Source organism: Dermacentor albipictus, chromosome 1 (genome assembly GCF_038994185.2).
Source record: "Dermacentor albipictus isolate Rhodes 1998 colony chromosome 1, USDA_Dalb.pri_finalv2, whole genome shotgun sequence".
Classification (NCBI taxonomy): Eukaryota; Metazoa; Arthropoda; class Arachnida; order Ixodida; family Ixodidae; genus Dermacentor; species Dermacentor albipictus.
In genome coordinates this window covers 467,956,276-468,100,454 of record NC_091821.1, presented here as the reverse complement: position 1 = coordinate 468,100,454, position 144,179 = coordinate 467,956,276, and the positions used below count along the sequence as shown (strand labels likewise).

The window sequence follows — 144,179 nt, the reverse complement described above, 5'->3', positions numbered from 1 at the left end:
TGTTAGCCGCCCTCGGCAGCTCTGGGAAGCGTGGCCAAACCTCTGGCATTTAAAACAGCGTCGCGGGTTGGGGATGTAGGGTCGTACTCTTATTTTTATATATCCAGTTTCTATGGTCTCTGGTAACGTGCTAGAGCCAAAGGTAACTATCAGGTATTTCGTTGGCAGCTCCTTATTGTCCCGTCTGATCTTTATTCTTCGTACGTTTATTACATTTTCATCCTTCCATCCTTCCAGGAGTTCCTCTTCGGTCAAATCCATCAAGTCAACGTCAGAAATTACGCCTTTGGCCGTATTCATGGTTCGGTGTGCTGTTACACTGACGGGGATGTCTCCAAGTTGTACAAGGTTTGTTAGCTTGTCATGTTGTGCTTTGTCTTTCAGTTCAAGTAATAGGTCCCCACTGGCCAGCTTGGTGATTTTATAGCCGCCTCCAATGGTCTCTGTGAGATACTTCGCCACAATGAATGGTGAAATCGTTCTTGCCTTCTTGTCAGGTTTGTCACTGTGTACAACGTGAAATTTCGGGAATGTCTGAGTGGGTTTTAGAGAAAACTGAAATGTAGCATCGGTGCGCCCCCTTTTAGAGGGACGATCGGTTGGAAAAGGGTTGGAAGTTCCCATGAAATATGTTGAATATTCAGCAACAATGCCAGTCACCCACCACCGAGCCCAACAAGGGGACAAGGCAAGGTATGTGATGAAACAAGCCCTGCCATGCCAACTGTACATCGTTGCTATAACCACATATGTTATAACCAAGGTAGGTCATACCACACCAGGTTAACCCTCGCCGCCAGGAATGTTGGAAGTTATCAGAAAAAAAAGAAGACAGGAAAGGCTAAAAGGTAGAGGGAAAGACGAAGATGTGCGAAGAGAGAGATAGGAAAAGGCGACTGCCGATTTCCCCCGGGTGGGTCAGTCCGGGGGTGCCGTCTATGTGAAGCCGAGGCCGAAGAGGTGTGTTGCCTCCGCCGGGGGGCCTTAAAGGTCCAAACACCCAGCATCGGCTCAACCCCCAGGATACCCTTTTCCCCACACACGGCTAAGCCGCGCACGGCTACACGCGGGAGGGTCCAACCCTCGTGTGCTCGGGCACGTGGTGTCGCAACACACCAAACGCCTGCTTACGCAGACGCCCCTGCGGGGAATCTTTAACTTGGAATGTATTATTTTTAAATTGTTTCTACTTAAAAATGAAAACATTGTGCATAAGAAATGCTGTATCAAATGCTTTCTCTTTGTTCTACAGAACGCCAACACAATTCTATGCAAAGGTAACCTTCCAGCTTCTGGAGAAGTACCCGCACCTGGCAGACGTTATAGGGACAGGAGTTGTAAGCTTTTCTCTATTTTATAATACTGCATGTCGATCTACACGGGACATAATCTCAATATGCTATACAACAAGGCCAGTTATTGGACTTACATTAAGTTGTGTTCTAAATTTTTTTGTTCTGGTACTTCTGCATAATGTCTGCATGCATAAATAAATGAAGGGTGCACCCTCTGAAAAATTTGATACAGTGAAATAAGCATTGGGCGCACATAGAGATGCAAACTAAACAATAACTTTGAAGCCATAAAAGGAAGCATAAAAACAATTCTCCCAGGAATTTCAAAAGCTATTCAAAAAGACCCTAGCATCCTAACCTTCCTTGGCATACAAAACTACATATAACAGCAACAGACGTGCATGCAGAGACATGTTAGTAAACGTTTCCAAGATATAGACACTCTCTAACAAATTGTTTTGTTTTTATTTACTCGGAGCTTTTTGGTGTCATGGCAGTGCAGTAAAAACTTGGGTGGAACTACAGGATGATGCCTGGCTAAAAAAAAACGAACCTTAACATAGTTAATTAAATTGTGTAGTTTTACGAGGCAAAGCAACAACCTGATCTTTAGGCACACCGTAGTCAAGGACTCGAACTGAGTCTTGGCCACCTGGGCATCTTTAACGTGCACCTGAATCTAAGTGCATTAGCATTATTACATTTTGCCCCAACTGAAGGATGGCTGCCATGGCCTATATTTAAGCTGTGACCAGCATAACTTTGCAGCATGACACCATAGCAACTGGGCTACAACTTCGGGTCTGCCTCAGAAATGGAGCTCAGAACTAACTTCTTGCCTCACATGCACTTTATACTATATTAAAGGATTGTGAAGAAGTGACACCAATCATTTGTGTCCCATTTTTTTGTATTTGTTGGCTGTCGACTCCATTATTAGTGTGGGAAGCTTCAATTAGTCAAAAGCACTGCAAGTTAATTACACGACCAGTTCAAAATGTGCACCATGTCTAGCGGGCTTTCAACGTAAAAAAGGAGGCGGTTCATGTCACCGAAAATAGATGTGGCGGCTACATGGTATAATAACTAAATGACATGCAGTCGGCTTGATGAGGTGGCTGAAGGCCAGGCAGGGACCATGTCACGGAAAACTGTTTTGCTTTCCATTAACCTGGCACTTATTTTGGAAACACAGGCGAAACCGCTTGTCTCGTCAAATGGTGGTGTATCCAGATTTTTTGTGGCATGGGTATAATGTGTGTACATGTCAGTATTGTCTGGTACAAAAAGATCGCCATCTAAAGTTTCAGTGACCTGAATAGCCTGTTTTTTCGGGTTCAAAGCTGCACTGCATTTGCCGCACGTTTTAACTGGTTCTATTAGAGTGTAATGTGGTCAACTATTTGCTGTGTTTTTGAGCTATTGAGGCTCCACACAATTGCTTGATTGACAGCTACCAATACAGAAGACGGAACATTTCTCTCAGTGCTCCTTAAAGAACAACAAATTTTGTTTTGTGTACTGACCCGTACGTCTATGGATAGGCTACGCAGGGTATTTGGGAAGCTTACAAAGCCATTTTTTCTGGATCATGGTGAATAAGTGCATTTCCAGGACTGTTCTTTCTTCTTTTTATGCATAAGAAGTCCCGCTATGAGTAACACATATTGCAGTTCGCTCTTGGAGCAACAAATCATAGAGACAGATACAGGGGTGACATCACGTGAGCATCTATCTTTCTGAATGTTGCGTCCACACTCATGGTTTGCAGGCACTATGCTTTCATCAGTGTTTGTCAGCATGGCTAAGTAGGAGCATGACTTGAATGCCATCTAGTCAGTGACAAATACCGAAGTGCGAATGTTTGGAGAGCGTGACGTTTCTTCAAACTGAATGAAATGTTTATTTCTTCCACTGCGTTGCTCTGAACATAAAACACATTCGGACACAGGCAGAACTCTGTACTAAATTATTTTTTATTTGAGACATGTTGGCGTTACATGTATGTGAGATAGGCATATAGATAGGCCTACACTTATACCTGAACACCATACATGCACATCCTCATAGCTTCCGTTTTTTTGTGTGTCATGCATTGGTCCCGTTTCACCCGGAGTTAGACTAGACAGATTGCTCACGCATTCATCTTCATGTGTGGATAACTTGTGAAGTGCCTCAACAATCACACATTCCAATCTGCCCTGCACATGTGTAATAATGGTTTTATCAGACAGTGACATGCATGAACATGTTTTGACACGTCGCAACATTTCCTCAATTGTTTATTTGCCGGCAGTTATTACGTTGCTCTTTAAGCCTAATTTTGACACTTCGTTCTGTTTGACCAATGTATTTTCGAGCTTGCGGAGCACTAATAACTGTCAGCAGTTAACCAACCCAGGCAATCTTCCGATGCATGTCGATAGATGTTCATGCATGCCAATCTTTGATAAAACCACCATAACTACACATGCACCAAACGACAATGAAGCAAGGGAGTGTCGAGCCATTTCGTAAGTTGCTGACACATAAAGGTGAATGCGTGAGCTATATATAAATCTAACCTCGTGTGCAGTAAACTAATGCATGGCACAAAATAAGGAAGCCTTAGGGATGCGCATGCATGAAGGTTGAGAATAAGGGTGTTCTGTATACCTATTTCATAAATGCAACGCAAGCATGTCTAAAATCGAACTCGTCAGTTCAGGCTCCTGCCTGTGTCCAATTCTGTGTATTGTGTTCAAAACAGCGTGATAAATAATACGGACAAGCAACTAGCCGTAGTCGCAGCACTTCTGGATGAATATGGTACCTTAAAGTTTTATTCAGAAAGTGACACTAATAATACTTTTGCATTGCTTGCACCATTGTTGTCCTTTTTACTGGGTAAATTTGGACCCTTTGTTTCTTCTTCTTCCTATTGATTCTCTGGAATACAAATTTCTTTTTCTATTAATTTTTTTTCAAGCTTTCACATATCTGGTGTTACAAGTAAAGTGTGTTGCTATCAAGTATCCAGCTAATACATTATGGCAGAAACTTGTAGTCTGCCTACAGAAAATTAGGCTGCTTACTTAGGGTACATTTAGAACGAAACGCTAAATATAATATTTGGTTTATTATTGTGTACTGTGCATTTACAGAATAGTATTTGGCTTGTAATCTATTCTACTGATATTTAAAACACTGTAACCATATTATATTATGTAGACAAGATGGTATATTTTGTTTAGCTTAATTGAGGCACTAGTATATATTGAGTGCATATTTCAGATCATTATTGTGACTTTTTTATTGTTTGGCTAAAATTATCAGGATTCGTGGAAGATAGCGCTATGGAACAAATTCAAAAATGCACGAAGAAAAATGACTGGAGATGTGCGCATTGAGGAGAATAAGTAGAGGTTTGCTGCAAAGAAAAGATCTAGTGGACCCGATGATGAACTGCGCAGGAAGAAGGGGAAAATGGTAAGACAGTAAAGAACTGCAACAGTAGCTTGTCTATGCATCCCTTTGTATCCAGCATGTTGCCCTTCAGGTTTAGGTGCAGCAGGAAAGGTATGACATTAACTTTGCCATAAAACAGCTTATCTGTCATGGGCACTGTTTTGGTACAGACTATAAGTATGCATACCTGTCGCTGGTATAAAAAATGATCTACATTGTGCACCTAGAACATTGCCAGAGCTAGTATTCAAATGCCAATTTTTAATTAAATTTGTACTGAATGTTCTGGGACCTAATCTGCACATGTAGAGTAACTGAGAGTTTAGCTTTTCTGCATGTCAATTTTACATATCTGATTGTGCAACAATGATTAATATTCTCAGAATTTTACTGGCCACTCATGGCTTCCCTGTTGTGACAGCAGCAGAGTAGCACTAGTGTTGAAATCTTGAACTGCTTTCTCTAAACAAAAGGCAGCACTCTTACTACCATAAGTGACTGTGTTCAACTTGCCGTTGGGCTGGTAATTTTTTGGCAGAGTACGAGCTTAAAAAATATTTTTTGCTTATTTTATTGTTTCCATAAAGAATCATACGACAATCAGTTAAGGTCATGATGGAGAATATATTATCATGCCATCATCACTAGTACAGCTGTACTGGTGCATGCACGTGTTTGTGACTGTACTGATGTAATTGCAAGAGCTGTGTGCGCTTCCATGTATAATGTTTTACCATAGCGCTTTCTCAGTAAATTACTGGATTTTTATTGAAACTAAACTGGTTTGCATGTGGCAAGAGGTGCAGAGATATCTAACAGAAATGCTTCTTTTATATTTGAATGGAAATGTCCGTGTAACTTTTTAAAATTCTTTTATTTCATGGAACAGAGGCAAGAAGGAAGTTTGTACCTAGCAAGGACCGTAGTACATAGCATTCTTAAAATTTAGACAATTAGTGTGGCACAGCCACTGACTTTCATAATCTACACATAATAAGATAATAAAACCATGAACAAGCAGAAAATTGCAGTGCCACGTACCAAGCAATGCATTTCTTTGTACATCAAAACAAGACATGGTTGAGTGTTGCAGAATCCTGAATTTAGCTAGTTTGCGAATGTATGAAGAAAATTTATGGTACAAACTAAATGTGGACAGAGAACCCATATTACAGGACAGCTTTAACTCAAATTTCCTGGAAGAATTGCTTTTGCTTTTATTGCCTGACTGAAGAATATAAAAAGGTTCCTATTTCATTTTATGAAAACATACGTAAGAAGTAAAAATAACAGAAGCACACACTGTCAGGTGTGAAGCATCTGAGTGTTACTCTAGAAGAAAACCTAAAAATTTTTTTTTGTTATGGTTCACATAGCAAAAATCATAATGCACGTAAAAATCGGACAACTCAGTAGTCCTTGTCGTTTATTGCACAACAAGGGTCTTGACTCCAGTGATTAGTTGATACCAGGTTCAGGTAGCATACAACGGTTTATTGGTGAGCTGGCTGCTCTATAGGTTCACATACTACGTTACGGCAGTGGTCAAAAGGGTGTGCTACGTTCACTGCCAAGGCCATCAGTGGCATTGGATAACACTGCTAAGTTTCCATCTTATACACATACGTAATTACTGAAGAATGTAGATTGAGAAACAGCCATCACCATAGCTCAGTTGGTAGAAAAATGTAGGTTTGGCCCCCACCAGCGCCATGTTCTTTCAAAAACTCCATTTTCCCTAAGCGTTATACAGGGTGTCCCCTGTTACTTTCACCAGACTTTAAAAATATCCAAATGCTGTGTAGCTGGACAGAACGAAGGTAATGTTTGCCGTCTCTTGAAGCAAGTCAGACTATTTTGTGTTTCACCTAATTACATAATTAGTCACTATTTATTTCACTTCTCACAGATCCATCCTGTTTCGTTAGGTTTAACATTATTGGAAAATGGTCGCTCCCAAAGGAGTCCTTCAGAACAGTCCACTAAAGATACGGAATTAGTGTACTCGATACTATACTTAATGAATGAATGTGTATTGTTTAGTGGCGCAAGGGCCAAGTATGGCCAAAGAGCGCCATGACTGATAATGTTGTGTTAAGTGCCGATTTGTGAGTTGCGATGGTGGGATGTGACATGGCTGTAAAGTGGCCTAAAATCAATCCGTATCATAAAAGCGTAAAATGATATATAATATAAAATTATGATAGTGATACAACTAGATGTCTATGGATCTAGTACGCGTGATCAGTGGTCGTGGAGCTAAAATGGAAAAATGTGGAAATACCACCTAAGCCTCCGGGAGGCCTTTGAGCCCAAAGGCTGGGAGGCAGGTGCTTTCTTTTAGTGCAGTTATCGCAGCAGAAACCTCAGTTAAGAGGCCGTGCTACGGATTTCCTGGTGATATGACATGAAAACTGTGTACACCTTTTAAAAATGCGAACAAGTGTTGATATTTAAAGAGTGGTTCCATACCTATGATCATAAGAGGATGAAGGGGAATTTGTTGACGGTGTGGTAATGGAAAATGCTTTTTCCTATTAGCGTCTAATTCAGTGCATTGCAGCAGGATGTGAAGCACAGTAAGTGGCTCACCACATTTATCACACATGGGTGGATCGCCACCGGACAAGAGGTATGCGTGTGTGCTGTATGTGTGTCCTATCCTGAGTCTGCAAAGTGTTACTTCTGTGTGGCGGTTCTTTGATACCGGCGGCCAGTTGCCAAGATACGGCTTGATAACATGTAGTTTATTTCCTGTTTGTTCGTCCCACAAGCACTGCCAGAAAGCCCTTAGCTTTTTTCTTATTGACGGCTTGAGGTCATTTACAGGGACAGTCGTGGAAGTGTTGGAGGCGTTCGCGTTGACGGATGTGGCTAGCTCGTCAGCCAACACGTTTCCCTCTATCTCTCGGTGCCCTGGCACCCAGCATACGACGATATGCTGTTTGGACTGATAGATTGTGCATAAGGCTGAGTAAAGAGATAGAATTACAGGGTTTTTATATTTCCTGACAGTTTTCAAAGCATTTACAACACTCAAAGAGTCTGTGTATATAACTGCCTTGGGGATATGAGATTCATTAATGTGTTTAACGGCAGCCAATATCGCGTAGGCCTCTGCTGTGAAAATACTTGTGTTAGGGTGCAGAACACCGGCATCTGAAAAAGATGGACCGACCGCTGCGTAAGATACGCCAAAATTACACTTCGATGCGTCTGTAAAGAATTCAGGAGAGGAGTATTTGTGCTGTAATTCGAGGAAGTACATTCGTATATGCGCGACAGGCGCGTGCTTTGTGACAGCTACGAAAGATGTATCACAGTCTATTGGTTGCCACTGCCACGGCGGGGGCCGTATAGCAGGGGACATAAGGTGGTATTCAAGCAGTGGAACCCTTGTTTCTTCAGCCATGTCTCTAACACGCATGGAGAAAGGCTGTGCCACTCTGGGCCGGTTGCGGAAAAGTTGGCAGCTGGACAAATCGTTTACGGTGTAATACGCGGGATGCTGACTGTTTGCGTTCACTCTAAGAAAATACATGAAAGACGAATATGTTCTCTGCAGATGCAGTGACCACTCATCCGACTCAACGTAGAGGCTTTCCACTGGGCTTGTTCTAAAGGCGCCTGTGGACAGGCGAATTCCTAAGTGGTGAACAGGGTTAAGCATCTTTAGAGCAGTTGGAGTAGCCGACTGGTAAACTATGGCTCCATAGTCTAGTCGTGTGCGTATGAGGCTTTTGTACAAGTTCAAGAGGCATTTTCTATCACTGCCCCAGGTTGTGCGTGAGAGCACCTTTAAGATATTCATTGTTTTCATGCACTTGTCTTTAAGATATTTTATGTGCTTTACAAAGGTTAGTTTCGCGTCTAAAATTATGCCTAAAAATTTATGTTCCTTGTTTACAGGCAGACGCTCATCATGCAACACAATTTCAGGATTGGGGTGCAGGCCTCTTTTTCTAGAGAAAATGACACAGGTGCTTTTTTGTGGGTTCAGTCTGAACCCGTTCACATCAGCCCATTTGGAGACCCTGTTAAGACAAAGCTGGATCTGTCGCTCACAGATAGCAAGAGAACTTGATTGAAAACCTATCTGCACATCGTCAACATACGTTGAATAGAAGATGTTATGTGGTATGTGTAGACGAAGGGAATTCATTTTTACTATAAAGAGCGTGCAGCTGAGCACCCCGCCCTGCGGCACTCCAGTTTCCTGTACAAATTTCTGTGACAGAACAGTGCCCACTCGAACACGGAATGTCCGATTCGACAGATAACTTTCGATAACATTGAACATATTTCCGTGTACACCTAACTGTGAGAGGTCTCTCAAAATACCAAACCGCCACGTTGTATCATAGGCTTTCTCCATATCTAAGAATACTGATAAGAAAAACTGCTTATGCACAAAAGCTTCACGGATACGTGCCTCGATACGTATGAGATGGTCAGTAGTGGATCGACCCTCCCGAAACCCGCACTGGTATGGGTCCAGCAATTTGTTTGATTCTAGGAAGTGCAGGAGGCGACAGTTAATCATTTTTTCGAATACTTTGCAGAGGCAACTTGTTAATGCTATAGGCCTGTAACTCGATACCGAGGAAGGATCCTTTCCGGGTTTTAGGATTGGAATTACAATAGCCTCCTTCCAAACAGAGGGGATCTCGCCGGAAGACCAAATAACGTTGTATAGGTAAAGGAGGGTTTTCTGTGTTTCGGATGGTAGTTGTTTTAACATCTCATATATTACGCGGTCTGAACCTGGGGCGGATGTATTACAACAGTTTAGTGCTGCCTGCAGTTCTGCTATACAGAATGGATCGTTGTACGCAGCACTTTTAGCAGATTTCCTTTCTAATTTTTGCTGTTCTATTTGTGTTTTGTATTTTAGGAAGGTTTCGGAGTAGTGTGAAGAGCTCGATATGTATTCAAAATGTGCACCGAGAAAGTTGGCTTGGTCTTCAAGGCTTTCTCCGTGGCTATTTACTAGAGGTAAGGAATACGTTTGTTGCCCATTAACTTTCTTCACTCTATTCCATACTTTGCTCTCATCTGTGTACGAGTTGATGCTTGCTATATACTTCGCCCAACTCTCTCGTCTTGCTTGTCGGCGCGTTCTCCTTGCCTGTGATTTGATATGTTTAAAGTTTTCTAGGTTTTCTGCTGTTGGAGAATCGCGAAATATGGCCCACGCTTTGTTCTGGTTCCTCCGTGCTTGCCTGCATGCATCATTCCACCAGGGAACACGCCGCTTGGAACCCATGCCGCTCGTTTCCGTAATACATTTACAGGCGGCATCCAGTATAAAAGCTGTAAAATACGCAACTGCATCATCTATGGCTATACCAGACATCTCAGTCCACGTCATGTGAGTAAGAGTTTGGTACCGTTCCCAATCGGCTGAGTCAATCTTCCACCGAGGGAGCTGCGGGGGAAGTTGATCTTGTTTCGGAGTGGTTAGGATTATTGGGAAGTGGTCACTCCCATACGGGTTGTTAAGTACATTAAATTTAAAATAGGGTAAAAGCGTCGGCGATAAAATGCTAAGATCTATGGCAGAGTATGACTTGTTGGCTAGGTTAAAATATGTGGGCTCCTTTGTATTCAAGAGGCATGCTCCAGAAGAGAAAAGCATTTGTTCAATGACGCGACCTCGCGCATCACAGCGTGGATCGCCCCACAAACTACTGTGTGCGTTAAAATCACCGAGAATCATATAGGGTTCTGGGAGCTCATCTATTAATGATTCTAAATCGCGTCTGTGAAGCTGATAATGTGGTGGTATGTACAAAGAGCAGATGGTAATTAGTTTATTTAAAAGTATGGCTCGAACGGCCACGGCCTGAAGGGCCGTTTGGAGCTTTAGATGCTGACACGCTACACTTTTGTCAGCAATAATAGCTACACCGCCAGATGCTGTGACAGCATCTTCGCGGTCTCTGCGAAACGTAACGTGCTTTCGGAGAAAGTTTGTGTGTGTAGATTTTAAGTGTGTCTCCTGTAAACACAGCACTTTTGGATTGTGTTTGTGGATGAGTTCTTGAACATCATCAAGGTTTCTAAGGAGACCTCTGATGTTCCATTGAATGATTTGTGTATCCATCTTTAAGGTAAATTGGTGCTGTGTTTACGGAAACGGAGTGGATGCCTTATATTACAGAGCCCTTTCGAGGCCCTGTAATAGGTGTTTTGTTCTTTCTGAAGCGTTCGAGCGATTCTCGACGCTCCTTAGGCGTTTGGTGCGCCTTGGGGTCAGGTGTAGTGTCCATTGCCTCGTGTGAGGCGCCGGACAAGCGCTCTTGCGAGCGAGATGTTTTCAGAGGGAGTCCCGCCTTGGAGGGCAAGACCCCTGCGCCCACCAGCCCGGAGGTCGATGGGGTTCCCTGAGGGATTTGGCTGCGCTGGACGTTGCCAGCGCTGGAAGGGGCCTCGGAGGTTGGGGCAGCCTCGGCTGCACCCACCTTTGGGGTGGATGGTCCCTTCTCCTCGGTTGACGGAGCAGCGCTAGCTGCAACCGCCGCGGGGGCAGATGGCGTAACTGCCGACTCACTGCCTGTGGGTCGGACAGCCGCCGGAGGCCGTTGCGACGCTGCCCCCTTACGCGCCACATCGGCAAAGCTGCTCTTAGACAGGTATGACACCCGCCTACGTGCCTCCTTGAAAGATATATTTTCTTTGACTTTGATTGTCACAATCTCTTTTTCTCTTTTCCAGGACGGGCAGGCGCGCGAGTATGCGGCGTGCTCGCCATCACAGTTGACACAATGTGGAGTCTTCTGGCATGTTTCGGAGGAATGTTCAGTGTCACTACACTTGGCACATGTCAGCCGGCCTCGACAGTTCTGTGAACTGTGGCCGAACCTTTGGCACTTAAAGCATCTGAGAGGATTTGGCACGTATGGCCTAACACGAAGTTTGATATAACCGGCCTCGATGGACTCGGGGAGGACACTTGAACCGAACGTGAGTATCAGGTGTTTCGTGTTGATCTCTTTACCGTCTCGCCTGATCTTAATTCGCTTAACATTTATTACATTCTGTTCACTGAAGCCCTCCAAGAGTTCAGCTTCAGTGAGCTCTAGCATGTCATCGTCCGAGACAACGCCTCGGGTAGTGTTCATGGTACGGTGCGGGGATACTGTTATTTGGGTCTCCCCAAATGAGACAAGTTTCGGCAGTTTCTCGTACTGCTTCTTATCGTGGAGCTCCAAAAGAAGATCACCACTTGTCATTCTCGATGCCTTATATCCTGTTCCAAAAACTTCAGTTAAAGACTTCGAAACAAGGAACGGTGAAATGTTGCGCACTAGTTTGTCTGGGTTTTCCGAGTGAATAACATGGTATCTAGGATAGTTCTGGACTTGTTGTCCGAAAAATTGAAAAACTTCTTCGGTGCGCCCTCGTTTATGAGGGCGATCAGGTAGTTTAGGAAAAGCATGTTCCATAAGTAATATTGGGTTTTCGGCCGCGATGCCGACCACCCACCATGGAGCCCAACAGGGGGACGTGACAGGAGTTCCTGCTAGAGAAACCCTGCCAACGCCAGCCGTACATCGCTGCTATAACCAAATACAGCATAACCAAGGCTGGCTAGCTACACAAGGTTAACCCTTGCCGCCGGGAAACTAGGAAGTGAGGAGAAGTGATGAGAAGACAGGAAAGATGAAAAAGGCGAGAGAGAAAGACGAAGATTGGAGAGGAGGACAGGAAAAGGCGACTGCCGGTTTCCCCCGGGTGGGTCAGTCCGGGGGTGCCGTCTATGTGAAGCAGAGGCCAAAGGGGTGTGTTGCCTCCGCCGGGGGGCCTTAAAGGTCCAAACACCCAGAATTGGCTCAACCCCCAGGATCCCCTTTTCCCCAGACACGGCTAAGCCACGCACGGTTACACGCGGGAGGGTCCAACCCTCGTGTGCTCGGGTACGTGGTGTCGCAACACACCAAACGCCTGCTGACGCAGACGCCCCTGCGGGGTATACTATACTTAAGTCTGCGGATGAGTACGTGTTATGTGCCGCACTGTAGTACGTTGGCTCTTTCGTATCAATTACATATGCTCCTGAAGAGAAGAGAAAGTTTTCAATTAGGCGACCTCTCGCATCGCAACGAGAGTCTCACCACAAAGTGTCATGTGCGTTTAAGTCGCCGACAACTATGTAGGGCGCCCGAAGTTCATCTATATAGTTTTGAAATTCTATTTTGTGAAGTTGGTAATTCGGCGCAATGTATATAGACCTAATAGTGACTAGCTTGTTAAACAACACCCCTCGGACAGCAACTGCCTCTAGGGGCGTACGGAGTCTGAATTCCCAGCAAGCAACACCTTTGTCAACTATAACAGCGACATCCCCGAACGATATGGTAGTGTCATCACGGTCTTTACGAAAAGATAGCGTACTGTCGGAGAAAATTTGTTTGCGTATGTTTGACGTGTGTTTCTTGAACACACACCACCTTTGGACTATATTCATGTAGGAGTTTTTTAATGTCGCCGAGGTCATGCAGAAGCCGTCGTACATTCCATTGTAGTATCTGTGTCTCTATTATAAAAAAATGTGTGCTGTGTGTTTAAGAGTCTGACATTAGTTCACGGGCCCTTTGGAGGCGCCGTGACGCGGGTTTCGTCTTTTTAGGAGCGATCGAGAGAGGTTCGCCGCTCCTTTGGCGCTGGTGGCGCCGTCTAGCTGGCCGTTGTATCCATCGCCTCTTGCGAGGCGCTGGACACACGCTCTTCTGAGCGCTTGTTTGACGTGAAGGCATCGGCACTTTGGACGAGACCTTAGAGGCCACCTATCCGGAGGTGGACGGCCCCTTCTGCTAGGATGGCGGAGCAGCGCTAGCTGCAACCGCCGCGGGGGCAGATGGCGTAACTGCCGACTCACTGCGTGTGGGTCGGACAGCCGCCGGAAGCCGTTGTGTCGCTGCCCCCTGACGCATCACATCGGCAAAGGAGTTCTTGGACAGGTATGAAACCCGCCTGCGTGCCTCCTTGAAACTTGTGTTTGCATTTACTTTAATTATAACAATCTCCTTTTCTTTTTTCCAGGATGGGCACGACCGCCAATGCGCGGCGTGCTCCCCATCGAAGTTTATACAGTGGAGATTGTTCTCGCAAGATTCGGAGGTGTGTTCATGGGCACTGCATTTCGCACAAGTTTGGCGGCCTCGGCAGCTCCGCCAACTGTAGCCGAAACGCTGACATTTGAAACATCGAGGGGATTTGGCACGTATGGCCTAACACAGAGCTTGGTGTACCCGGCCTTGATTGACTCGGTCAGGACACTTGAACCAAAGGAGATTATGGGGTGCTTGGTTTGGATTTCTTTGCCATCCCGCCGCATCCGAATTTTTCTGACATTGATCACATTTCGCTCACTGAAGCCCTCCAGGAGTTCCGCTTCAGTTAGCTCCAACAGAGTGGGCCCGGCAGCAGCGAACCGTACACTATGCTGAACCCATTCTGCCTTCTTGCGCAGGTTCTTGCTGTCTGCCTGTTAACGCAAGCTTTATCGCGTTCACCTGCACCGAGTGAATGGCCTGCCAACTACAGCAGTGATCTTGTCTGTCCTCTATCTTGTCCTGGCGACCACTGCCCTATCACCGAGATCTTCATATGCTCTCCGACACTCGTGACCTTCCCTATGTACCATGCAACTGCACTGACGGCTACAAAAGGCTTCGCGTCATCGACGGTGATCAATGGGTCCGGCAGCAGCGCACCGAATACCATGCTGAACCCGCTCTGCCTTCTTGCGCAGTTTAGTTCCGATTTGCCGACTATATCCTATAGAAGTGACAGCCGGTCTCTTTTGCTGCTGCCCTGCCCACTGTCTACCGGAAGGCGGCAACTTGAATTACTGGAGACCATCTGAATGCTTTTCTATGTTTTGCGTATTGATACGTGCGGGAGATGTTGAGCTTGATCCAGGTCCAACCACCCGCTCCGAATCACTTCTCCTAATGGAAAGCTTGCCTGATGATCCAAAACAGCAAATGCGAATTATGTTTCAAGTTCTAAAGGAAATCCATGCTCGCTCATTGCAGTCAAATAAACCTCACGCAGAGCTTGCCGCTGATATCAAAGCAATAAAAAACGGACAAAAAAGCATTGAGGTCAAACTTGTTCCAAAGTGTGCAAGCAATTGAGAAACGCCGCAACAGGCTAAACAGTCTCAAGACCTGTTACAAAAGATGTCTTGCCTTACAGAAGACGTCAAAGATTTATCATCGCACAAATATTTATTTCAGTCACGATTTGACGAAATGGAGAACAGTTCACGTCGCGACAACCTAATTTTCTATGGCCTTCCCGATTCCAAAAGATCTTGGAATAACACTGAAAAAAAATTACAGATGGAATAATTTCTGTACTTTCCTCATTTTCTGCCGATTGCATCCAGCGTGCTCACCGGTTACGTTCAATCTCTCCTGCCGAACCGCGTCCCATTATTGCTAAGTTTTCCAACTTTAAAATTAAAGAAAAGGTTTTATCACTGCTTGAGCAATTCAAAATAAATGACATATCCATCATTAGAAGAGTTAAGTGCTGGGCTAGTCAGTGATCTTGCATACTGAAAAGATTTTGCGCCAAAATACAACACACACAAGAAAGAAGACCGTGGTGTCGTCGTCTTTCTTGTGTGTGTTGTATTTTGGCGCAAATTCTTTTCAGTGACATATCCATCAGTCAACACGTTTCACTCGGAACCCGCGTAGCTAGAGAGAAACTAATGGAATTTCCTCGTAGCCAAACACAATCGTCTTCGTCCCAGCTGCGTTACAACAAAATGTTCTTAAACAAAAAACTATTCGTGTATAATCCTGCCTCCGATAAGGTTGAAGAAATCCAGATACGTGGAGGGCCTGTCATTGCTGCACGTAACCCCGGCGCCTCAAGCTAGGAAAGTGCGAGGCGCGTTGGGCCCTCAAGCTGTTCTCGTGTGGTAGTCCTTTTTACTAATGCAAGAAGCGTATTAAACAAATATAACTCCTTGTCATACACAATAGGCACACGTTCTGCTCATATCGCACTGACCGAGACGTGGCTTCATGATAACGTTCAAGATGTGGAAATCTTCCAAGATACATACCGTTTCTGCATTTATTCTTGTGACAGATGCGCGCCGTGGTGGCGGCGTGCTCGTCGCTGTCTCTAAAGGCTTTTTATCATCGCGCATTGACGTCGGCACTAAACTAGAAGTGATATGTGCTTCTTTAATAATTGGCCGTCAAGATATAGTCATTGGCACTTGTTAGCGTCCTCCCACATACACTAATTCTTTTGTTTCGGAACTTCATGACAGTATTAACGATATTGTCTCACGTTTTCCTTCATCCCCATATTTTTATTCGGTGATTTTAACTTTCCTAACATAATGTGGAACAGAGAACCAGCTGTTTCATCGCCATTTTCCTCTCAAGCTCACAATTTTTTAGAACTATGCTCTAGGTTTTCATTATCGCCGTTAACCACCCCGGCTACTGGAATCACGCCTATCTCGGCCAACACCCTTGATCCAATCCTTACAACTAGACCTGACCTTGTTTCTAGTATTTATTATTTGCCAGGTATAAGCAACCACTCGTTACTCTTTTTTTATTGATGCGCAAGTCCCAAAAACCAGCACAATACGCAAAAGAATTGGCGACTATGCTAGAGCTAATTTCGAGGCAATCAACAATGAATTAGCAGACTTCACTAGCAAATTTCTTACTAACATTGATGGACGTTCTATTAAACATAATTGGGACATGTTTTCAACTAAAGTAAACAAACTAATTGAAAAATACATCCTTCTTCATATTATCACGTCTAATCCTCGATCACCTTGGTATAACACCCATATCAAACGGCTTTCTAATCGAAAAAAGTCTGTATCGCTTGGTTAAATTATTATCCTCAAGCTCGCGCTGGACGGACTGTAAATCTGCATCTAATACTTGTATTGCAGCAATAAAGGAAGCTAAAGATAACTTCTTACCCCAACTTCTGAAATTTAATGTTCGAAAGCTTTGGCGTATGATTAACCCGTCTTGATATTCCATTGCCTTGGTAGACACAGCTGGCAACACCATTCCACCTAACCAATGTGCTACTATTCTTAATGACACCTTCTCGAGAAATTTCTCCGTAGTTACAAATACTAATCTTCCAAACATTTTGCATTACAGTTACCCATACATGCCTCCCATTATTGTAGGCACGGCCGAAAAACGAATCATTGATCACTGCATCCAGCACCTTCAGTCTCCTATTCAACCACGTGAAATTGAACGCGCTCATATGCTCGGAACTTATCACCATGGCAGGTCCCGACCAGTAATTGTTAAATTCGCTCACTTCAAAGATAAAAACCACATCCTTTCACTAGCTAAGAAATTCAGAGGAACAACTTTCGGCATTTCCGAAGATTCTTGCCCCACAGTTCACCTAGCTCTTAAGCGCCTCATTGAATTCGGAAAGACGAACAATATCCCGTTCAAATTACGTTACGACAAACTCGTTTCCGGTAGCAAAACGTCACTCATAAGTAGCTATCTTGCATAACGGCCTTAATTCGCTTATGAGAAAGGTCTTCAAATAAATTTCTACACTTTCAACATTTTGTGAACACCAAAACACCGGTAATACAATGCAAGCCCATAATGTTCAGCACTTCCTGTACAAATAGGTAACCTCACGAGACTGAAACCTAGGCTCTGTACATAGCAGCCACATTGCAACAAGCAGAAATGCATTTCCATCAGTGGTTTAGTCATTCTGCTCACTCCCCTCTTTTTTTATAGATATTAAGGATCACTAAAGGTGCAAATCACGGCGGCCGCATTTCGATGGGGGCGAAATGCGAAAACACCCGTGTGCTTAGATTTAGGTGCACGTTAAAGAACCCCAGGTGGTCTAAATTTCCGGAGTCCTCCACTACGGCGTGCCTCATAATCAGAAAGTGGTTTTGGCACGTAAAACCCCAAATATTATTATATTAAAGGTGCAAATCATTCACACAGGTTCCTTGATGGCGGTGATGACCGGCCTTTGTCAAGCACTGCCGATGGCCCGAGGCAACACGAGCTATATAACAGCTATCTGACAGAGGTGTACCCGAACTATGATATGAAGCCCCTCTGGATGTAGTGGATGAGGCGTTGTTCTACTCATAGGATCCTACAGAAGCTGAAGCGGACACTGCTGGCTCACATGTCTGCAACCAAGGGAGCACACTACAACAAGATAACGCATTGTCTTTGGATAATGACACTGTCCTGGAACCAGTGGTGGTGGGAGCAGCAGTAGCCCCCACTCCAGCGCCACTGGCAGCAGCTGAAAGTCAAGGAGCCCTGAACACAAGATGGCAACAAGCAGGGGCAGCAGTGGCAACTCAGGCTCCACGCCCCTCATGGCCAGCCCAGCAGAATCATGGCCTCCAGGAGGCCATCCAGCTTAATCCAAGAAATGTTGAGTTGGAATATGCTGCCCTAGAAGGCAAAAAAAAGAGCCGTTCATATTGAACTGAGTGCAACAAGAGCTGGTGCTGAAGTAGCAGCAAAAGTGTCATATGCAGCTGAAGGCTCGAAGGCAGTCAGCGATGCTGCTGTTGCCGTCATTAACAAATATGGAGCTATTGCTGATGCAGTTTTAGCAGCAACACAAGCACGTACAAAGAGGTGCGCAAAGCTAAGCTAGAGCTGGAACTACTTCAGCTATAAAAACAGCGGCATAAGCTCGAGATTTTGAAACTACAGCTGGAACTCAAAGCAAAGACCAATGAGATGGCAAATGATGGGGAAGGAAACTGAATGGTGCCACATTTCTCTTAAATTTCAGTCAGCTTTACACCTAAGATTCTCTTTTATAAATCATACATCTTTCCTAATGACGTTGCTATTGGCACAAAGGTTAATAACTGGAGGTAAAGCTATTTGCAAGGTTTGTGGATGCATATTTGTTATTTGTGGAGCTGCCTTGCATTTTAGGGCTAAGCGTAGGTCTCAGGCAGATGAGCAAGATTGCAAGATTGAATTTATTCCTGGCAAGCCAACGGCTCCTGTGCAGAGAAATCTGGGCAACGCTCACACAATATGCACTGCCTTAGGGTTTCACACATGCACTTGGTTTTTGCCGCTTGTGCACTGCAGTGTGCACAAACCACGCACTGGTTTGTTTATGCTAACAATGGGCCGACATGTAGATGCACAAACAGCAATGCTCTGAAATATTGAGATAAAAAAAGATCTTGCCTCTAATGTAAGGGTTTTGCACACAAGTTTTGTACAGAAGCAGAATAACAGCATTTCAGAAAACCAATTCTGCGATTGCACTGCGCAAAGTAAAAAAAAAATGGCGTAGCTGGCTTCGGCGGGTGCCGTAGCACGTTTTATTGTTGAATGCAGGTGCCTTTCTCGCGCGCCTTTCAACTGACGCACCGCGACCTTGCGCTTTGGAAACGCGGTGAGAAATCTTTTGTTCCGTGCGTGTGATCCGAAGGCCAGTTTCTGCGCGGGGATTACTGACTCTCTTCACAAAAGTACGGTTAGGGCTATTGTTAGTAGGCTTATTGCGTATGTGCAAGTAAAACTGCTTTGTGCTCGCTTCCTACGCACCAAATGTCGCGACCACCCTACAGGCGTGCTTGCGAGAAGGCAAGCAGGGAGACAGGGAATGTTATTTATGTTTTTGCCGAAGAAGGAGTTCAGGGGAGTTGTGAAAGTAGCCGGCATGACTCGGAGCAAATAGCATTTGTTGAACGTCTCGAAGCACCACGTGACAGCGGTGGGAACAGCTTAGAAAGCTGAAATCGCGGGATTTGAAAAGAGTTGTTGCGAAGACATCACACCCGCAGACACAGATGACGGACGGAGAACAGCGGGCCGAAGTCGATCTTGAGTCTGCTCACTTTGGTGCTTACAATAGTAGTGACAGTGATAGTGAAGAGCGCACAAGCGAACATGATGGACTGCAGGTTTCCTTGCGTGAATCGGCAAACGAATTCGGTATGAAAAGAAGGGCGTTGCATGCACACCCATTGCAAGAACACTGTTTTTTGTTGCTATGTGTCTTGGACCGAAGTTCGTGTAGTAGCGCATACGTGCAGCCACAAAAGCTTCAAAGCAACGCGTGCGTGTTCAGAGTGTTGTATAGAGGCTGTTTATTGAGACCCCCCCTATGTAATCCCCCCCCTATGTAATGCCCAAGCTGGGCCTTTAGGGTAAATAAATGAAAAAAAAAATGAAAAAAAAAAGGGAAGGGTGCATCTGTCTCATTAGGTTCAATGTGCCAGGCATGGTGCAGAGCATTATAAATTGCAGTTATATGCTGGAGCTTTATTGTGCCTTATTTTGTATTGCTGATATGTGAGAAGTCATCAGTTTCTAGGACAATAAAATGTTCTTTGTTTCAGAATAAATTGCTAGCAGTCAGAAAATTGTCTGATATTTTAATAGCACATCAAAATGTTTTTGTAACAGGACATTTCTTTACCTAAAGTGTACTAACCGAAGGCACTTAGATTCCAACATACCTTGTAAAAATAATTGCCTGTAATCTGTGATGAGAAAAAAATGGCCTATGAAATGCCTACCTGGTTTGGTTCCTGACTACCACATTTCCCTCTTTTTGTGTTTGAAGGCTTCAAGAAGCATGTGTTCCGACTGCTTAACATTATGCATGTTACGCAACACCATGGAGGCTTGCTTGAAAAGTTGTGTGACATGCATGTAAAGCATTTCCTTGGTGGAAGTGATCCACTCATCGAGTGCCCCTTCCGCAGCTTGGAAGATTTTATGGCTTTTGATGAAAGCCTGGACAAAGAGAACATTGCGAGGTTGGTGCATAGTTTTCCTGAATTTAGCATAGACGATAGAGAGAGAACTTGAATGCAAAAAAAATATTCAGTGGTGTACATACGCCCCTGTTGCCTGTACTTACAACTGCATGCTGTTGCATGAAACAGGTCAATGCATAGGAGATTTGTGTAGCTGTAAAGAAATAATTTTGCGAACATGACTTGCATAGTGACAACGCACGCTGCAGTTACCGAATGTATGCTTGCGAATGAGATTTCTGTGTCTGTATTGAAAACAATTTGCAGTTACGACTCATGTATGCTGAAAGACTTAAAGTATTCACGATAGCATGCGCCAACATCTACCCTACTTGAGATAAACCTAATGCACAGAACACTTACTGGCAAGGTTGCATTTTTACAAACATCTTGCAGCAACTTCTGGGCTTAGATACATTGAATTATTCATAATTATGAGCTATTCTTTGTTGGAATGCTAAAATTTCTATTAGCAAAGGCAAAACATCTCTACTTATCCGAAATTAAAATATGTCACATCCCTCCATTACAGCACTGGTATTCTTCATTGTACTATTCTACTACCTACGTTGTAAAGCTGATGTCTTGCAACACAGCCACACAGTGAACTGATCACAGGTGGATTAATTGACCTTATCCAGGTGGTTTCATTGGGGAAGAAATGCAAAAACATCCATGTGCCTTACGTTAGGTGCACATTAAAGGACCCCAGATGGTCAAACTTAACCTGTAGTCCCCCACTATGGTGTGCCTTATAGTCATGTGGTTTTGGCACATAACACCCCAGAATTTAGGTTTTTCTTTTTTCTCCTGTGGCTTTAGAGTTGCATCTTCCAATTGGCTTTTTCTTGAATAATTGCCTGGGGGACATGCAGATCTTAAGCCCTGCCATGTCGCTTAGCTACATTGACCGTGTCATGCTGCCTATGGTGTGGTATTGTTGATTAGGTGTGAGCTGACACATATGCATAATGATCTGCATAGAAATGCGGCTACATTAGTGGAAAGTAGCAAACAGGAAGCCGCTGACCAGTCTCTGCCACTGTGGCAGTTGTGTAATAGCCTGATTGTGCAGTGGAATGGTGTCAGCAGCTATTCTTGGCAGAGTGCAAAGAGGACACACCTAGTCATCTGCACCACAAGGCCATGTGAATGAATACGTAACTTCTTATAGGTCTCTATGCTTGGAGTTGCTGTATGCTGAAGAAAATAACGCTAAGACTTGCCGTTTCTATGGCATGAGGGTGCTGCACGAAAGCTTTTGTGCACGTTTGCCAACGATGCCATGGTGCAAGCGTTTTCTAACTGGCATAGCCATACATTTAGTTTTCATTTTCTCTGATCGCACGCATTGACTGGAAATCTGTTTTTTGCAGGTTCGCGAGTTCACTGATCTTGGAGGGAGAAATGCCAGTGCAGCTACAATGCGGATACTTGCATACACCATTCACGATGACCTGGCTACACTTTTTTCGTGGGTTGGCCGAAAGAGAAATCGAGTTTCTCTAGTCTGTAGACTACAGCTGCAATTATTGGTGAGTTGAAACATTTCTTTGTATTCTTTAATGAGTACAAGCACCAGGATGGACTTAATTTATGCTTTCGATAGACAGCTATTAAGCCTTTCATTACACAGTGATTTAGGACAAACAGTTCAATATCCACACCAATAGACCCTTTTCCTAATTCAGTCTGGCAACATTGACACAGGAGGCTCCACGTGCTGTTACTCTATTACTCTATGAGTTGTCCGCCATTAGCTGGTCAGTGCGAGTGGTGCGGTGTGTTCGCTGGTCGCTAGGTTGACGCACAGCAGCAGCATGTCGTGGTCCAAGAGCCTCGCTGTCATACTGAAAAGCCTTGATATAAGCAAAATAGAGGCGTATCGCACGTCGAGAAGCGTCGGGAACCGCAATGCACTACGCAGCCACAAGTTCGTCGCAGAAAGCTACGTCCAATGCTCGACGATTGAAACACGTTCATTCACAACGCAGTAAGTATCCTCGCTATCATTTTCTTTTCGCTTACTTGCTAGCGTTTTTGTTGTTAAACGATACAACGACCGTTCATAAGGCACACAGGCTGATTCACATGCGTTTGCGAAGTGATATGTTGCCGTGCAGAAGGATAACGTGTCGCCCGATATGACAGCTGTAATGAATGCGTTTATGCTGGCGCCAGCAGAAGTTAACTTGTACTTCTTACTTCGATGCAGTGATTCCACGCTCGTGCGCGTACGTGCTAAGTGCTTCAGGAGCCAAAAGAAGACAGCAACACCATATGCCGTGACCGCCCTGTTGACGCACGATGGTTTTGTGAAAGAGTGTACATGCGAGTGCGCTGCTAGAGAAAACGGCACATGTCACCATGTCATGGGACTGTTGAAAGTCCTTGTGCTACTTCTTGATAACGGGTATGCAGAGGCTCCGCCGGAAATGTCATGTACGGAACTGCCACAAATCTGAGGAGGCCCCGGGGGCACAAAATACCGGCTTCTAGCGTCGACGAAATTGACTGGAGAGCCGCACGGCCAGACGGTCTTTCTTACCCGCTCCAATCGCGTCTTTATGAAGCCAGGAAGAGACCGAGCAGTGTAGATGATGTTCAGAAAGCTGCGAGGCAGTTCGCAAGAGAGATGGCTGCACATACTGCGAGTCCACTTCTGGAGCACTGGCAGTCTGCAACGCTAAAGAAAGCAGACAGTTTGTTTGGCGAGACGTGTGAAGGCAGCCTCTTGTGGAGTCAGAAACCACTTGTACCACATGACTTCACCACCTATTTATGCCCAGAAATTCAGGTTGGGGTGACTACAGAGTTGACACCCATGCAGCCAGCATTTTTTCCAGAACCCTTAAACACTGTTGTGTCGTGCGTGGGCCTGCCACCAATGCAGCAGGCTGTAATCGAGGCAAGCACATACATGCATGTAGCATGCCGGCATTTAGCATGGAATAAAGCACAGGAAACATGAGAACCTTGTGCACACCTTTCGCTTCTTTGTCTTCGACCTATGTAGCATACTCTTGCTACGTGCTGCATAACTTGTGTTAACTAACCCACTTCGTCACGTTTATAATGCTTTTGCTTATTAGCAACCAAAGATAATATTTACAAAGTTATGTTGACTGTGCTTATGTCTTTCTGTGCGTTAACTCTAACATGTGCTGCACCCTTACACGCAGGCTTTCGTGTGCCGTCTGTTGATGTAGCTCACCAGGTTGAACAGACCTCTTGCGAGCAGAGCCTATTCATAGCATACATGTAGCATGGAATGAAGCCAGAAAATGCAATAACATTGTGCACGACTTCCAAGTAGTGCCCGTGTGTTTTTCAACGTGTGCTCTTGCTACTCACTATATACCTTACTTATGCTAACTAACCTACATTTTCATAACACTATTTCTTCTGCTTAGCAACCAAACAGTTCTATTAGTTTACAAAACTATGCTGACTCTGTTATGTCCGCTTTCTGGGTGTTAACTCTAACATGTGCTGCACCCTTATATGCAGGCTCTCATGCTGTCTGTTGATGAAGCTCGCCAGCTTGAGCAGACCTCTCGCCAGCAGAGCCAAAGTGCGACATGGAAAGCTGCTCGCAAAAACCGCTTGACTGCTTCCAATTTTGGTGTTGCTGTTACACGTGAGAATTGGACAGAGAAAGGCCTGCAGAACCTCACCGCAGACCGAGATATGTCTAGAGTCAGGGCCATCCAGTAAGTACGGGTCCAAAAACATTTTCTTGGCCAAGTTAGTTCACAACAGTTGATGATGATGATGTGTGGTTTTTTGTGGCGCAAGGGCCAGGTTTGGCCAAAGAGCGCCATGACAAGTGGTAATGTTGACGATGTATTATGGAACATGTAACTTGGCTGTAAAGTGGCCTAAAAATATTCGCTGTAAAGTGCGTAAAATTAACTTGTTATAAAATTATGGCGATGACAGATGCCCAATACTACGAACATTAAAATCCATCGCAAAAGAATGATGCAAAATAGAAAATATATGAGATGGTAAAAATGCCTGGAGCACTGTTGCCTCGCCAGAGCCCTTGAAACACAAGGGCCTAGAGGCACGTGCTACACGAAAAAACTGTCGCAGCGCCATCCTCTGAAGAGAGGAGACGCTACGAACATGTTGGGCTAACAACATGCAACACAACGTCTTTCAGATAACTTAGGACTGCGTTAGTGTCGAAGAGCGGTTCTGGGCCGAGTAACATTACAGGATGAAGGGGAATATGCTGCCGGTATGCTAACGGAAAATGTTTCTTTCTGTCAGATTCGGCTTTCCGACACTCCAGGAGGACGGTCAGCCTCTCTCCGCATCTCCCACAGGGTGGAGGCTCACTTCCGGTGAGTAGGAAATTATGGGTGCCAAACGTGCGTCCTATTCTGAGACGACAGAATAGGACATCTGTTCGGCGCGATTTTGTAGTAGACGGTCAAAATCCTAACTGTGGTTTTATCAGGTGGAGCTTATTATCCGTTTCCGCATCCCACATGTGTTGCCAGTGATCTCGCAGCCTCCTTCGCAAGAAAGGCCTCAGATCTGTGACAGGCACTGCAGCGGTAGGGTTAACAGCTTGCAATGTGATTGACGTGGCCATCTCGTCCGCCAGAATGTTACATTTGATTCCCCTATGGCCAGGGACCCAGCATATTATGATGTTCTGGTTAGTTGAGTACGCTATAGTTGAGTACCGAATATAGTTCATCAAATACGGGATTTTTATGTTTGCTGAGTGACATTAAGGCCTTCACGACGCTGAGGGAGTCTGTATAGATCACTGCTTTTGGAAGTTTCGATTTTCTTACGTGCTTTACAGCAGAGAGTAATGCGTAGGCCTCGGCCGTAAAGATACTTAATTCCGAATGCAGTACATCGGATTCCGAAAACGATGGGCCGACGGCTGCATAGGATACCCCGGCATTTGACTTCGAAGCATCTGTGAAAAACTCTGCGCAGGAGTGCTTGTGCTGGAGCTCTAGGAAATGCATTCGGATTTCGGCCTCAGGAGCGTGCTTTGTAACTTTTATAAAGGATATGTCACACTGTATCACCTGCCACTCCCAAGGAGGTAAGAGCTTGGTTAGGGGCATTAATCGATGCTCGCGGAGTGGGACATGCATTTCCTCGCTAAGCTCCTTCACACGCAGCGAGAAAGGCTGTCTTATGGAGGGACGATTGCTGAAAAGTGTAGCGCACGTCATATCGGTAACGTTATGAAAACATGGATGTTCAGGATTGGAGCGTATTTTAAGGAAATATGTAAAGCTGATGTATGATCTCTGTAGGTGGAGAGACCATTCATTTGATTCTACATATAGACTTTGTATGGGACTCGTTCTGAAAGCGCCAGTGGCCAGCCGGATTCCTAGATGGTGCACTGGGTCTAGCATCTTTAGTGCGCTCGGGGCGGCTGAGTGATAAATCACGGCACCATAGTCTAGTCGCGATCGAATGAGGCTTTTATATAGATTCATCAAACACTTTCTGTCACTACCCCACGTAGTCTGGGATAGAAGTTTCATTATATTCATTGTTTTCAGACATTTTTCTCTAAGATGTTTAATGTGGGAGACGAAAGTGAGTCTGTAGTCAAGTATGATACCTAGGAATTTGTGCTCTTTGCTGATAGGTATTCGTTGTCCACACAGTTCTAAGGAAGGATCCGGAACCAGGCCTCTCTTTCTTGTAAAAAGAACGCAAGAGCTTTTGTTAGGATTGATCTTAAATCCATTCTTGTCTGCCCACACTGAGACTTTGTTCAGGCCATGCTGTACCTGTCTCTCGCAGACTGCGAGGTTACAAGATTTGAAAGCTATTTGAATGTCGTCCACGTAGACAGAGTAAAAGATGGCGGGTGGTAATGAAGCACGAAGCGTGTTCATCTTCACTATAAAGAGCGTGCAGCTGAGCACGCCTCCTTGGGGTACACCCGTTTCTTGCGTAAAAGGGCGTGAAAGTGCATTGCCGACTTTTACTCGGAAGGTACGATTTGACAGATAGCTTTCTATTATATTATGCATATTACCGTGGATGCCCATTTCTGACAAGTCTCTTAAGATTCCGTAACGCCACGTCGTATCGTACGCCTTCTCCAAATCGAGGAATATGGATAAGAAGAATTGTTTGTGTACAAATGCGTCCCGGATATTTGCTTCTACACGTACAAGGTGGTCAGTTGTGGAGCGTCCTTCTCGGAAGCCGCACTGATAAGGATCAAGAATTTTGCTCTGTTCAAGGAAAAAGATGAGTCGCCGATTTATCATTTTTTCGAACACCTTACAAATGCAACTTGTGAGGGCTATCGGGCGGTAACTTGCCACTGAGGAAGGGTCCTTGCCTTGTTTCAAAACAGGGATCACAATGGCTTCCTTCCATGCAGCTGGAAGGTACCCTGCGTCCCAAATGGTGTTGAAAAGTGTGAGTAGTGTAACCTGCGTGTCATTGTGTAAGTGTTTGAGCATTTCATACATGATTCTATCAGATCCTGGTGCGGAGCTGTTGCATGCGCTCAAGGCAGCTCTCAATTCGGCAATACAAAAAGGACGGTTGTAAGGCTCATTCTCTCGACCTTTTCTTGTTAGTGGCTTACGTTCTTCTATTTGTTTATATTTTAGGAAGGATTGCGTATAATTTGTTTGACTTGAAACGCTCTCAAAATATTCGCCAAGTGAGTCTGCCTGGTCTTGCAGTGTATCGCCCTGTGTGTTTACCAGGGGGAGTGAATGTGTTTCCCGCCCTCTAATCCTAATAACTCGGTTCCAGGCTTTGGCCTCATCCCTAAACGAGTTAATACTCGATAAGAACTTGTGCCAGCTTTCTCTTCTGGCCTATCGGCGGTTTCGCCTGCCTTGGGATTTAGTTTTCTTAAAGTTCATAAGATTCTCTGCAGTGGGAGAAGCACGTAGCAACCCCCACGCCTTGTTCTGATTCTTACGGGCGATTCTACATTCGCTGTTCCACCACGGTACACGTCGTTTGCATGCCAGACCACTCGCTTCGGATATGCATTTTGATGCGGCATCTATTATGAATAATGTAAGATACTCCACAGCAGCATCGATTTCTAGAGAAGACATGTCGGCCCATGAGATGTTAGTGAGAGTTCGAAATTTCTCCCAGTCAGCTGTGTCTATATTCCACCTAGGAGCTTGCGGAGGATATTCGTTTTCTTTAGATGTTCTTATCAGTATAGGGAAGTGGTCGCTCCCGTAAGGATTGTTCGTGACTTCCCATTCGAGTTCGGGCAGTATGGACGGGGAAACTATGGTGAGATCTATTGAAGAAAAGGTTCTGTTTGCTAGGGAGTAATACGTAGGTTCCTTCTTATTGAGCAAGCAAGCACCTGAAGAAAAAAGGAACTGTTCAACAAGACGACCTCGCGCGTCTGTACGAGTGTCGCCCCACAGGGAGCTGTGCGCATTGAAATCGCCAAGAAGAACATAAGGTTCTGGCAATTGATCTATAAAGGATTGGAATTCGTGTTTCGTTAACTTGTAGTGTGGGGGCACGTAAAGAGAGCTAATGGTGATGAGTTTGTTTAGGAAAACAGCTCGAACCGCCACTGCCTCAAGGGGGGTTTGTAGCTGTAAACGCTGACAGGAGATACTTTTATGAATACAAATGGCAACACCGCCTGATGATACGACAGCATCATCGCGATCTTTGCGGAACTTGACATACTGTCGGAGAAAGTTTGTGTGTTGTGGGTTTAAATGTGTTTCCTGTAGACACAGCACTTTTGGATTGTGTTTTTGTATAAGCTCTTGCACGTCATCAAGGTTCCTAAAAAGACCTCTGACGTTCCACTGAATAATTTGTATCGCCATTTTGAAGGTAAATAAGTGCTGTGTGTATGGAAACGGAGGTGATGCCTTAAGTTACAGAGCTCTTTCGAGGCCCTGTAACGGGCGTTCTACTCTTTCTGGAGCGTTCGAGGGAGCCTTGCCGCTCCTTAGGCGCTGGGTACGCCTTGAGGATAGTTGTAGTGTCCATTGCCTCTTGTGAGGCGCCGGACACGTGCTCTTGCGAGCGAGAATTTACCAGCGAGGGTCCTGCCTTGGGGGGCAAGACCCCTGCACCCACCAGCCCGGAGGTCGAAGGGGCTCCGTGGGGGATTTGGCTGCGCTGGCTGTTGCCAGCGCTGGAAGGGGCCGGGGAGGTTGGGGCAGCCTCGGCTGCGCCCACCTTCGGGGTTGATGGTCCCTTCTGCTCGGTTGGCGGAGCAGCGCTAGCTGCAACCACCGTGGGGGCAGATGGCGTAACTGCCGACTCACTGCGTGTGGGTCCGACAGCCGCCGGAGGCCGTTGTGACGCTGCCCCCTGACGCGCCACTTCGGCAAAGCTTTTCTTTGGCAGGTATGCTACCCGCCTGCGTGCCTCTTTGAACGATATATTTTCCTTAACTTTGATTGTAACTATTTCTTTTTCTTTTTTCCATGATGGACAGGACCGCGAGTACGCGGCGTGATCCCCGTCACAGTTTACACAGTGAAAAGAGTTATTACAAGCTTCAGTGGCGTGTTCAAGGGCACTACATTTCGCACATGTTTGGCGGCCCCGGCAGCTCTGCGAACTGTGGCCGAAACGCTGGCATTTGAAACATCTTAGGGGATTCGGCACATATAGTCGGACACGGAGCTTGATGTACCCCGCCTCTACAGACTCGGGCAGAATACTTGAAGCAAATGTGAGTATTAGGTGCTTTGTTTGAATTTCTTTTCCATCTCTTCTCATCTTAATTCTTCTCACGTTGACAACATTCTGATCACTGAAGCGCTCCAGGAGCTCAGCCTCTGTCAGCTGGAGCAAATCGTCATCCGAGACAACGCCGCGGGTGGTGTTGAGAGTGCGGTGTGGAGTCACTGTCAGTGGAACATCTACAAATGATACTAGACTGGGCAACTTTTCGTACTGTTTCTGATCATGGAGCTCTAACAGGAGATCACCACTTGCCAGCCTTGATACCTTGTAGCCTGGACCAAGGACATCAGTTAAGGACCTAGAAACTAGGAAAGGGGAAATGTTTCGTACTTGTTTATCGGATTTATCGGAGTGGATGACATGATAACGTGGGAAGTTTGGTCTTTGACGTCCAAGGAACTGGAAAACTTCATCGGTGCGCCCTCTTTTGTGAGGGCGATCAGGAAGCGGAGGGAAAGAGGTTGCCATAAAGAGGATTGAGTTTTCGGCAATAACGCCAGCCACCCACCGTGGAGTCCTACAAGGGGACGCTACAGGGACTGTAAGAACAGGTCCTGCAAACGCCAGCTGTACGTTATCACTATAACCAAATATGAGATAACCTAGGTTGGCTATTCACACAAGGTTAACCCTTGCTGCCTGGAAAATTTGGAAGTAAGCGGAAGGAAGGAGAAGACAGGAAAGATGAAAAGTGAGAGAAAGTCGAAGGCTGGAGGAAGAGAGAGACAGGAAAAGGCAACTACCGGTTTCCCCCGGGTGGGTCAGTCCGGGGGTGCCGTCTACGTGAAGCAGAGGCCAAAGAGGCGTGTTGCCTCCGCCGGGGGGCCTTAAAGGTCCGAACACCCGGCATCGGCTCAACCTCCAGAATCCCCCTTTCCCCGGACACGGCTAAGCCGCGCACGGCTACACGCGGGAGGACCCAACCCTCGTGTGCTCGGGTACGTGGTGTCGCAACGCACCAAACGCCTGCTGACGCAGACGCCCCTGCGGGGTAGTTCACAACAGTGAAAACTATAGCACAAGAAGACAAAGTGTACAGGCGAGGCACTTCCTTGTTTACATCTGCTATGGATAATCTTGCTTCCAGTGAATCACGGTGGCTACAAGTGATTGGCACTAATGAATGTTATTAGCAGATTACACATGTGCACCTGTTGTCACATATTGATCAAAAACCTTGGAAATGGGAGTAGCTTTGCACACTATTGTCAATCAAGCTTTTAGTCGTGGGTACAGGTTGGTCTTTAATAAATATCATTTTATTAACCTGTGCTCCTCAACATCGTTACAATATTAGCATATGTATACACACCGTATGTACTGCCTAACGTGGATTGTATCACAGAATGCAAAAGACAGAACTTGCATCATGGTATTTCTTTTTGGGGTACGGAGTTTCAAGCGAAGCCATGGCTGTTCAAAAATATGAAACAACCCTCCGAACCTTCCGGCACAATATTCAGACCTTCCACTGCGGCCTTATTGTGGATCCCACGTGCCCATGGCTCGGTGCATCGCCTGATCGTGTGGTGTGGGACCCAGAGGAACCGAATCCTCATGGTATTGTCGAAGTTAAGTGCCCATATTCAATGAAAGACTTGAAAATACCAAGTACTCATGGCTCGTGCCTTGTGAAAGATAGCCACGGCACGTACAGGCTAAACCGCACCCACCATTACTATTACCAGGTGCTTGGACAGATGGCCCTTTCAGGGCTTACTTGGGCTGACTTTGTCATGTATGCTCCACAGTTTCTAGTTGTCGAAAGAATTCGATTCAATGAAAGTGAATGGCAGAAATGCAAAAATAGGTTGGACAGCTTTTATTTTTCCACACTTCTGCCGTACTTGGCAAAAACATGCAGTACGAACAGTGGATGTTGAATTCAAGATATTACGAAATGAATGAGCATTTATGTATTTATTAATAAAGTTGTGATACTATTGACAGTGCCTTGTATCCTTTTCTTGTGACGAGTATTGAAGCCATGTGCTCATTGCTTTGGCCATGCTAGCTTGGCAGTCACTGCGAAGGTTATGTAGTACTGAACTGACACCTTGCACATCACTGCAGCAAGATTGTTGCTGCTGCAGATCCTAGGTTGCTATTAAAGGACTTTGAAGATTGCTTAAGAATGCACACAATGCCCAAATTTCATTAATGATCGGTGCAACTGACAGTGGGATGGGCCTGTCGAAAATATGAAATGCCCTAATACGTTGAATGCGCCGCTCGACATGTATTCTGAGACTTGCAATGTCCTCTGTTCGTCTAACTTCTTCAGTAAAGTGCTGTCTCCGAAGGAAAGGGGGAATGTTCAACGCAACTCCTTTTGCACTGAGCAGGTCCTGTATCTTAAAGCCCTTGTCGGCCATTACCGAGTCGCCAGGCTCAAACTCGAGTTTTAAAAACCCGCTTTTTTCTACGAGCTCTTTGTCTGACACTGACCCTGTAAATAATTTTGACAGAAACGTGATCGTTCCATCAGGTGAAATGACAACCAAACCCTTCATTGTATTAGTTGACTTGTAGGTTGAGTAGGTCGCCGACTGAAGGACCAGAGAGCTTGGAACTTCGCATCTCACTTCTGTCGCGTCGATAATGGCTTTTGTTGATGGGTATCGCTCTTTAAAAATGGCTGGCATAGCCTTGTCAACCTTGTCTCTGCTTAGCCAAAGGTCCATCTGGCCAACCTGCAAATAAATAAAGCTGATCCATGTGGTACATATTAATAATATTTGGGGTTTTACGTGCCAAAACCACTTTCTGATTATGAGGCACGCCGTAGTGGAGGACTCCGGAAATTTTGACCACCTGGGGTTCTTTAACGTGCACCTAAATCTAAGCACACGGGTGTTTTCGCATTTCGCCCCCATCGAAATGCGGCCGCCGTGGCCGGGATTCGATCCCGCGACCTCGTGCTCAGCAGCCCAACACCATAGCCACTGAGCAACCACGGCGGGTATGGTACATATTCTGGATACTGTAGCAATGGACACCCTGAACCTGTAGGCAAGGTCCCTTTCGAAAAGCCCAAGGCGCAACCTGACGAGAACAAGAAAAAGCTGGTCCTTAGCCGTCAGCATGTGCGGCCTCCCTGCATTACTTGATGAACTTGAATAGCTCCTAGACCATACTTTTATATTTTCCACACACTCACCGGGGTATATCAAACGGAAGAAGCACATGAATGATTCAAAGTTTGAAAGCCCAGTATAGAAACTAATGTCCTCAGGGCTGTCCTTAAAGCATTCGACAGAAAATTGCCTGCTTTTATGCCGATCAAGCTTTTTGTTTTCCATATTAAGTATTTCATACTCTCTTTGAGCTTTATAAAGCACATCTTTTGCTGACTTCACCTCTTTCGTTGTAATTTCCAAGTCGCTCTCCAGTTGTGTACGCACTTGAAGCAGAGAGAGCTGCGTCTCGAGCTCAGGCACTCGCTCTGCATTTGCTTTCGCAGACTTCACCTCTTCGATCCTACCTTCTAAGTCGCTTTCCAGTTGGTGTATGCGCATTTGGAGCACAGAAAGCTGCTTCTCGAGCTCCAACACTCTAACTGCACATGCACAATCACACACTTCGTGGTCTCGGACGTGGGTCGCACTGGCCGGCTTTGAAACACTTGCACACTCTGTGGCGTCCATAGTTTCAACAGCTGTTGAAGAATCCCGCGACGCGGCGACATCACTACTAGGAGAAAGCGGTGGTTGTGACGCAAACCCGGAGCTGCTAGCCTGGCCGACGGCGGAAAGCAGTTTTACTTTCGCGACACACTGTTGTCGTTCTTTCGGTTTTTTTCTTGCTGGTGGCTTGGGTTTTCCAAAGGCAAACACGCTCGGCACGGCGTCAACCCGGAGGTAACGCCGATCGCCGATCACCGACTACATTCGGCAAGTAGCTGTCGGTGGTGAAGTGATTCGAGCACACCTTTGTGTGCTTCGTCACGACAAAAAGCTTTCCTTCATCGCGCTTAATAGCTACAATCCATTTCTTCTTCAGATGCGGATCCTTCGGAAAGCAGAAGAACGACACCTGTAAGACGATAAAAGCGACGTAAGGCGCGCGCATGAGACGCAACAAACAGTAAACGAAATGTATACACACGCATACTTGCCTTCGAGCCATTGTCGTCCAGAACTCCTCGCTGGTTGCAAAGCGGCACGCAGCAATGCACAGGCATGTTACCGAATGCCGAGGAGAACCGGATTCAACGGAAATTCGTCGGGCAGGCAGATGAAAACTTAGGCGCTCAGTATAGTTTTGCTTGCCCGTCCGCTTCGTCAGTGCGCGGAGACGCCGACTTCGCCCAGCTAATGGCGCCGATCTCATAGTCGCTGTCGTCCTCAATAGGTGGCGCTGAATTCCGAAACCGCCCTATTGCAGTGTGGCTTTGGGTCATCTACAGCATCACTGCTGCTGCACCTGGTCCTCGTGTGTCGCTGGCTATGAAGCGATTCATATCAATGGACAGGGTGTTAGCGAAGGCTGGTGGCATTGAGCAATCACCTTCGCTGCCAGGCAAGTCCTATTTCAGTGCACTGAGCTATTGTAATGACAGCTTTAGGGTGTATTGTCGATCACCTGGTGGAGGCTGATGAAAATAATACAGCGTCTAGCATGAGGTATTTTAGTAAGGATTAGTTGCATTCTCCTCTCCATTTTGCTATCTGGTCTATAGTTGGCAGTAAGTCTAAAAGCCATCACCAGCGTTGCTGGTTGGGATTTCATTAAAGAGCTTTTCAGGTTCAATTTCTTACACAGTGAAATCTGCCTTTCATGTGTTTTGTTTTTTATGCATTTTTCTTAGAGGGAAGCTTTCGGTCGGGTGCAGCTATCTAAATACATGGAAAAGCACAATTTTTTTTCTCGCAGTCACTGCAATGAAATTCATTAGGTTGCTTTTAAAGTAAAAAGTTAAAATCTAGTGACTTTTGCAAGCAGATTTTTATTGATGGCCTCAAATGTTTTACAAGATTCCTAAATGTTACAAAATTTTGAACAAAACTATGAAGTTCATAACTGTATGTCAGCAATTAATTATATTGCAATCATGTAAGCTGGACCTAACAGTACACCTAAATCAGACGAAATTAATATATTTCACATCGACCTCAAATATACCACCTGTTAATGAATAGGACATTTCCAAAAGCCGTGTAGACGTTCTTACAAGTTCATGTAAGCTGCTGCAAATTTCTCCATCAACTTTGTCTGCTTTAGGTGATCTATATAAAATAAAATTTACTGAAATGTGATATGTCTGATGCAGAGTTATATATCTAAAGTTTTTTATATATTTTTTTTCAAAATATTGTACTCTAAATTAAAATTTTGGTTCCAGCAGTGACTAGACCTTAATTTTCTCTCGCAAATGCAATAAATCCCATACAAAACAGTCTAGGTGTTGCTTCATAAGTGCTTCTGCGCAGAATTAGAGTTGGGCCCAAGCTGAAACTTCATAAGTATGTGCAGAGTTGTGCATAAAGGACACAGACAAAAGAAAAGGAACGCTGGGACCGTACAAGGCGCAAATGATACCTTAGTGAAGTAAAGTTTGATCTTAACATCCCAAGGTGTATTTACTATTCGCAGCATTAGTGGGAACTTGTTTATTTCAGTTGCTGCAAGACAGATGACAGAAGGCAGCACTAATGACATTGAAGACGCCATCAAGTCGGGGCTAAGGCATGCTCCAGAGAGGGCCGGCAGCCGTAAGAAGCCAAGCGCTGAGGTATGCTGCCTCAAGGTATGTTTTTTACCCCACTGGTTTTCAGCAGCTTGAGAGGAGGTGCGACTTGTTTGAAAGGCAGCACCACTTGTTGTTTGAGCTTGAGTGGCGGTGCCATTAGTTGATTCCCTTAATCGCAAAATGTACCCTTCACTATCCGAATACTCATTTGATAACATTGCTTTGAAAAGAGCGAGTTGTACGCGCGACTCAGAAATATTGGTTGACTTCCGGCTTTACTTTCGAAGAACATGCTTGAAGCATCATTACTGCATCCTACAGAAAGTTAGGCCTTATATCAAAGATGACTAAAAAGTTTACGAATGTGAACTGTCTTATTCTCTCGTATTCTTCGCTTGTCCGCTCAAAGCTACAGTTCTGTTGTATGAAACTGCATTAATTTGACCAATGTTTCAAAAATTAGATGTGTTCAGTGACGTTTCATTTGTGTCCTTCCGTTCCGCCGTTCCACAAACCTAGAAAATAGCTAATGTAGTACCAGTATTTAAGTCTGGTAACAAACAAAGCCTCTCCAATTATAGACCAATTTCGTTAATATGCACTTGCTCCAAGATATTGGACACATTATTCATAAACATATTGTCTTGTACTTGTCTAACGATAATCTTCTGTCTAATAATCAGCATGGTTTTCGCGCTGGGTTTTCTACTTTCACGCAGTTAATTGAATTCACACACGACATTGCATCATGCCTAAATCATCGCGGTCAGATGGACGCCATTTTTATCCACTATTCAAAAGCATTCGATTTGGTTTGTCATAGTAAGCTCATTACTAAACTTGGCGCCTTTTTCAAGGGAACTCACGGTGTCCGACTACTAGGCTGGATTAAGGACTACTTGCGATTAAGAACACAGTTTGTCACGTTTAATCACTCTCAATCAACGTCTGTCTATATAACATCTGGCGTCCCGCAGGGATCAGTTCTAGGACCACTTTCATTTCTCATTTACATTAATGACGTCGTCGAGATAACTAATAACACGTCAGTTAAAATCCGTTTATATGCAGATGACTGCGTTCTGTATTCAAATATGAATAATGCATGCGAGCAGCTTATTCTAAACAATGCGTTTTCTTCTTTCTGTGATTGCAGCAACACATGGCAGATGAGGTTAAATTTTAGCAAAACTGTATCGATGTCATTCACTAACAAGAAAAATCCTTTCCGTTTTTCGTACACTAACAACACACATCAACTAACGCACGTGAACGAATTTAAGTACTTAGGTGTAACGTTCTGTTCAAACTTGAATTGGTCTAAGCATATAGATTTAACTTCCTCCAAGGCACTCAGGAAACTCGGGTTCTTAAAACGTACATTAAAGGATGCAACCAAAAACTGTAAGCTGACGGCGTACAAATCTTTAGTAAGGCCTGTACTTGAATATGCATCGGCGGTCTGGTCGCCACACTCCGCCAAAGACATCATTAAACTCGAAAATGTGCAGAAAAAAGCAATAAGATTTATATATAAGCGTTACGACCGTCACTTCTCTCCCACAGTTCACGCCCGCGCGTTCTCACTTGACACACTTGAACACAGACGTTTATGTGATCGCATTATCCTACTTCACAAGATTATCAACAAGCGTATTAATGTTGACGCCCCCTTCTCTTTCGCCACTTCTTCAGCACGTGTCACGGGCCGTTCCAACCCGCTTAACATCGTGCCGTTTATGCCGTTTTTAGGCAGCTACAAATTTTCCTCTTTTCCTTTCACAGTTGAATTGTGGAACGATTTAGATGGCACATTACGTGAAATGTCTGTTGATAATTTTGTGCGAGAATTGCCAAATCATGTATTTTCTTCATGATAATGTACTGTTTTCTGTGCAAACCTTTGCACTCACATTTGTAACCATGCACTTTCCTAATGTTGTTTATGTATAATCTTCTGTACCACTCCTGCAATGTCCCAATTCATGGGATAGCAGTATTTGTAAATAAATAAAAAAATCATGGTGCTGACAGGGCCCTGGTACATGTGCTCTGAATGTGGTGAAATCAGTCTATCTGCTAAAACATAAAAGTAGCCACTGCGATCTACTCACACATCGAGTTTGATGGACAGCTCTTTTGACACCAGTCAAGAATGTCATATGCAATACCATGTTTATTAGACAACACACAAATGAATAGCAAAATTAATGCTGGGCATTTTTGATTGCAACAAATCTAGATCTCATTGCTTGACTGCAATTGATTCTTGCAGCCTATGCACAGGAGGCAATCACGATGAAAAATTAGATGCCGAGTAGACTCAATTGCAATAAGAAATGCTCTGTGCAGCACCGTATCAGTTAACAATGATAAGCAAATTGACAGGACAACCGTTGGCTTCTGCTACCTTTCAAGTTCATCAATGCTGATGGTCCTTTTCCACCACTGATGACATCTTTGTAAACAAGCACCATCTTCATGTCTCTCCTGACGAGGTGCGAAGTCCGTGCCTCAACTGGCTTATCTGTGACGTATCTCATGCTCCCTAAAGAAAATAAGAAATGTGAAAATTGTATAAAACACCGCACAGAGTGCATCTCTCCCAACACGCACAACTTCTTTTTGCACACAGTTGGTTCTAGAGAAGAGTGCAAGAAAGTGACATATACTACTCACCTTCCACATGCTCGCCTCTTATAAGGCACCAGGGGCATCCAAAGTAGCCGTTGAAAGGCACTGTGTTTTGCATAGCTGCCCTTGCAGGCGCATCCACAGAACAACACAGCACGAAAGGCCTAGACGTATGGGCCCTGTTCTGGTAAGTCCATGTCACTGGTTTAGTGCTGTTCACTTTTTGCACAAACTTGTCAAGGAAGAGTTGCATGTTTGGATGCGACCTGCCAAACCAAAGTCCTGCAAGTACAGGGTGCTTGAACCGCAAGTGCGGTGGCAGTTCATTAACAAAGAACTGACTAGGCCACACAGATGTTTTTGATGACTTGAAGACTGGGCTGCCATCAGTGTTTATGGTCAGCGTCAAGTCATCATCTGCAGGGCTTCTTGACTTCTTCAGTTTAGCATAGCACCGAGCATTGTGATATCACTTATTCTCGATGGCGGCAGTCGTGCTTTTACCAAACTCGACTCTAACTCAGATTTCGTTTTTTCCATCAAGAAGCTGAGCTGTTTGTGGAAGTCAAGGATGATAAAAAATGAGCCTTGATCTTTCAAGGCCTGAAGTCTTTCAGTATGCTCGCAAATTTGGCACTGTGCCATTTTACCCTGTGGAGTCATTACTGCGCTGCATGTTTCGCATACATAATAGTACCGTAGCACTTCTGCTTCATTGCTCCAAAGCTTGCGAAACATGTATTCGCTGCGCGGCAATACACTGGCACCAAAGAGAAAGTTAATAAGCTTTGAAAGATCACCTAGTGCCGTCCAAGTGAGACCGTGGGCAATAGCGTATGCCATAACTGCTGCAATTGCGCCAGCTTTCGTGACTTGTGAGCCTGGCAGGGTTTCCTCGCTAAAGCCAGAAAACTGGCGATTGTCTCCGTCCTCAGACTGTGCCTCCTCTCCTCGTCGCTCTCCTCACTACTATCTTCAGAGCTCCCTTGCTCGTTGTCACTTCGTGTGTGCGTGCTACTGGACGCAGAACTGCACGGAACTGTACCCGCACGGCCATTGGCACCGTCGTTATCGGCGTCGTCGCTGTGTGCGAAACACGATGCGCTGGTTTCTGCCGAAGCCGGAGAGTCGTCTCCGTTGCAGCGACTTGTGCTCGCGACATTTGACGCTGCTGCGGCGTGGTCCTTTAGTCGCTTGTAAAGACTTGACACAGGCACCTGGAAGAACTTGTCGCGATCCAGGTACTCCTTGCGCCGCTTCGAGGGGCGGGATGCCGGCATATTTCCACGCTGCTGCACCGACTGGGCCGACTGAGCGAGCGTAAATAGGCGTACGATTACTGACGACGGTTAGCCGGGTCAATTGGCCGGGTTAGCCACACTAAACATAGTGGATTGATGAATGGATGAATGTCCGTATGGATGTATATTATGAACATCTTCATTGAAAAGAGAGAGGGGGGGGTGGCGCTCGTTCTATAGAATCACATCAGTGCTTATTACCGTCATTGAAGGCCCGCGGTTCCGGCCAACAAACCACCGAACACGATAACCATCTATTACAACAAAATTAATTACGTTCCTTGTTTTTGCGCCACCACTATTCCAGATGTACACCGTATTCTATAACGATCGACTCAAAATTCTTCCTCTACTTTTTTTTTAGTTTAGTACAGCGCCATCCCTTGAGTAAAGAATAAGCTACGGTTCCAAAGATTTTGCGCATAGTGGCAATCGAACACAGTGATTATTTCTGTCGAGGAGCGCCGCTGCCATCCCCTTTTTTGGGGGGATTGAAGCGGAATGTTTAGTGGAGGAATGGCAATACGCGACATTAATAGCGGTGGTCACGGTTGATTGTATTAACTTTATTCTATGGTATTAATAGATTGCTTCCACGTCCTGTGTCTACTTAGTGCTCCTTTTGATAAGCTTGAAAATGTGTCAGCCTGCTCAATTTTCAACCCTTCATTAATTCTTTTGTAGGCTGTAGTTTGCCACGAAACGCAAGAACTGAGCACTAAGGTCAACAAACACAAAAACGATGTGTTTAATTTATTCAGCTAAGCTAGCAGCAAAACTCAGAGCACGTCGTTAAGGTTCTGTCCTCTTTTTTTTTTTGGTGACTGGGATGTTTTTATTGTTCTACAGGCGCGTACATAAATTTTCATGTAGGTAGGCTGGCGTGTGGATTTAAAGGATTGTTCATGTGATGAAATTGTCTATATATATGTAGCTTATACCGCTACGTGTCGACATCGTGTGTGTTCGCGTACACCTTCGTTTAAACTGGGGAATGTACATGTGACACTTGTAGCGTTCCTAACTAGAACGGCAACAGAAATGACATCATCTAAGTGAGACGGGTGTCGTCCGCCATTTTATTCCAACTTCTTCCTTCTCACTTCTCCCCTAGCACCTTCCTTCGTCTTCTTTCATGCGTCCAGCGCAGACCGCTTCACTCTTCCGGATTTCTTTTAATTACACCTCCTGGAGTAATACTTGAATACGTTTCCAATAGCGGCGCACTCCGTTTGGCCCGAGGCTCCGGCGTACCAGACATTCTTCAATATTCCATGCTGGCATGCAGTCTTAATAACTTGAAATGGTCCGCAATATTTTGAATTTGAGGGCACAGCTCCTTTCCTTACAAGGACATAGTCTCCAGGCTGTATGTCCGGTATCTCGCTACTGTGCCTTTTATCAAAGTTTCGCTTCATGCGGCGCTTGTAGATCTCCTGTTCTTTGACAGTTTTCCTTACTTCCGCAAGTTCGAGGTTCTCTAGGAGACCTAGCTCACGATCTGCAGGAAGTATGGACGCTGTACCTGAAGTTACAAAATGAGGGCTGCAGCCTAAACTCGTGGTGTATGATCTGTTGTGATGCTTCACAGCGGCCTCGAGACAGCACTTCCAGCCACCGGCAAAGTCTGGATACATCTTCAGATACTGTTTGATGTCTCGTATGGCACGTTCCGCTAGGCCGTTTGCTGCCGGGTGGTATGGAGAAGAATACTTTATCATGATGCCGTGCTCCTGGGCCCACTTTGATAATTTGGCACTCCGAAAAGCCGGCCCGTTGTCGTAGACGAGCGTCTTTGTGTGTTTAAAACACTCAGCTTTGAGGAGGTCTATTACGCTGTTTGCGTCTTCTTTGCCAGCTTTAGCCGCAATCGTCCGTGTGCACTCATCTATGGAGAGCAAGAAAGCTTGCGTTCGCTTGACTCCTTCCCCCTTCTTTTTGAGCTCCGCGAAGTCCAAATGAATTACTTCGAACGGGATGCTTGAATATTCAGGGTTTGTCATAACGTCTGTCGATTGCTTGAATTTAACTTTGTTCACCTGGCAGAGGTGGCATGTGCGGATGTAATGGCTGATGTCGTTTTTCATGCCCGGCCATGTGAATCTCATGAGCAATTTCTTATAAGTGCGCCAGAAGCCATCATGTCCACCCGATTCAGGGGTGTCGTGGTATAGATGAAGAATCCTTGGAATCATAGTTGGCGGTACGTGATACCTTCCATTGATAAACTGGAGCTGATGATGTGTGGTTTTTTTGTGGCGCAAGGGCCAGATTTGGCCAAAGAGCGCCATGACAAGTGGTAGTGTTAACGATGTATTATGGGAGATGTGACTTGGCTGTAAAGTGGCCTAAAAATAGTCGCTGTAAAGTGCGTAAAATCTGAGTGCTATAAAAATATGGCGATGACTAATGACGGATACTATGTACATTAAAATCCATCGTAAAAGAATGATGCAAAATAGAAAATATATAAGATTCTAAAATTCACTAGAGCACCACTGCCTCGTTAGAGCCCTTGAGACACAAGGGCCTAGAGGCATGTGCTACATAAAAGAAATTATCACAGCGGCATCCTCTGGAAAGAGGAGACGCTATGAGTGTGTGGGGCTTATAACATGTAATACAACATCTTTCAGGAAGCCCAGGACTGCGCTGCAGTCAAACAGCGGTTCTGGGCCTAGTAACATTACTGGATGAAGGGGGATGCGCTGCCGATATGCTAAGGGAAAATGCTTCTTTCTTTCATGTTCGGCTTCCCGACACTCCAGGAGGACGTGGAGGACGGTCAGCCTCTCCCCGCATCTACCACAGGTTGGAGGCTCATTTCCGGTGAGTAAAAAGTTATGTGTGCCAAATGTGTGTCCTATTCTTAGACGACAGAATAGGACATCTGTCCGGCGTGATTTTGTTACTGAAGGCCAGTATCCTAACTGTGGCTTTATCACGTGGAGCTTATTATTTGTTTCCGCGTCCCATAGCCGTTGCCACTGGTTCCGTAGTTTCCTCCGTAAGAAGGGCTTCAGGTCTGTGACAGGAACTGCAGCGGTGGGATTAGCAGAATGCGATGTAACTGACGTGGCCATCTGGTCCGCAAGAACGTTACCTTCGATGCCCCTATGACCTGGCACCCAGCATATGATGACATGCTGATTACCTATATACGCTTTACACAGAGCAGAATAAAGTTCGTTAATTACTGGATTTTTGTGGTTAGAGAAAGCCATCAAGGCCTTCACAACACTAAGGGAATCCGTATATATGACTGCTTTCTGGAGTTTTGATTTCCTTATATGCTTCACAGCCAACAGTAGTGCGTAAGCCTCAGCCGTAAAGATACTAGTTTCCGCATGCAGTACATCGGTTTCCGAGAAGGATGGCCCGACGGCTGCATAGGACACCCCGTCGTGCGACTTCGATGCGTCTGTGTAGAACTCCGTGCAGGAGTGTTTGTGCTGGAGTTCCCGGAAATGCATCTGGATTTCAATCTCTGGAGCGTTTTTTGTAACTTCCATGAAAGATGTATCGCATTGTATCAACTGCCACTCCCAAGGAGGTAGCAGCTTGGCTGGATGCATTAGGCGAAGTTCGAGGATTGGAACATGCATTTCATGACTAAGCTCCCTCACACGCAGCGAGAAAGGCTGTCTTACGGGAGGACGATTACGAAATAGTGTAGCATATGTCATATCATTAATGGTGTTAAAACAGAGATGTTCAGGATTAGAGTGGACTTTCAAAAAATATGTTTGGCTGATGTATGTTCTCTGGATATGAAGTGACCACTCATTCGATTCTGCATATAAACTTTGTACGGGACTCGTTCTGAAAGCTCCTGTGGCTAAACGGATGCCCAGATGGTGAACAGGGTCTAGCATCTTTAGTGCGCTCGGGGCGGCAGAGTGATAAATGACGGCACCGTAGTCTAGTCGTGATCGAATGAGGCTTTTATATAGATTCATTAAACACTTCCTGTCACTACCCCACGTAGTCTGGGAAAGAAGTTTCATTATGTTCATTGTTTTCAGACATTTTTCTTTAAGATGTTTAATATGGGGGACGAAAGTGAGTCTGTAGTCAAGTATGACACCTAGAAATTTATGTTCTTTGTTTACAGGTATCTGTTGTCCACAGACTTCCAAGCAGGGATCCGGAACTAGGCCTCTCTTCCTTGTGAACAAAACACAAGAACTCTTATGAGGATTGATTTTGAATCCATTTTTCTCTGCCCACCCTGACACCTTGTTCAAACCATGCTGTACCTGTCTCTCGCACACTGCGAGATTACAGGATTTGAAACCGATTTGAATGTCGTCCACATAGACTGAATACAAAATGGCCGGTGGTAAGGAAGCATGAAGTGTTGTCATCTTAACAATAAAGAGTGTGCAACCGAGCACGCCACCCTGGGGTACACCGGTTTCTTGTGCAAAAGGACGTGACAGCACATTGCCTACTTTCACCCGGAAGGTACGATTGGACAAGTAGTTTTTTATTATGTTTAGCATATTACCATGAATGCCCATTTCTGACAAATCTTTCAAGATTCCGTAGCGCCAGGTCGTATCGTACGCCTTCTCCATATCGAGGAATATCGATAAGAAGAACTGTTTGTGTACAAACGCGTCACGAATATGTCCTTCAATACGTACAAGATGGTCGGTTGTGCAGCGCCCTTCTCGGAAGCCACACTGAAAGGGATCAAGCATTTTGTTTTGTTCAAGGGAATGGATGAGTCGCCGATTTATCATTTTTTCAAATACCTTACACATGCAGCTTGTGAGGGCTATCGGGCGGTAACTTGCCACTGAAGAAGGGTCTTTCCCTTGTTTCAAAACAGGGACCACAACAGCTTCTTTCCATGCTGTTGGAAGGTACCCTGCGTCCCACATAGTGTTGAAAAGTGTAAGTAGTGTTTCTTGCGTGTCATTGTGTAAGTTTTTGAGCATTTCATACATGATTTTATCGGATCCCGGTGAGGAGCTTTTGCATGCGCTCAAGGCAGCTTTCAATTCGGCAATACTAAAAGGGCAGTTGTACGGTTGATTCTGTCGGTATTTATTGATGAGGGGCTTGCATTCTTCTATTTGTTTATATTTTAGGAAGGATTGCGAATAATGTTTTGAGCTTGATACACTCTCAAAGTGCTCCCCAAGTGAGTCGGCCTGATCTTTCAGTGTATCGCCCTGTGTATTTACTAGAGGGAGTGAATATGTTTGTCGCCCTCGAATCCTATTAACCCTGTTCCAGGCTTTGGCCTCATCTCTGAACGAGTTAATACTCGATAAAAATTTGTGCCAGCTTTCTCTTCTGGCCTGCCGGCGGGTTCTCCTACCTTGGGATTTTATTTTTTTAAAGTTGATAAGATTCTCAGCGGTGGGAGAAGCTCGCAGCAACCCCCACGCCTTGTTCTGATTCTTACGGGCGGTTCGACACTCGCTGTTCCACCACGGTACACGTGGTTTGCATGCCAAACCACTTACTTCGGGTATGCAATGTGATGCGGCATCTATTATGAATGCTGTAAGATAATCCACAGCAGCATCAATTTCTAAAGAAGATAGGTCAGCCCATGAGATGCTAGAGAGAGTTCGAAATTTCTGCCAGTCGGCTGTGTCTATCTTCCACCTAGGAGCTTGTGGAGGATATTCGTTTTCTTTGGATGTTCTTATTAGTATGGGGAAGTGGTCGCTCCCGTAAGGATTTTCCATAACTTCCCATTCGAGTTCAGGCAATATACACGGGGAAACTAGACTGAGGTCAATGGATGAAAATGTTCGGTTGGCGAGAGAATAATATGTGGGTGCCTTCTTATTCAGCAGGCATGTACCAGAAGAGAAGAGGAACTGTTCAACAAGACGACCTCGCGCATCTATACGAGAGTCGCCCCACAGGCTGTTGTGCGCATTGAAATCCCCAAGTACAACGTACGGTTCTGGCAATTCATCTATGAAGGACTGAAATTCATGTTTGCTTAGTTTGTAGTGTGGAGGTATATAAATCGAGCAAATAGTGATAAGTTTGTTTAGCAAAACAATTCGAACCGCCACTGCTTCAAGGGCCGTTCGTAGCTGTAAATGTTGACATGCTATGCTCTTTTGGATTACAATTGCAACACCTCCCGATGATGCGATTGCATCATCGCGATCTTTGCGAAAAGTAACATGCTGTCGGAGAAAGTTTGTGTGTTGTGATTTGAGGTGTGTTTCCTGTAGACACAGCACTTTTGGATTGTGTTTGTGTATAATCTCTTGCACATCATCAAGGTTCCTAAGAAGACCTCTGACGTTCCACTGTATGATTTGTGTATCCATATTTAAAGTAAGTTGGTGCTGTGTGTACGGAAACTGAAAGATGTCTTAGATTACAGAGCTCTTTCGAGGCCCTGTAATCGGGGTTTTGCCCTTTCTGGAGCGTTCGAGGGAGCCTCGCCGCTCCTTAGGCGCTTGGCGCGCCGTGAGGAAAGGTGTAGTGTCCATTGCCTCGTGTGAGGCGCCGGACACGTGCTCTTGCGAGCGAGAAGTTACTAGAGAGGGTCCCGCCTTGGAGGGCAAGACCCCTGCGCCCACCAGCCCGGAGGTCGATGAGGCTCCCTGAGGGATTTGGCTGCGCCGGCTGTTGCCAGCGCAGGAAGGGGCCGGGGAGGCCGGGGCAACCTCGGCTGCGCCAACCTTCGGGGTCGATGATCCCTCATTCAGGGTTGACGGAGCAGCGCTAGCTGCAACCGCCGTGGGGGCAGATGGCGTAGCTGCCGACTCACTGCCTGTGGGTCGGACAGCCGCCGGAGGCCGTTGTGACGCTGCCCCCTGACGCGCCACTTCGGCAAAGCTTTTCTTTGGCAAGTATGCTACCCGCCTGCGTGCCTCTTTGAATGATATGTTTTCCTTTACTTTGATTGTGACTATGTCTTTCTCTTTTTTCCAGGACGGGCACGACCGCGAGTATGCGGCGTGCTCGCCTTCACAGTTTACACAATGGAGAGTGTTCACGCAAGCTTCAGAAGTATGTTCGTGTGCACTGCACTTCGCACAGGTTTGACGGCCTCGGCAGCTCTGCGAACTGTGACCGAAGCGTTGGCATTGGAAACATCTAAGCGGATTTGGCACATATGGCCTAACACGGAGCTTGATGTACCCGGCCTCTATAGACTCGGGCAGAATACTTGAGCCGAAAGTCAATATAAGGTGTTTGGTCTTGATTTCTTTGCTGTCACGCCTGATCTTAATTCTTTTAACATTGATAACGTTCTGGTCACTGAAGCCCTCCAAGAGTTCATCCTCCGTGAGCTCCAGCAAGTCATCGTCCGAGACAACACCGCGGCTTGTGTTCATGGTACGGTGCGGGGTTACTGTTATTTGGGTCTCGCCAAATGCGACAAGTTTCGGCAGCTTTTCATACTGCTTCTGGTTTTGGAGCTCCAAAAGGAGATCGCCACTTGACATTCTCGACACCTTATATCCTGTACCGAAAACTTCGGTCAGAGACTTGGATACAAGAAACGGTGAAATGGATCGCACTAGTTTGTCTGGCTTTTCTGAGTGAATGACGTGAAATCGAGGAAAGTTGTGGACTTGTCGTCCGAAAAATTGAAAGAGCTCTTCGGTGCGCCCTCGTTTCTGAGGGCGATCAGGAAGTTTGGGGAAAGAGGTTTCCATGAAAATGTATAAAAATTCGGCAACAGCGCCGACCACCCACCACGGAGCCCAACAAGGGGACGCGGCAGAGCTTGCACGCAAGTCTGCACGACGCCAGCCGTACGCCGCCACTATAACCAAATATGGTGTACCCAAGGTTGGATAACCACACAGGGTTAACCCTTCCCGCCGAGGAGAATGAAGTAAATGGAAGAGAGGAGAAGACAGGAAAGGTAAAAAGTAAGAGATAAAGACAAAGATTCGAGAGGAAGAGATAGGAAGAGGCGACTGCCGATTTCCCCCGGGTGGGTCAGTCCGGGGGTGCCGTCTATGTGAAGCAGAGGCCAAAGGGGTGTGTTGCCTCCGCCGGGGGGCCTTAAAGGTCCAAACACCCAGCATCGGCTCAACCCCCAGGATCCCCTTTTCCCCAGACACGGCTAAGCCGCGCACGGCTACACGCGGGAGGGTCCAACCCTCGTGTGCTCGGGTCCGTGGTGTCGCCACACACCAAACGCCTGCTTACGCAGACGCCCCTGCGGGGGATAAACTGGAGCTCTTCTGTACCTTCGCATAGCTTAATATGATTGATTGTATCTGGATTATTGCTTGATTCCTGTACAAGTAATCTTGATAGTGCGTCAGCGTCAGTGAGGAGTGGGCCAGGACGGTGCGAAATTACGAAATCAAATTGTTGCAGATAGTTCACCCATCTAGCAATGCGGCCTCTTGGCTGGGCCATGCTCAGAAGTTGAGTCAATGCTTGATGGTCCGTGAAAAGTATGAATTTGGCACCTTCCAGGTAAGTACGAAAGTACTGCACAGCTTTTAAGACGGCCAGAGCTTCCTTTTCTGTGGTACAGTAATTGATTTCGGCGGGTTTCAGGGTATAGCTGTAGTACCCCACGACGTAGTGTTTGGTTTGATCAGCTTGTTTGGATGGCTTCTGGTATAGAACTGCACCGGTAGCATAATGTGATGCGTCCGTGTTCAGCACGAAAGGCAAGGAAAAATCCGGTATTCGCAAGATGGGGTCCGACGATATTAGTTTTACAAGCTCACGATAGACAGCTTCGCACTTCTCGTCCCAATGAAAAGGCACGTCTTTCTGAGTTAAACGTGTGAGGCACCTTGTTCTCAGTGCGTAGTCTTTGATAAACGCCCGGAAGTGTCCTGCAAGGCCAAGAAAAACGCGCAGGGAGTGCACATCATAAGGCTTTACCAGCTTGGAGATTCTCTCTACCGATTCTTGCTTGGTGCTTTTAGTCTGTCCATCAAACACCCTGCCAAGAAATACTACGGTATCTTGAAAGAACGCACTTTTCTTGAAGTTGACTTTGAGTTGGGCAAGACTGAGGGCATGAAGAACTTTTGAAAGATGACTACGGTGTTCGTCCTTTGTCTTTGAGTAGATGATGATGTCGTCGATGTACACATTGCAAAATGTGCCCAGGTAAGGTTTCAGAATGTCCGTCATAATCTTCTGAAACCACGCAGGGGAGTTTTTCCAACCAAATGGTAGGCGGTTGTACTCAAACAAGTCAAATGGGGTTATGAACGCGGTGTACTTCTTCGTTTCTTCACTTAGTGGAATCTGCCAAAAGCCCTTGCAGAGATCTATTCGTGAAAACCAATGGCAACCACCGGTTTCGTCAATGATGTCGTCGATTCTCGGCATTGGATAAGGTATCAATTCAGTTTGACGATTGAGAGCCCGGTAGTCTGTGCAGAGGCGGAATGTCCCGTCTTCTTTAGGTGCAATAGTGATAGGAGAAGCAAATGGGGATACAGAAGGCCGGATGATACCTGCGTCTAACATTTCTTGCAACTCCTTTTTCAGCCACACCTTTTTATCTCTGGACATATTATAGGGGGTTCTACGAACCACTGTTTTATCTGCGAGCTCGAAAGGAACGACATGGGATTTCATTGCTGGAGGGTAGCTTCCTATGCATATAAGCTCTGGGTACTTAGTCTTGATGTCTTCGTGGTGAAAAATTAGCCTTGATACACTAGGTTCTTCACCAGGGTCTTCTGTTCTTATCGTGTCTTCGGCCATTACCTTGTCATCCCAATAGAGGTTCATCTTAAGTTTTTTCATGTCTGGACGGGACAAAAGAAAATCGTAGGTGACATTGGGAATGGCCAATACGTCACTGGTAATAGCATTTCCTTGAAATTCAATAGCCAGGGTTACCCATTCGCTATGCATGGTCACTGACCCATCGTAGGCTTGGACACGCAATGTTCTACCAGCGTGCAGACGACTGGCATCCACTCGAGTCTTGTTGATAATAGATACCGAAGCTCCACTGTCAACGAGAGCCTTCACTTCAATGCCATCTACCTTAATGGGGGCGTACAATAAGCTTGACGACACCAAATATACTGTCTCACTGAAGCTCTTTTTCTGGGGTTTGTGATGCACGGTAGACAGATTATGTGGAAGTAGGTTGCCGTGAACTGCGGTAATTGGTTCTTCACCATCCTCACAGTCATGATTTACGCTTCCCAGAGATTTGTTTATGAAGCTGTGTTCACATTCAGTTGACGGCAACGACTCTAGATTGGAATCAAGTTGCTCTGTTCTACCATCTGGCTGTCTTCTCGATGTAATTCTTGGCACTGAGGTCTGTAGAAAGTTCAGAAGGTCATCAAACGTTCTTGGACCTTTGAGCTGGACATGACAACGGATCTCGATACACAACCCTTGCGTTATCAAAGCTACAACAGCAGAAGACGACAGCTTCGGTTCTGCAGAATACAACAGGCGACGCTTCTCAAGACAGTACTCAAGCAGAGAGCCACCTGTATAACTGAACCGCAGTGCCGCATCCCATCTTTCTACTGCGTTGCCTTCGAAAGCCCCTAAAAAGTTGCTTTTCCACAGTTCCCAACATGTTGTTCCATAATCCATGAGTTGCACGTCATACCATTTTCTGGCTATACCGCCCAAATAGCGGCGCATATGCAAAATCTTTGTGTCGTCGGAGTGCCACAGATTATTGTCACAGGCGTACTCGAAAAAACACAGCCAGTAGTGTGCATTTTGCGATTTTCCTTCAAAAACATCTGGTTCAACAATACTTCGTGCTGACTGCTCTCGACTAAGCGCTTGGACGAAAGTTCTCATTATTTCGATCTGTTGTATAATGTTCCTTTGCAGTTCCATAACACTCAAGTCTAGGCTCACCTTCCCGGCAGGCGTTTCCTCTTTGAGGGTGCCACGTCGTATGGGTTCCAGAACGAGTTCGCTCAGTGTCTGCAGTTGTAGATTCACTGTCACCGATCCTGTTTGCACGAGGGCTTGGCGGCTGATTGCAGCTTGTTGCAGTACCACGTTGATCAGCGCGGTAGAACTAACTTCAAGAGGAAGGTCCGTCGCTGGCTCACCGTGCACTTGGTATCGGGTGAACACAACAGACTCTGATGACGCCTGGTCGACGAAAAACGTCACCCGCATCGCTGGTCTTCGAAAACTGTCGGCTGCGCCAAAATGTAGCGTTCCTAACTAGAACGGCAAAAGAAATGACATCATCTAAGTGAGACGGGTGTCGTCCGCCATTTTATTCCAACTTCTTCCTTCTCACTTCTCCCCTAGCACCTTCCTTCGTCTTCTTTCATGCGTCCAGCGCAGACCGCTTCAAAAACTTGCACCATTTGGTGATTTTATCTTGTCCCCTAACGATAATCGTCATCTGCCCCGTTTGCGCTTCTTTTTTTGTAAACTCTGCGCTTGCTACTTTCCTGTCAAGAATCTCACATTGCATGAAAACGCGCATGTCCTTCGTGACCTGGAAGAAAGGCAATGCGGGCAGTATAGATGTCGACTGGCGTTGTGGGACAAGATAATTAAGCCTTGCAAGGGTGCAAACTTTTGGATAGCTTGCTGTGTGTTTAAATTGGTTAATGTGTCGAACGGCCACAGCTTGGTGAAGGCTGACTGCGTGACATTGCGCGATAATAATAATAATAATAATATTTGGGGTTTTACGTGCCAAAACCACTTTCTGATTATGAGGCACGCCGTAGTGGAGGACTCCGGAAATTTCGACCACCTGGGGTTCCTTAACGTGCACCTAAGTCTAAGCACACGGGTGTTTTCGCATATCGCCCCCATCGAAATGCGGCCGCCGTAGGCGGGATTCGATCCCGCGACCTCGTGCTCAGCAGCCCAACGCCATAGCCACTGAGCAACCACGGCGGGTTGATTGCGCGATAGATTTACCAACTGTATATGTTCTTTTCAACCGCTCTTGAACTTGAATGTGTGTTCAGTGGGACTCACTCAGCCCGCGGCGCTATAACAAGGCATTTTCACCTGTGCTCAAAATGAATGGCCGAAACTAACTCGAGCGATGGCAGTAAAATATTACAAAGGAATCGAAATAACTTATGTGAAGCGGAAAGCAAAAAGTATAACACGCACGGCTCTCATCTCCCGCTTACATCGAACGAATTCTTGGACGACACACCGAAATCGACACATACAAGAACCCGATACAGAGTCTCAAATCCAAATGGTTTTACCAGCGAAACAAAACGCAAAAGAAGAAAATGACAGCGCAGCAATTGAACCGTACTTATTTGCAACGAACAAGCAACTCAGGAATCAGCAAATACTGTGCAGCAGCTGGCAGTGTTGGAGCAATTGAAGAATGGTCCTTTGGGCGTGTATGTGCGCGGTTTCACGTTGTGCTAATTAACAACGATGGCCCCAACTACGATGACTTTCTCGACGGAAGAGGCACAGCGCATATCGGGGGCAAGAATTATTCGCCACTATATATATATGCACACACAAACTGACAAAACTGTACCAAGACATTATTTAAAATGTAACAACTCACTAAAACACAACCAGAATACAAACCGAGTGCAAAGATTCCAGCTGTTAACGGGCGTTTATTTATTTCATTCGGCAAAACGTAAACGCGGTCGCTTTCCGAATAAAAACCCAGGAAGGAACACACTGCAGAATTCTTGGTCACGTTTGTTTATGCATAACACTCGTCTAAGCGCGCACTTTAGTCAATGCTTGCTACACTTTGATATTGTTTTGCGGCTATGTTAACATACTTGCAATTCGTTAAGCGATTGCGTTTAACATAGAATACACAACATTTGTACGGCACCTCCATATAGACATTTCGCTTGAAAATTATGACCGTACACAATATGTAGCCTGTGTCACCTAAATTTCGGTCGCAGACAAAAAAAAATGAATTGATGACTTTGCTACTCGTTGAAGATCGGCAAGCGAACTTTCTTCTTGAAGGCACTTTCTCGCCACGGAGTTTTCTTTCGTCCATACACCATGACGAAGCCGGTTGTAACATACCCTAGTTACTTCCCAAACATGTTACAAAAAATATTGCTTCTGAGTTCTAAATATTTGCTCACAATATCACTCAAGCTGTAACTTCTAGTACGCTGAAGTTTTAATTGTCACTTCTAATAGCGACATTTAGAGGCACATACAAGGCACTATACACTCTATTGTCATCTTTTGGCCCTGAGACACAGGTGCTTGTGCCCTTGTGCTCTTTTCAATGCCAGCAGTCCGTGAGGTCCTCGGCACGTCTGGTGGACCGAGACAAGACTTGCAATGGGGTTCTGTCTGACAGGAAACTTGCGTACGTATGGACCAGTGTACAGTATGCGTGGTGCGGTGTGGTGTGCCGTTGCGAATGTGTGCTACACCCATTTTAAGATTGTGGCTAGTATCATCTACAACCAATCTGCTTTGCCGGCAGTCATTTCATGTTTACATTTACTCGATTACGGGAGAGCCAGTATTTATTACAGTGTCACCAGAACAGCCTGAAGATGCTCATACAAAATTCTCCAAAGAGTGCAGTGCTTCCGAGCTTTTTTAGTCTGTGCATTCCAGTTATCTGAAACGAATCCAGGAAAGTAGTGGACGTTAAGGATATGGTCATAGAGCTATGGCATATGACTTCGAGGTAGATGAAGTGGTACACGAGGGTGTCCTGTGTATTCTTCTATTTCAGTGATAACATCATAGTGAACTGTTGGACAGTGTTCAGGAGAGATGCCATGCTAGTGCAGCCAGCATCAAGTGCAATCAAAATGTGGCTTTGCTGATGTTCAAAGCAGATATTGTATTCACCCTATGGCAGAAAGGAAACGAAGCAACACCTTCAAGAAGGCAGTCCCCAAAACAATAAAAAAAATATATTGGAGGACACTTAAGCAGCGCCTTTAAGAGTGGCATTAAAAGATCCCTGGCTGCTTCTCACGCGTCCCGGTAGCTGCAGCTTATGCGTCTGTAATGCTTCCCTGGAAATGCTGGTGGCGAACGCTATGCATGAAGGTGAGCTTTCTGGGGTGTGCCACTCCTAAGACGGACCTGAAATGGCAGCTGGAAAAGGCGTTTGTCTTCGAGTTTCCGCGCAACAGAATTATGTTTTCTCGTATATTCAAATTACAATCCAACGCTATCACGTCTCGAGGTTGTGTGCAAGTGATGATGATGTGTGGTTTTTTGTGGCGCAAGGGCCAGGTTTGGCCAAAGAGCGCCATGACAAGTGGTAATGTTGACGATGTATTATGGAAGATGTGACTTGGCTGTAAAGTGGCCTAAAAATATTCGCTGTAAAGTGCGTAAAATTAACTTGTTAGAAAATTATGGCGATGACAAATGGCGAATACTATGAACATTAAAATCCATCGTAGAAGAATGATGCAAAGTAGAAAAATACAGGATGTTAAAATTACTTGGAGCACTGCTGCCTCGCCAGAGCACTTGAGACACAAGGGCCTAGAGGCATGTGCAATACGAAAAAGCTATCGCAGCGGCATCCTCTGAAGAGAGGACCCGCTACGAACATGTGGGGCTAAAAACATGCAAAACAACATCTTTCAGAAAGCTTAGTACTGCGTTGGTGTCAAATAAAGGTTCTGGGCCGAGTAACATAACAGGATGAAGGGGGATGTGCTGTCGGTATGCTAAGGGAAAATGTTTCTTTCTTTCATATTCGGCTTCCCGACACTCCAGGAGGACGTGGAGGACGGTCAGCCTCTCCCCGCATCTACCGCAGGTTGGAGGCTCGTTTCCTGTGAGTAAAGAGTCATGTGTGCCAAAAGTGTGTCCTATTCTTAGACGACAGAATAGGACATCTGTCCGGCGGGATTTTGTTACAGGAGGCCAGAAACCTAATTGTGGCTTTATTACATGCAGTTTATTATTTATTTCTTTGTCCCACATGCGTTGCCAGTGGCTTCGTAGTTTCCTTCTTAAGAAAGGCTTCAGGTCTGTGACAGGGACCGAAGCAGTAGGAATCTGCATGCAATGAGATTGATGTGGCCATCTGGTCAGCTAGAACGTTTCCCTCGATGCCCCTATGTCCAGGCACCCAGCATATGATCACATGTTGGTTAGACATATATGATTTGCACAGTGCGGAGTAGAGCTCATTAAATACTGGATTTTTGTGATTGCAGAAAGACATCAAGGCCTTCACAACACTGAGGGAGTCCGTATATATAACTGATTTCTGGAGTTTTTATTTATTTATATGCTTTACGGCCGACAGCAGTGCGTAGGCCTCAGCCGTAAAGCCTCAGCCGGCAAAGCTTCGGCAAGATGCACTTGAGCAATTCGAAAATTTTTTTTTTACAAGAAAGGCATATGTAAAACCTTCGCTGTTAAAGCACCAGATGAGTAATGGGTAAAACATGCAATATAAATCTTAGTTCTACACCCAACAAGGACTATATGCACAAATTGCATGCAGAATTGACGTCAACTTGGGGTTAAGGTCGCTTTCCAAGTTGTGCCTGGTGTTGCCTACAGGCGACAAGCGCATTGCTGAAAAAGCTTGCGCAAAACATTTTTCATTTTCCTTCACTGTCTTTATTTTGTGTATTTTCTACATTTCCACCAAACCTAAATGTCTTCCTTAGGGATTTTCATGTTTCATCCCTAACAGTTACTGCCCACTACAGTGTTGAAGATGTTTGCATGCTATTTTCTTCTATGCACATCACTTAAAGAAGAGCCATCCTGTCAGCCACATAGGTATACTCCTTTTGCTCAACTACATTTTGGAGCCCAATGACGAGAAAGACTTCTCTAGCATACCTGAAGGTCATGGAGAAGTAGAACAGGAGTACCGGCTGCATGAGATATTTGAAAACCTAATGACTTCTGGAATATCAAAAGTATTTCAGACAAGATTCGAAATATGAGTTCCAAATTTATTAGCTTTCTTTTACCATTTTTTATAAAACTATTAAGTAAAACCATCTTCATGCTCAATTACTGACTGAATTCATTTTTGATAGCAGCAACATTCTTTTATCATATAGCGAGTGTTGATGTTGGGCAGTGCTTCTGCAATAACAGCCTTTAGAGAGTTTTTCCCTATGTGTAGCTGTTCGTTAGTCTCCTTCCCAGTAACACCCACCATACACTGTAGCATGCAGATTTAAGTATTCGGAACTAGGGATGCGACATCGAGGTTGACATGGCTTCAGAAATTCACCACCGGACACTCGTGAGCCATGCAGGTGTTGTGAAAGCAAATGAATTGCGTAGGGTGGTGCCTAATGACATCGTGCCCGAAATGCTTTACTATGTCACCTGAGGCTGCTTGGCTAAGGCCATAATCTGCTTTTGAGGGTTCTCACTCGTATCACCCCCTACCTCCTGGAGGAACTCAACCACCAGAATAACATCTTGCCACGGGCATCACTTATTTCTCTTTGTCACAGGTGATAATTAGACACAAATTCTTGTCTCACCTTGAAAACAATGTGGTTCGTGACATTTCAAGAAGGTGGTGATCTCCAAGTTATTGTGGTCAGTGTGTAAGGCAACCAGCACAACATAAAGTTCCACCTCATGCATCAGGCAGAACGCAGCTATTTCCAAATAAATTTGCTAAATAGGTCACAGAGGTGATTGTGAAAGTGAAGTCGAGCGCTTAGACAGATTAAGAATGTTAATTGTTGTGGAGATTCAAAGCCGCATCCTCAAATACTTTGCGCAGCTTTTATGACAATGCTGAAACCGGAGCCTGTGTCCTTTGCACTAACATTTCACTGTTTTGTATGGCTACTTTCATAGAAGATGAGAGCCAAACTTCTCCAGGTTTAAGATTGGTTTTACCACAGCTATGACAGAGACAACTCCTTGGTGCATGCTTATCGTAGTGGTGACAAAGCCATCAGGAGCACCCCACACTTTTGTGGATTACAGTAAAACTGAACAAACAAGTCCTATGAGCATCACATCCAATTCCTGCAGTAGAGCATACCCTTCAGATGCTAGGAGGCGCAGCTTGGTGTCTGAAAAATTGATGCCCAATTTCAGGGTTTTGGCAAATCCCCGAGAAATGACGGCAAATTCTTGACCACCTTTACAGCACCGTTCCATTGCTTTCGCTTTAATTGCTCATGCCATTTGGCATCTGGCTTGCCCCAGATCACATACAATGGTATATGAATGATACTCATCAAGAACGTATATGTGTTGCTTGTCATATGGCCGAGGTTATCAGTTGGTGCTCAACTAAACAGCAACACAACTAACTCTCCAGTACATTTGAGGGCACCTACTGTGCAAGAGCTGCCATCAACAAAGAGAAATGGATGTTTGGCATCACAATAATATCCTACTTAGGGCAAATCATGAACGAAAACGAGCTCAAAGCTGCCACAGACATGCCATGGCCATCCTCCAAATCAGAACTACATCTGCTAATGGGCATGACCATCTATCTAGGTTTATTCGCTCCTAACCTGACAAACACTACACCCATTGCCCAGCATGCTGCTTTCAAAGCATGGTTTATCTGGAACCCACACAAGATCAAGAATTCTCAAAATGGGAAGAAGTGCTTTCTTCAGATCAAGTGCTTAACTGGTGCTCCTCAAAATGAGAGACCAGCTGCTAATCACAGCTGATGCTTTGTGATGTGGTCTAGTTGCAGGGCTTAGCCAAAAGCAAGACAATGGGCAAGATGTTACTAGATACGCCTCAAGATATTTTGCAGAGACAGAACGCCTAAGTATGCCGAGATACAGAAAGATGGGCTTGCTTTCTTGCAAGCTCGAGATAAAGTCAATAAATGGGACAACAATCTGTTTCCCAGTTCATAAAATGTGCACGATTGAGACATTACGAGGCATAATGTACATCTTAGGCAAAGGCTTTCCCGCAGCTGATACACGGTCGAGGTCTTGTGTGAATGAGAATAACAGGCACCAGAAGGGGCTACCAAGATTGAAGGCTATGCATGCTGCCTCTCCCCACCTTCTTTACAAGAACTGAAAAAAGAACAAGTGCTAGATTAATGTTGCTGCCAACTTCGCATCTTCACTCGAAAGAGCTGGACAAGGTGTTGCGAAGTCTGAAAGAATTCTAGCTTCACAAGGATAATGTAGTCCAAAACATGTTGATATCTTGGCAATAAGCTATTGCACCCAAGAAGCTACAGGAGCTTACCCGGCAGTTCTCCCTTGAAGGCCACTTTGGAATCAACAAATGCCTAGCAAGACGACAAAGTACTGCATCATAAATACATGCACACAGCAAATGTCTTCAAGTCATGTCATACATGCTAGCACCACAAGGCTAAGAGAAGGGCGACACCCCTGCAACTGGGATTCTGAGAAAAGCTGTTACTGAAGTTCACCATGGACATATATTGTATTGGAGGGGTGTGGTGGCTCATCGTCACAAAATGATAGTCGGGGTATCCTGAGCTAGGACTGGCTAGTTTGACAGGGCCTGTGGTTGTGGCTCACTGCTGCTTTGTTTTCACAAAGTGTGCAATAATGTAGTGGTCGTGAACCACAAAAAACTGTAGTTTGCAAAAGGGCGCAGCTCGCTATTCGCAGAATAATTCCAACAAATGGCGTGAAGTCCACGCTACCAACAGCACAATGATCTCACAGAAGCCACTGTAAAATTATGAAGAACTCCCTTGAGAGGTCAGGTGATGCCTACAAGAAGCACGATTATAGATTGAGCCCGCTGAAAAATATCTCCTCGCTAGTGTAAATGCTTATGAGCAGACAGCTTCTTTCCACAACTCCCGGACCAGAGGAAAATGAAAGTTCATGAGCAAAAGTGCTGGAAGAAACAGAAAACCTACTCTGATGTTGGGCATGGAATGCAAGATCTGCCCAGTTTGTATCCAGACATTAATGTCCGGTTAGTTGACCTGGATAATGCAGCTGCACTTCAGCAGCCAGGACATAACCCCAAGTCATAGTGGATAGACACGGACAAAAGCACCATTCATCGCAAACATGACATAACCAGTGCCACTGCCTCTGGCTACATAATCAAGGGTTCTATGAAAGTTCGTCTTGTCAGGCATGGAAATGAAAAAAAAATGTGATGTAAGAAATAATAGTCACATGACGAATGCCATTGCTGAGCATGAGCAGGACCATAGTCACAAGATTGACTGGGACAATGCCACTGTTGTTGCCCCCCCCCCCCCAAAAGAACATGTCATCCCAGTGGCTGCTAGAATCGCTAATCATTCAGACGACTCCAGCTACGATGAACCAGACACCAGGAACTATGCCTGCCATTTACCCATGTTCGTTGCATCACGTGCTGGCTACATAAGTGACGATGATTTCACGTCCAACTCAGTGAACAAGGAACCCGAACGCGGTTCCGAAATGTTGGATTATACTTCAGACTTGGTGAGTGACCGTGAGCCCCTCTGCATGCTTCTGGCTAGGGGAGAACAACACAAGCAGCCACAAGACCGTACCAAAGAAGTTCGATTTTGTATAGATCCTGGGCATCAACACCATAGAAGTGGACAATGCATAACGCCAGCTAAGCAGTATGCATCATGACCCTTTTTATACAGGGAAGGATGCGCTACAATGATGCTCGTACTACTGTAATGCTAATGTGCATACTCGTAGAAAACGATCACAATAAAGAACACACCTTTTGCCTTGTGCTCAACATTGAGGCTACCATTCTGACCCACAATTACTTTACCCTACCCAGTTAACAGTTTGCCAAATCTCAAAGAGGTTTTAATAACAATCTTGTCTCGACTACCCGAAACGTCAGTCTGTGTAGTAGTGTTACACAGTGTTGGGTTTGCCATTATCATGAATCCAAATGAACTTGTCCACATTTCAGTTATTCTGCAAAAGTATTTGGCACCACTTCGTCGCTTCTATACGCACTGAAGCAATCACAGCTGTGACACACATTTAGGTGGTACTGAAGATGTCAAAAGCCATGTGAAGTATGTGCTGAAAGGAGCAATCACAACTTACGACATTGACAGATGCCAGCCAGATGAGCGTTGCTGTGCCAGTCGGAAATTGCTGCTTTGACAATGGCAAAACTTGAGGCAGAATAGCATGAGGCAAAGTGAAAAGAGAACAAAGAAGGTGCATTCTTCAGCTACATCGCCTCATTGCTACAACGCCTACGCATTTAATAATTAATTCATACAATGTAACGGCCTAGACAAAACCATGTTTGGATGAACCAATGTCTGCTTTTCAACAACACAAAATTCCACTTTTTCATGCACTAATGAAGAACTGGAAGGTTTGAGGATTTACGAGTGTCAAGAAATATTGAATCTGTCATTCATATGTTTACACTTTGTCTCATTATCTTCGTATTATCAAGTGTATGCTTGAAAGCGCAGACACAAGTGCTGGCTTGTTAGCTAAACGCACTTTCAAGTGGCAGCTAGTGACAGAAATCTTGGAGCATATGTCTACAAAAACGCTCGCGTAGATTTCGCTGTATGCTCATGCGATTTCACTGCAACGCACTACGTGACACCTGCCTGTCAGGCCGAGCTGAAGAGCGCCACGGGACGAAACACCAATTTGTTGACTTGGCACGGTAAATAAGTATGTCTCTATTATAGTGTGCCTGTACATACACTTCGGCGACGGCAATGATGCCAGCGCTTGCAACAGTCGGCCAATTGAGAGAACGTGTCACAGCGTTCGCCTTCCATGTGAAAGCAGCATTCTGGATCTAAAAACATTGATATCGCGGGCGCAACAGTACAAAGGCCGTGGCGCGCATGAGATTAAAATCGTAGTTCGCAAAATATGGGCTATAAATAACGGCTCAAACACGTTACAGATGGGTGTCAATTTAAGGCGTGTAGTGCATTTAAACCGTACTTTCAGCGAGGACTTCAGGCGGCGTGAGCAATGATGCCTAATCATGCATAAATAACGCACAAAAATATTATGTACGCCCCAGATGAGCTGAAAGTGGTCGCGAACAGCTAGCTACCTTACCTGTCTATGAGAATGACATGTGCAGCCTCTGAGCTTCTGTACGATTCCTATTCGGTATTCTATTGGGTACAAGAAAGAGTTATTACGCGGAAGGATAAGGAACAGCTTGGGATAACCAAGAAAGCTTAAATGTACCATTGAAGCTCCCATGCTACGCACACATTATTAGCTCACATCCAATTGACAGGAAGCCGCCATGACACATTTTGACTACCGGAAACAGGTGGCGCTTAGAGCTCTAGGATGTTAAAAAGAATTTTGAAACAGTTTTTCGTCTAAAGTGCTTTACCTATTGCTTATTTTAATTTCCAGTTTTCTTTTTCGTCCTTTGTCAAGAGAATCACCAACAAAAAGCACGATTTACAAAAGATTTATCACCACAAACGGCAGCGAAAAACCGAAACCGGAACCAGGGCGACGCGCTCGTTGCGCGTAGTTTTATTAACCTCGATGATAGTGCGTCGAAGCCAGAACAAATGTGCAGAAGGGCGATGGGTGCTACATTCGTAAGACCATTATCTCGACATCGGACAAAGCTGCATAACATCAGAATGCAGCTGTAGTTTTCACAATTGTTTTACACATGGTACGCTTCGGTTCTTATCGGATTGACTCCCTCGCGCATTTTAAACTATGCCACTATGCACATGCCCACATTTCGTCACAATTTCTTTAATGCGGCATCATTTAGTTCATCGAGTACACCGACAAAACATGCGTGGAATCACTTGTAACGCTTTCGAGCACCTATCTCAACAATCCCCCCCCTCCCTTTTCTTTTTCTACACCGCCGCTAATTAAAACATGTATGTGTTAACCTTCGCATACAAATCACTCGTGGTGTGTCCCTTATTCACCCCGCATTAGAGGTCGGTGCTGTATTTACTTTTCCCAGCAAGACGTAGGTGATATGTACACGCTTCGTACAGCACATTTAAAGAGAGAGAATTAAAGCCAGCTTTCTGATTTACTCTCAAAGCTTTAATTAAAAGGGCAAGGAATTTCGTCCTCGCATATCAACAATTATATGTTGCTGGTTCCCTCTGAATTTAGACTCTGTACGACATTTAGTTCTTTCAGGACAACGGGAAATCGTGCGTACAACGCTTACATAAAACGCCTTCATGCACTCCTTGTCGCATTTGCAGCTCTCCTATAAAATCAAAGTACAAAGCGCTTAATGAGCGTTCATATCGCCAAAAAACAAATTTATTTTTTTGGCCGCAACGAAATGCACGGAACTGCACCACACCTCATGTACAAGGGGCTCGAATATCCAGACTCGTCGCGCAATATAATACTTGCGCCACTGCTCCGGCGGAACAGTACGCACACACAGTTAACACCGAAGCTCTCATGTCTTCATCATCTCATCGACAGCAGCCATTGAGAATATCGCCCTCTAATATTTCTGGTATTAGAACGTTCCAAGCTCTAACATGGCAATTAACATCTACAAAAAATTATTGAGGGCAGTAAAAACGCGAGAAAAACACTTCTGTTCCCCAATTCAACGTAAAATTGCGAAAACCGAAATTGAATCGCTCAATAAAATCACAAATGAAAACGAAACTGAAACTTTACACAACTGGCGGCAATTGCATACGCTCTGCGGTTTCCGACAGCGTACGCACCATGCAGCACGAGGATAACGCGCATGCCTTTGAATCTGCTGCTTCAGCGGAAGCATTCGATGTCAGCAGTGCAGGGCACTCACAGGACGCGGAATATATCATGGATTGCACAGAAACCGACGCGTCTGCGGCAGCTTCTACCGATGCGACTTCTTTGATGTTTAACGCGACAGACTGTGTGCACGACACCGCGGCATCTTCGCCAAGCGTAAAAGTCATCCGGCTAAACATCACGGATGGAGCAGCTGCGGAAGACTGGATGAAAATGTACAGCTCTGCGACCAACACGTCCTGGATAATTCAGAACTCCAAAACAAACTGCATTAAGTAAGTGACGAGATTAACGCACGTACTACAACTAAATCATGCAAGGATATTATGCTTCACAATTATGTTCCGTAAATCTTTACACTTAATTTTCTGAAAATTAAGGCTGCATGTGGTGTTACAATGCACTTGGTTGACCTATCTAGAGCACTCTTATCGTTTGCTAAATTGAGTAAATAACAGATATAAAACAATGTACATCGCAACATTGCCACGACAATGGAACGAAACAGAGAGAGAGGGGAATGTGAGGTAAAAGGTGTTGGCAGTATATGCCGTTACATGTACAGCTGTCTACCATATTTCAAATGTTTATTTCAGACAAAGATGGCATATTATGTTGCTCAATCTGTTAGAATTGAAACTGCACACCTGCATTTGCCTGGTTCGTCTGACATGAAGGAACAAAGGATGTCTGCACATCTAGTCATCAATGGCAAGTTCCAGGAGCAGATGGCCTGCAGTGCATTACTTTGCAGATCATCCAGCAGACAGCAGAAGCTCTGTTCAGCTCCTGCAACTCTTTTTATGTATGGCCTTTATATGCAGATGTCTATTTGCCAGATGGAGCACACATTGATTATGTATGTTGTTTTGTGGCGCAAGGGCCAGGTTTGGCCAAAGAGCGCCATGACTGGTGGTAGTGTTAAGGATGTATTATGGAAGATGTGACTTGGCTGTAAAGTGGCCTAAAATAGTCGCTGTAAAGTGCGTAAAATCTACGTGCTATAAAATTATGGCGATGACTGATGACGAATACTATGAACTTTAAAATCCATCGTAAAAGAATGATGCAATGTTTAAAATATGCGAGACTTTAAATTGCTTACAGCACTACTGCCTCGCCAGAGCCCTTGAACCATAAGGGCCTAGAGGCATGTGCTATTCAGAATAATTATCGCAGCGGCATCCTCTGGAGAGAGGACCCGCTACGAACATGTGGGGCTAAAAACATGCAAGACAACATCTTTCAGAAAGCTTAGTACTGCGTTGGTGTCAAATAAAGGTTCTGGGCCTAGTAACATTACTGCCCAGACAACACAAAACATCCTCAGGATGTCCTGAAATGGTCAAAATGTCCTCATCCCGTAGCGGACGAACTGAGGACATCCCTAGCACGACCTGGTATCTTGTTCCAGAAAATGTACCTTATAGAACATCCTCAGGAAGTCCCGAAAAGAGCCTACATTTTTATCCCGAAAATGTGCGTGATAGGACGTCCTCTGGAAGTCCTGAAAAGAGCCTACATTTTTATCCCGAAAATGTGCGTGATAGGACGTCCTATGGAAGTCCTTAAAATAGCCAACATTATTAACCAGAAAATTATGAATGAATTATATATATATAGCATATTCATTGTCAATTAGTGATAGTGACAGTAGTTCACGTGCCTGCGGCAACGAACGATATGTATGCTAACCATCGTATCTATGCCATGAAATGTGCATGCCGGCATAAATCTGTCTTGGAATTAAGAATAAGGCAATTGAATAAATCTTTAATTAATAATATATATAATATAATATAATATATATGTTGTTCTTGGTGTCGGTGTTTGTTGGCTTTTCATTATATATATATATATATATATATATATATATATATATATATATATATATATATATATATATATATATATATATATATATATATATATATAGAATGGTATATCTGATATAGATGGTGTCTGTAGCCTCTAGACGTGCGCTAGGCAGGTGCAGGTGGAACATCCACCCGCCCTTGCTGCTTAGCCGCTGTGTGGAAAATGGCGAACTGCGCCCCTCTTTTGATGCTGTAGGCATTCTTCGGCTAAGCTTCCCCCGAAATCTGCCTATCTGTTCGTCTTTAACACATATCTACGCGCTCCGTAGGAATACATGGGGTAACGTAACGCGCCATACGTGGGCTGAACCCGGTGTTAGCGCAATACCAGGCCGACCAAGGCAGCGGAGGTGAGTGGCCGATTTCGGTGGTAGTGCAATACCTCGAAAACCCACAGTTTAGCTGCAGCAGGCTTAAACCTATGCAAGTTTCCAAGGCAAGAATGCTGAAACTTATACTAAAATGTAGGTTGCAATTAAGCTTGATTGGACGCCCCAGAAAAAGACTGATCCCACGCCCTCATAACCGCTAGCCACTGTTCCCCCACGAGGCTGCAAATAGTTCGTACTTCAAACTTTCCCTGTTACCTAAATGAGATGGTAATCAAAAAAACTAAATTATAAGCGCGTAATTTTGGGCGTTTTCACTCGTATGCTATAGTGGAATGGTGAAAACCAAATTTTTTATTGAGCTGAAATAAAACGCATGCTTCGCAGCAACTATTTATTGTCAAGTTTAAGTCGGCAGTGAAATCTCATGAGTAAAACGGGGTCAGCAGTAAAATGAACTGTTCCGCAGACTTTTGAGGATTGAAATGCTCAGACTTCACATACTTCGTTCATTTCTGTTGCACACCTTATCGCTTCCTCCGATGAAAAGCCTCTTCAAGAACAGCAGACGCTCTGGAGGTATTAAGCACGACGCCATTTTGAAAAGGTCACATTGGCAGGCGGAGTAACACAACCCCGCGCGAGCCGTACGTGTGTTGGTTGCCAACTGCTGTTTTTTTTTAAAGTTATATATACCATAGAATGGTTACTTACTGTCCAATAATTTCTCAGGGGAGTTTCCCTTACGTTTTTTCACTCCCAAACATCCTTTTTCTCATATTTTTCTAGGCTGTGCTTCAGTGGCTTGTTTGCACGAAGAACCGGTACACATGGCGCAGACTAGTGCAGGCTCTCAACAAAAGGGAATCTCGGAGGGTTCCGGCACTTGTTGCGCATAAAAACAAGGCCTTTGAGATTGGCTAATGCTGGCAACGTTGTGCATGCAACAAAGTCAAGTCACGTCCAAGCAGAAGGCCAGTCAGCCGTCAGCGTTTCGCGCGTTTTCTGTATTTACCGCAGCAGAGTTTGCAGCGACCTCCGTTGTGGTATTTTGTTCCTCGGAGGCATGCCCTCGGAATCGGAAAAAGGAGGTGAGTGCATTTTATTTGTTAGTGAAATAAAAACCTGAAGTGGAGCAGTTTGTTGCGGTATTCTAGAGACGACTACTTGTTCACGCTTAGCGCCAAGTACTGTACCGTTGTGCACCATGTCGGCGAGTGACCGATGGTTTCGCCGCTTGAGGAACCGAAGAGTAGATGAATTCTTTATGATCCTAAATCCATCGCAAACTGGAACTAATAGCGAGCAGAATAATGTGCACCCATCTGGCTCTGGAGAGAGCACTTGGCGCAATCAACTTGACGCTGCTAGTGGGAGCTCATTGTTCAGCGATGTTGCATCGGAATCCGACCAACGTGAGCGGCCCAGCATCGAGCACGACGCCGTGTTCTGCAGCAGTAGTTCGGATTCGGAGTGCCTACAGGAGCAAATGAAGCAAACGAATGTGCATCAAGAAGATCAACCTGAGGTAGACGATGTCGTGCCGTTAAGCGACCAATTACATGCATGGGCCATTCAGTACGGCTGTTCCCACAGCTCAGTTACTGCCCTTTTGAGAATCTTGCGTGGTCATGAATGTTTTTCTTGTCTTCCACGATCAGCAAGAACGCTGCTAGAAACGCCCAGAAAGTCATTGAACATAGTCAACATAGCTGGAGGGCGGTACTGCCACTTTGGTATCGTGCAACCTCTTCGTGAACTGCTAGATATAGCAAAGGATGTACCACTGGAGCTTGCTCTCAATTTTCACGTTGATGGGCTCCCTCTGGCAAAGAGCTCGAGAAAACAATTTTGGACAATACTTTGTCATGTAAAGAAAATCGAATCTCATTACCCTTTTGTTGTGGGTGTCTTCTTTGGCGAAAAAAAACCAGATGATGCAAATGAGTTTCTCCGTCAGTTTGTTGATGAACTTAAGGAAATCATTAGATCTGGCATCTGTTTTGGTGCACAGGTTATACCTATCAGAATAAATGCCATCATCTGCGACGCACCTGCACGAGCATTTATCCTGAGTGTAAGAAACCACACTGGGTACTACAGCTGTACAAAATGCACTGTGAAAGGCCTCTACAGTGAAGGGAGAGTGTGCTTTCCGGCAAAAAGTGGGAATCTGCGCACTAACACCACATTTCGAGGCCAATTTCAAGAGCAACACCATGTTGGCAATACAGTTCTTGAGGAGTTGCCACTTGACTTGGTCAAAGACGTGCCACTGGATTATATGCATCTTGTGTGTCTAGGAGTCATACGAAAACTGCTTCTGTTGTGGTTTCGAGGTCCCAAGCAGATTAGACAAGGGGCTTCTGCACAAAATCGCATTTCAGCCAAGCAAACAGAGCTTTCTCTTTTTGTACCATCTGACTTCAATCGACGTCCAAGAGGTCTACATGACATAGATCGCTGGAAAGCAACAGAATTCAGGGTTTTTTTTTTTTGTTCTATAGTGGGCCACTGGTGTTGTTTTCTGTAGTGCCACAAGGGATGTATGAAAACTTTCTGTCTCTTCATGTAGCAATAACCATACTTGCATCACAAAGAGCAGTAGCTGCCGAGCTTGACTATGCTGAGGAGCTTTTGAAGTTATTTGTGAGAGGCTTTGCAGAAATATATGGGCAGCACCGTGTATCCCATAATGTACATGGGCTATGCCACCTTGCAGATGATGTAAGACATTTGGGGCCACTGGACTCGTGGAGTGCATTTCCATTTGAGAGCCACATGGGCACCATCAAGAAGCTTCTGAGAAAGCCGCAGCACCCACTGGAGCAACTGTCAAACAGAATTGCTGAAACAAAGAAGCTTCAGTGCAGAAAAAAAATGACTGTAAGCAGTTCCCCTCTGCTCACTGTACAACATCAAGATGGGCCTCTTGTGCCTCTTTGCCAAGGGCCACAGTTCAAAAAAGTGACGTTTCCGGAAGGAATTGTCTTAGACACTAGTAGGAGGAATAACTGCTGCAAGCTCCTTGATGGAAGTGTAGTTGTGGTGGAGAACTTTGCCCATAATGCACAAGGTATGCCATACATAATTGGAAGGAAGTTCCTGAAGAAAGATGACGTATATTTGACACCCTGTCCCTCATCAGCACTGGGAATATTGATTGTGTCCAAGCCTTCCTTGCTGCGGTGTTGGCCTCTGACATGGGTCTTGGAAAAATGCATGCGAGTTCCATTCAAAAAGAAGCTGGTTGTATTTCCTCTTGTGCATCTGAAGATGTAAATGATGAAGAAACTCCTGTATGTAGAATTGTACAATACGTATATTGTTTTTCTTTAAGGTGATCAATGTGCAGTCGTCAAGTTTCCAGAGGAAGGCAACTCTGTGGCTCTTGTACATACCAAGTGGCTGCATGGCGATGTCTGCTTGTGGCCACAGGATTCCAAGAATGTTTCGTATTTAGCCAAATGTGGAGCCTCTCCATCCTCCAACTGGCAAGTCGTGCCATGTGTGCCCATAGGCACATTCAGTAAGTTTTATATTTCTCTTCTAATTCTTTTGTAGCATGTCTCATAACATAGTAATCATGTTCATTTTGGCAATGTACTTGAAATTGCAATGTGTGCACACATCTCTGAACTAAAAAGTAACTTTAGAAAGATCTTCTTTGGTGGCACAACTGTAGATTTTAGATGCTTACTAGGTGACAATCACTTTTTCATTCAGAAATGAAAGCTCATATACGCACTGGCGCAACAATTTGTTTAAGGTTGCATGGTAACTCTAGATCTCGTAACATTATTAGAAAACTTATCTAAAATTGCATTCAGTTGAAGAATTGGGGCAATGCTTGAATTTATGCTCATTATTATTTTTCACTTTCCGTAGGAACATATGATGCAGTGCGACAAAAGCTCAAGCAAGCTGAAGATGGGTCAGACTTGGGGAGTGAAGTGGACCTGGGACGGGGAAAAAGCAAAAAGCAACGAAGAGCCCTTAGCTCAAGTCCGGAAAGTGTGCAGCGACTACCACTTCCACCGCCCTCTATGATGAAAAGTATGTTTACTATTTCTTTTTCACACTAGCAAGCTTTGTTCACTATATTCCTCGTATTAATTTTTCTATGCCACATAATTTTTCCCATTAATATGCTAAGTAGGCCTGCACCTTCAAAGAAAACACATGTGGGTTTCCCTGGCAGGTGGGCAGTGACCTGCCATTTTGCAAATTCACCTCTACATTGTAAATTTTTATACAGCTCTGTAAAATGAAGCTCTCTGCTTTCACTAGAAACTGGCGACATCTGAGCTTTGAAATCACATTGCATGTGGTTGGTACACTAAGGAATTGTAGCTTGTTTCTCGAATCTTTTCAATGTCGTTTTTTCAATTTTAGAAGCACAGAAGAGGGATGGGAGACGTATTCACAAGCAGTCATCACATGCATCAACATCTAGGGCTAATGATCCCAATGTTTGCGGTAAGTCTGTGCCTTTTGATAATATAAGGAATGCATGTTAAGAATGCTGTCATTGCGAAAAATTGAATATTGAGATGGAACTGCTCCAAGATGATGTCTGGCAATGGCACAATAATCTTTACAAATCTACTGGTAGCATAGCATGTTATAGAAAAACAGTCAGCATAGGATGGAGCATATAAATAATTGACAGGGCATGTTTCCACTATGGCTTGTACCTGAAGCTGTTGTTGCAAAAGTGAAACATAAAGCAGTTTCTAATGGCATTTTAACGGCCGTGCATTTTGATGTACAAAGTAAAATTGAGACAAGATTGACTGAGGACTGCCAACCAGTGTCTTATTTCTGGACACTGACTTTTTTTTGGTTTACAAGAGCCCTTTGCTTTGGCACTTCCAGTTTCTTTAGAACACTAAAACCTATCAGTCAGTGTTAGAGACAACCCGTCATGGTAGCTCAGTGGCTGTAGCATTGTGCTGCTCAGCACGAGGTCACAGGTTTCACCCTGGCTTCGGTGGCTTTCTGGTGCATCATAAGAGCACCATGTTGTCAACATTAACTTGGAATCCCTCGCTACGGTGTGCTCCAAAACCACGTCACAGATGTGGCATGCAAAACCCCAGTTACATTTTTTTAGTCTTAGACACAAGCTCTTGTACTTTGTGTACTTTCTTGATGATGGTCGAATAAGTTATCTTTACTGATTTTCCTTATGATTTGCTTGCTACATTATTTGATGCTTGTCAGTCATTCACATGAGTCGGTTTGTTTCCTCTCCTTTTTTTAGGTGATCAAGGCGCAGTGCAATGTGCACAAATGTGTGCTAGTGAGACTTCAGAATCTGAGGGTGAGGCTGAGTCTGGAAGTGAACAAGATGCAATGCAAGAATCATCAGGCATTGAAAGATCGTTCACAGCTCACTCTTTGATGAAAAGTATGTAATCTAGCATTGTCTGTTTTCTTTCTTACAGAACCTCTTGAAGTTGTAGCCAAAATGTGTAAAACGTTGTCTTGTAACACAACTGGCTTCCTTTCACAAGCACTACTCAGCAGTAACACACCTTAAAGGCCTGCTGGTGAACATGATTATGTATTTTTCTTTTTTTGTCGTGCGAAGGAGCAAGCCAAATGGGAAATACACAGTGCAACAATGAGAAGTGGCATTCAAGTCAGTCTGTTGCACCTATTTCAGATGATGGTAAGCATTTAAGAATTCATATTAAGCCAGAGGTTTCATGTGTTAGAGGATTGAGTAATCTTCCAAGTTGTCTAGAGTCATGCATTCAGAGTGAACGGAGCAAATTGTAAGCAAGACAGTGACGCAAACCATGGTCTAGATGCTCTAGGAAGGCCCTGCACAACCTTGAAGGAAACTTGAGCTACATCAATAGATTTTTCTAGATGTTCATCATTGCTTTCCATGTGTAAATATATGAATTTGTTGCTTAGAAATTTTGTCCACTTTAGATGGACTATTAGGCTCAATAAACAGAACTGTGATATCATTTTTTATTTCTGAGTTACAAAAAACATCATAGTTTCATTTCTGAGAATTTGCGTTTTTTGCCAATTTTTATTTAACAAATTGACGACAAATAAAAATTCGCAACAGTCACTAGATCCTTTTTCTTTTCGATGTAACAAACCTTGTCAAATTTGGTGCAGTGGTTTCCGAGAAAATCGATTTCTCCTTTCCCAGGTATTTAGATAGGACCCTTCGAGCTAAGCTTCCTCTTAAGGGAGCCAGTTGCTCTTTGGGGCTCGGATTAATGTTACTATGGCCTAGAGCACCATTTGTGTACTCCGTTAACTTGTTGACTGCTCCTTATTGACTAGTGTATGAATGTCAACATATTTTGTTTGATGCGATAAAGTCGCAATGTAGACCAGATGCCCAAGCAGGAAGTTTGCTCCCTTTTGGTTTACTTTGGGCAGAGGAGCTGTGCAATAACCAGAAATGTTTTGGACTGCATTGTGTGCAGTAATGGTAGTGTTGCACAGCACACTTTCCATCATTACCGAATTTCTTGGTTGTGATTGGCTGTTGTGATTGGCTCCTTCCTGCAATATTGCAGGAGGGAGTCAATTGTGGTTGAGAATTTCTATCAGGATCAGGCTCAAGTCATAATAAAAAGTGGCCGTGTGACACCGATGTAACATCAGAGCCTTTCCTCATTTTTCATGATGTTAACACGAAACATGGTTGGCACTGCCACTTTAAACAATACAGTACCACCTCCTTTTACACATGCTGCCATTATAATTGGTAGCACGGCAATTCCTGATTGAAATATTTGCTGCATTTCAGTAAGGAAAATGGTTTGGCAAATTTAATCGGATTTCCCTATGAAAAAAACTTGCCTGTGCTACCTTTTGACACTGTTTTTCGCATAGCTTATAGATGTAGTGCCACCACTGTGCGGGTTTTGACTAAAAGTGGACAGAATGCTTGGCAGAGCAATGTTTTTGGGTTCCCAGAGCCCAACCAATGAACTCAATATAGCAAAGGGGCACTAAAGAAGCTTATTAAATTCTATTTTTTATTGATGCTCTTTTAAGAGCAAAACAACCACTCTTGTGGGCTTGGCAAGAATGAAGGATGGGTGACTATACTGTGCTGAAGTTCCACACCAGTCAACTGATTTTGACAGTTGGCTACGAGCTAGTTATTTGTTTATCAATGAAGGACTGCATCACACTAAACAAACCAAATGAAACCTGACAACTGCATGAATATTAACTGATCAACCAGAGTGTCCTCACACATTTTCTTCGTGAATTTCAGGCATTAAGCAGGTCATCGGCTTCTACAAACGGTAATCTTGAGAGTCAAGCACCTGGGAAGCCAACTAGACGTAATAAAAGCAAAGCTTTGTGACCAACAACTGCAGCCTGAAGCAGATTTGTTAGAAAAACCATTTTGTGACATCACGGAGTTCGAACTGTTTGATCAAGGCCTCTCAGAAAGTGATGCAATGAAGTCAAAGTTGGCAAGTGTTTTTAGTGGAGTATTGTTATACACGAATTTGATAAGCGTGAGGTTGACTGACATATCTCACGGTAAACTTTTCCAGGTTTCTATGTATGAAATAAGCAAGTATCCTTGCTTATATATGTAGAAGGTTTTATGTGCGCTGCAGTTCTTAATTCCAGGTAGAAAAACGTTTTTTTTTTCTTCATGTACCCAAAGGCCCTTTTACAGGCATTACATAGGGGGTTACATATTACATAACATCACGGGGAATAAATAATGAAAATATACAAGCGTGAAATGTACCTGGCTTTTTGCACTTGAAAAAACGAAATGTAATGTATAATAGCCATATCTTAAGGGACTAATTTTGTGAACAGTGTGCTTGTATATTCCTCAGATCCAACATAACACAGTACCTTTCAAAGTCAGTATTTATGTCAACTGGTCTTTAGCAAACCTGAAAATGGCTGTTTCCTTGAACAGATGGTGTGAGCAATCACTCATATCAGCAACTCGTGTGCGTGGACAATGAGCCCATTTCTACAGTTTTCTAGTGGCATTACCACTAGAAAGCTTCTACATGCCACTATGTATTTGCATGACTACATATCTAGTGGCATTTAACATGTACTGCACATTCATAATTTTTGTCATTGATGGTACAGCAGTACCTAATGTACAAAGTTTCAATCTTCTGAAAAGCTGGTTGCTACAAAAGGATTACACGCTTGACATATGCTGCCACCTGCACTCGGTTTTCCATTACACCAAATATATTAGCCTATCACTTCCGGTTTATTTATGAGAAGGATGAAAGTTGTCCATGGGTGTGGACAGTCAGACTGAAGAGGGTATAGCAATGATGTTAAAGGTTTTTGCAGTGCCATTGTAGTGCTTAAGTGCATAAATGAAATAAAACAAGACTACTACTTTGCCTGTCATTTGGAATTGCATTGAACTTTTTTGTGAGATACTAAGCGCTGACCTCTGAGGTATAAAACACCGATGAAAACATAGTGCCATGCTAGAAACTTGTAGCATGTTTGGTATAAGATGTAAATCTTGTTTAGGATTCTTTATGCTTTAAAATCTGCAATCTTGTTTTATTGAACCTTGCACTGCAGCCTGAAACTCGCTTTCACTCAGTGGGTGGCTTGAAAATTCACCTGCTATAAAAAATTGCTTAGTGTTCTTTGAAATGTTGGTATTCCTGTAATGGTATAAAACCTTGTAAATTCCAGGTACGGGAACTCGCTGCCTTAGGAGGAAGAAATGTTAGTTTGTCTACGCGTCTCATTCTTGAAGCCCTGATGACCCAGGAAGTGGCTGTTCAATATAGTTGGCTCGGACAAAAAGGAAAGAAGTTCGTGTCGTTGACAACCTGCGACTTGATATATAGTAAGTACACTTCAGTATCCTGTTTCTGCTTTTGGCAAGTTTCTTCCCCTTCACCCTGCAGGGAAATGGACTTCTAGCGTTAAACTACACACATAATGTAGCTATCAGCAGGTTGCTGTGGTGCACCAGGATAGTTTTCTAAGGCCCTTCAACGCCTTACACCTTTAAGGAGTACTTCTGCTATTGACTTATAATCATTCTTTAATTTTGTCTCGACAAGAACTGCGTGTGCACATTGCCTGAATACCAAATAAGCTCGCATTAAAGAGAGCATGTGTACGATTGAGCCACTTTCTGTGAAGTACCACATAGGTGCATCATGCGTAATATAAATTGAACAAGTGCTACCTGTTGGCTGATAATATAATCAGCAGGGCTACACTGGGTGCGCACAACACCTTCAAAGGCCATGTGTGGTTTCTAGCCACATGTCTGAAACATGCAAGTTGTGAAGTTTGAATCTTTCTCCACTATTAAGCCGACACTATTTGCTCTTGCTATATAAAATATTTCATCACTGGCTTGCTCATAAACCTTTGCCTCCCATCATGGCCAGATAAGTAACATAACTGAATTAAATGTATATTCTAGAATATTTTTTATTGACAGCTAATATACAGCATTAAATTGGGTGAACTAAACTGCAAGCCACTCGTCTTTTGTTACCCTTTCTGTTACGACCCTGCTCTTTTTTATGCCATGACTGACTGTCAAGATAACTACAGAGCATCTCCTTATTGTTGCAGAAAGTGTTAAGTGCACATTTGAAACTGTAAAAAGAAGTGAAGTTGAGGACGTTGTAAAAACGTGGCTCAGACACGCTGGGGAGAAGCTTAGAAAGAATAACAAACAGTCTGAAAAAGTCACAGGTGAGTATTTCTTCTGATAGGTTCTCGTAATTATTAAATTTAGGTTTTCACCTAATAACATTTAACTATTAAATATAATTCAAAGGTTTTCCTGCAGCTGACCTGATAAGTGCTTAAAAATACAATCTGAAACATGATTATGTTGGGCAGTTTAACATTATTTAGTGGGATAAGCATCCAGGCTACAGGTTTTTTTATGCTGGTACTCTTCTGTTTGCATGAAGTGTCCACTTGCCGTACTTATTCGAGGAGAAGGCGGGGCATTTTTTCTGAAATCCTGTCTAGAAGTTACCCCTTACCTTATATGCGACGCTGATAGATTAAGTGACTTATTCAATATGGCGGTAGCGGTGCCACATCTCTGGTGATCCTAATTTTAGACATCAGCGAGAGGTGTAGCAACTAATAAGCTTTGGCAGGTGAGCCAGTATGGTATTCTGTGCGTACATTCCATACTTAGTATTTGAAAATAAAATTTAATAATGAAGATGAAGTGTGGGTTTACGTGAATTTCTCCTTCAAATGTGGCTTCTGTGGCAGCACGCACCACACTGCTAGGATACCACACCATAAGGCAACATCCGCATATAATCCCAACTGGTCATTCAGTTTATTCTGCTAACTTTCACCGCCGACACCTCAGGAGTAAGATGAGGCACTGTGCTTTTTGGTATTTCTAGCGAATGCCGATGGGTCTCAATAATTCGTCGGCTACTGTATGTCACCTTATATTATTGTTCATACTAGTTTTTTTTTCTTGGGTGCCCCAACTGCACCCTCACCTTATAATCGAATAAGTATGGTATATGCTTAGAACTACAGAAGGTTGAACTAGTTAGTTTGGTAGGGGTTCGTTGTGACAGAAGGTAAGGCATAGACATGAACACACAAGAAGAGAACCAGAAAACTCAAACGGCACTTGTGTTGTCTGGTTCTCTTGTGTTTTGTATCTCCACGCCTTACCTTCTCTCACGAAGGTATATGCCTTTACTTCCTCCTCATTGAGAGTTAATTTCTGAAATCTCCCTTTTAATTGAAGAGTACACCTTGAATTGCCAAGTTAAGTTACTGGCATGTCTTTTCACTTGCTTCCCTTGTTTCTCTTGTAAAAGTAAGTCAGAGACGCTGAATCTGTGATTCATTGTGTGTCTTTTCTAGAGCTGCTGGAGTGACAACGCAGGCCTCACTGAAGTGCAGCATGTTTCTACCACAGCACGGAGGACTTTTTTTCCACATTTTGCTGTTTTAATGATAATTTCGTCATTATAACACTCATTTTTACTTTTCCATTCTTTAATATTTAAAGATTGTATTTTAATTCCTCATTTTCTAGTCATTTTTAGTCAGTTACAGTTTATTACTCATTTTTGCATTGCTGTAGCAGCAAGACAATTTTTTCGCCCATTAAGAGTGATGCCTTATGTATTCATGTTTTTTATAATAAATTTTATATTTAGGCTTTTGCGAGCCTTTTTTTTTCCAAAAAGAAGTATGTTACGCATTGCGTTGTGATGTGTACATGAGATATTTAAAAAGTAGGTCAGCAGTGATATTTACACGAATGATTCCATGGTACAACACCACCATATAATCACATTCATGGATTCTTTAGAAGTGGACGTGAGCACGTCTTGGAAACATGCCTTAGTGGTCCGGAGATGGTCCTGGCAGAATGTCAAAAGAATGTTCACAGTATGCGATTTGGGGAAAGAAATGGATTTGGGTCGGCAGTGACATTTACACATGTAATTCCATTGTACAGCACCAGTATGTAATCACATTCACGGCTTATTTAAAACTGGAATGGTCCAGAGATGATCCTGGCATTATGTCCAAAGAATGTTCACAGTATGTTCTTTGGACGGACAAATGGATCCAAGTAGGATCAGTTGAGGACATTTTAGGATGGCCTGAGGATGTTCAAATATCCGCGATTCCACATCCTGCGGACAACCTCAGGATGTCTTTGCGTTGTCTGGGTGGATGAAGGGGGATGTGCTGGCGGTATGCTACGGGAAAATGTTTCTTTCGTTCAGATTCGGCTTTCCGACACTCCAGTAAGACGTGGAGGACGGTCAGCCTCTCCCCGCATCTACCACAGGTTGGAGGCTCGTTTCCCGTGAGTAAAAAGTTATGTGTGCCGAAAGTGTGTCCTATTCTTAGACGGCAGAATAGGACATCTGTCCGGCGGGATTTTGTTACGGGAGGCCAGAAACCTAATTGTGGCTTGATTACATGCAGTTTATTGTTTGTTTCCATGTCCCACGAGCGTTGCCAGTAGTTCCGCAGTTTTCTGCGCAAGTAGGGCCTCAGATCTGTGACAGGGACTGCTGCGGTAGGATTTACAGAATACGATGCAACTGATGTGGCCATCTGGTCCGCCAGAACATTGCCTTCAATGGCCCTATGACCGGGCACCCAGCATATGATGACATGCTGGTTACATATATACGTTTTACATAGGACGGAATAGAGTTCGTTGATGACTGGGTTTTTGTGCTTAGAAAATGACATCAAGGCCTTCACAACACTGAGGGAGTCCGTATATATAACTGATTTCTGGAGTTGTGATTTATTTATATGCTTTACGGCCGACAGCAGTGCGTAGGCCTCAGCCGTAAAGATACTAGTTTCCGGATGCAGTACGTCGGATTCCGAGAAGGATAGACCGACGGCTGCATAGGACACCCCGTCGTGTGACTTCGATGCGTCTGTGTAGAACTCCGTGTAGGAGTATTTGTGCTGGAGTTCCCGGAAATGCATTAGGATTTCAATCTCTGGAGCGTGTTTTGTAACTTGCATGAAAGATATATCACATTGTATGAGCTGCCACTCCCACGGAGGCAGTAGCTTGGCTGGATGCATTAGGGGAAGCTCGAGGAGTGGAACGTGCATTTCTTCACTAAGCTCCCTCACACGCAGCGAGAAAGGCTGTCTTACGGAAGGACGATTGCGAAAGAGTGTAGCATATGTCATGTCATTAATGGTATTAAAACAGGGATGTTGAGGATTTGAGTGGACTTTCAGAAAATATGTTTGGCTCATGTATGTTCTCTGAAGATGAAGTGACCACTCATTTGATTCTGCATATAAACTTTGTATGGGACTTGTTCTGAAAGCGCCTGTGGCCAGTCGGATTCCTAGATGGTGGACAGGGTCTAGCATTTTTAGTGCGCTCGGGGCGGCAGAGTGATAAATCACAGCACCATAGTCTAATCGTGATCGAATGAGGCTTTTATAGAGTTTCAATAAACACTTCCTGTCACTACCCCACGTAGTGTGGGATAGAAGTTTGATTATGTTCATTGTTTTTAGACACTTTTCTTTAAGATGTTTAATGTGGGGGACGAAAGTGAGTCTGTAGTCAAGTATGACACCTAGAAATTTGTGTTCTTTGTTTACAGGTATCTGTTGTCCACACACTTCTAAGCAGGGATCTGGAACCAGGCCTCTCTTCCTTGTAAACAAAACACAAGAACTCTTGTGAGGATTGATTTTGAATCCATTTTTCTCTGCCCACCCTGACACCTTGTTCAAACCATGCTGTACCTGTCTCTCGCAGACGGCGAGGTTACAGGACTTGAAAGCTATTTGAATGTCATCGACGTAGACAGAGTAAAAGATGGCGGGTGGTAATGAAGCACGAAGCGTGTTCATCTTCACGATAAAGAGTGTGCAGCTGAGAACGCCTCCTTGGGGTACACCCGTTTCTTGCGTAAAAGGCCGTGAGAGTGCATTGCCGACTTTTACCCGGAAGGTACGATTTGACAAATAGCTTTTTATTATATTAAGCATATTACCGTGGATGCCCATTTCTGACAGGTCTCTTAAGATTCCGTAACGCCACGTCGTGTCATACGCCTTTTCCATATCGAGAAATATCGATAGGAAGAACTGTTTATGTATAAATGCGTCCCGGATATTTCCTTCAACACGTACGAGATGATCGGTTGTGGACCGCCCTTCTCGGAAGCCGCACTGATACGGATCAAGCATTTTGCTCATTTCAAGGAAATGGATGAGTCGCCGATTAATCATTTTTTCAAATACCTTACAAAGGCAACTCGTGAGGGCGATCGGGCGGTAACTTGCCACTAAGGAAGGATCTTTGCCTTGTTTTAAAACAGGAACCACAATGGCTTCTTTCCATGCAGTTGGGAGGTATCCTGCAGCCCAAATGGTGTTGAAAAGTGTGAGTAGTGTAACTTGGGTATCACTGGGTAGGTTTTTGATCATTTCATACATGAGTCTGTCTGGTCCAGGTGCAGAGCTCTTGCATGAGCTCAAGGCAGCTCTGAACTCGGCAATACTGAAAGGGCAGTTGTACGATTCATTTTGTAGACATTTTCCTTTGAGTGGCTTACATTCTTCTATTTGTTTATACTTTAGGAAGGATTTCGAATAATGTTTTGAACTTGACACACTCTCAAAGCGTTCGCCAAGTGAGTCTGCCTGATGTTGCAGCGTATCACCCTGTGTGTTTACGAGAGGGAGTGAATATGTTTGTCTGCCTCTAATTCTATTTACGCGGTTCCAGACTTTCGCCTCATCTGTAAACGAGTTGATGTTCGATAAAAACTTTTGCCAACTCTCTCTTCTGGCCTGTCGGCGGGTTCTCCTGCCTTGAGACTTAACTTTCTTGAAGTTAACAAGATTCTCTGCAGTGGGCGAAGCACGTAGCAACCCCCACGCCTTGTTTTGATTCCTACGTGCGACTCTACATTCATCGTTCCACCACGGGACATGCCGTTTGCATGCCGAGCCACTTACTTCACGTATGCATTTACATGCGGCATCCATTATAAAGGCTGTGAAGTATTCCACAGCAGCATCGATTTCTAAAGAACACATGTCATCCCATGATATACTAGTTAAATTTCGGAATTCCTCCCAGTCTGCTGTGTCTCAATCTTCCACCTAGGAGCCTGTGGTAGATATTCATTTTCTTTAAGTGTTCTTAATAGTATGGGGAAGTGGTCGCTTCCGTAGGGATTATTTGTAACTTCCCATTCGAGTTCGGGCAGTATAGACGCGGAAACTATACTAAGATCTATTGACGAAAAGGTTCTGTTTGCAAGAGAGTAATATGTGGGTTCTTTCTTATTAAGAAGGCACGCTCCAGAAGAAAAAAGGAACTGCTCAACGAGACGACCTCGCGCATCAATACGAGAGTCTCCCCACAAGCTGCTGTGTGCATTGAAATCGCCAAGAACAAGATAAGGTTCTGGCAATTGATCTATCAAGGACTGAAATTCATGTTTGTTTAGTTGGTAATGCGGGGGTACGTAAATCGAACAAATAGTGATGAGTTTGTTCAGCAGGACAATTCGAACCGCTACTGCTTCGAGGGCCGTTCGTAGCTGTAAACATTGACATGCTATGCTTTTTTGAATTACAATGGCAACACCGCCAGATGATGCCATAGCATCATCGCGATCTTTGCGGAAAGTAATGTGCTGTCGAAGAAAATTAGTGTGTTTTGGTTTTAAGTGTGTTTCCTGTAGACACAGCACTTTTGGATTGTGTTTTTGAATGAGCTCTTGCACGTCATCAAGGTTTCTGAGAAGACCTCTGACGTTCCATTGAATTATTTGTGTATCCATATTGGGTGATAATATGTGCTGTGTGTACAGAAACAGAAGTAGTGTTTATGGAAATTACTGTGATTAAATTACAGAGCCCTTTCGAGGCCCTGTAACGGGAGTTTTGCCCTTTCTGGAGCGTTCGAGTGAACCTCGCCGCTCCTTAGGCGCTTGGCGCCCCTGGAGGATAGGTGTAGTGTCCATTGCCTCTTGTGAGGCGCCGGACACCTGCTCTTGCGAGCGAGAAGTCACCAGGGAGAGTCCCGCCTTTGAGGGCAAGACCCCTGCGCCCACCAGCCCGGAGGTCGATGGGGTTCCCTGGGGGATTTGGCTGCGCCGGCCGTTGCCAGCGCTGGAAGGGACCTGGGAGGTTGAGGCAGCCTCGGCTGCACCCACCTTCGGGGTCGATGATCCCTTCTCCTCGGTTGACGGAGCAGCGCTAGCTGCAACCGCCGCGGGGGCAGATGGCGTAACTGCCAACTCACTGCTTGAGGGTCGGACAGCCGCCGGAGGCCGTTGTGACGCTGCCCCCTGACGCGCCACATCGGCAAAGGTTTTCTTGGGCAGGTATGATACCCGCCTTCGTGCCTCTTTGAACGAAATATTGTCTTTTACTTTTATAGTTACAATTTCTTTTTCCTTTTTCCATGAGGGGCACGACCGCGAGTACGCGGCGTGATCCCCGTCACAGTTTACACAGTGGAGAGAGTTATTACATGCTTCAGTGGCGTGTTCAAGGGCACTACATTTAGCACAAGTTTGGCGGCCTCGGCAACTCTGCGAACTGTGGCCGAAGCGCTGGCACTTGAAACAGCGGAGTGGGTTGGGCACGTACGGCCTAACGCGGAGCTTGATGTACCCGGCCTCGATTGACTCGGGCAGGACACTTGAACCGAATGTGAGTATTAGGTGCTTCGTTTGAATTTCTTTACCATCCCTTCTGATCTTAATTCTTCTGACATTGACAACGTTCTGCTCACTGAAGCCCTCCAAGAGCTCAGCTTCTGTCAGCTGGAGCAAATCGTCATCAGACACAAAGCCGCGGGTGGTGTTCAGAGTGCGGTGAGGAGTTACTGTCAATGGAACATCCTCAAATGACACTAGACTGGGCAACTTTTCGTATTGTTTCTGGTCATGTAGTTCTAACAGGAGATCGCCACATGCCAGCCTTGATACCTTGTAGCCTGGACCAAGGACATCAGTTAAGGACTTGGAAACTAGAAAAGGGGAGATATTTCGTACTTGCTTATCGGATTTTTCAGAGTGGATGACATGATACCGTGGGAAGTTGGGTCTTTCACGACCAAAGAACTTGAACACATCTTCGGTGCGCCCTCTTTTGTGAGGGCGATCAAGGAGGGGAGGGAAGGAACTAGCCATAGAATAATGTAATTTTCGGCGATAACGCCAACCACCCACCGTGGAGCCCTACAAGGGGACGTTACAGGGACTGTAAAAACAGGTCCTGCAAACGCCAGCTGTACGTTATCACTATAACCAAATATGAGATAAACTAGGTTGGTTATTCACACAAGGTTAACCCTTGCTGCCTAAAATTGGAAGTAAACGGAAGCTAGGAGAAGACAGGAAAGGTGGAAAGTGAGAGAAAGACGAAGGCTGGAGGGAGAGAGAGACAGGAAAAGGCAACTACCGATTTCCCCCGGGTGGGTCAGTCCGGGGGTGCCGTCTGCGTGAAGCCGAGGCCAAAGGGGTGTGTTGCCTCCGCCGGGGGGCCTTATAGGTCCGAACACCCGGCATCGGCTCAACCCCCAGGATCCTCTTTTCCCCGGACACGGCTAAGCCGCGCACGGCTACACGCGGGAGGGTCCGACCCTCGTGTGCTCGGGTCCGTGGTGTCGCAACGCACCAAACGCCTGCTTGCGCAGACGCCCCTGCGGGGGGAGCACACATTCACCGATGTGAAATTTAGATTGTGGCCAATTGGTCACAATCTAAATTTCACATAATTAGATAACAAAATGCAATCTTAGGATGAACTAAGAGCAGTAAGGAAGCAGGAGCATGTGCAGGATATTTTCTTGAAGTGTTAATGCTAAGGCTGTATATCAGTGTATATATATACATATATATTGCACAGCTGGTATTGTTATAAATCAACGAAGTGCAAATGGGAAACAAGAAAACAGCCTGGGGCCGACATTGCAGCATAATGACTTGTTTTCGTCAACACAGATATTCTTTTTTTTACACAGCACACAGCCTTGTCTCCTCTGGAGCTTGGAGAACCATAATTAGACAGGTAGGGGTAATAGCAGTGGGAGCTATAGAAAGGAAATGACAGTGTCGGACAGAGTTCTTATTGTTAAATGTAGGCTGCTGATGCTTCATTAGTGGGGTGGTGGAAGGATCTTAAAAATTATGCTTACCTTAAGTGATAAGGAAAGCAATGGCATGGGAAGAAAGCATACAGACTGTAAAATTTAAAGTGGAAGCAATGGCTGTAAATCTGGTGTGCTTAGTTCAATTATAAGACAAGAAATTAGTTGGAACAGGCTTTGTGCAAAGATAAAATATGATGTAAGAAAATAAAACAAAATTGCACACACTGGTTACAAGACTTACAAGTTGAGAAGAAAGCAGAGAGTGTGAATATGAAAAGAAAGGAATCAATGCAGAATCAACAGTATATTTTTATAGCCACAAATTATCTCTTTCCTTTGAATGTTGATTACGTTTGCCTAAATTTTCAATCTACAAACCCCTTTTATAACCCCTTTTAAGAGCCATGAGTTCTAGCCTTTATAATATGCCCTGTGTTCATGCAATAAATTAATTAGTTAGTTCGTAAATAGAAGTGCATGCATCTTGTTGAAAACAATGAAAGAATGGAAACTCACAAGGAATGAAACAGGCATTCAAGGAGTAAAGAAATACAGTGATGGAAGATGTATTATACATTCTAAGAAAGACTCGGTAAAAATGTGGCCTGCTAAAGAAAATGCTGAATTTTTCTTATTTTAGGATGGTCTTCCACAAAGTTTGGCGCTGCCAGCATGACCACCGAAAGAAGACGAAGACCACCTCTACCCAGCGAAGCACAAAGTGCGAGGCTAGATTGGATATTAAAATTAAGAAACTGAACAGGGACACGAAACAAAATGACCCATTCCTACGCAGGCCTGTCCCCCTACCAACAGTCATCAAAATATCAGGTCAGCATAATCACAGCACAGACTCTGCTGATCCATTACGAATGCTTCGGCCCAGTGAAGAAGAAAAAGCGTCCTTCAGCAGATATTTCCAAACAGGCCTGGGGCCTGCTGAAGCAATACGGTACCACGAAGCCTTGCTCGCTGCTAAGCCTGATGGCCCCCTCCTGCTTGCCAATGGCAGCGTAAACCCCCTTAGGAGGAGTGTATACTGGTGGCACAACGAATAGAGGAGTTCAAGATTTGGTCCACCAGGAAACCCAATGGCAAAGCTGCAGAAGAGATAGCCAAGTACGCAGCTTCAGGTGAGCTTTGTCATGTCAAATTTGTTGAATATGTGTGCCATTGGTATGGAGAACCAGCTCTCGACAGATGGCGCTCCAAAAATAACGGGATAGCGCCGTCTGTAGTGACGGAAATGCATTTTTCAGTAACACACACTGTGCGAGCAATGCTGTCATATCCGCTGCCCGCCGCGGCGACGTGAGTGTTGTGGGCCTCACCGCGAGCACGTTTTTGTCGCTTGTTTCTGTTGTTGTGTCGTGGTGCGTTCTAACATTTTCACACGTTTCAAAAACTGCGACGCCACCTCCGCGGCTGCAGCATGGCACCCGTAGTGCTGCGCTACGGTTTTAGAAAAGTGGCCGGGATCGACGAATATTTCCGTGCTAGTGCGCTTGAGAAGGGCCGAAAGTTGTGCGCTGCGAAGTACGCTTACGACGTCGAGGAGACCCTGGAACGCTTTGATGGCGATTCACAAGTGGTGGCGAAATGCCACTCGCAAGTGCGTCAAGCTACGTACGACGTCAACATTCAGGTAAGCGCGCATATTCGTTAAGCTTTTTCTTATTTCACCATGACCGCGAAGATTGGTGTCTTGCGTAGTTTGACCAGCGTTTACGGACTTCATATGCTTATTAATTTTAAGTTTTACGCGGCGTAGCGAAGCCTCACAAACTAAACAATTTCGAGCGCTGCTTATCTCGTGTATGCCTAACGCAAATTTCGCTACGTCCGTGCGCGGTAAGAATCACGTTTTCAATTGTTTGACTAAATATATTTTTGCGTTGGCAGCTGTCATCGCAGCGGCGAATACTGGGTGCGCAGTGCACGTGCAAGGCCGGCCTTGGTGGCGGTTGCAAACATGTAGCTGCCGTCGTCCTGTTCGTCAACGAGGCCGACGCGCCGTCTTCGACTGATCGCCCTCAAGGGTGAGGTCGGCCGTCCTCTAAGCCGGACACTTCTCGAAGGGAGTCCATCGAAGAGCTTTTTGGAGGTACACTGTACATTTTGTCTTGCAAAAATGTGGCGTGGAGAACTACTGGTTCTCGGTACAGCGGAAATTGAAAGCCTTTTCGAAACACGATTTCATTTTCTTATTTACATGCCTGTTTGACAAGTCGACATTAACGTGGTCAAAGTGGTGTCTAGCTGGTTTTGGGCATGCTGATGTTAAGCATATGTGGAAGGAAGCTATGTGCATGTGGAAGCTTGTGTATGTGTGTGGGTATGCAGGAAGGGGGGGGGGGGGGTCAGCAGCACTAAGCTGCTGGTCCTGTCGCTTGCGTAGGGACGCCACTGCATTGACAATGCAACAGTGCCATATCTAATTAGCGTGCATTTTCTGAGCATGGAGTCGGTATGTGTGTATGCCTAGCACAAGTTTGGCTATGTCTGTACTCAATCACAATCATGTTTTATATTGTTGCACTAAATACTGATCATACTTTTGCATCTGCAGCTGTCGCCACTGCAATTTCTGTGCTTTTAGTTTATTAAACATGTAGTTCACAGCTGTTATCTCTTGCAGAGTACAAGCCCCTGTATGTTGGTGGCAAGTGCCCAAAAGAAGAACCGCCATCCTATGTTCTGCACCATTTCCCCGACATAAACTGTGTAATGAATTCAGCTTTGTTAAGTGAGGAGCAAGGGCGAATTGAACGAGACGTGCAAGACGTCCTAGAAGACTTTATTTCAAAGGCAGCACTCCATGCTGACGTATTATCTGTAGAAGAGGTGTTGATCTGGGAGTGTAGTCTACCTCACTATACAGCATGACAGTGTGCCTCACTCACTGCAATTGAGCAGCAATTTATTGCCACAAAAGTGGCATGTACAGGCTCCCAGGCAACCGTGACAGCAGCTGAAACTATAATGCAGGGAAAATGCCCCCGGTTTGTAACAAAGCACTGCACATTTCTGAAATTTCGCATGTTTTCCTTTTCTTACCTTTTCTGCTGCATGAGAACATGTAGTGCACTATACTCTTTCTTGGTGCATGCATGGATGCATGCTTTCAGAATGTGCTCTACGTTTTATTACTGGCCATGAAATTTAACTGATCCTTTTCGTGTTGCAGTTGGCACAAAGAAAGGTCGGTAAGGATATCAAGCTCCATCGCACACCGCATCCTGACTAGGCAAAAGGCCTTCGAGTCCCTGGCCGAGCAGCTGCAGAACTCCAAAACACCACTTGTTCCGGCGCTGATGTATGGTAGGCACCCAATTTTTTTTATAAATGACTTGATGGACTTGACATGTAATAGAAATTAATAAATTTTGGTTTAAAGCAGCAGCCCTGAGCCAGTGATGGCACTAAGCACTGTAATCCACTGTAATATACCGCTTTACATCACTTAGGAACACCTCAATCATGCAACTGAACAAATGTTTACATATGCACTACTAAAGATTGGTCTTTGCTTGAATACTACTGCAGCGTGGATCAGGTTATCAGTGGCAGTAAAATTTGTAGCTCTGTATTCCGTTAAGTGCATGAGTGAGGAACAGTTCCTCTAGAAATGCACATTTTAACAAGGGAACATACAGCAAGGATTATGACAGCCGTAGATACTTGTGCAGGCATTTGAACTTGAATGCCATGTGCCTATACATACACCCTGTGAGCCTGTAAGCATCTAGGCAACCAACATATTGGTGTCTGTTGTGTTCACACAGGGAGACGTAGGCTTCAAGAAATTGTTCTATTTTCCGTGGTGCATACTGGCAGCATGAAAGCAACAATTGATGATAGTGCAGTACACAAACAGCAATATATATACACCAAGATACAGTCATACATAGAACATCATGGTGACATTCATTAGCCAGGTCATTGTCCTGAATACCAGCTAAGGAGGCATACAATGTCACATTTCTCTGCTGGTGGGGCCGATTTGCCAGTGCACCACAAGGCATGTGGCTGCTGTAGTGAATTAAAAGAAATGTTCATTACTCGGTGTGCTAAGGAAAAGAAGCAACTAGAGGTTGAAGTGGCAGCAATGCTTGGGTTGGGGCTTGGATGTCCGTGTTAGCATGCCATCGTTTCACTGACAGAAAAATAAAGTCTTGAGAAGCAGATATGGCCCTTGGGCATGCGCAATATACAGTTTTTGCTAATTATTTTTCTTGTATATCTGACGCTGGCTTTGCATGTAATGTTTTATTACCATGTTCGCAAGAGTGATTATGGCTGGCCTTGTGCGTGCACTGTACTCCACTGGGTTTTCATCAAATGTTGAGTTGTAAGCCAATGCTTGTGTATCATGTAGTATTACTTCAGTCCTGTCTGTATAATTGTATTTCACCTGGAATGAAAAGTAGCTGTGGTGTACTGGTAGGGCACTTGTTTCAGAGTTTTGCTAGTGTGTAGATGTGCTCAGTAGACGACAAAAGAAAGAATGAGATGCGCACAGCTGGCGTGTTACCCGTGTCTCGTCATCTCTTCTGTAATGTCTGGTAAGCACATGAACATGCACGATTGCAATTCTCAACTCGCCCAACTAGCTGTGTTGACCTGCTTGGCAGTCATGAGGTTCTTTGTTCGAGGCAACGAAAATTCATGAACCTTTTCTTCCTTTTCACTTCTGACACTTCCAAGTTTGATGTTACCAGGGGCCATGATTTAAAAGGGATACACTCATAACTGCTTAGCACACTAAAAATGTTCAACACTGCTACTGACAAGTGATTTATGGAAGGATTTCAGAGCAAAATCCATGATATCATTAATGAGCATGAGGCTCTCTAAGTATTGCTACATTGAACTCGTTCACATAGCATCTGCATTTTTTTTCTACTTTTCTGAAGGTACTGCTATGGAACCAACAGCAAGGGCAACATTCGAGAAAAAAATTGGTGCCAAAGTAACCCAGGTTTGTAACTACGTTCATCATCATCATCAGCCTACTTTATGTCCACAGCAGGCCGAAAGCCCCTCCCTGCGATCTCCAATTACCTCTGTCCTGCGCCAACAGATTCCAACTAGCACCCGCAAATTTCCAAATTTCGTCGCACCACCTAGTCTTCTGCCGTCCTCTACTGCGCTTCCCTTCTCTTGGGACCTATTCTGTCACCCTAATGGTCCAACGGTTATCTAATCTGCGCATTACATGACCTGCCCAGCGCCATTTTTTTCTCTTAATGTCTATTAGAATATTGTCTATACCTATTTCCTCTCTGATCTAAACCAATCTCTTTCTGTCTCTTAAAGTTATGCCTAGCATTCTTCATTGCATCGCTCTTTGCGCGGTGCTTAACTTGTTCTCAAGCTTCTTTGTCAGTCTCCATGTCTCTGCCCCATATGTCAGCACCGGTAAAATGTGCTGATTGTATACTTTTCTTTTCAGTGATAACAGTAAGCTCCCAGTCAGGAGCTCATGATGTCTGCTGTATGCGATCCAACCCATTTTTATTCTGTGTATTTCCTTCTCATGGTTAGGGTTCCCTGTCAGGAGCTCATGATGTCTGCTGTATGCGATCCAACCCATTTTTATTCTGTGTATTTCCTTCTCATGGTTAGGGTTCCCTGTGATTAGTTGACCTAGGTAAACGTACTCCTTCACAGACTGTAGAGGCTGACTGGCGAACCTGAACTCTTGTTCCCTTGCTCGGCTGCGTATCTACAATTGCTCGTAGGTATAGCGGGGCGTGGCACTTGCGCAGATGACGGATGTTTGCGCGCATGTGCGAGTAAGAGTGGTTGCAAGAGAGGAAATGTGGGGACTTTTGCTCCTTGAAAATGCGACTCTGCCTAGGCACTGCGGGGGAGTTTCTTAGCGCGTGTTCTGTTTGTCCCTAGGCATGCCGGCAGAAGCTGCGGGGTGTGGTAGTGCTGAACTTAGTGTCGCAATTGGTGGCTGGATGTAATTATTTATTCAATCGTCTTTTGTACTAATTGAAACAACGTGCCATTATTTCGCATTATTGGCTGCACCTCCAGGACACCAAAGCGGCAACGAGGACATCAAAGCTGGAACCCAGACTGGTCTGTGGGTTGGGGCTCGCCGAGTTATCCATGGGCCACCCTGCTTCCAGCTTTGATCCCCCCGCTACCCCTTGGGTGCCCTGGAGACCTGCGCCTCCTGCTTTATTGTAACCTCAGGTGCTCTCCTGAGGCCTCCGTTTGCCAGTTACATGTGCCCTCCTGGAGCAGTGCTTGTAAAAAATGCAATCTATCGTCCCGACGAAAAAACACCATGACTTATACAACACCAGTCAGAACCTTTCCCCTTCAGACACAGCGATCACCAAATGGGGCGTCCGTGTCCACTGCCTCACCGTGCCAGCAGCCAGCAGCGGAGCGTAAACAAACTGGACCGCACTTCTTAATGCCGGCATGCCTAGGGGACAAACGCATACAACACACGCTAAGAAACCTCCTCCGTAGTGGCTAGGCAGACTCACATATTCAAGAAGCAAAGGCCCCCAGATTTTCTCTCGCACCTGCTCATACTCGCGCCTGCGCAGAAACGTCCAGCACCACTGCAACCACTAGCAATTGTAATAACGCTGTCCAGCTATTCATCATTATCGTTGTCTTCTACGTATTAACGTTAAACCCCACTCTTACACTCTCTCTTTTACGGTCCTTCCAGTTTTCTGGGCCCCTTGCAGTCGATAGACACTTCATATTGAGAGCCGCCATTTTTCCAAGCATTATGTCTCCTCCATCTTTGATTAAATAGACTGTTATTTCATCTCCTGCCACTTTTCCCCATTTCATGTCTTGCAAGGCCCTTCTGACCTCACCTCTAGATATAGGAGGAGTTTCTGTATACTGTTCAGTATTGTTTCGAATAGAGTACTCCCGAGGCTTTTGGGTACTGTACAGGTCAGTACAGAATTCTTACGCTGCTATTATTATACCTTCAAGATTGCTGATATTACCCTGCTTATCTTTCAGTGCATACATCTTGGTCTGTGCTATGCCAAGTTTCTTTGTCACTGATTTCAGGCTGCGTCCACTTTTTACGGCTTCTTCACTCTTTCTCACGTTATAATTTCAAATATCACTTATTTTCGTTTTGTTGATCCGTTTTGACAGTTCCACGAATTCTATCTGATCTTTTGAGTTGGACACTTTCATTCTTTGTCGTTTCTTTATTCGGTCCTTTGTTACTTGGGAGAACTTGCCTATTGGTTACCTTGGTTGTTTGCCTCCCACTACAATTCCTGCCTCTGACGCCAGCTTCGTTACGGTTTCATTCATTGCCTCTATGTCATCATCATCATCTCTGTTCTAAGGCAGCATATTTGTTTGCAAGTACCAGCCTAAACTTGTCTGCTTTTACCCTTCCTGCCTCTAAGTTGACCTGTTTTTTTCTTGAGCGATTGTACTCTTTTTTCTGTTCAAACTGAGGTGAATCCTAGCCCCCACTAACCTATGATTATTGCACTTCACCCTACCTATCACATCTACATTCTGCAGTATGCTGGGATCGGCAGAAAGTATGAAATCCATTTCATTTCTTGTTTCACCATTAGGGCTTTTCCAGGTCCACTTTATGTTGCTACGTTTCCTGAAAAAGGTGTTCATTATTCTCAGCTTATTGCTTTCGGCGAAGTCTACCAGCATCTCTCCTCTAGCGTTTCTAGAATCGACGCCGTAGTCGCCAATTGCCTGCTCACCTGCCTGCTTTTCCCCCAGTTTTGCATTGAAGTCACCCATTACTACTGTATACCGAATCTGCACTTTTCTCATCGCTAATTCAACATCTTCATAAAACTGATCTACTTCCTCATCGTCGTCGCTGGATGCTGGAGTGTAGGCTTATGCTGCCTTTAATCTATACCTCCACTGCTACGACTACTGCTACCCTCTTCATTAAAACTTCTTTCTGGATGAGTTGGTGCATACTTGACGTAAAAATTGTAACAGTGCCAATGCATGCATCCACTAAGTAACAAGCGCTTGTGTCTCGTCCATTGTGGATGCATGTGTTGGCACTGTTACAATTTTTATGTCAAGTGTGCTACCCTCTCGTTAATGCTGTAGAATTCGTCAGTGTTGCCCGCTATGTCCTTGTGGATTAGGAATCCTACCCCGTATTGCTTCTTATCAGGGAGACCTTTATAGCAGAGGACATGGCCGGTATTTAGCAATGTATAAGCCTCAACAGCTCTTCTAATTTTGCTAAGGTCAATAATATCCCAAATAACGTCTGATAGTTCCTCAAAGAGTTTTGCTAAGCTAGCCTCACTCGACAGAGTTCGGCTGTTAAAGGTTGACAGGGTCGGTTTCCATTCTCGGCCTGTTCGTATCCAGAGATTCTTAGCACCCTCTGCTGCAATACAGGTCTGACCGCCTCCTTGGTCAGTAGCTCCGCAGCTGTTGGGGACTGAGGTCTATCAATTGTAGATATCATCAGGGAGGTTGTGGCCGAATACTGCACCAGGGAGGCCAATTGCTGTTCTGGTGGTAACTACGTTGTCACATAATGCATTTTAATATTGTACAACTAACTAATCTATCAGTTTACTAATACAGACATCAAGTTGTTTTTTGTAGTGCTTTTATAGGAACTCCTAAGCGAGCTCATAATGGATAAGGGCAAGTTTGAATTTCATCCACAAGAGCACGTTACTCAGCAAGCTGAAAGAATATACACTGCAAGAGTGGGTAATTAGTAGAGCTTGGCAGTGTTGCCCTTGTCTCTCTATCCCCCTCTCCACTATGCATTACTGGAATAAAAGTAAAACCGATCATTTTTCCCCTTAGCACATTTATAGATCAGCGTAATGCATTTTCATCGAAGTGCTTGTACACTGAGGCTGGCTCACACATACTGAAACTGTCACAGCCACTGCTGCACACACGGTGGTTGCTACTGATATTTGAAAGCATGACTGTTGGACAAAACATATTGAATATGGTGTTCGTGCATGTTGTACATATTATTTGCTAACTTTACAAAATATGCTTTGCAGGTTGGCGTTGTGATTCACCCCTGTCAGCCATGGCTTTGTGCAAGTCCCGATGGCCTTTTCCAAACAACCAGTGGTGTCGTTTTGCTTGAAATCAAGTGCCCCTACAGTCGTAAAGATGACATAATCATAGATCATGCTCTGTGCGAAAGCTACGTTAGCTATGTGACATATCATGATGGAATGCTTCAGTTGCCTCGCAGCCACCCATATTATTCACAGGTTCAGGTTGCCATGTATGTCACTAACACTACAGAATGTTTCTTTTTTGTTTATACAAGCAAGCAAGATATTACTATAGTTGTTGACAGAGATGAAGACTTCCTTGCTCGAAACATTCCTCGGTTGGAGGCGTTTTATTATTCGTACTACATTAAGCAGCTCCTGCGTTAGACCAGATTCCTGCTTGCAGGAAGTAAGTTTGCTCTTAAAGGTACATACAGCTGCTCAGCACATGAAATCAGATAACCCTGCTTATGGAATGATTCCCTATCATAGTGGCTAAAACAAGCCATGTTTCTCTCATTAAATTTGGAAATTTACTTTTTTAACCTATCAATAAAAGTCGCGAAAAATGACCTTTCGCGCACTACATGGCACACACATGAAGCTGCATAAGAGCTCTGCCACGTGACCTTCTACTAGTGTACGCGGTTACTGGTCTTTTTATTAGTACTGAAATGCAGTATACTTCCTATTACGTGTTTTTCCTGACTTACAGTGTGCAGATTTACTGATTACAGTGTGCAGAGTTGGCCCACTTGTGGCATAGTTGATGTCATATTGTATCTCATAGGGGGGACCACAGAACTTGGGTTACTTGCATGCAAATTCGCGTGTGTACAAAAGCATCTATGTGTACCATTATGCATGCCTTTTTTACCTTGTAGTACTCACAGATTAAAGTGCCTGTGGTTTTCAGGCAGGTAAAGCACAAATAAAAAACAGACAACGGAAAGAATGACAAAATACATTGTTATTGCCATACATGCCTTACCAAAACGTGTTACTGTCTCGACCTTCCACTGTACCAGCTAGCTTGGATACAGACCCTAGGTCTGTGTAATATAAAGGCTGATTTGTAAATTATGCAGCACTTATTAACAGCTCAATTACCTACAGTATGTTAGTATCAAGGTTTCACTTCCAGTGAGTGACAAAGTGTTTTTCGATTTCTGTGCCAATTTAAAATTATAATAGCTACTTAAAACATGTACAGCATCCTTGTTTCTATCAATATAAATCATCGTCTTTTCCTTTGCACCATTTCATGACGCATTTTTTGCACTTGTTGGCCCTTTAAGGAAGTTGCTAGAGTGTTAAACACTGTTGAGCTACCTGATGGCAAAAGCTGGTTTTAGTCTGAAATCTTCCTCTGAAATTGCCTGGCTTTCAGGAACTTGCAAGTGAACAGCAATGCTTTATTACCACCAATTTCTTTGCGTATTGTCGCTTTATAACTGCAACATGAAAGACTGCATCAAAAAGATCCCGAACGTCTGCCATGGCTTTTACATGTCCATTCTGTCACTGAAGGAGTTGCAGTGATTCTTTCAGTTGTATCTGTAAGCTTGCACTGTATTTCCTTATTGAGAGCCTCTGCTGTTGCACAGTTGAGGCTAGTTCACAGTTGCAGTGTTTAAGCCATTTTTGATGCCTGTAGTGAATGTAGCCTTGAGGCACTGTCGACCTGATCACGTCTCCTTTAATTTTAATTGATGTCTCCCATGTTTTTGTGTGTGTTTGTATGGTGGTTGAGAGCCACACCATAGCTTCTTAGATATGTTTGCAAATTTGTTCAGCCTAGTGCTGTCCCCTTGCTTTACAATTTCTCATCCAAGTTTATAATTTCAGAGTCGCAGATAAAGCTGCTAGCTTTCCTGGTGACCTGGGCACTACTATGTTAGCTGGCTAAAATATCACTGCTATGAGCAGTTTCTTCAGTGTCATACTGCGCTTAATGTTCTAAAAATAAAGCATAGTAATTTATTTCTGTATGGTGCTTGCCTGCAAAACAGCAGTATTGTGTTTGCAAGCTAGGCACATAAGTCTACACATGTTTACACGAATGGATTGGTCCGCTTTTTATTATCGCCAAAAATGATGAAAAACATACATGACCGAAATGTTTTTCAAAATCTCTGTGGGGAAGTTGGCCTTTAAATATTACAATTTTGTAAAAGGTGGTAGCAGTGCTTATGCCAAAAATATGTTTGATACTCTGTGCTTGTGTATCACAGTGAAAATAAAGCACCTTACTTTGTTAATAAAAAATAAAGCACCCGCCTAGTTGCAGAGCGCCCGCCTCGGCTGCGGGAGGCTGTGGGTTCGATTCCCACCGCCGCCGGGCACCCACTGGTTTCTCTTAAATTGGGTACAAGCGTTCCCCGGCCTGGCGTTCGGCTTTCTTCAGGGGTCAAACGCTTGGGAAAGGAGCCTGCGCCCTGAATTCCCGTCGAAACTTGGACTTAGACTTTGCAGATTTGCCAAAATGCAGCACATATGAAAAATTTCACTCATGGCAGGAATCAAACTGACAGGAATACGGTGCTCCAAAATTCCATGAGTTTTTATGCGCTGTATCAGTCTCTCTACATGCACGCGCACTTGAGCAACATTGTATGTTTCTTGCAGTTCTGCAGGTGAGAAAGGCTGGTTGTCAGTTGAGAATGGTGGCATAATCAGTACGGCACTTTTACCTGCTACACCTGCTAGTATTCCAGGAAAACCCTTATCAGCAAGAATAACATCATGCTGACCAATTATTTCAAGGAATCCTGATTCCAGCACGATTTATGTGTCTGAGCAACGCCCACCATAGGATTTGGACTTGAATACAATGAGGCCAGAGGGGGCAATCGCAACTAAAAATTTCAATGTAAAGCCACTTTTGTACGTGGAGTAGAGGACATGTTGTTGCCTCACCTCTGATGGTGTTTCTGTGCGCACTTCAGTGCAATCGACAATGAGTGTGCAGTCAGGATAATTGACCTTAAAACACTCTGGACGTGTATCCCGTATCACTTGCATATGTGGCTTATATATCCACTTTCTTGTAGCACCCGCAAGCGTGCCCAGAACTGCATGAAACGTTCGTGCTGCTGTTGTTTCATGAATGCCAAAAATTACTGCAATTGCACTAAAAGGCACTCCGTGCTTCATTTTGAATAGAAATATTAAAAGTTTGTTCGGAAGGCTGACATCAGTACCCTTATCTCTCGTGTGAGGCAGGAGACTTAACAGGAGCGAGAAAACATTGTCTGAAACGCCACAGAGATCTCTCACTGCACCGGGTGTTAAGGAAACTGTGTCGAATCCCTCCAAAAAGCAAACCCTAGAGTCTGGTCCTGCAGCACGGTGCGATAGGCATGGCAAATTTCCTGCTGGTGTTATGAAGCATGGTGTGGCTGATTCTTCTTTCTGGCACACCTTTTGCACTGTAAGGTCTAATGCCTCAATGTGCTCCTCTTCAAGATTGCATTCAACCTGAAAGTCGCAAATGAGAGAGAATATGAATCGAGCTCCAGCAAACGGTGAACGTACCAGCTCCAGGCTACTGTGTCCATTTGGCGGTTCAAGGCATGACTGCTGCTGATACAAGCCTCCAGCCAAACTGTGAATGTCATTGTCCTATATAAATGGAAAAAGTCAATTAACTGCTGCTGATTGGAGCCTCCAACCAAACTGTGAGTGTCCTTGTCCTGTGTAAACGGAAAAAATAAATTTTTCTATGATTTCTGAACCAAAATGCAACATTGTTTTCCACTTGCCCTCCTTTCACTTTGTTGTGATGGCTCCTGGCAATTCGTAGGTGATTTCGCACGTGCTCGAGCTCGCTCTGCCCATCTGGTAAGAAAAAAAAAACATAGAATCGGTGCACTTGTATGTACGGTTTTTAAAGACATCCCCCACTGCATCAACGCGACATTAATGTGATAGGTTGATGAAGAAGACATTTAAGATTAGTCGAAAGGCGACTCTTGGACTTTGAAAGCTAACTAACAGCTCGTCAGCCGCTACAGTCTTTGTATCGTTGAAACCAATAAACTATAAAATGGAGTTAGGTGTCGCGATAGCCCGGAAACAAAACCGTCGGCTGCATACAATTAAGCGACTGGGGTATGCGAACGTACCAAGCAGCGGTGGTGTATTGAGATGTCGAAGCGTACATGGAGGCTTTTACTATAAATCAACAGTTTGCATCGTTTCTACTGCAATGCAGAAATAGCCCAAGAAATAATGAAGGCGGCCGCGATCGTTCGTGGCCAGGGCGACGTCCGATCGTCCGCGTTATCAACGGGATCAGCCGGCCTTGAACGGTGGATGACGACTGGCATAAAACGAACAGTTTGGCCTTTATGGTTGTCAAATACCTGCTCACTGGCACAGTAGCCGAACACAGCGCAAATTTCCAACCGCCTGACGGGCCCTTACGCGCGCGTCGTGCAAGTTCCGCTCCTCGGCAACAAGTTGACGGTGCGGCTTTCTCGAGGCGCGATCGCTCGATGCCTAATTTAACACAACCCACAACGATGACACGTCGTTTTGCTTTAAAAAACCTCACCGGTGGTAACGCTCTGTTGGTGCCGAAGGGTCGCATGGAACCGTGCAGCGGTATGCTGAAGGAAAAATTGTTGGCACGTAGGCGGGATGGTGCATGCAATTACTCTTTGCATTGCCGAAGAAGTGCCGGCTGCATATTCTGGTGTTCGCATTCGGCTGCCATGGCTTGCCGTCAGGCCTGTCGAACAAATTAAGCATATAAGTTCAAGCGTAGTCCCACCTGTTTAAGTGTCACGCTTCAAAATTCAACACACTCACCCAGCACGTCGAACAGCTTGTATCCAACGTTGCCGCCGCTCTAACTCGTACGGCTTTGAAGGGAATGTGTAAAAAGACACGCTGCTATCATAGCCTTCTTGGTTGTGGCACTTAAAAACACAGCAATACCGCCGGCCTCGAAGTTTCTTTTTCCGCGTTTCACCTATGGTTTCACTTTCACGCACCGCGGTGTCGTTGACGTTTGCTGCCATTTCTATTTGTTTGTATTACTGAAAACTTCCGGCCGCGTCCAAGAGGGTGGCGCTGCATGTTCGTCGAAACTCCAGCGCTGGTTCCCCATAGACGAGGCAACCTAAAGTTAGCCCGCGCGGCACCAGCGCCGAATGCTCCCCTAGCGGACCGATGGAAGTTTCGAGGGTCGTCGCTGCGCTGGCGCGCGCCCGTGTTCTGTACGGCGGGAGCGCTCGTGCGCGTGGTTTTTGCGATGCCGAGTGCGACCTCATCAACCAGGAAAGGTGGCACGCAATACTGATGTGTTGTTGATTGCCACAGCAGCCTCGAAAACACGAAAGGTCCTACGCCGCCCGTGAAGTTCTACAGATTTCCTGGGAAGTGGTACGAGGAGGACAGACAAGCATGTATAACTGCAGTGCGCGGCCGAGTCAAGTAAGTCTCATACTTTCGCATTCGCGTGTAATATCTTGAAAGCGGAATAGTCATATGCCTGTTTTTAGTGCACGGCCGTTTGTTTAGTCGTGTCGCGTTGATGAATTGTGGTGGCATCCGCCGTTTGTTAGCGGTGAATGCATGCGTGTTGCGCCGCTAAGCTCTACGACGCGTGCTCGATTCCCAGCCACGGCGGCCGCATTTCGAGAGGGGCAAAATGCAAGAACACCCTTGTTACCGTGTGCTTTGATTTTTGTGCACGTCAAAGAACCCCCAGAGGTTAAAATTATTCCTGAGACTCCCCATTACAGCGGGCCTCATAATGATTTCGTGGTTTTGGCATGGTTTTGGCACTTAGAACCCCCGAATTTATTTGAATGCACTGTGCCTTCCCTCGCGATCGGCATGGACGAGCTCAAGATAATTATTTCCCTTTTCCAAACGCTGCAACTTAAATTACTAGTTGTGCAGGTAATGAAAGGGGCCGCGCGCTACTTTTGTGTGGTAGCAGACCGTATTCAATGCAAGCCGCGGTCATCACGTGCGTCGGGAAGCGGCAGATCGGAAAGCAGCCGCTCGAGAAGTGCGCGTTATGTTTGTTGTTTGCCCATGCTTTCTAAGTATCTAAGTCTGCAAGTATCATAACTTGTAGGGGTACCACTCTTGTAGAATAATATATGCACACAATCACAGGAACGTTACCTTTGCAAACATATTATTCCGAGTAATTTAATCCCCACAACAAATAGGCACACATACGGTTTCATTTATATGCTATGCAGATGGAAGCGGCGCCAAACAGACCAATGGCAATCACAACAGTCTTCTCAGCTCAGCACCACCGGGACATGTGCTTTCGTACTGCAGCGACGCAGCTCTTGAGCAGCAGCAAGACACGTGTGAAACAGACTCCAGAACATGCCTCTGTGAAGTGACGGAACCGTCAAGAAGCAGCCCAATGGATCTGCAGTGATCGAGTAGTATGACAACAGAAGTTCCTGCTGCCAGTGTGACTTATGTTGTAATTGAAATAAAAGTGGCAAAATTTCTGAACATGGTGCGTACCTCTAACTCGACGTCGTCTACGATCTTGTCGGACACCTGTGACACGCACTTGGCTTTCACTCTCACATCACCGTCCACAATTTGTTCAACGCCGTACACGTTCGGAAGCAGACGCTCCCCTATCGTGAGGTTGCCGCCACGAAAAACAGCTGTCGGCGTCGGCTATCTTCTTCAAACCGCACGGCACTCTTTGCATCGCTGTTGCGCAAGCAGGCGATCTGCCGCCGTCGAAAACGGAGCGCCGTGAGAACGAGCAGCGAAGAAAAGCGCGGACGGCACAACGTAAACGAAGCGGAGACTACGCCACGACGCGACCGCGCTGCTTGTCGTTTCCACACTGGGGCGCTGTCAGGAGAGGCGCAGTAGCGCCGCCTGGCCATGGTTTTCTCGTCTATTGAGCATAGCCTGTTCTTGGACTGCTGTGTTTTGTTTGCTTGGTAAACCACACACATCAACTTTAAATGAGCTCCTACACTTTCTGAATGTCGTCCTTCTTTGACAAAGTACACTACCTGCAGTAACAGTTAGCAATGACCAGTGGTAATTGCACATTGAACTAGTGAAAAAGGTTAACTGATGTTAACAAATCTACTAAGAACTCATAGAGGAAAGGTGGCACTTCAACGAAGTGCCAATAACTTTGTCAAAATACTCGTGCTTGTCCAGGGAATTGGTGGTAACCGTTTGCACAACTTAAATCCCTCCTCCAAATAAGTTCCTAAGTAACATTGCTGTTTTGTGCTATTTCTGTTTTCTTTCCTATGTTTTATATTTTGCAATTGTGCCTCTTGTACGGATATTTTTTGTGTTATGTTGCCTCTCCTGCTTGGACCACATGGTATGCAGTATGATGTAAATAAAAAATAAAAATAAAAGGGAACTAAGTGTTAGCACAAATAAGCTTTGGATCTGGTATACATATCTTTGGGATGTATACACATCTTATGGATAAAGCCCAATTTCCTTAAGTACAGACAGAGTGCGTAGTCATACAGAGGCAGCCGATATGTCAGGCTCCACTGATGAGGCAGTACTGAAGCAGTAGAAGCTCTAGTTACCACAGTGGAGCATTAGAAGATGCTGACATGGTTATTACTCGCCATGCATACTCGTTTCCATGGGAAACTGCAGCTGACATGATATCCACAGTAAGACATACCCGCAAATGTAGCTTTTTTTTGTCACACACACAAAGTTTACCGAGGAAATGCAATCACTTTTGACGAGTAGAAGAAAAAAAGAAAGCAATGCATAACAAACTGTCTTTTACAGGTAATTTCTGTGTTACAGTAATATTATATGTGAGACAACATGGTTCACATTGAGGCTGAGAAGCAGCAGAGATAACAGTAAAATCCAAGAGAAAAAGCACTGCACAGGCGGTCAATATGAACTATAATTTTTATTACTGCAAAGGAACGGAAGACAAAACTAAAACATATGAACAAAATGCGATTGAGTTCACACTTTTCAGATAATGGCACATTGAAATACCCAAAACATCACATTGTAGGCACGTTTTCCATGCACAGGTTTTTTTCTTAGACAACAGCTTATGTAGCACATTAGCCGCTCCTCCGCAGTCGCCCAACGCCTGCATTTCTCGATGTGAAAATTAGCCAGTGTTGACCCACCAACACTGGCTGGTTTTGTGATCGTGAGAGCACTCTCAGTAATACGTAATTGATAATTTTGAGTAATAAATGGTAAATACTGCAAGCTCAAAAAGACAAAAAAATTATTTCATCTTTGCATTGTGCGTAGTTGCATCTGCTGCACATGGCCTCCGAGATGGCAGTGGTATGCTGCGTAGCGTAGTCTACCGCGGCCACCACGAGGTGCCACAAAGAGCGCTTTTACTGCCACGACACTAAACTTTTGGCTTGGCCTTTGCCCTCTTGGCTTCTGCACTGTGTAGCTTCCAGTTCACTAGTGGGGAAGAGACTAAAAGCTGGGAATCGGTGCGATAACATCACTTATAGTTAAGGATTTTAAAAGCTTTTGCGGCATGAGACTTGTGAGGCAACGGCCTTTCATAGTGAGGCCATTCTATGATTAGTTAAAAAAGTGTTTCAGGACCCATTTAAGACATCTCAGTGACTTGTTTCACCAAGCAACCTTTTGTCAGGTCAGGTGTCTGTGGGGTTCTGGCCTGTTCGGATAAACTGTGTTACGCTTAAAAGTGTTCTTACCAGATGCTTTCAGGATCAAGTGCTCTAAATGTTATGGAATTTGCCTAAGTGCTGTGAACTGCAAGTTGAAGGGACAATTCGTGGTTCGGCAACCCTGTACATGCCCTTTGTAAAAATAGACATTCACGTATTGGAGCTTGAGGCATTTGCCACATTTTGATGCCACCTTCAGAGAGGAACGAAGTCATTTGTGAGAAAAAAGATGGAGCTTCATTCTAGCAGAGACTAGTGTAAACGATACTCTTTCCAGAGCCCACTAGCGTCAAATACAAAGCAGATTTCTTCAAAAAGACAAAAATTTGGTGAGACACACTTGTGGTTTCTCTATGCATAACTTGGCAAAAGCGATGTGGTGAAAGTTCTGACATTACTTGCTAACTTGTTAACAAGGAAGTTGTATTATAGCATTCCCTTGACATCACAAGACGGTCGCAGATGGGGCAGGCATGCAGGTCGTATTTGCTCTAAAATTACCAAGGCATTTTAGAATGGCTTAAACATCAGAAGCAATGCTCGAACAGAATCTTTTTGAAAAGAACTGCAGAATAGCACCAAAAGTTCAAAGTCAGGAAGCACTGTGTATAACATTAATGCTAATGCTTTTACATAGGGCAAACTAAGGCAGGGATAATATCAAACTATTTCTTCTGTTTTTATTCCAAATGCACCATTAGCCCCCCTTGATAGGTGAAAATTGCTCGGTCACTGCTTATATGGGCAGCCGCAGCGCCCACATAGACGGGGCTTGAGCCAATTTCACCTATTATGGAGGGCCAATGGCGGAGTTCAAATTAAAACAGATTGGAATAGTTTTACATTATCCCAGCTCTGGTGATGTTTAACTGAGTCCTTGGGCGAGCATGCGTGCATCCTTCCAAGCTGTCTATCTAGCAATCCAGGTACAATTTTCCACTTCTGTAGTGGCTGGCATGACCGATGTATTATCATCAATGAAAAATGATAAGTGGATGCGGCTGTTGCTGCTAAGGAAGGCTCCATGCACATTTTGGTAGTTTCATATAAAAAAAAAACTTTGTTCCTCGAGCCAGAATAAGGCGGTCCTCATCATTAGAATAGCGACACATACTGCATAGCTTGATGGCAAGAGTTGTTTCACATGTACCACACATGCTGAAATTTTAACTAATAGCAACACAATTCATGTAGAAAAGCTGACACTTTTCACTGTGGATACGCAGGCACTGATGTCTGCTCAGTGAGCACGTCCAATGACTGTTGGGCAGTGCTCGTTGTGACGCCCATTATGCAGCGCGCCCAGAGCCTGGAGTCATCACAAAACATTGTGTTCGTGGACTGAACATCATCATGTCATGCAGATGGTAGCACGGCCACTGTGCTGCTCACGGCCACGAAAGCAGGAGCAGTGCCTGTAGCTGTGCTTGTGCACAGTTCCCAAACAAGGGAGGGGTACCGTGCTGCTTTTCAGCTGCTGAAGGACGGGCACCCATCATGCTTCGGCAACAAAGAGGTACAACTTGTATATTGCAATTAAAACATCTTGTAAAAGAGTCTGCACCAGTGCTGCCGAAGGACCAAATGGAATTTTTATAATCCTAGAATTTAATAACAATTATTTTAATAATACCAATATTTTTATAAAATGGCTTGCCAGTTTTATAAAACAGGAAGTTACTAGTATATTATGGTTGCCAGGAAACACATATCCATGCTTTTCCCAAAACAGCCACAAGCACTTTGATTTTTCAGTTACATTGACTGACTACTGCACAATATGGAAATATACCCCCCATCAACAGCTCCATAGCTAGTAGCTAGAACTGGGGCTGTTAGCAAAATCGTCACTGGTAACAATCATATAAACAATGATTGCATAAGGGGAGGTAAAACATTTTCTTGGGTGAATTCTTTCATAATTGAGAAGGAAAAACAATAGCACGAAAGAAGCAAGGATGAGACGAGTACACAGGACTGATGCTTAATTCCAATTAAGGTTTACCGAAGAAATATGATAACTGTAAGTACAGCACGCGACCAGCATGGGAGTATCACATTCATGATAAAGAGCCACATGTCAAAGAGTCACTCTTGCTCCCAAAACAACCACATCGTAGCCATACATCATAACAGAACCGTGGGGGCCACTATAACACAGGGGATAACAGACAGTAAAGATTATTGCACAATATGACTCTAGACTCTAAAAAAGATATGGTAAGGGAGGTTGAAGCACATGCTCTGACCCACCAATTAATAAAAACCTAGAAGACAAGACTGAAACGCAAATGCTACACTGGTAAGCAAGACCTGTAAGGAATACATAAAAGAAAACAAAAAAAGAACCTAAGATACTTGACTAAGAAACTTTATAAAGCTTAAACTATAAAAACACTAATCATGCTTAACGAGGCGCTGCATCAGGAAACAGGGACACTATACATATCCTTCCAGAAAGGCGACTTCTTTGTCATTAGGTGCTAAAGGCATGTTAATGCACTTATCACCCGACTTCAAAATATGAAATGCCTCAACAATTTCCAGCGCATACAAAAATTTTCACTCACACATTTCGAAAGCCCTCACGAGATAGAACAGAGAGGGAAATTGTTGAGGCATTTCATGTTCCGAAGTCAGGTGACAAGTGCATTAGCATGCCTTCTTTAGCACTAATTAACAAAGAGGTCACCTTCCTGGGAGCGTATGTATAGTGTCCCTGTTCCTGTTTAGTGACAACACCTCATTCTTTAAACATTGTTATTTTTTGTTGTAGTTCAAGCTTTATAGAAGTTTCTTAGTCAAGTATCCTAGGTTATTTTTTTCTTTCATTTTTTTTGTATGTATTCCTTACAGGTCTTGCTTACCAGCACAGCATTTACTTTTCAGTCTTGTTTTTAAAGGTCGTTATCAGTTGGTGGGTCAGAGAATGTGCTTCAACCTATCTTCACATATTCTTAAGAGTGAAGCTGTTCAATAATCTATTGTCTGTAAACACCTCTGGTATATTGGGCCGCACGGTTCTGTCATGGTGCATGGCTGCAATGTGGTTGTTTTGGGGAGTGAGGGTGTTCTTGGTGACTCCTTGATATGTCGATGTTTTGTCATGAATGTGATACCCTATGCTTGTCTCGTGCTGTACTTACAGATATCACAATGCTTCAGTAAACCTCAGTTGGAATTAAGCGCCAGTCCTGTGTACTCGTCTTGTCCGTGTTTCCTTCACGCGACTGTTTTTCCTCCTCACTAACATAGGCAGGCATTTCAAAAATCACATGCCACCGAGAGTATAGAATGATAAGAACTTCAACAAATATTATGATATATGTAGGTATAGAAAAATAGGTGAATGAATAATCCAAGCACTGCAAGCAAGCACATTAACATAGGGAAAACCAAGTCTTGTGCCAGAAACAGTGCTCTCAATGAGAGTTAACAAAAAGGCACATAAACCTTCATAACATTTGGGTAAAAAATATATATTGACACGTGTACTTATCTTTATCGGGCGACCAGGTTTGGCCGCCTTACAAATGTTATCGTGCAGCGCAGGACGCGCCTGCATGTAAAAGAAGTTTCTGGAAAGTTATCGATGCTTCTATCCGCTGTTTGTTGTCGCCGAACTTTGTGTTATCTGGTTTCATCGCTTGACACGAATGGTGTAGAACTTTGTAGAAGGCATGCGGGTCCCAACGATTAATCTGGAACATTCGACGACTGCTGTATAAAAGCCGACGCGCTTGACCCGCTGATCAGATTTTTCGACGATCGCCGACTGTGTTCGCCGCTATCGTTGTGCTATAAGTGTAGCCTGTTTTGTGGGCACAGGTTCGCCCAATAAAAGTTAGTTTTGTTGTTCACAGTATTGCTACTGTGTTATTCAACGTCACCACCACGTGACATCTGGTGGAGGTGCTTTACGTTCATGTACAGGACGCCCCCGACAAGCCGTAATTCAAGCCCGGACCGCAAAGACAACACCAGCGCCGTCCCGGAACATCGAGCAAGCCGCCGGCTACAGCAGCTGCCCCCGGAACACGGAATTCTACCAGAGACTACCGAGAAGAGCGTCAGAGAAGTTCGTCCAGAGACGACCAAGAATACAGCCCCAGTGGCAGCCGGAGCAGCCCCAATAGTTCTGCAGCAGCCCAGGGAGCCACCGACATTCCGCGGTTCCACATTTGAGGACCCGGAAAGCTGGCTGGAGACGTATGAGAGGGTCGCTAAGTTTAACAGTTGGGACAGCGACGACAAGCTGCGGCATGTCTATTTCGCATTGGAAGACGCCGCCAGGACGTGGTTCGAGAATCGGGAAGCCACTTTAACGACGTGGGACCTGTTCCGAAGCGGCTTCTTGCAAACGTTTACAAGCGTCGTGCGAAAAGAGCGAGCCCAAGCTCTACTAGAAACCAGAGTGCAGCTGCCAAACGAGACGATCGAGATCTTCACGGAGGAGATGGCCCGTCTTTTCCGGCACGCCGACCCGGAAATGTCGGAGGAGAAAAAAGTTCGCTTCCTGATGCGGGGCGTCAAGCAAGAACTTTTCGCCGGACTTATTCGTAACCCACCGAAGACTGTGGCTGAGTTTTCTGCAGAGGCATCGATGATCGAGAAAACTCTGGAGATGCGCACCCGGCAATATAACCGCCAGGGGCACACGCCGCAGTATGCCATCCAAGGACTGGGTTCGGACGACCTTCAAGAGACCATCAGGGCCATTGTGCGCGAAGAACTGCGCAAGGTCCTGCCTTCGTCGCAGCCTCAAGTAGCTTCCATCACTGACATCGTGAAAGATGAGATTCAGCGATCGCTTGGGGTTCCTGAGGTGCAACCTCAATTACCGCAGCCCCAGCCAGAAGCGATGACCTACGCCGCCGTCGCACGCCGTCAAGGTCCCCCTCCGCGACCACGCCAGGGCCCTGCAACGACGCAATTCCGTCGTCCGCCGCCGCCGCCGCCAGCACGCCCACCCGTCGCCCAGCGCACCTACGCGAGGAAGACGGACATTTGGCGAGCACCCGACCACCGCCCGCTCTGCTATCACTGCGGAGAAGCCGGACATGTGTACCGCCGATGCCCATACCGCAACTTGGGATTGAGAGGGTTCGCCGTGAATGCGCCGCGTCCACAGCTTGGCGAGCGCCCACGTGACATCGCCGACTACCTCGCCGCCACTCAGTGGAGCGCTCGACGACCGTCCCGTTCGCCATCACCAGGCCGCTACCTGTCGCCGCAGCGCCGACCATACACTGGCCCTGCCCGGGGCCGCTCAGCGATCCCATATCCGGAAAACTAAAAGCAGCAACCGATGGAGGTGCGGTTGCTGTTCGTCGAACTGACGAAGATCCTCCGCCGCCGACGAAGACTACGAAGAAACGATCTCGACGACATAACAACGACACGCCGGCGTCCAGACGAAGTCAGGAAGGCAAGACTACACAGACGAACGACGACTTGACGACGCGACGTTCCAACTTCAGTTCAACACGACGCAGCCGTGATCCGACGCCACGACCTAACTGCAATGCCAGACAAAGAACCACCGATCTCGACGTGCTTCTCGACGGCCACGCAGTCACTGCCTTAGTCGACACAGGGGCCGATTACTCCGTAATGAGTGGACACATCGCCGCCCAGTTGAAGAAGGTTAAGACTGCATGGGAGGGCCCCCAAATTCGGACCGCTGGAGGACACCTCATTACGCCGACTGGAATCTGCACGGCAAGAATTACCGTTCACGACCGGACTTACCCTGACACCTTCGTTGTCCTCCAACAGTGTTCACGAGACGTCATTCTCGGCATGGACTTCCTGAATCAACATGGCGCAGTCATCGACCTGAAGTCGAAATCGATAACGCTGTCACAGGATCAAGCGATACCACCGGAGAGCTGTCGTAGTCACCACGCCTTGAGTGTGCTTGAAGATCAAGTGAGCATCCCGCAGCGCTCCAGCATTATTGTTTCCGTCGGCACTGAAACACCCGCTGACGTAGGCGTCATCGAGGGCTACCAACACCTACTGCTCGACCGTGAAATTTGCGTCGCAAGAGGGATCGCTCGACTCCACAGAGGGCAAGTGGAAGTTATGCTAACCAACTTCAGCCAAGAGTTCAAGCACATCAACAAGGGCACGACGATCGCGTACATCGAGGAAATTTTGGAAACCAGTAATGCGTTTGTCCTCTCGGATTCCGCAGCATCTACCCCGACGACGACGGTTCCCGAACCAGACTACGACATTAATCCAAGTCTCCCCGTGATTAAGCAACAGCAGCTCAGAAGTCTTCTGCGACGATACAAAAGCTGCTTTTCGACGTCGTCGAGGATTCGACAAACACCAGTCGCCAAGCATCGCATAATCACCGAGGGGTGCGCTCGACCACTCCGCCAGAGCCCTTACCGAGTTTCGACGCGAGAACGTGAAGCTATTAGGCAACAAGTCGACGAAATGCTGCGCGACGACATCATCCAGCCGTCGAAAAGCCCGTGGGCCTCTCCTGTAGTCCTGGTAAAGAAAAAGGACGGAACCCTACGCTTCTGCGTCGATTATCGTCGACTGAACAAGATCACGAAGAAGGATGTGTACCCCCTTCCACGGATAGACGACGCATTGGATCGGCTCTACAACGCTAAATACTTCTCGTCGATGGACCTTAAGTCTGGCTACTGGCAAATAGAAGTCGACGAGAGAGAACAAACTGCACGTGATAAAGCCACAGTTAGGTTCTTGGCCCTCCTTAACAAAATCACGGCGAACAGATGTCCTATTCTGTCGCCTCAGAATAGGACACACATTTGGTACACACAACTTCTTACTCACTGAAAATGATCCTCCAACCTGCGGTAGATGCGGGGAGAGGCTGACCGTCCTCCATGTCCTCCTGGAGTGTCGGAAAGCCGAATCTGACAGAAAGAAACATTTTCCGTTAGCATACCGGCAGCATATTCCCCTTCATCCTGTAATGTTACTCGGCCCAGAACCGCTCTTCGACACTAACGCAGTCCTAAGTTATCTGAAAGATGTGTTGCATGTTGTTAGCTCAACATGTTCGTAGCGTCTCCTCTCTTCAGAGGATGGCGCTGCGATAGTTCTTTCGTGTAGCACGTGCCTCTAGGCCCTTGTGTTTCAAGGGCTCTGGCGAGTGCTCCAGGCATTTTTACCATCTCATATATTTTCTATTCTGCACCATTCTTTCACGATGGATTTTAATGTTCGTAGTATTCGTCATCTGTCATCGCCATAATTTTATAACAAGTTAATTTTACGCAATTTACAGCGAATATTTTTAGGCCACTTTACAGCCAAGTTACATGTTCCATAATACATCGTCAACATTACCACTTGTCATGGCGCTCTTTGGCCAAACCTGGCCCTTGCGCCACAAAAAACCACACATCATCATCATCATCATCAGATCGCGAAAAGACTGCCTTCATCACGCCAGACGGCCTCTACGAGTTCAAGGTCATGCCATTCGGACTTTGCTCGGCGCCTGCAACGTTTCAGCGCGTCATGGACACGGTGTTAGCCGGACTGAAGTGGCAGACGTGCCTTGTTTACCTGGATGACGTCGTTGTCTTCGCCGGAAACTTCGACGATCACCTTAGGCGGCTTGCGACAGTGTTAGAAGCCATCAAGTCATCAGGACTCACTCTGAAGCCGGAAAAGTGCCGTTTCGCTTACGGTGAGCTTTTGTTCCTAGGCCACGTGATCAGCAAATCAGGAGTACACCCCGACCCACAGAAGACAGCTGCCATCGCAATGTTCCCGCGGCCAACCGACAAAAAAATTGGAGGACGCTTAAGCTTCGCCTTCAAGAGTGGAACGCGACAGCATTCCCGTCGACCCGCCAAAGGGTGTAAGACAATGAGCTACAGGGCAGCCATCACTTACGAGGCGCCCCGCATCGGACGCGGTGAGCGTCGAGCCATATGGTCGAGCAACGCGGCGTTCGGCGCAGCAACGAAACGTGCGCCTGAGCAAGCGGAACGAACCAAAGAACTCGGTATCTCGGAGGGGGAAATGATGCGCGCCAGCCAAACGTCGTGATCGGCACGGGCAGAGAGATAGACAGATAGTGATCTAAAGAAAGGAAGGACGCTTGATTCTGCAGAGAGAGAGAGAGAGAGGGAGCAAGGCGAAGCGTTGTCAGGGGAGAGAGTCCGAGCCGCGACAGCTCCAATGCGCGCGTGGCGCGCCATCTGTCGGGGCAGCGCCGTACATGGAGAGGAGGGGGTCTTCTGTGTTTGCCGCAAGATGGCTCTGCGTGTGCGGAAAGCGCAGAAGAAACGCAGCGAAACACACTTCGCTACTCGTGTAATTGCGACTTCTGTAAGTTACATGTTCATAATTACCGATGTACACCGCAGTATAACTTTCCACGGCTCGTTTCGAAGGCAACACCGCATTCACTAGAGGCGCGTTTGTACCTCTTGGAAGCATCGAACTCGTGGCTGAGTGGTAGCGTCTCCGTCTCACACTCCGGAGACCCTGGTTCGATTCCCACCCAGCCCATCTTGGAAGTTGCTTTTTATTTATGAAGTGCCTGCCGTGATTTATCGCTCACGGTCAACGCCGCGGACGCCGACACCGACGACACCGGCTTTTCTGCGACACGAGCTCCTTAACGCTATCGCGTTAAAAGGCAGTGCGCAGATTCCTTGGCATGTGTGCCTACTATAGGCGCTTTGTCAAGGACTTTTCACGCATCGCGGAGCCGCTAACACATCTAACCAAATGTGATGTCGCGTTCAAGTGGGAAACGCCGCAGGCCAAGGCGTTTCAAGAACTCAAACGACGCATGCAGTAGCCGCCGGTACTTGCACACTTCGACGAGGACGCCGATACCGAAATCCACACTGACGCCAGTAGCCTAGGCCTCGGTGCCGTCCTAGTCCAGAGGAAAGAAGGACTTGAAAGGGTGATATCGTATGCTAGCTGGTCGCTGTCAAAAGCGGAAAGCAACTATTCTACGACTGAAAAGGAATGCCTCGCCATCATTTGGGCTACAGCTAAATTCCGCCCTTACCTCTATGGCAGGCCATTCAAAGTCGTCAGTGACCATCACGCATTGTGTTGGCTAGCTAACTTAAAGGACCCTTCAGGACGTCTGGCACGGTGGAGCCTCAGACTGCAAGAATATGACGTCACGGTAGTATACGAGTCCGGAAGAAAACACTCCGACGCCGACTGCTTATCGCGCGCTCCCATCGATCCCCCGCCGCAAGACGACGAGGACGACGACGCCTGGCGGTCGTCCTCGTCGTAGAGCCTTTGTAGTACCAACCTGGCGACCGTGTTTGGGTCTGGACGCCGATACGCCGACGAGGACTCAGTGAGAAACTACTCCGACGCTATTTCGGACCCTACAAGGTCATCCGACGTATTGGCGCTCTGGACTATGAGGTCGTGCCAGACGGCATTTGACATTCACAGCGGCGCCGCGCACGATCTGAAGTGGTGCACGTGGTGCGCCTTAAACCCTTTTACGGACGCTGACGAACTTCGCCATTTTTGTTCTTTTCTTTGCTACGAGTGCTTTTGTTTATTACATTCGTTTCTTTGCAGCATCGGGTCGATGCTTTTTAAGAGGGGGGTAATGACACGTGTACTTGTCTTTATCGGGCGACCAGGTTTGGCCGCCTTACAAATGTTATCGTGCAGCGCAAGACGCGCCTGCATGTAAAAGAAGTTTCTGGAAAGTTATCGATGCTTCTATCCGCTGTTTGTTGTCGCCGAACTTTGTGTTATCTGATTTCATCGCTTGACACGAATGGTGTAGAACTTTGTAGAAGGCATGCGGGTCCCAACGATTAATCTGGAACATTCGATGACTGCTGTATAAAAGCCGACGCGCTTGACCCGCTGATCAGATTTTTCGACGATCGCCGACTGTGTTCGCCGCTATCGTTGTGCTATAAGTGTAGCCTGTTTTGTGGGCACAGGTTCGCCCAATAAAAGTTAGTTTTGTTGTTCACAGTATTGCTACTGTGTTATTCAACGTCACCACCACGTGACAATATACACCAAATTTACATGCATAATGATGGCACTCATGTAATGATCACACCCCTGAATTTTGTCGTCAAAATTCAATTTTTTTTCTTTCCAGTGTAATAATCACACCCCGAACTTGCCGCAGCGATACGTCGTGTGCCAAGCCTAGCTAATGATGATCGCGCTTACCGTCTGTCGAATGCTACGCGAAGCACTGTTCAAGACATACTAAGTGGTCTGCATGCACCAAACATTTTTAAGCGAATGCCACATTTTATTCCTTTCATCACTTTGCACACTTCCGTGAAAAAAAAGGTACAACCAAATTTGCCTTGGCTTTATCATTTGTAGGCTTTATAATGGTTGTGGTCAACAACAAAAACAAAAAAAGGAACAACAAAAAAGGCGCCTTTTGATTCTTCTCGTCTGCGCTCGTGGGCACGCGACAAATCGCGAGCCGCAATCATAGCCATGTTTACACGTTTACGATACATTATAAGTGTACCCTATTCATAGGCTGACGCTTGTAACACAGCTAAGATATTCACCCACCCTTAGCGGAAACGTGCTGTTTAGGATAGTAGTGAAGACAAATGCCGCAGTTTCTGCAGCATACCTGCCATGTGTTTCTGTCACTGGCAGCTAAGCATGCCCATCTCTGTTTCTGTCCCCTCAAAGTGGACATGGCTACGTTATTGCCGCAGACTTGCCGATGTGAACGATATTATTCACTACTGATATGAAAGAAACTATTTCAATGCGCGTAATATACTCATGAAAAGAAAAAAAATCACGTTCAGCGCGTTCGGCTTGCTCTGCCGGCCACCATTTTTGTTTTGGGATCCCGCACTGTTACAGCGGCAGCCGCCTGTTTGTTGACCTGTTGTCATCCTGCAGCAAATGTGGGATGAAAAAAAAATGTTTTCTTTTCGCGGGAAATTCAACTCGCGTAATGACCGCACCCCTGAATTTGCGGCAATTTTTTTGACACAAAAGTGCTATCATTATGCGAGTAGATACCATAAATATATGTAAACATTTGGAACAGGCCTTTTATGTCAGTAACATTATATGTTTCTTTTCCAAAGACAGCATGAAGTAATGCATTTGTACCTTGCTTATGAGACCAAGTTCTTGCATGATTTTATATGGAATAATAATATATTAAGGAAATGCAGGGCTCATCTATTAAAGCGCTGATTCATTAGGTTCCTTTTTACCTGCAGGCTCCGACAGCATTCATGACTAACAACTCCAGGGCGGAGAAGGATGCCCTTTGTGACGTCTGGCCCTCAGCAACACAATTGCTGTGCATCTTTCATGTCATCCAAGCTCAGTGGCGCTGGCTTTTGGCTGCACACAACAAGATACCGAAAGATGACCGGCGCCACCTCATGGCAAGCTTTCAGAAGGTAACAAAAAGGTTTAAAGTGCTTACACTAAGCTTCAAAATGACAGAAAAAAGAACAGAAATAAAAGTAAATATTACTTGAAACAGTTAAACAAAGCTGATGAGATGGTGTCACTACTTAGAACAGTAGAACTAGCTTGCGAATGTTTTTACTATTAGGCTTCAATTTTTCTGCGGTGTTATGTAGCGTTCTGTTCGAGTATTGCTTGTTAGGACAAGTGCCTTAGACATCCACTAAAAAGTACCTGTGATAATGGTCAGCAAATACAGCTTGCAACAAGCTTCACAGTTTGCTGCTACTGTTGTATGTGCTTGTCAACACTGCTTCAACACTTCAAGCAGTGGGCTAAAGGGTTTCAAGTAAGGATCATGCATTTAGCACAGTAAAAAATGCACTGCAACCCAGGTTCTAGTAAACGGAAAGTGTACAAACTTCCGCAGTTTGTTTTATTTCAGAACTTCTTAGTGCCTGTGTAAATCAGAGATGCATGATAAGAGAAGCAACTTAAACGTGATGCAACAAACTATTACTGTAAGGCCCGGATTAAGGCAGAGGTGTATTATGAAAAGGGCACGTGCTACACGATAAAAGCGAACAATATACACAGATAAAAGTGATGAAATATGAAGCAATGCTGACGCTGCTATCGCCCCTCTCAGCTGCGAATTGTTAGTTAGTTAATTCGGGTTTAATGGCGCAAAAGCGACTAAGGCCATGCTGCGCCAGCCACAAGATATTAAGAATTCAGATGTTAAAGCAGTGGAAGCTGTGTTACCTTAGAGTCTGTGTAGAAAACCGGTTTCTTCTAGAAAGCTGAACAAGTCAGCGAAGGGCACTAGCGGTTCGTCTCCGAGTATTGATGCGGGGTGTAAAGGTATGTGTAAGTTGTAGAGATTCTGTAAAAGCCTTTGTCTCTGTGTTTCAATTTTTCGACATGTCATAATAATGTGCATTATGGTGAGTGTTTCATGGCACTTCTCGCAAGTTGGCGGGTTTTCGTTTTTAAGTAGAAAATTGTGTGTCAGGTGTGTACGCCCGATTCGGAGTCTACATAGGATCACCTCATAGAAGCGTTGCTGGTGACAGCATGACTTCCATTCTCTAAGCTGGGGTTTTATTGTGTGAAACTTGTTATTTGTGCAACAGTCCCATTCTAGTTGCCAGTTTAATGTCAGGGCCTTATGAATAGCTCGGATACTGTCTTTGTATGGAAGTGTTGTTTGTGTTATACTTTTGTGTGCTGCCATGAACGCGCATCTATCTGCTGCTTCATTCCCTGGTATCCCGACATGGCTTAGGACCCAGCAGAATCGTATGGTTCTTCCATATTCGTTATAGGCCAACATGTTTAGGATATCACCAAGTAGTGGTTCGGACGCGGAGTTAACGTTTGAGCTCTGAGTGCGCTTAACGAATCGGTATATATGATAGTATTCGTCTGCTTGTCACTGGTAATTTTTTTTTACTGCCGTCCATACTGCGAAAACTTCGGCGGTAAACACTGAAGAAAAATTATTTATCCGAATGCTATTTTGCCAATTTTTCGTTATTATTCCGACACCTACGTATTCTTGTGTTTTGGAGCCGTCGGTGTAAAATTCCGTGTAATGTTTATATTTTTCTTGTATAGCTCGGAACTCTTGTATTATGTGTTCTTGGGGAATGTCTTTTTTCTTCAGATGTGTTAGTGTCCAGTCACATAGCTGTGAAAAGTTGTACCATGCTGGCAATCTTGGTGGCCTTTCAGCAACCTGCAGGGCCTCGTGAGGAACATCATAAGCCTGACAGTATTCTTCGTATCGTAAGATTAGTGGTCGAATCATGTTCGGTTTGCTTGTGTAGTGTGTCCTTGATTTGCACTGTGTAGCGATGCTGTAGCATATATGTTGTGGTGATGATCGAATTCGTAGTACATAGGAAAGTCTAAGTAGTGCTCTGCGTTGCTGTAAGGACGGCTCATTGCAGCCAACATATAAACTTCGGACAGGCGATGTTCTGTAGGCGCCGCTTGCCAGTCGTAGGCCGAGATTATGAACTGGATCCAGTCGCTTGATGTATGACGGCCTAGCTGCACCATAAACTACACTACCGTAGTCGAGGATGCTACGTACGAGGGACCGGTATATACGTAGTAGGCAAGTTCGGTCAGATCCCCAGTGCTTGTGGGATAGCACCTTGAGGATATTTAATGCTTTATTTGCTTTAATTTTAGTTGTGTTAATGTGGGCCAGGAAGTTCAGCTTTGTGTCAAATGTTACGCCTAAAAATTTGTAGTCTTCTTTGACCGGCAAGGTTGTACCATGCAATGTGAGGACTGGATTGACGTGTAACCCTCGTTTCTGGGAGAAGAGAACTGCAACAGTTTTGTCTGTTGAAAACCGGAATCCATTATTATCAGCCCATTGTGTAAGGTTATTTATGGTTATTTGTAGTTGTCTTTCGCAAGTGGGTAGATTTGAGGCACGGCAAGCCACTTGCAAATCGTCGACATATATCGAGTGCATCACAGAGGATGGTATGATCTTATTAACAGAGTTCATTTTGATTATGAAGAGTCGTGCTCAGAATACAACCTTGTGGAACGCCATTTTCCTGTGTAAATTGTGCCGAGACGCACCTGAAATGTTCTATTTGCCATAAAATCAGATAGACAGTTTAGCATTCTGCCACGTACTCCCAAGTCAGCCAGGTCTCTTAAAATTCCATACCGCCACGTGGTGATGATGATGATGTGTGGTGTTTTGTGGCGCAAGGGCCAGATTTGGCCAAAGAGCGCCATGACAAATGGTAGTGTTAACGATGTATTATGGAAGATGTGACTTGGCTGTAAAGTGGCCTAAAAAAATAGTTGCTGTAAAGTGCGTAAAATCTACGTGCTAAAAAATTATGGCGATGATTCATGGCGAAGACTGTGAAGATTAAAATCCATCGTAAAAGAATGATGCATTGTTTAAAATATGCGAGACGTTAAATTTCTTACAGCACTACAGCCTCGCCAGAGCCCTTGAACCGCAAGGGCCTAGAGGCATGTGCTATTTAAAATAACTATCGCAGCGGCATCCTCTGGAGAGAGGAAGCGCTACGAACGTATGGGGCTAATAACATGCAACACAACATCTTTCAAAAAACCTAAGACGGCGTTGGTGTCAAAGAGTGGTTCTGGACCAAGTAACATAGCAGGATGAAGGGGGATGTGCTGCCTGTACGCTAAGAGAAAATGTTTTTTTCTTTCGGGTTCGGCTTCCCGACACTCCAGTAGGACGTGGAGGACGGTCAGCCTCTCCCCGCACCTACCACAGGTTGGAGGCTCGTTTCCCGTGAGTAAGAAGTTGTGTGTTCCAAAAGTGTGTCCTATTCTAAGACGGCAGAATAGGACATCTGTCCTGCGGGATTTTGTTACAGGAGGCCAGAAACCTAATTGTGGCTTTATCACGTGCAGTTTGTTATTTAATTCTGCGTCCCACTTACGTTGCCAGTGGTTTCGCAGTTTCCTTCTTAAAAAAGGCTTCAGGTCCGTGACAGGCACCGAAGCAGTAGGACTGACTGTATGCAATGAAATTGATGTAGCCATCTGGTCTGCTAGAACGTTACCCTCGATGCCCCTATGTCCAGGCACCCAGCATATAATGACATGCTGGTTAGACATATACGCTCTACAGAGGACGGAATAGAGCTCAGTAATTACGGGGTTTCTGTGTTTACAGTGCGACTTCAAGGCTTTTACGACGCTTAAGGAGTCTGTAAATAAAATTGTTTTTTGAATATTTGATTTTCTGATATGTTTCACAGCCGACAATAGTGCATGGGCCTCAGCCGTAAATATGCTTGTTTCAGGGTGCAGTACACCGGATTCCGAGAAGGAGGGGCCAATGGCTGCGTATGACACCCCGGCATGCGACTTAGAAGCGTCTGTATAAAACTCTGTGCACGAGTACTTGTACTGGAGCTCCAAGAAGTGCATTTTGATATGTGTCTCTGGCGCATGTTTAGTGACCTGTACAAAGGATGTGTCACACTCTATCAGCTGCCACTCCCAGGGCGGTACTAGCTTAGCTGGAGGCATTAGGCGTTGCTCGAGAACTGGGACATCCATTTCCCTGCTAAGTTCCCTTGCACGCAGTGAGAAAGGAAGTCTCATAGAGGGTCTGTTATGAAAAAGTGTTTCACATGTCAAGTCGTTAACGGTTGTGAAACACGGATGTTCCTGATTAGAGCGCACTTTCAGAAAATAGTTGAAGCTGATGTAAGTTCTCCGAAAATGGAGTGACCACTCATCGGACTCAACATACAAACTTTCAACAGGGCTTGTTCTAAATGCGCCAGTGGCCAGACGGATTCCCAGATGGTGTACGGGGTCTAACATCTTTAGCGCGCTCGGGGCGGCAGAGTGATATACTGCGGCTCCATAGTCTATTCGTGACCGAACTAGGCTCCTGTAAAGATTCAACAGGCACTTCCTGTCGCTACCCCATGTTGTGTATGATAGGATTTTAAGTAGGTTCATTGTTTTTAGACATTTTTCTTTAACGTGTTTTATGTGAGGAATGAAAGTGAGCCTAGAGTCAAGAATAACACCAAGGAATTTGTGTTCTTTGCTGACAGGAATTTGGTGTCCGCCCAGTTCTACACAAGGATCTAGGACCAGGCCTCTCTTTCTTGTGAAGAGAACACAAGCACTTTTGTGGGGGTTGACCTTAAATCCGTTTTCGTCTGCCCACTTGGAAACCTTGTTCAAGCCCTGCTGTACCTGTCTTTCGCATACTGTAAGGTTGCAGGATTTGAAGCCTATTTGTATATCATCTACGTATACGGAATAAAAAATGGCAGGTGGTAGTGAAGCACGTAGCGTGTTCATCTTTACGATAAAGAGAGTGCAGCTGAGCACGCCTCCTTGGGGTACACCAGTTTCTTGCGTAAAGGGACGTGAGAGTTCATTGCCGACTTTTACTCGGAAGGTACGATTTGTCAAATAGCTTTCAATTGTGTTCAGCATATTTCCACGGATGCCAATTTCCGACAGGTCTCGCAAGATCCCGTAACGCCATGCCGTGTCATATGCCTTCTCCATATCGAGGAATATCGATAGAAAAAACTGTTTATGTATATAGGCATAACGGATATTTCCTTCCATGCGCACAAGATGATCGGTTGTGGACCGCCCTTCTCGGAATCCACACTGATAAGGATAGAGTATATTGTTGAGCTCAAGGAAATGTATAAGTCTGCGATTAATCATTTTTTCAAAAAGCTTACACAGACAATTAGTTAGAGCTATCGGGCGGTAACTTGCCGCCAAGGAAGGGTCTTTTCCCTGCTTTAGAACAGGAACCACAATCGCTTCTTTCCATGTGGATGGGAGGTATCCCGAAGCCCAAATAGTATTGTATAGTGTAAGAAGTGTAACTTGTGCGTCAGTATGTAGGTGTCTGATCATGTCATACATGACTCTGTCTGGTCCCGGTGCAGTACTTTTACATGTGTTCAAGGCAGCTCTCAACTCGGCAATACCGAAAGGCCGATTATACGGTTCATTCTGCCTAGACTTTCGTATGATTGGCTTACGCTCTACTATTTCTTTATGTTTAAGAAAGGACTGGGAATAGTGCGTTGAGGTCGACACTCGCTCAAAGTGCTCCCCAAGTGAGTCTGCCTGGTCTTTTAGTGTATCGCCTAGTGTGTTTACCAGAGGTAGTGAATATGTTTGTCGCCCTCTTATCCTAATAACCTTGTTCCAGACTTTAAATTCCTATACAGATGAGGCCATACTCGATAAAAACTTCTCCCAACTTTCTCTTCTAGCCTGTCGGCGGGTTCTCCTGCCCTGGGACTTTATTTTCTTAAAGTTAATAAGATTCTCCGCAGTGGGAGACGCTCGTAGCAACCCCCACGCTTTGTTCTGTTTTTTACGAGCGATCCTACAGTCGTCGTTCCACCACGGGACACGCCGTTTGTATGCCAAGCCATTTATTTCTGATATGCATTTAGATGCAATATCTATAATGAAGGCTGTGAGATACTGCACAGCAGCATCAATTCCTAAACAAGACATGTCATTCCATGAGATACTAGTTAAGTTTCGGAACTTCTCCCAGTCGGCTGTATCGATCTTCCACCTAGGAGCCTGTGGTAGACATTCTTTTTCTTTAAGTGTTTTTAGCAGTATGGGGAAGTGGTCGCTTCCGTAAAGATTGTTGGTAACTTCCCATTCGAGTTCGAGTAGTATAGAGGCGGAAACTATACTAAGATCTATTGACGAAAAGGTTCTGTTTGCAAGAGAGTAATATGTGGGTTCTTTCTTATTTAGTAGGCACGCACCGGACGAAAAAAGGAACTGTTCAACGAGACGGCCTCGCGCATCGATACGAGAGTCTCCCCACAGGCTGCTGTGCGCATTGAGATCGCCAAGAACAGCATAAGGTTCTGGCAATTGATCGATCAAGGAGTGAAATTCATGTTTGTTCAGTTGGTAATGCAGGGGTATGTAAAGGGAGCAAATGGTGATGAGTTTGTTTAGTAGGACAACTCGAACCGCCACTGCTTCAAGGGGCGTTTGTAGCTGTAAAGGCTGACACGCAATACTTCTATGAGTAAGAATCGCAACACCACCCGATGATGCGACGGCATCATCGCGATCTTTGCGAAACGTAACATACGTACGGAGAAAGTTTGTGTGTTTAGATTTTAAGTGTGTTTCCTGTAAACACAACACTTTTGGATTATGTTTGTGGATGATTTCCTGCACATCATCAAGGTTTCTAAGAAGACCTCTGACGTTCCACTGTATGATTTGTGCATCCATATTTAAAGTAAGTTGGTGCTGTGTTTACGGAAACGGAAAGATGCCTTAGATTACAGAGCTCTTTCGAGGCCCTGTAATCGGGGTTTTGCTCTTTCTGGAGCGCTCGAGTGAGCCTCGCCGCTCCTTCGGCGCTTGGTGCGCCTTGAGGTTAGGTGTAGTGTCCATTGCCTCGTGTGAGGCGCCGGACACGTGCTCTTGCGAGCGAGAAGTAACTAGAGAAGGTCCCGCCTTGGGGGGCAAGACCCCTGCGCCCACCAGCCCGGAGGTCGATGGGGCTCCCAGAGGGATTTGGCTGCGCCGGCTGTTGCCAACGCAGGAAGGGGCCGAGGAGGCCGGGGCAGCCTCAGCTGTGCCAACCTTCGGGGTCGATGATCCCTCATTCAGGGTTGACGGAGCAGCGCTAGCTGCAACCGCCGTGGGGGCAGATGGCGTAGCTGCCGACTCACTGCCTGTGGGCCAGACAGCCGCCGGAGGCCGTTGTGACGCTGCCCCCTGACGCGCCACTTCGGCAAAGCTTTTCTTTGACAAGTATGCTACCCGCCTGCGTGCCTCTTTGAATGATATGTTTTCCTTTACTTTGATTGTGACTATGTCTTTCTCTTTTTTCCAGGACGGGCACGACCGCGAGTATGCGGCGTGCTCGCCTTCACAGTTTATACAATGGAGAGTGTTCACGCAAGCTTCAGAAGTATGTTCGTGTGCACTGCACTTCGCACAAGTTTGACGGCCTCGGCAGCTCTGCGAGCTGTGGCCGAAGCGTTGGCATTTAAAACATCTTAGGGGATTTGGCACATATGGCCGAACACGGAGCTTGATGTACCCGGCCTCTACAGACTCGGGCAGAATACTTGAGCCGAAGGTCAATATAAGGTGTTTGGTCTTGATTTCTTTGCTGTCACGCCTGATCTTAATTCTTTTAACATTGATAACGTTCTGGTCACTGAAGCCCTCCAAGAGTTCATCCTCAGTGAGCTCCAGCAAGTCATCGTCCGAGACAACACCGCGGCTTGTGTTCATGGTGCGGTGTGGGGTTACTGTTACTTGGGTCTCCCCAAATGACACAAGTTTCGGCAGCTTCTCATACTGCTTCTGATTTTGGAGCTCCAAAAGGAGATCGCCACTTGACATTCTCGACACCTTATATCCTGTACCGAAAACTTCGGTCAAAGACTTGGAAACAAGCAACGGTGAAATGGATCGCACTAGTTTGTCTGGCTTTTCTGAGTGAATGACGTGGAATCGAGGAAAGTTGTGGACTTGTCGTCCGAAAAATTGAAAGAGGTCTTCGGTGCGCCCTCGTTTCTGAGGGCGATCAGGAAGTTTGGGGAAAGAAGTTTCCATGAAAATGTATAAAAATTCGGCAACAGCGCCGACCACCCACCACGGAGCCCAACGAGGGGACGCGGCAGAGCTTGCATGCAAGTCTGCACGACGCCAGCCGTACGCCGCCACTATAACCAAATATGGTGTACCCAAGATTGGATAGCCACACAGGGTTAACCCTTGCCGCCAAGAAGAAGGAAGTAAATAGAAGAGAGAAGAAGACAGGAAAGATGTAAAGTGAGAGATAAAGACGAAGGTTTGAGAAGAGAGAGACAGGAAAAGGCGACTACCGATTTCCCCCGGGTGGGTCAGTCCGGGGGTGCCGTCTACGTGAAGCAGAGGCCAAAGAGGCGTGTTGCCTCCGCCGGGGGGCCTTAAAGGTCCGAGCACCCGGCATTGGCTCAACCCCCAGGATCCCCCTTTCCCCGGACACGGCTAAGCCGCGTACGGCTACACGCGGGATGGTCCAACCCTCGGGTGCTCGGGTCCGTGGTGTCGCAAAACACCAAACGCCTGCTTGCGCAGACGCCCCTGCGGGGTACCGCCACGTGGTATCATACGCTTTCTCTAGATCGAAAAATACTGTGAGACAGTGTTGTTTGTGTAGAAACGCGTTACGTATTTCATGTTCTAGTCGTACGAGGTGGTCAGTTGTCGAGCAGCCCTTTCTGTATCCGCACTGGTGCGTGTCTATCAGGTTCCGTGATTCAAGGATGAATGTGAGCCTTATGTTTATGATACTCTCGTAGGATTTGGCTAGACAGCTTGTTAAGGCAATGGGCCTGTAGCTGCTTGCGGACGTTGCGGGTTTACCTGGTTTCAAAAAAGGCACTATTACTGCATTTTTCCAGTCTGTAGGCATTACTCCAGATTCCCAGATCTTGTTGAAAAATTTAAGAAGTGTTTCTGCTGATGCTTGAGATAGGTGTGCCAACATTGTGTAATGCACACGGTCAAGACCTGTTGCTGTTTTTTTACCGGCAGAGAGAACCCTGTTCAGTTCTTGTATTGTCAGGAATTTATTGTAAGGTTCCTTTGAAGCCCCATTGGTGGGCAGTCTCTGTTTCTCCGCCGATTCTTTATATTTTAAGAATGAATTTGAATAGTGTGCTGAGCTGGAGATGTTGTAAAAGTGTTTACCTAATGAGTTGGCCTGGTCCTGTAGTGTTGTTTGTGTGCCTGGACATGTCGGTAGTGGTATTGTGTATGACGTGTACTCTCCTTTAAATTTCCTTACCTGGTCCCACATTCGTTTTGACGTGACCGTATTATTGATGGAAGATACATATTTTTGCCATGACGATTTCTCTGCCTGCCTTCGCATAAATCGTGCTTTGGCTTTGGCCTCTTTGAAATTTAAAAGATTGTTATAAGTGGGGTACCGACGTAGGATTCCCCAGGCCTTATTTTGTTTCTTTTTGGCTTCGGTACACTCGTTCGTCCACCAGGGATTTAACCTTTTGTGTACAATACCGGATGACTGGGGTATTGCCTTTTCTGCTTCAGAGATTATCACCTCACTGATTTTTTGTTAAGTTCATCGATGCTTAGTTCTTGGGAAAAGACGACTTCCAGTTTCGCGTTTTCCGTAAAAGTCGGCCAGTCAACTAGCTGTAATTTCCACTGGCGTGGCCTGGTGACTATGGTTGGTGGTGATGATAAAAATTTGATGATTGCGGGCAAGTGATCACTGCCATAAGAATTGTCGATGGTTTCCCATTTAAGATCATTAAAAAGAGACGGTGAGCAAAACGCTAAATCTAAACAACTAAAAGTGCGGGAAGTCGGTGAAAAGTATGTCGGTGCACCTGAATTTAAAGGGCAGATACCATTTGATAGAATAAAACCCTCAACCATTTGCCCTCTTTGGTCAGTTTTGGTGCTGCCCCAAAGAGTACCGTGAGCATTAAAATCCCCCACTAAAACAAATGGCTCCGGTAATTGACCCGTTATATTTTCCAAGTGTTTAGTGGTAAAATGGGTGTGGAGTGGGATATACAGGGAGCAAATGGTGATGGTTTTGTGAGTTATGACAGTGACAGCAACGGCTTCTATGTGACTGGTAATCGGAACTTCTCTGACTGCAATACCGCCCTGCACAACAATAGCTACACCACCCGAAAGCCGGTTCATCTGAGTACGGTCGCGCCGTACAACAGTGAAGCCTTTTAATATATGTTTGTGTTTTTCACCTAGGTTTGTTTCCTGTAAACATAAGGCCACAGGAGAGAAGTTAAATAACAGGTCTTTAATGTCACCTAAGTTATGTAAAAGACCTCTACAATTCCAGTGAATAATAAAAGCCATTATGGAATTGAAGGGTAAAAAATGGCTTTAAAAGTTGAATAGGAGATAAAAAGATATTAGGTGACTTAGATCTGAAGAAGGGTGATACAAAGGAGCGATAACCTTCAGGTTATCGCCTTCTTATTTAGAGTAGTTATTGGGAGTTTATCCCTCTTTAAGCGCTCCAGAGAGCGCTTGTCCTTGGGTGTCGATGACACCGAGGTTTTTACGTCGACCTCCATCGCTCTCTCTGAGGCGCTGGAGGACCGAGAGTTAGGCGCCGAGACACGTGCCTCGGGCCTTGGGGTTCGTTTGATTTTGGGGCCCTGCGGGGCAAGTGTCTGCAGGGCCGTCGAAGAGGGTGGAGCAGTACTGACTGCTTCCACCACGGGGGCGGGAGGGTCACTGCGGCACCACTGCGCGTGGGCTCGGAGGACTCTGCAGGCCTCTGTGACGCTGCCCCCGCCTGCGTCACTTCGGCATAACTTCTTCGGGGAAGGTACGACAGTCTTTTTCTGGCTTCGAAGAACGAGATTTTTTCTTTAACAGTTAGTGCAATGACTTCTTTTTCTTTTTTCCAGCAAGGGCAGGACCGCGAATAAGCTGGGTGATCTCCCTTGCAGTTAACACAATGTGGCGAAGAAGTGCAATTCTCTGATTGGTGGTCGTTGGAGCTGCATTTAGCACAAGTTGTTTGTCCTCGGCATGCATGTGAGGCATGTCCAAATCTTTGGCACTTAAAACACCGTCTGGGATTCGGAATATACGGTCTCACATTGGCTTTGACATAACCTGCATCGAGTGAAGTAGGCATTACGCTTGTTCCGAAGGTGAGTATAACATGTTTGGTGGGGATTTCTTGATCGTTTCTTCGGATTACTATTCTTTGTACTTTGGTGACATTTTGTTCCTGGAAACCTTCCAGCAGTTCCTCGTCGCTTAAACCAATGAAGTCTTCTTCAGATATTACTCCCCTGCTTGTATTAAGTGTTCTGTGGGCTGAAACAGTCACTGTCGCTTCGCCAATACTGGTAAGTTCAGAGAGCTTATCTGCTTTATCTTTGTTATTCAGTTCTAGGAGGAGGTCCCCACTAGACATTTTGGATGCTTTGTATGTTGGTCCGATTTTGTCTTTCAGACACTTCGCTACCAGGAAAGGAGAGAGTTTCCTTACCGGAATGTTGCTTTCACTATGCACTACATAGTACTTTGGAAATGTTGGGGCGTTGCTTTGAAAGGAAAATTGAAATGGCACTTCGGTGCGGCATCTCTTCAGACGCCGATCATAAACAACAGAGGCTTGCGCTGCCATAGGAAAATGTGTATGTTCGGCAACAGCGCCGACCGCCCACCACGGAGCCCAACGAGGGGACGCGGCACAGCTTGTGTACAAGCCTGCACGACGCCAGCCGTACGCCATCACTATAACCCAATATGGTGTACCCAAGGTAGGATATCCACACAAGGTTAACCCTTGCCGCCGTGGAGAAAGGAAGTAAATGGAAGAGAGAAGAAGACAGGAAAGATGTAAAGCGAGAGATAAAGACGAAGGTTTGAGTAGAGAGAGAGAGGAAAAGGCGACTACCGATTTCCCCCGGGTGGGTCAGTCCGGGGGTGCCGTCTACGTGAAGCAGAGGTCAAAGAGGCGTGTTGCCTCCGCCGGGGGGCCTTAAAGGTCCGAGCACCCGGCATCGGCTCAACCTCCAGGATGATGATGATGATATGTGGTGTTTAATGGCGCAAGGGCCAGGTTTGGCCAAAGAGCGCCATGACAAGTGGTGATGTTGACGATGTATTATGTAGATGTGACTTGGCTGTAAAGTGGCCTAAAAATATTCGCTGTAAAGTGCGTAAAATCTACTTGCTATAAAATTATGGCGATGACAGATGACGAATACTATGAACATTAAAATCCATCGTAAAAGAATGTGTGCAGAATAGAAAATATATGAGGTGGTAAAAATTGCCTGGAGCACTGTTGCCTCGCCAGAGCCCTTGAAACACAAGGGCCTAGAGGCACGTGCTACACGAAAGAACTATCGTAGCGCCATCCTCTGAAGAGAGGAGACGCTACGAACATGTCGGGCTAACAACATGCAACACAACATCTTTCAGATAACTTAGGACTGCGTTAGTGTCGAAGAGCGGTTCTGGGCCGAGTAACATTACAGGATGAAGGGGAATATGCTGCCGGTATGCTAACGGAAAATGTTTCTTTCTGTCAGATTCGGCTTTCCGACACTCCAGGAGGACATGGAGGACGGTCAGCCTCTCCCCGCATCTACCGCAGGTTGGAGGATCATTTTCAGTGAGTAAGAAGTTGTGTGTACCAAATGTGTGTCCTATTCTGAGGCGACAGAATAGGACATCTGTTCGCCGTGATTTTGTTACGGAGGGCCAAGAACCTAACTGTGGCTTTATCACGTGCAGTTTGTTATTTACTTCTGCGTCCCACTTACGTTGCCAGTGGTTTCGCAGTTTCCTTCTTAAGAAAGGCTTCAGGTCCGTGACAGGGACCGAAGCAGTAGGACTGACTGTATGCAATGAAATTGATGTGGCCATCTGGTCTGCGAGAACGTTACCCTCGATGCCCCTATGTCCAGGCACCCAGCATATAATGACATGCTGGTTAGACATATACGCTCTACAGAGGACGGAATAGAGCTCAATAATTACGGGGTTTCTGTGTTTACAGTGTGAAATTCAAGGCTTTTACCACGCTTAAGGAGTCCGTAAATAAAATTGTTTTTTGAATATTTGATTTTCTGATATGTTTCATAGCCGACAGTAGTGCATGGGCCTCAGCCGTAAATATGCTTGTTTCAGGGTGCAGTACACCGGATTCCGAGAAGGATGGGCCAATGGCTGCGTAGGACACCCCGGCATGCGACTTAGAAGCGTCTGTATAAAACTCTGTGCACGAGTACTTGTACTGGAGCTCCAGGAAGTGCATTTTGATATGTGTCTCTGACGCATGTTTAGTGACCTGTACAAAGGATGTGTCACATTCTATCAGCTGCCACTCCCAGGGTGGTACTGGCTTAGCTGGAGGCATTAGGCGTTGGTCGAGAACTGGGACATCCATTTCCGTGCTAAGTTCTCTTGCACGCAGTGAGAAAGGAAGTCTCACAGAGGGTCTGTTATGAAAAAGTGTTTCACATGTCAAGTCGTTAACGGTTGTGAAACACGGATGTTCCTTATTAGAGCACACTTTCAGAAAGTAGTTGAAGCTGATGTAAGTTCTCCGAAAATGGAGTGACCACTCATCGGACTCAACATACAAACTTTCAACAGGGCTTGTTCTAAATGCCCCAGTGGCCAGACGGATTCCCAGATGGTGCACGGGGTCTAACATCTTTAGCGCGCTCGGGGCGGCAGAGTGATACACTGCGGCTCCATAGTCTATTCGCGACCGAACTAGGCTCCTGTAAAGATTCAACAGGCACTTCCTGTCGCTACCCCATGTTGTGTATGATAGGATTTTAAGTAGGTTCATTGTTTTTAGACATTTTTCTTTAACGTGTTTTATGTGAGGAATGAAAGTGAGCCTAGAGTCAAGAATAACACCAAGGAATTTGTGTTCTTTGCTGACAGGAATTTGGTGTCCGCCCAGTTCTACACAAGGATCTAGGACCAGGCCTCTCTTTCTTGTGAAGAGAACACAAGCACTTTTGTGGGGGTTGACCTTAAATCCGTTTTCGTCTGCCCACTTGGAAACCTTGTTCAAGCCCTGCTGTACCTGTCTTTCGCATACTGTAAGGTTGCAGGATTTGAAGCCTATTTGTATATCATCTACGTATACGGAATAAAAAATGGCAGGTGGTAGTGAAGCACGTAGCGTGTTCATCTTTACGATAAAGAGAGTGCAGCTGAGCACGCCTCCTTGGGGTACACCAGTTTCTTGCGTAAAGGGACGTGAGAGTTCATTGCCGACTTTTACTCGGAAGGTACGATTTGTCAAATAGCTTTCAATTGTGTTCAGCATATTTCCACGGATGCCAATTTCCGACAGGTCTCGTAAGATCCCGTAACGCTATGCCGTGTCATATGCCTTCTCCATATCGAGGAATATCGATAGAAGAAACTGTTTATGTATAAAGGCATCGCGGATATTTCCTTCCATGCGCACAAGATGATCGGTTGTGGACCGCCCTTCTCGGAATCCACACTGATAAGGATCGAGTATATTGTTGAGCTCAAGGAAATGTATAAGTCTGCGATTTATCATTTTTTCAAAAAGCTTACACAGACAATTAGTTAGAGCTATCGGACGGTAACTAGCCGCCAAGGTAGGGTCTTTTCCCTGCTTTAGGACAGGAACCACAATCGCTTCTTTCCATGTGGATGGGAGGTATCCCGAAGCCCAAATAGTATTGTATAGTGTAAGAAGTGTAACTTGTGCGTCAGTATGTAGGTGCCTGATCATGTCATACATGACTCTGTCTGGTCCCGGTGCAGTGCTTTTACATGTGTTCAAGGCAGCTCTCAACTCGGCAATACGGAAAAGCTGGTTATACTGTTCATTCTGCCTGGATTTCCGTATGATTGGCTGACGTTCTATTATTTCTTTATGTTGAAGAAAGGACTGGGAATAATTGATTGAGCTTGACACACGCTCAAAGTGCTCCCCAAGTGAATCTGCCTGGTCTTGCAGGGTTTCACCTTGTGTGTTTACTAAAGGGAGGGAGTATGTTTGTCGCCCTCTTATTCTACTAACCCTGTTCCAGACTTTGGCCTCATCTGTATACGAGTTGATACCTGTTAAAAAGTTCTGCCAGCTCTCTCTTCTGGCCTGTCGGCGGGTTCGCCTGCCTTGGGATTTTACTTTTTTAAAATTGATAAGATTCTCCGCAGTGGGGGAGGCGCGTAGCAACCCCCACGCTTTATTTTGTTTCTTACGAGCGATCCTACAATCATCGTTCCACCAGGGGACACGCCGTTTGCCTGCCAATCCATTTACTTGTGATATACATTTAGTTGCGGCATCTATGATGAAGGCTGTAAAGTACTCCACAGCTGCATCGATTTCTAAAGAAGACATATCAGCCAGCGAGATGTTAGTAAGTGTTCGGAATTTCTCCCAGTCGGCTGTATGTATCTTCCACCTAGGGGCTTGTGGAGGAAATTCATTTTCTTTAGATGTTCTTAGCAGTACGGGGAAGTGATCACTCCCGTAAGGATTGCTCGTAACTTCCCATTCGAGTTCGGGCAGTATAGACGCGGAAACTATACTAAGATCTATTGACGAAAAGGTTCTGTTTGCAAGAGAGTAATATGTGGGTTCTTTCTTATTAAGAAGGCACGCTCCAGAAGAAAAAAGGAACTGCTCAACGAGACGACCTCGCGCATCAATACGAGAGTCTCCCCACAAGCTGCTGTGTGCATTGAAATCGCCAAGAACAAGATAAGGTTCTGGCAATTGATCTATCAAGGACTGAAATTCATGTTTGTTTAGTTGGTAATGCGGGGGTACGTAAATCGAACAAATAGTGATGAGTTTGTTCAGCAGGACAACTCGAACCGCTACTGCTTCGAGGGCCGTTCGTAGCTGTAAACATTGACACGCTATGCTTTTTTGAATTACAATGGCAACACCGCCAGATGATGCCATAGCATCATCGCGATCTTTGCGGAAAGTAATGTGCTGTCGAAGAAAATTAGTGTGTTTTGGTTTTAAGTGTGTTTCCTGTAGACACAGCACTTTTGGATTGTGTTTTTGAATGAGCTCTTGCACGTCATCAAGGTTTCTGAGAAGACCTCTGACGTTCCATTGAATTATTTGTGTATCCATATTGGGTGATAATATGTGCTGTGTGTACAGAAACAGAAGTAGTGTTTATGGAAATTACTGTGATTAAATTACAGAGCCCTTTCGAGGCCCTGTAACGGGAGTTTTGCCCTTTCTGGAGCGTTCGAGTGAACCTCGCCGCTCCTTAGGCGCTTGGCGCCCCTGGAGGATAGGTGTAGTGTCCATTGCCTCTTGTGAGGCGCCGGACACCTGCTCTTGCGAGCGAGAAGTCACCAGGGAGAGTCCCGCCTTTGAGGGCAAGACCCCTGCGCCCACCAGCCCGGAGGTCGATGGGGTTCCCTGGGGGATTTGGCTGCGCCGGCCGTTGCCAGCGCTGGAAGGGACCTGGGAGGTTGAGGCAGCCTCGGCTGCACCCACCTTCGGGGTCGATGATCCCTTCTCCTCGGTTGACGGAGCAGCGCTAGCTGCAACCGCCGCGGGGGCAGATGGCGTAACTGCCAACTCACTGCTTGAGGGTCGGACAGCCGCCGGAGGCCGTTGTGACGCTGCCCCCTGACGCGCCACATCGGCAAAGGTTTTCTTGGGCAGGTATGATACCCGCCTTCGTGCCTCTTTGAACGAAATATTGTCTTTTACTTTTATAGTTACAATTTCTTTTTCCTTTTTCCATGAGGGGCACGACCGCGAGTACGCGGCGTGATCCCCGTCACAGTTTACACAGTGGAGAGAGTTATTACATGCTTCAGTGGCGTGTTCAAGGGCACTACATTTCGCACATGTTTGGCGGCCTCGGCAGCTCTGCGAGCTGTGGCCGAAACGCTGGCATTTGAAACACCTTAGGGGGTTCGGTACATATGGTCTGACACGGAGCTTGATGTACCCGGCCTCTACAGACTCGGGCAGAATACTTGAACCGAATGTGAGTATTAGGTGCTTCGTTTGAATTTCTTTACCATCCCTTCTGATCTTAATTCTTCTGACATTGACAACGTTCTGCTCACTAAAGCCCTCCAAGAGCTCAGCTTCTGTCAGCTGGAGCAAATCGTCATCAGACACAACGCCGCGGGTGGTGTTCAGAGTGCGGTGAGGAGTTACTGTCAATGGAACATCCCCAAATGACACTAGACTGGGCAACTTTTCGTATTGTTTCTGGTCATGTAGTTCTAACAGGAGATCGCCACTTGCCAGCCTTGATACCTTGTAGCCTGGACCAAGGACATCAGTTAAGGACTTGGAAACTAGAAAAGGGGAGATATTTCGTACTTGCTTATCGGATTTTTCAGAGTGGATGACATGATACCGTGGGAAGTTGGGTCTTTCACGACCAAAGAACTTGAACACATCTTCGGTGCGCCCTCTTTTGTGAGGGCGATCAAGGAGGGGAGGGAAGGAACTAGCCATAGAATAATGTAATTTTCGGCGATAACGCCAACCACCCACCGTGGAGCCCTACAAGGGGACGTTACAGGGACTGTAAAAACAGGTCCTGCAAACGCCAGCTGTACGTTATCACTATAACCAAATATGAGATAACCTAGGTTGGTTATTCACACAAGGTTAACCCTTGCTGCCTGGAAAAATTGGAAGTAAACGGAAGCTAGGAGAAGACAGGAAAGATGAAAAGTGAGAGAAAGACGAAGACTAGAGGAAGAGAGAGACAGGAAAAGGCAACTACCGATTTCCCCCGGGTGGGTCAGTCCGGGGGTGCCGTCTACGTGAAGCAGAGGCCAAAGAGGTGTGTTGCCGCCGCCGGGGGGCCGTAAAGGTCCAAACACCCGGCATTGGCTCAACCTCCAGGATCCCCCTTTCCCCGGACACGGCTAAGCCGCGCACGGCTACACGCGGGAGGGTCCAACCCTCGTGTGCTCGGGTCCGTGGTGTCGCAACGCACCAAACGCCTGCTGACGCAGACGCCCCTGCGGGGGCTGCGAATTGTCACCCTGGCTGCAGCTTAAGCCAATGTGGGAGTGTAGGTGAATGGCGCAAGATACGGACAATTTCTGTCCCATGGAGGCAGCAGCTGGAAGCTGCAGAAAGAGGCGCTGCACGATAGATCTTTGGCGAAGCTTATTCTGAGCCACCGATGAAGCAAGATTGGAACTTTATAGTCAGAACAAAGGTAGAGAACAACATCTCGTAACCTGGATTGAGAAAAAAAAGAATGGGTGCGGCGTATCAGGTCAGAATGACCTTGGTTGTCTTTTTCACTTGCCTCACTACTCAACAGCATGTTGGTGACATTACACCACACAAAAGAGTAATTTACAGATGGATGTTTATTGAATACAAGCGACAGAGAACATATGCAAGGCCACAACAAAGCGAGATGGTGTAAAGAGCAAAGAGGTTACATAAGGCGAGGAATAGGGCTAGTTAGCATATGTTCGTGTTAAGCTACCACGCTAGGTTCTTCAGGCCAAGAGAAACACGAAATGAAGAAAAAAAGAAGACTAAGGGAAAAAATGGCACAGACTAGTATCAATGTTTACCTTTGGACAATACATATACACAAGGTGCGCTAAAACATGATGCAACTTAGTTTGTAACTGATTAAGTTGAAGACTTATCACACTTGTGGGCACCCACGTGCATCATCCACAAGAAACATGCAATATGCATTGTATAAATATTTGCTTGAAAAACAATCTTCTTTCCAAAAGCACATGCTTTCACAGCTGCTCCATCTACTCGATATACGGTAGCACTGGAGAGCCTCTGGTGGAGTCACAGTCATTTGGTCTATCATGAGCTAGAGGATGCTGTCCACAGTCCTAAAATGTCATTTCACTGAATCGATTTGCAACTTGTGGAGAAAAAGTATACATATTTCATATGTGTACTTTTTTCTCCAAAAGATATTAATGATCAGATCAGATAATCAGATCAGCGACGACTAGGTTCCACAGTCACTGATCTGATTATTTTTGATGTCAGAAGCTGCACCACAGAAAGTGCCACATGACATGGGACACTGTCATGTTGCAGCATCAAAGCTTGGCAGTCACTGGCCACATGTGAAACACATTGTTTTGAAGTCATCAAAAAATGTCACAGGTAAAAGACTGATTCATTGATTAGTCTGGAGGCGTAAAATTCTTCTGTATCTGTAGTGCAATTCGGTCCCAAAATAGGTAGAGAAAAGCTTCAATTTGATTTTCCTTTTACTCATTTGTGCTTTCTAGGGCTGCACTAAAGCTTCAGTGCTGCGACTGCTAAGTCTGGAATTTTTTATCAGGGTATTATTCTAAAGTGCACGGATTTATTCTCTGTAATGCCAGTTAAGAGTAATTTCTGGCCATTTTGGATGCAAACAAGCAGGGCGAAACACAGGTCTTTAATGCTAGCACAGTGATTAATTCACTGTGCGAGTGAGTGCCATTTCTCGTGGCAATTTTTTCATTCATTAGTGGTAATATCATGCTAGCCAGCTATGTTAATGTTGCATAATACACATAGTGAAGGAAATGTTTGCACAACACTTCTTTGAAACAATTCTAACAAATAAAAATGCAATCATTATAATGCATGACATCTGCCACAAATTGACAACCACTGAATAATGGAGTTATTCAACCAAAATGAAAGAAATGACATTCACAGAGTTTGTGCACAAGATACAGCAATAATTTGGCCTAACGTATTTCTTGCATACTGAAATTTCTGGCCCCCGCAGGGGCGTCTGCGCAAGCAGGCGTTTGGTGTGTTGCGACACCACGTACCCGAGCACACGAGGGTTGGACCCTCTCGCGTGTAGCCGTGCGCGGCTTAGCCGTGTCCGGGGAAAAGGGAATCCTGGGGGTTGAGCCAATGCCGGGTGTTTGGACCTTTACGGCCCCTCGGCGGCGGCAACACACCTCTTTGGCCTCTGCTTCACGCAGACGGCACCCCCGGACTGACCCACCCGGGGGAAATCGGCAGTCGCCTTTTCCTGTCCCCCTCTCCATCTATAATCTTTCTTCTGCACCTTTCCTTCTCTCCACTCTTTTCCTTATCTTGTTTTTCTACTCTAATTTCCTGGCGGCGAGGGTTAACCTTGTGTGGCTAACCAGCCTTGGTTACACCATGTACGGTTATAGTAGTGGCGTACAGCTGGCGTTCACAAGTCTTGAGATACAAGCCTTGTGGCGTCCCCATGTTGGGCTCGGTGGTGGGCGGCTGGCGCTGCTGCCGAAGACAAATACTTTTTATGGCTACTCCATCCATTTCTCTAACTGATCGTCCTCTAAAAAGGGGGCGCAACGAAGCAACCACTCGATTTTTCTTCAAGAGCTACGACAACTTTGCAAAGTACCATGTAATCCACAGTGACGGCAGTATAACAGCCAGAAAACTATCTCCCTTCAAAGTTTCGAAGTGCCTAAGAGACACATTAGGCCCAGGATTCAAAGCTACAAGGATGACTAGTGGCGACATCCTTCTGGAACTGAACGACAAAGAACAACTTAAAAAGCTTACAGACCTCAAATTCATTGGTGACATAGCAGTAACTGTCACGGCGCACCGTTCGATGAACAGTGTTCGTGGGGTAATCTCTGATGAAGACATGATTGATCTTAGTGAAGAAGAATTGCTTGAAGGTTTCGCAGAACAAAATGTGACGAAAGTTCAAAGAATCATGATCCGTTGGAATGACACCGAAATCCCTACAAAACATCTAATCCTTACATTCGGCTCCACCACACTACCAGACTCAGTCGAAGCAGGCTATGTGAAAATCCGTGTGAGGCCCTATATCCCCAATCCTAGACGTTGTTTCAAATGCCAGAGGTTTGGGCACAGCTCTCAGACATGCAGAGGAAAATTAACGTGTGCCAAATGCAGTTCTAACGATCATCCATCAGATAATTGTAATGCTGAATCACACTGCACGAACTGTGAAGGGGATCATCCTGCATTCTCACGATCATGCCCAATCTGGAAAAGGGAGAAAGAAATCATTGCGCTTAAGATAAATGAAAACATCACATTCTCTGAAGCACGAAAGCGACTTACATTTCCTCGCAACGAAAGTTTTGCCGCTGTGACGAGGCAGGGGGCCCTCTCACAACGGCCTAAAGAGCCCGCCCTGGTCACACGCAGTGAACCACGGGGGACTTCTTCCGCCCCCACACAGGCAGCACCCAGTGCTGCCAAATCCAACAACACGCAGATCTTGCTCTCGCAGGGCTGCATTACTGTGCAAAAATCGAGGCCCGAGACACGACCCTCAGAGCCTCGTGACCCCGCCTCCACCGCCTCTCAGAAGGAGATGGAGGTTGACGCAAGTACATCGGTGCCAGTGGCACCAAAAGACAAGCGCAGCTTGCTTGAGGGACGTAAAAAAGAAAAAAAACCCTCGAATAATTCCACCAAAACCTAAATAACATTATCACTCTACACAGAACACTTCCAAAAACACCTTTGTCATAATGGATGTTCAGATATTGCAATGGAATGCCAGAGGGCTTTTGCATAACCTAGATGACGTCAAAGAATTGTTATCTACATATAAGCCTAGAGTGTTCTGTGTTCAGGAGACGCACTTAAAATCAAGTGACTCGAACCTTCTAACTCAGTTTGGAATTTTTCGTAAAGACCGTGATGATGGACATGCTGCATCAGGTGGCGTGGCAATAATAATATCAAAGACTGTTGCATGCCAAAATCTCCAACTTAACACGCCTTATGAAGCAGTAGGCATACGAGCTATTTTGCTTAATAGGCTTGTTACTGTATGCTCTTTGTACATCCCACCAGACAAGAGGCTCGACATTACTGAGTTTGAAAAACTAATAGACCAGCTTCCTGAGCCGTATATTGTGGTTGGTGATTTTAATGCCCATAGTGGACTCTGGGGGGACTCACGCTGTGATGCAAGAGGCCGCGTAATTGAAAAATTCCTTCTATCCTCTGCAGCATCCCTGTTTAACAAAAAGTTTCCGACTTATTATAGCATTACGCATAACACCTACTCCTCAATAGATCTGGCGGTTGGCTCTGCAACACTTATGCCATTGCTTGAATGGAGAGCTCTTACAGACTCCTTTGGAAGTGACCATTTTCCAGTTCTTTTAGAGGCAATACGTACGTATGACCCACCTGTGAATCCAAAAAAAATGGAAACTAAATGCTGCAAACTGGGCAGAATTCAAAGAGCTCGCATGTATATCCCTTGAATCCATAGGGCAGCTTGACATTGAAGAAATGACTGCCTATATAACTGAACACATTATTCATGCCGCGAAACAATCGATACCACAAACCTCTGGTAAAATAGTGAATCCTAAGCCCTGGTGGAATGAAGAGTACAAGCAAGCACGAAAAGAACAAAACAAAGCCTGGCGTACGTTTTCCAAATATCCAACAGAAGAAAACCTTATAAATTTCAAACGTGCAAAAGCAAACGGAAGACGTATTCGTTGGGAAGCCAAGAGAGATAGTTGGGGAAATTATATCGGCTCAATAAACTCATACAAAGATAGCCAGAAAGTGTACAGTAGGGTTCGAAGGCTGAAGGGGAATACCACACTACCCTTGCCCGTGGTAAATGACACTGCTACTACATTAGAAGGGCAAGCAGATGCTTTGGGCGAACACTTTGAGCACATATCGAGTTGCGCGAACTACACAAAAGCATTCCTAACCTATAAAAAATTAGCTGAGTCAATACCCTTCTCCTTCCGAAAATCCCATAGCGATGGGTACAATTGCCCATTCACGATGCAAGAATTAAAAATAGCTTTGCACAACTGCAAAAACTCTGCGCCAGGATTAGACTGTATTAATTATGAGATGGTCAAGCACCTACCCGAGGAAACACTTGAATGCCTCTTATACCTGTTCAATAAAATTTTCTGCAGTGGTCGATTGCCGTCCTGCTGGAAGGAAGCTATAGTAGTGCCAATATTAAAGCATGGAAAAGACCCCTCCTATGTACAGAGCTACAGACCTATCGCTCTAACGAGCTGTGTATGTAAGGTGTTTGAAAAAATGACAAACCGCCGATTAATGTTCTTTTTGGAATACAATGGAATTCTGGATCCCCACCAAGCCGGTTTTAGACCAGGAAGGTGTACAACAGATAGCCTAGTTCTACTTGAGAGTTATATACGAGACGCATTTGTTCATAAGCAATACTGTCTATCAGTATTTTTTGATCTCGAAAAAGCTTATGACACTACCTGGAGGTATGGCATATTGCAAGACCTCGCGTCGTATGGCGTGTCAGGCAACATGTTTAATATAATAAAAAGCTACCTGTCCGAACGAAAGTACAGAGTAAGGGTGGGAACTGCAGTGTCGAGAGTCTTCGTGCAAGAAAACGGTGTACCACAAGGAGGAGTGCTCAGCTGCACACTATTCTTAGTTAAAATGAACACACTACAAAAAACACTCCCACCATTTATATCCTACTCACTCTATGTAGACGATATACAGATAAGTTTTAAATCATGCAATCTGTCCATATGCGAGAGGCAGATTCAGCTGGGAGTGAACAGGCTTTCAAAATGGGCGGACAAGAATGGCTTTCGCTTTAGTGAAGAAAAGACGACATGCGTGTTATTTTCTCGGAAAAGAGGCATACATCCTGAACCGAATATTACGATGAACGGGTATGTGCTTAGTGTAAAAAAGGAGCAGAAATTTCTCGGCGTTATACTGGATGATAAGCTCTCGTTTGTGCAACATATAAAAAACATAAAAATGAAATGCTTAAAAACTATGAATATCCTCAAAATTCTTTCGCACCAGTCGTGGGGAACTGACAAGGAATGCTTGCTCTCGCTGTATAACAGTTTGATTAGAACACGTATCGATTACGGGAACCTTGTTTATCAATCAGCTTCACGTTCTGTTTTAAAAATTCTCGATCGTGTACATAACCTTGGCATGCGGCTGGCCCTAGGTGCATTCCGTACTAGCCCTGTTCCAAGTTTGCACGTAGAAGCTAATCAGTGGAACCTAGACCGACAACGTAACTACTGTAGTTTTATGTACGCACTTAAGATTAGTTCCAACCGAGAACACCCGTGTTACAAAATGTTGAAGAGCACAGAAACGGAAACCCTCTTTGCAAAGCGGCCATCATTAGCAAAGCCATTTCCACTGAAAGCACTGTCGCTATGTCAAGAAAACAACATATTGCTGTCGGACGTTCACCTGCATAACCCTAACGAGTTAGTAGCACCATGGGAATCAGTCACCATACATTGTGACTTCTCGTTCACCGAAATAAACAAAAAGCATACACCCCAAGAAGCTGTAAAACAACACTTCTTATTACTACAGAGTAAGTACAAGTGTCCGGAATTTTACACTGATGCTTCAAAAACTGCTGAAACAACATCATGTGCTGCAATTGGTCCAGATTTTGTAGCCCATTTAAGATTAAACAAATACACAAGTATCTTCACTGCTGAAGCTCACGCTATACTCCTCGCAGTTAAAGAAATAACAACAAAACAGATCAATCAATCGATAATATACACAGATGCCTTAAGTGTGGTCCGGTCAATACACATTGAAAAACAAAGAAAGAATCCAGTGATAAACACTCTCATCAGCAGCTCAACCTTAGCCTACAAGAGAGGGCTACATATTATAATCTGCTGGGTACCTGGCCATACTAGTATACCTGGTAACGAAGCAGCAGACGCAAATGCGGCCTTAGCAGGTCTAAGGCCCCAAATAGATTTAAGTTATGTACCATATACAGATATGAAACCTGTCGTTCGAGGAATACTGCGTCGCGCATGGCAAGAATCTTGGGACACAGAAAACAATAACAAACTTCACATCATCCAACCCTACATTACCCAAACACCTGTATACCGGCATAGACAGGAGGAAGTAATGATGTCGAGACTGAGGATAGGACACACACATGCAACTCACTCATACTTGCTAACCGGTAATGATCCACCGGTCTGCATTAGATGTGGAAATCAACTCACAGTCATCCACGTTCTTATACAATGCCCTGGCATGGAAGCTACGCGAAAAAAATACTTTCCTGAACTTTACCGTACCAATTTACCTATGCATCCTGCATTTTTCCTATCGGCTGAGCCGATGTTCCCCCTCGACCGGCTGTTAAGTTATCTTAATGATGTGAACTTTTTGAAGAATATATCTTACCGCTTTTAAACTCATCTTCTCTACGCTGCCTGAAATCCTACATGATCATCCTAAATTCTCCCAAGAAATGCAAGCCTCGTGTTTTTAATTCCTAGGCCTTTACAGCCACCGCAGTACATCACAGGCATTGCAACTCACTATACCCGCTGACAGGTTTATAACATTCTACTGCACTACTAAACATCGTTGCTGGCGCTCTTTGGCCGTTGTAGCCCTTGCGCCATAAATACTAATTAATTAATTAATTAATTAATTAATTAAATTTCTGGCAAGAATGGGCTCTTTAAAATTCCCAATGAACTATATGGAAAACACCACTAGAAGACAATGAGGATGTTGAAAACGAACTGATACACATCGATGTTTCATATTATGTATCAGATCCTTTACGCAAAAGTTGAAAGTGACCTTCAGGCAGCCAAAGCATGCCTACATGCCCTGCCTTATCCATCCCACGTCCAAAGAGTTGAGGCATTCCTTCAACGTGAATATGAGTGGGTGCTTTTGTACCGTGCTGGGATTGTCACAAGAGGACAGAATACTAACAACTATTCTGAGGCATCTGTCCGAATTCTCAAGGATGTCATTCTCAGCCGGACCAAAGCTTACAACGCAGTAGCCCTAATTCAATTTGTAATGACTAATTGGCAAAAATATTTTGAAACGCGGCTGCTGCGTCATGCAAATTATCGTGAACAATCATACAAAATTGAATTCCAGCACCTCCTCCAAAAAATGCCCGAAATCCCACCAGAATCCATAGTTCATGTTGAAGAGAATGTTTACAATGTGCCCAACTCTTTGGTAATGGGACGTATGAGGTAAGGACTGATGTAGGAGTCTGAAGTTGCTGGAAGGGGAGCCAGGGAGCCTTCTGCAAGCATCAAGCAGTTGTACAGCGGGCCCTTGGTGGGCTGTTCCCAAACAACCCAGAGCTTACTCCAGGGGACTGCAGAGAGCTGGCTCATCTGGCACTTGGGGATCGATGCCCCCCAGAGCAATTTTTCGTGCCATTTACTGTTCAGAAAGACGACGTGGCACTTTCTCTTTCTCCTGGGACCAATGAGCCAGCTGCACAAGAAAGTGCCATTTGCACTGAGCCACTGTGCATTCCACAAGAGCCACATGCTGGCTCCAGCCTGCAGCCTGAGGTGTGTTACATTCCATGTTTCAGCACGCTGATAACCTGATACAGATGCCATGATTTCTTTCATTTTTAGTCTTTTCAATGTCAGTTTTTTCATGGTGCCCACCATTGCATAGCTGTTGCAAGATTACTTTTATGCATTTACAGATGAAAGCTAGTTGACTGGACAGAACTGATTACATTAGTAGCTTTGCCTGTAGTGTCTTTCATACACACACACAAACGCAGACATTTACGAGTGCATGCAAGCATGCAAGGAGAGCCTTGTTCTAGGCTGTTTGTGATGAATACTCAAGTATAAATTACTGGTCAAATTGCAAACATCTGCTCTTAAGATGCGCTTAAGACCAACTTAAGGCACATACAAAAAAATTTGCCATCACGACCGATTCCTGGGCACACTATATTATAGAAAGGCAAGATGAACTTTTGCTTATGAGTGTCCACATATTTAAGCACACGGCGAATTCACAGCTAGCAGGTTTGTGCTAGAATAAATGGACAATAGCGGACAAAAACATCCTTTGCAGGACCTGGCAGTACAGTATGAGCGTTCATCATTCAGCAAGAGCATGCAGCGCATCTACACAGCAGCTGCAAGAGACCCTGCTAGTGCTGCACTCCTGCAGTCTGTGAGTGCACATCTGGATGGGATCACCACCACAAGTGCCATTCACGAATTCCTGATAAGGTTGAAGGCTTCTGCCGTGGCAACAAAGAGGCACGGCAAAAAAATTAAAGTGCAGCCAACAAGCCTTGCAAGACGTCGACCTGGCTTGCCAAGGGGTTCAGGACGAATCCCAGCCGGACGACCAACAAAAAAAACCAAGCGAGTCCCTGCCCTAAGCAGAAGCGTAAATGACAATGTGCCAGGAGCAAAATGCCATTTGAGCAAAGGCAAAATGTGGTTGCAAAAAAGAATTCACTTATGGGGTTTTACGTGCCAAACCCACTTTCTCATTATGAGGCACGCCGTAGTGGAAGACTTCGGAAATTTTGACCATCTGGGGTTCTTTAACGTGTACCTAAATCTAAGTACATGGGTGCTTTCGCATTTCGCCCCCATCGAAATGCGGCCGCCGTGGCCGGGATTCGATCCCGCGACCTCGTGCTCAGCAGCCTAACACTATAGCCACTGAGCAACCACGGCGGGTCATGTGGTTGGCAATTTGTGCCCATTGTTGTGTCGGTATCTGGAATGCAGCATGTGCATTTGCTGCTGTTAGATGATGAAGTGATAGCGATGTGACCATGTTGTGCACGCACAAGTGTATCTTCGCGTGTATATATTCTTGTTCATGTACTGTAATCTTAAAGATGGTTGCTTTCATGCTGCCAGTATGCAGCACGGACAATACAGCTGTTTCTTGAGGCCTATGCCTCCCTCTACGGGCACAACAAACAGGCAATGAGGGTGCGATCGAACAAGAACTGAAGATGGCGACGGCGGTCGGCAAGCTACCGGAATTCGATCCCGACAGCGTAAGCTTGGAGGTCTTCATCGGAAGCTTCGCACATTGACGTACAAGGAAGTCGTGTCAATGCTGCGAAAGCACTACTTGCCAAGGCGTTTAATAGTGAGCGCAAGATACCACTTTAATCAAAGGAAGCAAGCACCTCAAGAAAGCATCACAAACTTTTTGGTCCAGCTCAAGAAACTAACAGCCTCATGCGATTTCGGCAGCTTCCTGGAACAAGAACTTTGGGACTGCCTGATAGCTGGTCTTTATCCCGAGGCTGTACGTTGTTGGTTGCCAGCCATGACTGACACCGAGCTCACCTGGAACTGTGCAACGTTGCCAGTGCCATGGAGATGGCAGCGAGAGATGCATTGCAAATGGTTGCGAAAAACAGCACTGAACAGTCATACAGCAGCAGCGAATTCCACTGGCAAAGCAACTCGTTGACGTTGCGACGGGGCTCAGAAGCAGGGGCATGCAGCAACCATGGCCCTCAAAAGCCGACACCCAAGGACTTTGACGCAAAGGGCTAAGCCAATTTGTCATCAATGTGGGGGGCGGCACGCACCTGTAAGCTGTCCATTCTTACAGCAGCACTTGTTATAAATCTCATAAGAAAGGCCATCTTGCAAAAATGTGCAAAACGAGAGTGGTACACCAATTCGAGCGGGAAACATTGGATAGAGAGTTGCTTACACTTTGTCACACCGACAACCGTTCGGGCAGTCCTGGCATTGTAATAAATGTATAGTTAAACGGGAGAGGTACCCATGGAACTAGACACAGGAGCAGCAGTTTCAGATTACTGCCTCCATTGAAAATGGGGCCACAGGGGCTGAACCTGCAACTTTGTGATCGGCAGCAAAAAGCAGCTAATGAGTCATCACGGTGGGTCAGAATAAGCATACAGTTATGGCTGAAGAAATTATTCTGATGGCATGCATTTTTTGTTCCTTTTATGTTGAGAGAAGCAATTTAGTTGCAGCTCAATCTATACACTCATGTGTCAAGTGCCTGATAGATAAAAATATATGTCATTGTGTAGTTCATGTTGGCCCTCTTGACTAACAAAGGGCAAAATGTCACATACACCTAACTAATGTTTGTGATCTGTGTCATTTGATGTCTAAAAGCAGTACTGGTACTATAACACATACATAACCACCAAAAGTGCCCACGTGCTGCAGTGTTCATTGCCACAACTCCAAGGTGGTTGACATGAAGCGTCATTAGGGGTTGCTTTTGTGCATATCTTGGAACAACTGCTTGCGAACCCCGCATTATGCAACCTTTATGGATTGATAGCTCTTTTCCACATTACTTGAATGGGGTGAATTCTCTTCCAGTACACTACTTCGTATCGCCTTCCTGAAATACATTAGAAATTGCAGAAAGAACCCTGTCAACCCTGTCTGCCCCTATGAGCTGTGTTATACGGTGGCCTATGAGCAGTGGTTGCTGTATTGCTTTGAGATCTAAAATGTCCCCCGGCGTCGCCCGCTCATCAAGTTCCCTTGGGAGCAGGATTCGACTGAGAGTCGTTCTGATGCATTTTTCCAATGTGGTACAGAAGCTCATAGTCGTAGCAGCCAAGTATCAAACCCCGCCATATTATTCTGGTTGACACCATTAGCGGGATTTGGTCCACCTGGCTCATTATTCTCAGTAGTGGCATATGGAAAGTGTACACAGTTTTGTGACGACCAGCAAGATACAGTTCAAAATGTTTCAGTACAAAGACAATTGCTGCCACTTCCTTGAACCTGCGTGTAGTTTTGCTTGCTTTTTTTCCAATGTTCAGGATGCAAAAGATACTGGTGCTTCGAGACTATTGCCACTGATTCGTGAGAGGGCAGCTTTCAAGCAGTAGGGTGAAGCATTGCATGGCAGTACAAGGTCACGGAGCTCATCAAAATGGCTTGGTTTTCGCACCCAGCTTACAATGGCTTTCAGTCATTGAAAGGCAGTGCTTTCACATCCTCCCCAGTGCCATGAAACTTCTCAATCGAGCAGTGTATGTAAGCTTTCTGCTAGTTATGCTCGATACTGCAGGAAATAGCTATAGAAGCTGAGCATTCCAAGAATACTTGGTATCTATGTATTGCTATTCAGCTCTGAAGTTCTCCCTGATGGTTTTCTATTTTCCACCTGTTGGTATGGTGCCTCCAGCATCACCACTGTAGCCGAAGAACCCTACAAACAGTGTACCAAACAAACTTTTCTTTCAAAACACTGACTCCTGCACTTTTTTGTGGTCCCCGGACTGCTTTTAAGGACATTGTCGCGGGGCAATGATATCACTGGCTGCGACAATATCATCAATGTACACACTTGTGCCGTCAAGTCTAATAAGCAGAGGCCATACACTGCGGGAATAACAAAGGCGCATACGGCAATATTGAAAGGGACATGACTGACTCTGTACAGTGACTTTGCTGTGGTCACAGTGAGATCTTCAGTGGGGCTTTCATCTACTTGTGATTGCAGGTATACCCGCTGGAATGCACCTTTTGGAAGAACCATTCACCTTGGCATTCAACTCATTCATTGTTGAGAGGTTAAGGATTTGGCCTAAAAGGAGGGCTCATCGTGAAACAGTACTTGCCACAAAGGCACACCGTTCCATTTTTCTAGTGAATCATGCAGGGGTGTGGCCCATGAAACAAGCTGCATGGTTTCCTCAAGCCTCCATATGTGTAGTTCCTCGTGTACTGCCAAATGCAAAGCTAGTGGCCCTTCATGGCATATCAGGAATATCAATGTAACTCCTAGTAGCAAATAAACATGCATTGGTTCACCAATGTGCCGAACGTGTGCTTATTGAGCATGCCATGGTGAGCCAAAAGTTAGGCCAGGTTTACAAGAGTCACAGTGTTTATTCTGGCAATCCCAATTCGAAGAGCCTGTAGTAACCTTGTCCAACTACCTCCTTCGCCTAGGACGACATGGAGGTAGTTGTGTGGTGTTGTTCCTGAAATGGAAACTCGCTGAGTGCGCATCCTAGGAGCGCCATTTTATGTTTTCTATCCAGACCATAAGTGCAATAAAAGGTCTGTGGGTTCCAGCTGTACACAGCGATTGCGCCAGTGATGTCAAAACGTATCTTTGCCAACTACTGAGTGTGATCATTCTAAATCCACTGCCATGAGTAACAGCTGTTTTTGTTAATGTTATTGTAATCAGTGTTGGCAAACCAAACTGCACATTGTTCAGGATGAAGAGTTCTGCCCACTGTTACTACTGCAGAAAGCTGTTGGTGTAGAGGAAGCTGGAGCACTATCAAACTTGTTCTGAAGTTGAAGTCACGTGCAATTTTGTTTGTTGTTATTCTCATGCAGTGTTCATTCCTAACACCTTACAAAATGTAGACATTGTGAAAGCATTTCCTGCATTCAATTACAGTGCTTGTGCAGATGCTGACAGGGGTATGGTGCCGAAAATACTTTTTTTCTTAAGTTTTGGCACGGTTGAGTTCTGTGCTGTTAGAGTGAAAGTGGTACAATTTGTAATTCTGTGGTTTATTATTCTCGTGCCAGCACTCATTCTTCCACTATCAAACTAGTTCTAAAGTTTGAGTCACGTGCAATGTTGTTTGTTATTCTGTAAACATTGTGAAAGGGTTCGCTTCATTCAGCTGCAGTGCTCCTACGGATGCTCACAGGAGTACGACGCTGAAAATAGTCTTTTTTTTTGCTATTGGTATGGTTGAGTTCTGCACTGTTATTGTGGAAACGATATAATTCACAATTCTGTGCAAAAGTTTTTGCTGAATAAAAAGCTTGTTCACCTTGGCTTTTGTTAAGCTTAGGATCCTTTTTGTGCTTCAAGGCGCTCCTGAACATCAGAGATATTGGTGTGGGTATGGAACATTTTATCAGTGTACCATTTTATCAGTAATGATACGACTGGAATGCACGTTTTCTAAATATATAGATTAATGTGTGCGGTGTGAGCACATAGCACTTTTTACACCTGTGACACCCGCGCACTTAAGGTAGCGATACTGCTCGGTAAGGATCCAGTCGATCGAGCATCGATCCAGCATTCGAGCGCGCATTCGTTTTCTGCGCACAGCTCAACAAACTTGGCACGGATAGCAGGGCCGTGCAACAGCGCAAATTTTTATCCAGATTGGCCTCGATCGCGATAAAAAGAAACCCCCGCGAAACCGTGACTGAATGAGATAGCGATATTGCTTGGTAGAGATCCAGTCTATCGCGCGTCGATCCAACATTCGAGCGCGCATTCGTTTTCTGCGTCACAGCTCAACCACCTTGACAGGGATCGCACGGCCGTGCAACAGCGCAAATTTTCATCCTGATTGGCCTCGATCGCGATCAGAAGAAACCCGTGCAACAAACTGTGTGACTGAATGAACAGAGATCAGACGCGCGAGTACAGGGCAGGTACCCGTTTTCTTTTTTTGCATCTGCCACGGACGCGCATATAGTTTCATGCAAGAACAAAAGTGAATACAAAACTAACATTTGCGGCAACCGCACTATGTTAACTGCCGCTGAACCAATATAGCAGACAAAATGGAAACTTACCTGTTTTGCGCAGCATTTTGATGGACAGCGACCCTATGGGCCATTAGCTTGCAGCGCTCCCGTCGCTCCGTGGACGCTGCAAAAGCTGGGGAGGCGGCGGCGCTAGGGGAAGGATGGCTCTAGGCGCTTTGGATGGCGCAGGGACTAGACTACCCTAGAGCGAAAAGTTACCTAGATATATAGTTCCCGTTGGCGCCGCGGGGGCGGCGCTGCAGTCGACCGGCTGCACAGGCGAGCGAATGTAAATGCGCAGCACGGTTCGGCCACAATAAGCTACGATGCTGGCGTACGTGAAGTACCACGACATATATCGGGCTGTTTTGCCCACCAGACTGATCAAAGTTTTTTCCCCGAAATCTGAAGAAGATTTCGACAAAGCCAAAACCGTCCAGGCGTTCTGGCGGAGCGAGGACGGTGACATTCAAGGCTACTACCCAGCCTTTGTTGTCGCTCTGGCAGGTGAGTGTACCGTGCAAAGTTTTCACCTCTTGATGGTTTTCTGTTGCGGATATGGTCAACTACATTTCTTGCTGGCTGGCTGTATGTGAAACGTAAATTTTCGCTAAGTTGCCGTCGCGAACTGACGTGTGCTATAACGTGTTCCTTGCACGTGTAAGTATTGTTGATCTGGCCAGCGACGCATGTCATTTGTAATGCGGGTGTGACACGGGCACTTTCGATCGCTATCAAGCCCGATCGGGGCCCAAAGTGGCCGTGTGTAGCAACTATAACAATGACAATTTATTGTTTGCACAAGCAACTATTCTTATGCCAGCACGTGTGCATGCATGAAATCCATGACCGTGGGTCTCGACAACGTTGCACCTGCGTGCTTGTCTAAAGAAACGCTACCTGCCCTCATATTACATTATGTACCGTACAATTCTAGCAGTCTGTGAAGGCCAGATTGCCAACTATATTTTAATACTTTATCATTGTTTTGCATGTTACTAAATTGGCCTTAACTGAATTCAGTTATTATCTAATAAGTGTCAGCATCACTGTAGTGTTCGCCGACGCCTGTGCATAACTTGTACTGTATTAAGTTGCTTTTCCGCGTGTGTTCGTGTAATTGTAATACTGCTTCCAGCTGGTAGTAAGTATTCTAATTCTGTACTTTAAGTTCCCTGCTAGTACTTGTTTCATAAGTTCCTTGCAAATTGCTTTTTGTTTGGTAAAAAGCAATATGATCGAACCGAATGTCACAAACGCGCTTGCTGGTTCAAATATTTAATTTATTTTGCCTCTGTGAAATGCTTTCAAGTGCCTTTGTGATGCAGCAGC

General features: G+C 45.3%; 1 protein-coding gene, 2 long non-coding RNA genes and 1 pseudogene across 3 annotated transcripts; 2 read left to right on the top strand and 2 right to left on the bottom strand.

Annotated features, from left to right (window-relative positions):
• The first annotated feature begins 64,765 nt into the window (after positions 1-64,765).
• On the top strand, positions 64,766-74,686 carry LOC135909861 (uncharacterized). Its single transcript, XM_070531518.1, has 9 exons — positions 64,766-64,790; positions 66,422-66,775; positions 67,588-67,755; positions 68,095-68,178; positions 68,966-69,112; positions 69,296-69,376; positions 72,394-72,550; positions 73,297-73,419; positions 74,578-74,686. The coding sequence occupies exons 1-7, from the start codon at positions 64,766-64,768 to the stop codon at positions 72,429-72,431; spliced, it is 897 nt and encodes a 298-aa protein (XP_070387619.1). The 3' UTR covers positions 72,432-72,550; positions 73,297-73,419; positions 74,578-74,686.
• Positions 74,687-83,387: 8,701 nt separating this feature from the next.
• LOC139059408 (uncharacterized) lies at positions 83,388-90,919 on the top strand. Its single transcript, XR_011514142.1, has 4 exons — positions 83,388-83,447; positions 84,531-84,664; positions 86,260-86,324; positions 90,379-90,919. It is a non-coding gene; the product is annotated as an uncharacterized lncRNA (long non-coding RNA).
• A 1,673-nt stretch (positions 90,920-92,592) lies between these two features.
• On the bottom strand, positions 92,593-94,546 carry LOC135909862 (uncharacterized; annotated as a pseudogene).
• Positions 94,547-109,719: 15,173 nt separating this feature from the next.
• LOC139059406 (uncharacterized) lies at positions 109,720-142,980 on the bottom strand. The gene is made up of 3 exons (XR_011514141.1): positions 142,896-142,980; positions 110,273-110,405; positions 109,720-109,943 (listed from the first exon to the last, which is right to left on the bottom strand). It is a non-coding gene; the product is annotated as an uncharacterized lncRNA (long non-coding RNA).
• Between the last annotated feature and the right edge of the window lie 1,199 nt (positions 142,981-144,179).

Coding starts and splice junctions, on each gene's coding strand:
- LOC135909861 (XM_070531518.1), top strand. CDS start 64,766: ATGCCCTCGGAATCGGAAAAAGGAG. Junction 69,113..69,295: donor AGCTCACTCTTTGATGAAAA/GTATGTAATCTA, acceptor TGTCGTGCGAAG/GAGCAAGCCAAATGGGAAAT. Junction 69,377..72,393: donor TGCACCTATTTCAGATGATG/GTAAGCATTTAA, acceptor TGTAAATTCCAG/GTACGGGAACTCGCTGCCTT.